The sequence below is a fragment of the Melanotaenia boesemani genome, chromosome 13 (genome assembly GCF_017639745.1).
Source record: "Melanotaenia boesemani isolate fMelBoe1 chromosome 13, fMelBoe1.pri, whole genome shotgun sequence".
NCBI lineage: Eukaryota > Metazoa > Chordata > Actinopteri > Atheriniformes > Melanotaeniidae > Melanotaenia > Melanotaenia boesemani.
Window position 1 is genome coordinate 28,715,741 of NC_055694.1, and position 122,068 is coordinate 28,837,808.

The 122,068-nt window shown below is 39.9% G+C and overlaps 1 protein-coding gene across 1 annotated transcript; it reads right to left on the bottom strand.

Annotated features, from left to right (window-relative positions):
• Positions 1 to 28,931: 28,931 nt before the first annotated feature.
• Positions 28,932 to 114,185, bottom strand: ntsr1 (neurotensin receptor 1 (high affinity)). The gene is made up of 5 exons (XM_042004808.1): positions 113,447 to 114,185; positions 62,572 to 62,773; positions 46,510 to 46,594; positions 30,436 to 32,440; positions 28,932 to 30,249 (listed from the first exon to the last, which is right to left on the bottom strand). Exons 1-4 carry the CDS (start codon positions 114,104 to 114,106, stop codon positions 32,185 to 32,187), a joined length of 1,203 nt encoding a protein of 400 aa, XP_041860742.1. The 5' UTR covers positions 114,107 to 114,185; the 3' UTR covers positions 28,932 to 30,249; positions 30,436 to 32,184.
• Positions 114,186 to 122,068: the final 7,883 nt, after the last annotated feature.

Below are 122,068 nucleotides of genomic sequence, written 5' to 3' on the forward strand. Positions count from 1 at the left end.
TCTCAGGGTCAGAAAGAAATTAGTGACAGCGACCTTCTTGCCCATTCTTGACTATGGGGACGTGCTTTATTGGAGTGCTTCGTCCAAATGTCTCCGGTCCTTGGACACTGTATTTCATGCGGCACTGAGATTTGTCACAGGCTGCAGTTATCTCACCCATCACTGTGAACTATATGCAAAATCAATCTTGCCTTCTCTGAGTGCCCGTAGGTGTGCACACTGGCTGACCCTAATTTATAAGGCTCTCTTAAGCTTGAGTCCTCCTTATTTGTGCACTTTAATGGCAGAAAACAAGCAGCTGCTATGCCTTGCGATCTTGTTCTACACTTGTTTTATCTGTTCCATGAGTAAGGTCTGAATTTGGAAAAAGAGCGTTTAGCTTTGCTGCCCCCACAGCATGGAACACTCTACAGTCCAAACTGAAACTTCTTGAAATTATTCCTCTTGGAGCTTTCAGCTCTATATTAAAGGACAGACAGAGTGAGACTATTGGACAGTGTCTGTGTTATAAATCTTAATTTGTTGTCTGTTGTTGAATTGCTTGGATAGTACATGCACTCTATGTTGAAAATGCTATTGCTTTGGTGATATTGTATGTTTTAATTTTGTTTTGTTTCTTTGTTTTGGTTCTTATACTGTTTTGTTTGTCTGTTTATGACGTGCTGCAGACCTCTTGGCCAGGTCACCCTTGTGAAAGAGATCATGATCTCAATGGGTTTTTCTATCTGGTTAAATAAAGGTTGAAAAAAAAAAAAAAAAAACTGGCGGAGATCAGAGAGTCCGAATAGAGGAAGGCAGCAGCAGGCGCTTCCGCGTTTCTCCATCAGAGCAGTAACCCCAAGTCCGTGATCTAGAGACGAAATCCTGAGAGCAATCCAGAGGTCAGTTATCCATGGAATCCAATAATTAATCAAGGCAGAGTTATCAGTAAGGGAGCGGGCAGAGGCGAATGTCCACGTGCAGGAATACAGGGTCGACGGCAGGCAGGCAGGCAGGCAGGCAGACAAGGCTCAGTTATCAATCAGGCAGCGGGCAGAGGCGAATATCCAGGTATCGGAATACAGGGTAGACGACAGGCAGCCAGGCAGACAGGTAAACTGGGAAACAAACAGGAAACAGAGGCTGGATACGTGCAGGGTTAAACCGAGACGATCTGGCCAGGAAGAGTTGTCACACACATATATAAAGGGCACAGCCCAGCTGGAGCGCATCAGCAATCAAGCGGAAAAAACTGGAGATGCGTTCGGGAACGACTGGGAAAACTGACCCCTATCAGCGGAGACATGACACAGAGTTTATGTTTGGGGCTAAGGAACCATTTTCCTTTATTTGTGTCACCATTTTGAAAAATGTAGGGGCCAGTGTTGACCAGAATTCTTTATAGAACTCTGCTGGGAAGCCATCCGGACCTGGAGCTTTTTTTACAGGGCATATGTTTAGAGGGGTTCATGTAGCTCTACCACTGTGAGGGGGGAATCTAAGGCCGTGACTTGTTCCTGCTTTAAGTCTGGAAGATCTATATTGTTAAGAAAATTATGGATATCATTGTCTGATGGATCTAAATGTGATGTATACAGAGTTTTATAGAAATCTTAAAGATCTTTAAAGATTAAAGAATTTCGTAATATTACCTACTGAATCTTTAACAATTGGTATGGTAGATTTTTCCTTATTTATTTTCAACTGATTAGCTAAGAATCTTCCAGATTCATTACTATGTTCAATTGTCTCCAAGCGTAATCTTTGCACCAGAAATTCTGTTCTCTTGTTAATTATTTCCTTTAATTCAAGTCTAGCCTTCTTTATTTGGTTCATTGCTGGTTCATCTGGTGAAGTACTGCATGCGTCCTCTAATGATTTAATTCTTAGTTCTAATTCTAATATTTTTGAGTTTTCTTTCTTTTTTATGTGATGCAAAAGAAATGATTTTGCCTCGCAATTCTGCCTTCCCTGCTTCCCACAGAACACATGCTGAGACACCTGGTTTGTAATTGTTTTCTAAGTATATAGCCCATTCTTTTGTGAAGTAGCTGATAAAGTCGGGATCTTTAAGCAACGCTTTATTAAATCTCCAGCTTTTAGTCGGTGGCGTGATTCTTGTGTTCCTCAAAGTGAAGGAAACTGGTACATGGTTGCTGAAAGTGATGGGGTGAATCTGTGTCTCTGAAATCTCACTTACCAAAAAGCTGCTAACCAGAAAATAATCTAGCCTAGAGTATGAATGGTGAATTGAAGAAAAGAAGGTGTACTCTCTGATATTAAGGTGATAAGACCGCCATATATCACAAAGTCCAAAATCCTCCATATATTGTTTAACAGTGTTTGTGGATTGCCAGATTTGATGGTTTACAGTGTTCCTAAATTTATCAGCTGAGCCCAGAACCATGTTAAAATCCCCTCCTGCGATTAGTGTGCTATCTGTGTGTTCAGAAAGCGATGTGAAGAAAGAGTGAAAGGAGGGATCATCAACATTTGGGCCATATAACTTAGCTAAGTATAACTTCATATTTCGAATAGATAATTTTACTATGATGAATCTCCCTTCTGGATCTGTGATAACGCTGATTTCTGTGAATGTTAGTTTTCTATTTATCAAAATGGCTACCCCTCTCTGTCTGGAGTTATAACAGACTTAGTAAACATGAGGAAACTGTGCTGTAGAGAGGGGCATTCACTGATGTTTTTGTCACATGAATCTCCTGTAAGAACACAATGGCTGCCTGCAGATCTTTTAATCTATTAAAGATTTTTAGTCTCTTCTCTCTGGTCCCAGCTCCATGCACATTCCACGTGACAAATCTAAGTATGGCCGTGCTTGTGGTGAAAAGGTGATGGATGCTTCTTGTTAATATAAATGTGTGTGTGTGTGTGTGTGTGTGTGTGTGTGTGTGTGTGTGTGAGTGTATGAATATGTAGGCGTAATGTGTGCCTGTGTTGAATGTTATTGAATGTACTTGAATTAATAAATGTGAGTGTTGGGTTACATATGCAGGTATTACTAAATGTACTGTGCAGCTTAGCATTAGTGTTGTGTGGTTTTGTGAGGCGGCAGCTAGAAAAAGAAAAACAAAAAAGAGTGCAGAGAGAGAGAAAAAGAAGAAAAAAAAATGAAAGGAAAATGACAAAAAAAGAGGGAGGGAGTGGGTGAAAAAAAGAAACTCAACCCATAAAAAATAAGTCGATTTTTGTGAACATTACAGTAGAGACTGGCATTATTATTGTCTAATGTGAACAAACATTAAACTCTGTGACTTAAACCCAGTGAGTCTGATTAGCATTTATATCACCTGTGCAAAGTGTGCAGAGTGTGGATACATATCTGAGGTCAGTAGAGCCACTGGTATATGGTCACGATGTAGCTCTCCATTGACGTAAAGTTTGTCCACCGAGGTGACAGCGCGGGCTCCTCTGTCCAGGAATTTCCTCCTGATGGGGAACAAGATCTTGCGACGCTCCAGGATTTCTCTGGGAAACTGATCGCTCATGCTAAGGTCAGTCCCATGAAGCTGTCTGCCGGAATGCTTTACCTCTTTTTTTCTTTGTAGAGAACGAATTTAGCTACTATTGGTCTGGGTCTACCCTCAGTTTTTTTTTTTGTTCCTATGAGGTGAACTCGATGAAATGAGATGGCTTTTACTTTTTCCCTCTGGAAGTTTCATGTTGGTTCTGATAAATTTTTTAACAGCTGCCTCTGTATCTTCCTCCATCTGCTCAGGGATCCCTGACATAACTAAGTTATCTCTCATGCTATGAGCCTGTAGATCTAGAACTAATTCTTTCATTTTTTTATTTTCTTCTGATAGACGGCTTACTCCTTCAGTAAGGCTTTCCACTGAGTCTCTGAGGGCCTTGTTCTCTGTAACAAGAGCTTCCACCTGCTTATGGCTATATTCCAAACTTTCTTTTAAAGACTGAAACTCAGAATGAAGAACTTCCAGCAGGGAGAGCCGGGCATTGAGACTGGATAGCTTCCCGTCGATGCAGATTAAGATATCCGTCGTATCGCTGCTGGTTGGAGAAGCAGGGCTGGTCGCTTCAGGAGAATCCGCCAGGCGAACCCTTTTGAAGCCGGTTTTGGAGCTCGTCGTCGCAGCATTGGACTTCCCCATCACGATCCGCTGAAAGCTTTCTTCAATGAAATGCGTCAGGCTGTTGAGATCTTCTTCGCTGTGATCCAGAGTGACCAGGTTGGTGTGGTTTGGAATATCGGCCCCTTGTTTTTATTTATATATAAATATATAATATTATTATTATTTTATTTTTTCTCTGTTAGCTTGGGGCATTTGTTTGTTTTCAATAGTGCGCCATGTTGATCCTGCCAAGTCTCGCAGAGTCTCGCGTTACAGCATGCTGTCCTCGCCTCGTCTCCCTCTGCTCCCTCATTCTATCAGATCTAGGATGTGTTATTTTAGTGTTCCCTTTATTTTTTTTGAGCAGTGAATATTGGTGTTGTCCAAAACTGTTTAGGCAGGTTTCAAAGTTTCTGGAAAGAGGATTATTGTCGTTGTCCATATAGATGTTGAAATTACAAAGTATTATCAGATTTGGAGAGAGTGAGGATAGAGTCGAAAAGTAATTTAAAAAGTCCTTATTAGGTTTAGGTGGTTGGTACACAATACAAATAACAATGGGAGTCAAACCAGAGAGTTGTGAGGCCATATATTAAAATAGATTAAGCGCCAGAGCCTCAAGCGGCTTTACTTTCCACTGCTGGCGGTGAATCGTCGCGAGACCCCCCCCACCCCACCAGAGCCACAAGGTTTAGACATTTAAACAAACTCAGGTGGCGTGGATGCGTTGAGATGAATAAAGTTGTTGGGTTGTTGCCACGTTTCAGTCAAACAGAGAAAATCCAAATTACAGTCTGATATGAGATCCTGGATAATGTAGCGTTAAGCGTAATTAAACATTGAAGATGTTTAATAAAATTATTAATTTTCATAATTTCTTGGTATTAATCTATGAATTTACTCATGGGGCACCACCACACAGATAGCTTTATCCTAATCTAATGGCTGTGTGGACACCATTAGAGAACTAAATTAATTAATTTAATAAATTAATTAATTCAAGCTAAAAATCAATCAGTTATCAATCAATCAGTCTCAGGACGCTACTAACGTGAATTCTTACGTCGAAGGGACCCATAACATGGTTCAAAGGAGAAGTTCACAATAACCAGACCAGTTTAGGATAAATATGGAATATTTATTACTAAACTAATAATGCATAAATGAAAAGGAAATATTTACAAAGGACTTCGCATGGAGAAATGAATCAAACATTGGTAAATGCAGAATATGGAGTTCAACCCAAAATCTTATTTCAATGTGTCAGAATGAATGAAATGTATGCAAGAAATGAACAAAAGTTAATTAACCTGCGGTGTTAATTAAGCTAAGGTTCAGGACTGAAAAAGATCTCTAAATCCTAAAAGGAAAAAGGGAAAACTGAATCTCATCTGTTTAAACTGGAAGTTTAACTAAGATGTAGAACTACTAGGTCACTGTCAGACAACCAACCATTCTTGAGCAGATAAGCAGAGAATTGATCCGAGCAGGACTCGTCCGGTTCTGTTTGGATCGAGCCGACTTACGACCGTTGTGGTGACTCTGATGGCAAGTGAGGAAGTTGGCGCAGGTGGTTTGGATCCCGAGCGACTTCCAGAAGGCCAGAAGATGTGTCACGTGGTGGTCCGAAGGTTTGGATCAGGCAGCTCTGCGGATGCGGTCTCCCGCGGCTCGGCTGGTGGTATCGATGATGGACAGTGGATGACTTGCGGTGATATGGCAAAGATGAAAATGTCCAGCTTTAGGTCAGTCCAAAAAAAGAAACTCTGTAGGATCTATTTAGGATCTATATTAAAAGTCCAAAAGATAAAAAACATAACTCAAGAAAAACGAAGTATTAGCTGGAAAAAGGGAATGAACTACGGAGTCCAAAAAGAGCCAAAAATTGTCAATCATGCATCTTAATGCAGGCACTAACTTAGAATCGGGTGATGTTCTTCACATCACTGCAAACTTAATTCTCTGGCAGCATCTCTCTCTTTCTCTCTGGCGTTCAGACCAAGTGTCCTAACTCTGGAAGAAGGCCATGTCTGGAGAGGATGGGTTGAAGAGGACTTGAAGTCCACTTAAAGCAGAGAGCAACGGAGGAAGACCAAGAAGGAAGGGAGCAGAACTAACTAAACTCTTTGTTCTGAGTTTAAAAGTGTTAGTTTGGAGACCCACCCCATGGAAAGGATGGGACCATTATCTTGACCAATAACAGTCTTGTGGGCTGGTTTTGGGTCAGATAGCAGATACAGAGGGGCTGGTCTGATCATGTTGTAAAGACTTATCAAATTAAACATTTTGTGAATATATCTATATATCCAAGTTATTAAAGCCTTAAATGAGACATCATTAAAATCCATCAGTGAATCATCGAAAAGACAAGAAAAATAGTAAAAAGGTTATATCTCACACAAACACAGTAATAAAGTTTCAGGTCACCAATTAATCAAGCTTGTTGATTAAACCTTGTACAAAATGATAATGATCATATGCATGCGCATGGTATCAAGATAAAACACACATATATATATTTATCTATTTAAATGAACATTGTTGACTAGTAAAAGTATGATCTTTTACTCTTCACACAAAGTCTTTGTCTCCTCTTGCTGGGACAGAGAGAAACATTAAGACACTTTATTACCCTCTGGAATGTTAAGATAAACGTTTCTTGGTGTGTCCAGGTGTCCTGTTAAAGGGGGTTTCCGCTTATCAGTGGAAGGAAAACACAAGTTTAGGACAAGACAGTTTCAAAGTGGACATCTTGGATGAAGAGTTGCATCTGGGATCCTTTGGTTAACTAAAAAGCAAATTTATGTTGCAGAGGATTAAAGTTCAGAAATTTCCCAGGTCTCGTAAATAACCTAATGAAGTCCTCCCAGTCCATGTTGGGGAGAGTTGACCTTTGTTGACCTGTGGAGCTGGAAACCAAGTCATAAATTTGAGTCAGACCCCCACTTTGGGAGTGAGACTGTTAGTCTGTAAGGAGAGAAAATCCTCAGAGATTGTTTAATTCAGTCACAATTAAACAAAGGTTCCAATCTTTATTTTGAAGACGAGGGAATCCGCTACAAATCCCCCACTAATTCAGATTTTAATTGTAGATTATGATCTGAATTACTCGATGAAGGATTCCACGGCAGAGAAAAGTTGTTCCTTTCAGTCCATTCTGCTTTGGAGGGAATGGTTGGTGTCAAATAAACAAATAAACAAAAAAGATATCTACTACTTGGATAAAATAGTGTCTATAACTCTGGGTTAAATGTATCAAGTACATCAGTAATAGTAGATTAATATGTGACTGTTTACTCTAGGCCTAAAGTCTGAGTTGGTAAACAGTAAAGGAAGAAAAAGGAATAGGAAAAATATGTGCTAGTCTCACAACCTACAAATAGAGAAATCTTAAAGTTAGTGTTGACTTACTTAGCTTTAAGTAAAGTTTAGGACACTAAACTAAAAGTGTTAAAGAGGCAGAAAGTGTGAGCTCTTAACTTCTAAAGAGGTGGTAAAAGAATGTGGTGGCCCTCTGGCAGGCCAGGTCGTAAATCAGCGTGTGTGTGTGTGTGGAGCTTGATTACCTACTGAATGTGAGCAGAGTTAAACTGGGGGATAACTTGCTTTACTTACAGTAGAATTTAGCTCAAATTGTGTCCCCCACTTTGCAGCGATCAGGGGAGCGACTAAGAAGACAAAAGAAGCACATATTTATAAGATGAAATTAACAGAGTTGAGGTTGAATTTTAACTAGGGAGAAAATTGTTGCTTAATTTTCTTTGAGGCCTAGTTCACTCTGATTAGCTGAGATTGTTAGCTTTAAGAAGGTCTGTAGCTGTCTCAGGCTGTGTGTTCATCTGGTGGATAAAGTTGTGTCTTACCAAACCGATGAAACTTTAAATCACCATGTTTCTGGTGAGGGAGGTGAGTCAGATCTGTAAGAGACAGCATGAGAGTTTTGATGGTTCAGCTTGTGAGATGATGGTTCATCAGCCAGGGCAAACACAGTGTCCGGTCCACGGTGTTTAGTCTGCAGATTTTTCTGAAAACCTAAGTTAGCCCATTCACGCAGTTGCTAGATGGTGCATGTGTGTGGATTTGCCAGGATACCTAAATGTCGACTGACAACAGGGTGTAAGTTCTGGACAAAGAGCGTTTTGAAATTCACATCTTCTTCCATGTCGGGGTAGTTGTTTTGACCAAAGTAGGCTGTAAAGAGTCGATGGTAGTAAACCTGAGGTGACTCCTTGCGTCCTTGCTTGGTTGTCAAAGCAATGGTTAAGCCAGACTGAGATGAGTCCTGTGAGAATTCCTTCTCCAAAGTTTGACAGAGGAGAAAGTAATTATTTTGGACATCATCTGTTTGACGTTCAATAAACTTAATGACATCACGGCTTGCTGTTAGTCTAATCAGACAGATTTTGTCATCAACAGAAGCATGTGGGTACCTTTCCAGGTAGAAGTTGATGTCATTCAGGTAGGCTCGGATGTCATGTGAGCCGCCAGGTGTAGGGTCAAATCTTGCTATGTTGCGAGCAAGTTTGAACAGGTCGTTATCAGTGGGCACTTGCTGAGAGTGGGTGCCTGAAGGGTCGCCAGTATGGTCTGTCCCACCAGGATCAGGAGTCTGGGGACACCTCTGGGGACCTGAGGAAAGACTTTGGGGAACAGAAGACAAAGGTGAACATGGATAATTCTCATGAGATTTCCTGTCACTGAAAAGATCCTTTTTACATTTCCTGAAAATGTCATTGATCTCTGTTTTCTGTCCAGTCTGGAGGAGCTGGAGCAGCTCCGTTCTGACGCTCATCAGCGTCTCTGATAAGTCTTCCTTTTCTCTGGAAACCAAATCTAGTTTACCTGTGGTCTCAGTCAGTTGTTTCTGTAATAATTTAATTTGTTCCTGCTTTGAATTCAGATGTCTTTCATAAGCAGAGATATCACATTTCAGGTCCTGCAGTTTACACCGAGCTTCTGAAAGGGAGTGAACTGATTCGCTACGAATCTGTTCTTCCTTTTTCAGTTTAGCTTGTGTGGTTGAAAGTTCCAGGCTGCAGTCCTGAAGTGACTGTTCAAGGTTCTGGTTCTTCTGTGTAAGCTCAAGATTTTCTTTCTTGGTGTCATTAAGCTGATCTGTCAGTCCAGTGATGCGGGCATCGTTCTGACTGACAGCTTTTTCAAGGACCTCAAATTTGTGCTGGAGAGACTCGTTATCTCCCTGGAGCTGTGCGATTTTCTGCACCTTAGCTTTAAGACTAAGAGCTTTTTTCTCCAGTGTTTGGTGTGCGTGTTTGAAACGCGAGAAGAAAACAACAGACAAGCGTCCTAAAGTTTTGGTCAGAGCAGTGTCTTTGGGTCCTTTCTGATCAGCCTCAGTGATCAGGTCAGACATGACAGGCTCCAGGTTGCTGGGTTTAGTTGCTAGGATTTTATCAGCATAACCAGGTAATATCTTTCCTGTTAAATCAGTAAGAGTGTTCTCTACTGATTCAAAATAATCTCCACAGCTGGATGTTTCAGATTTTGTAGGGGAAGCCATGTTGTTCTACACAACAGTGGTTTTAAAAGTAGTTTGGTTAATTAGCTTGAGAGTGACTGGTGGTCTGTATCTATTTTTCCTAAATAGATAATAAAAGAAAGCTACAAAAATTCACAAATTTATCTCTGAGGAGAGGTGGTAATGCGCGGCTTGCTGTAAACCACTTCCAAAAGATAGATAAAATTTGGGAAAATGAGCAAAAGAATTTTGTTTGTCTGATTAAGCCTTAACTTTGTTTAGTTTAGTTAATTCTTGTATATCGTACCTGATGATCAGTTCCTGTTAAGGATGACTGACTGGTAGTTAGTTACAGAATTTCAAATTAAATCTAAACAACGTTTCTCAGATGTTAGACTACAGTCTTACCAGTACAACTTAATGAAAGTTGGTCAATCTAAAATCACATCTGCTTCAAAACAATTATTCAGGGAAGAACAATGTCATAATGATCACTATCATTACTGGTAAACATTTACTGGCATACAGACTTCCAAAATAACATTTCACTTCTCAATGCAATAAACCAAACAGCAAGCAGATGACAGTAACACAGCGGGGGGAAAGCAGGCACACAATCCCAAAGGTGGCTGCGTCTTTTGTTAAGGGGGGGAACGTGAAGGACCCCCACTGAGGTGAGCCCGCAGCAAGCGGAGAAACGCGCTCTTTGCTGCGGTTGTACCAGAGATTAACTTCTGTACAAGCAAAAGTAACTGAAATCACAGGACATCGGGAGAAGCGCGGCGGCTTTCTCCGGAAATGTTAACAAAGCACACAATCCGTCTGATGCTCACAGACGACAACAGAGCAACATGAAAACTTCTTTCGAAGTTTTAAGCCAAAATCTCCTCTCCGTTGTGGAGGACAGAGAAACAACACAATGATCCTCCCGGATCAAACTCACGTTCTTGCAGTGAGAATAAATTGGAAACAACAAACAAGCAGGCGTTTCTTTCTGGCTACGTGAAACGCGGCAGAGATCAAAGCAGTTGTAATAGTTTGATCAGCTCGGCACTTCTGAAGTGCAGAAATCTGAGTTAGCTTCAACAGTTCTTACAGTCAACAATCTCAGATTTAAATTAATCCTCCTAAATGCTTCAATATCTCAGGAATTAAACAAAGTAGCAGTTTGTTTAACTTTGAGAGAATCCGCTGCAGGGATACGCTGCAGAGATTATAATTACCTCTAACTCGTCCGGTCCTGAGTGTCGGCGAGTCTGTGGTCAGGCTAGTTAGCTACTCTAGTCCTGCGCACAAGAGGGTCCGGTTTTAAAAATAACTCCCTGGAGTACGCAGGTAAAGTTCCTTAAAACACGGCGCGGATCAACGGTGTTGGAGTACGCAACAGCGCTGTCCACGAAGGCCTTAACATAAAAGTAAACTCTATATTTGCATGCAATAATCAAACAAACATTAAGAAGCAGAAGAAACTTAGTTTCATTCTATTGTCTATGAGAGAAGAGTGAGCGTCCGCTTAGAGCGAGAGGCCGCCCCCACTAGGCCGGAGGTAACCGTGCGTCCACAGTTTTCCTTCCGCCTTGGAAAGTGCAAAAACTCCGTGTTTATTTATGAAAAATTATGCAAGAGTGAATCTCCTTTGGATCATGAAAAGGTTTTGCGAGGCCTCACACGGGGCACCATAAAAATAATATGTAGCGTTAAGCGTCATTAAACATTGAAGATGTTTAATAAAATTATTAATTTTCATAATTTCTTGGAATTAATCTATGAATTTACTCGTGGGGCACCACCACACAGATAGCTTTATCCTAATCTAATGGCTGTGTGGACACCATTAGAGAACTAAATTAATTAATTTAATAAATTAATTAATTCAAGCTAAAAATCAATCAGTTATCAATCAATCAGTCTCAGGACGCTACTAACGTGAATTCTTACGTCGAAGGGACCCATAACATGGTTCAAAGGAGAAGTTCACAATAACCAGACCAGTTTAGGATAAATATGGAATATTTATTACTAAACTAATAATGCATAAATGAAAAGGAAATATTTACAAAGGACTTCGCATGGAGAAATGAATCAAACATTGGTAAATGCAGATATGGAGTTCAACCCAAAATCTTATTTCAATGTGTCAGAATGAATGAAATGTATGCAAGAAATGAACAAAAGTTAATTAACCTGCGGTGTTAATTAAGCTAAGGTTCAGGACTGAAAAAGATCTCTAAATCCTAAAAGGAAAAAGGGAAAACTGAATCTCATCTGTTTAAACTGGAAGTTTAACTAAGATGTAGAACTACTAGGTCACTGTCAGACAACCAACCATTCTTGAGCAGATAAGCAGAGAATTGATCCGAGCAGGACTCGTCCGGTTCTGTTTGGATCGAGCCGACTTACGACCGTTGTGGTGACTCTGATGGCAAGTGAGGAAGTTGGCGCAGGTGGTTTGGATCCCGAGCGACTTCCAGAAGGCCAGAAGATGTGTCACGTGGTGGTCCGAAGGTTTGGATCAGGCAGCTCTGCGGATGCGGTCTCCCGCGGCTCGGCTGGTGGTATCGATGATGGACAGTGGATGACTTGCGGTGATATGGCAAAGATGAAAATGTCCAGCTTTAGGTCAGTCCAAAAAAAGAAACTCTGTAGGATCTATTTAGGATCTATATTAAAAGTCCAAAAGATAAAAACATAACTCAAGAAAAACGAAGTATTAGCTGGAAAAAGGGAATGAACTACGGAGTCCAAAAAGAGCCAAAAATTGTCAATCATGCATCTTAATGCAGGCACTAACTTAGAATCGGGTGATGTTCTTCACATCACTGCAAACTTAATTCTCTGGCAGCATCTCTCTCTTTCTCTCTGGCGTTCAGACCAAGTGTCCTAACTCTGGAAGAAGGCCATGTCTGGAGAGGATGGGTTGAAGAGGACTTGAAGTCCACTTAAAGCAGAGAGCAACGGAGGAAGACCAAGAAGGAAGGGAGCAGAACTAACTAAACTCTTTGTTCTGAGTTTAAAAGTGTTAGTTTGGAGACCCACCCCATGGAAAGGATGGGACCATTATCTTGACCAATAACAGTCTTGTGGGCTGGTTTTGGGTCAGATAGCAGATACAGAGGGGCTGGTCTGATCATGTTGTAAAGACTTATCAAATTAAACATTTTGTGAATATATCTATATATCCAAGTTATTAAAGCCTTAAATGAGACATCATTAAAATCCATCAGTGAATCATCGAAAAGACAAGAAAAATAGTAAAAAGGTTATATCTCACACAAACACAGTAATAAAGTTTCAGGTCACCAATTAATCAAGCTTGTTGATTAAACCTTGTACAAAATGATAATGATCATATGCATGCGCATGGTATCAAGATAAAACACACATATATATATGTATCTATTTAAATGAACATTGTTGACTAGTAAAAGTATGATCTTTTACTCTTCACACAAAGTCTTTGTCTCCTCTTGCTGGGACAGAGAGAAACATTAAGACACTTTATTACCCTCTGGAATGTTAAGATAAACGTTTCTTGGTGTGTCCAGGTGTCCTGTTAAAGGGGGTTTCCGCTTATCAGTGGAAGGAAAACACAAGTTTAGGACAAGACAGTTTCAAAGTGGACATCTTGGATGAAGAGTTGCATCTGGGATCCTTTGGTTAACTAAAAAGCAAATTTATGTTGCAGAGGATTAAAGTTCAGAAATTTCCCAGGTCTCGTAAATAACCTAATGAAGTCCTCCCAGTCCATGTTGGGGAGAGTTGACCTTTGTTGACCTGTGGAGCTGGAAACCAAGTCATAAATTTGAGTCAGACCCCCACTTTGGGAGTGAGACTGTTAGTCTGTAAGGAGAGAAAATCCTCAGAGATTGTTTAATTCAGTCACAATTAAACAAAGGTTCCAATCTTTATTTTGAAGACGAGGGAATCCGCTACAATAAGATCCCCCTTGTTTGTAAGAGAATGGATGTTTAACAGACCAAAGTTGAGTGTGGTGATGGGGTTAGCCGACCTAGCCAGGCGGGCTAACACAACATGATCAGCAGCACAGCAGATCCTTAGATTCCCGGGATTCACCTCGCGCCAACGGAGTCGAGGAGAACAGCAAGCGATAGGAACAAGGCAGACACCGGGTGGATCGAGGGAACGCCAGAGCACTGAGTAGGGATAAATAGATCCAGATCCCAGTTTGGAAAATGACGAGCAGCAAGCCAGGGATGCCTTCAGCCTCACCAGATGATCACTGTGTTTGTGGTGCCGTTTCTGCCGTGGGAGGAGGGAACAGGTAAGCCGGAATGCCCGATAACAGCAAGGGGTAAGTTGTACATTGGCTATAGGAAAACGTTGATGGAACTCCGGCATTGTACTAAAGATCTAGAGGAGAGTGATGATTAAACATCATCAAAGACTCCGAAAGCAGAGAGCCATGGCATAAAATCAGCAAAAACACAGACCAGAGGGAGAGCAACAGACGAGCAGCCACGTACACGGCGCCATTTCTTCACACCTTTTGGAAGTGTATTTTCGTTGTGCTTGCTAACTCTTAACACAGTCAGTAGTTACAAGTTGGCCATTAAACCAAACGGATGCTAGCTAGCTTGTTGTTTCTCAACTGCTGGGTGGCTTCTATGATCTCAATGCTTCAGTAATTTAATTATATTCAATTATAATATATAGTATTAGTTAGGTAGTTAAATATTTCAGTGTTTATTAATCGATTTTAGTGCACAATGCAGTAATTTTTTACTTAGACACAGCTAAAGCTCAGAGCACAAATGTTCACGTAAAACCAGATGATTAGGCTAGTATTCATCATAAACCTCAACACTTGCAGATATAATTCAGATTGAATCAAATTAGGATTTGCGAGATGTGATGCTGCAAATTAACATAAAAGTTCCATGGAGTTTAGCGTACCTGCTTTAATTGTCTTTACATAAAAATCCTCTTTAGTATAGTCCAAGGAAAATGTTTTGCATCTAACTCGAGTGCAATGCATCACTGTCAATAGCAATGCAAATGTTAAAGTCACCTACAACAATGACTGTCAATGAGAAAAGAAGTTAGAAAATTCATACAACAACTGTGTATATGGATCAGATGAATGATAAACTACAACAAAATAAAAGTGGTTTATGGGACTGATGCTTCTCAGGAAAGCTAAATGAAAGACTATCAAAGGAATTGTAACTACTTTTTATTTCCTGTTAAATCCGACGTTAATTGGAAATGGATTAATTTGGAGACTTGAATTAGCAATAATTGCAACTCCATCTCCTCTGCTTGAACCCCTGGGATTTGATAAATTATTATGAGCAGAAAGCATGGATTTGTTTAGAGTGACAGGGTCATTTTGATAGAGCCAGGTTTCTCTTGTGCATGCATAAATTATGCTGTATATCCTACCTGGGACATAGTCTCTGCAGTGGTGTTACACTTAAGCCCGTCTGTTCAAGCATGTGTCAAGCATGTGACACGGAAGTGTCATGAACATTGTTCTGATATGTTGATTCCGCATGACAAAAGTCATGTTACCACACCAACCAAGGCACGAAAGAAGAAACGTCTGCGCAAGACGCCGTTGCCAGGGTAACTGCTGAATGAGCTCAGAGAGTGAGAGAGTGAGAACAGAGTGGGCGGTGCCTTCCACATTACAGGTAGGGTAGTTCCCTTTCTCTATATTGTTGTTATTTAAAAAGCTTTGCAAAAAGCCTACTTTAAAGTCAATCATATAAACTGCATGTTTAATATATAACATGTGGTGTGAAAGGTAATATTTGGTGTGAAAGCATCTGAGGAAATATCTCAGTCTCCAGCTGTGGAGGAGCACCACAACCTGTGGGACCTTCAACAACCGCGCTGATTTCTAATCACCATCAGCATAGAATTTTAATGCTTTTAAAGTTTGTTAATAGCAATGGAATTCTTGTGTTTCTTTCAGGTGCAACCTCTCCAAAGCTCAGAGGTAGTATGCCAGAAGAGGCGCAGACTGAAGCCCAATATCATTGAGAAAGTATTTTCTTAAAATTAAAATCTATGATACTTCACAAAGTTGCACAAACATTTGTCTCAGAATTCATTTTAATAAAACTGTAAGAAATCAGTAACACAATCATTATCCCCACTGCACAAGCACCCTTTCCCTCACACGTTCCTGTAAACAAATACAGATGTAGCTGCAAATAGCCTACTACTGTCAGGTTAAGATCCTGGTCACCAGGGAAATAGAAAGGCACACCAACATAGCCACACTCACTAGGGTGGGATTCGAACTTTGGTCTCCTGCATAGGAGGGCCAACTGAGATATCCAGCGGCATTATTCGATCTCTCTGGTGTGTCTCGGCCTTCTGACACGGCGTTGACAGCATCTGTCACCTGCTGCACTCCTCTGCCTTTCTGACACTTGTAATGCTCACAACGTGCTGACCAATTGAAACATTTTTTACGTTTTTCAACGTGGTCCATCAGGATCTTGGTCTCACATTCCAAAAAAATCTGCTTCTTCCCTTTTTTCCCCTCCGGAACCATCATGGGAATGATATGAATATTTATTATTGGCGTTCCCCTGACCTTTTATTGCCGCCATAAGGGCGTGGCAAGGCGCTCCCTCTGTGCCAGCTTTAGAGTAGATTCTGATGGGTCGTGGTTATCGCCTTGCATGGCAGGTTCCGTCATCAGTGTGCAAATGTGTGTGTGAATGGGTGAATGTGTTGTTGCTGCTTTGCTGCCGTGCGGACGCTTCCTGCTTTGCTCTCCTTTCTGCTGCATTTTTCTTCTTTTTTTCTTCTTTTTTCTTATCCTTACCGGCAAGAAATTTAGGAACAAGGACTCCTGGTCACTTATAAATCACTGGAACGAATATATTTTTGATAAATTTAGTTAAATTGCCATCGGAGAACTAGTGGAATGATGTCTCCTAACCCTGCAGTATCAGTGAGCTGCACTGAGTGTGAGCAACTTTCTTTGAGGATAACACAGCTGGAGAAGAGGATTGAAACACTGCAAGACATTCGTGTGAATGAAGAATTTATTGACTCTGTAGTAGCTTCTGTACATGCTACTGAGTTGTCAAATGGATTGAGTCACATCTTCATACGCGACGGCATGTCGAATGTGGAGCCTCCCGCTACAGACCTGGCTGATACACTTCCCTGGATGTGTTCAAATGACATTGGAATAGCTGAGGAAAATCCCAAACCGGACCATCAGACTGATCTCTCCTTCTGGAACACTGTTGGTGCCAGACCAAAGTCCTCAACCCCAGCCAGAACCTGGTCTGATGTTGTTCGTCGCAGAGGTAAATCCAGCAGGAAATTTAAAGCTCCAGCACTCACTCCACCATCTGAAGTCTCACTGCATAATAAATATGATGTGTTGAGTCATATTAAAATGAATGATGATGAATGTAATGCAAGGATTTATCAAAATTCAAGAAATAGCCCTAAAACTCAGCCCAGGGCTAACCAGACCAGGAGGAGAGGCCAAAATCCCACAAACAGGAGGACTAGAGAAGCTATCGGCGCCTCCACACAAAAACAAATAGACACAATTCTGATTGGGGACTCCATAACACAGCATGTGAGGATGGCAAAGACGGAAAATTTAACACTTTTTGATACATCAGTCAGAGAACTGACAGAGATGTTGCCGACCATTCTGTCTTCACATCCAGATGGTATGAAGATTATTGTCCACACAGGGTCTTTTGATATTGTGAGGAGGAAAATTGGCTCTGAGATCCTTAAAAAAGACTTTTCTCTGCTGTTGGAGAGACTGTGTCAGTTGGGAGCACACCATGTTTACATTTCAGGACCCATTCCTACAGCGGGTAAAGGAATTGAACTTTTCAGTAGGCTTTTTGGCCTGAACACATGGTTATCAAACGCATGTATCACCCATGGGATAAAGTTCATTGATAACTTCAATATCTTTTGGAACTGTAAGGAGCGATTCAGACCTGATGGTGTGCATCCAAATCTAACTGGATGCAGATTACTTGGTGCACACTTGCGTCATGCTGTTGGGACGGCAAACCCAAACATGAGTGTACAGATAAGAGCGAAGGACACAACAGAGAAGCGATCAACTGCCAGCTCTCCCCCTCACCAGACCCTCTTCTCCACATCACTCAAGGTCTTAAAAGGATGTCTCTATCCAGGTCTGAACCCCAGCGACCACCATCTACCAAGAAATACAGGGCTCCCCCTCCTCCCCCTCCTCATCCTCCTATTAGATCATCTGTCCTGACCGAGCAGGGCATGGGAGGAGGGTCCCAGAGCAGCAAAATTCACAACAAAGATAACATGCCATGATGCGTTCAGGGTCCTTGCTGTAGTTTTGCTACTACTGACAGCTGTTCTGAGATCAAGCCTGGACCCAGTAGGATTCCTGTGTTAGTTAGTAAAATAAGGAATCGAACACGGTCAGCTTGTGGGGTGAATCGATCTAATCTGTTAACTGTACCTTGTATAACTCAGAATACAACAGAGACCAGTGTAAACTTCATAAAACTAGCTGTACTAAATGTTAGATCTCTGTCCAACAAGTCACTGTTAGTTAATGACTTCATCATTTCTCACAGTTTAGATTTTCTTTTTCTGACAGAAACATGGTTAACAGAAGACACAAGTGCTACAGTTCTTAATGAAACAGCACCCCCTCATTTTAGTTTCATGAATAAATGTCGAAACGGGAAGAAAGGGGGAGGAGAAGCTGCCTTATTTAAAGATTCATTCCAGTGTAAAGAAATGTCATTTGGTGATTTTACTTCTTTTGAATATCTTAGTTTTATTTTAAGGGGCATTCCTAAAATCCTATTTTTAATCATCTACAGACGTCCAGGACACTGTGTAAATTTTATTGATGAATTTTCTGAATTATTGTCGGTTATCTCTACTGATTTTAACCATTTCATCTTAACTGGGGATTTTAACATTCACATAGATAACATGACGGATGGTAATGTCAAGGAATTTTGTTCCATATTGGACATGTTTGGTTTGTGGCAACATGTTAAACAACCGACCCACATTCGAGGTCACATTCTGGACCTGGTTATTTCAAAGGGTGTTGATATTTCTTCTGTTGCGGTCACTGACTTGGCCTTGTCTGACCATTTTTGTATTTTGTTTGATTTACTGATCACTCAGAATGTTCAACCAACCTGCTTCTCCGTTAGGAAGAGGTACATTAATGAAAGAACAAGTGCTAAGTTTGTGGAGGCCATAGCGATGTTACCAACAACCAGTGCAGAGTCAGTTGATGGACTCCTGGATCATTTCAATCTGAAAATCTTGAATGTAATGGATGCTGTTGCACCGATAAGAATCAAGAGCAACTTGAGCAAACAGAAAACACCATGGAGAAACACCACTGTGGTTACCAGCCTAAAAAGAGAATGCAGAAAAACTGAGCGGAAATGGCGGAAAAATAAACTTCAAATTTACTATGAGCTGTACAAACAAAGCCTACGTAACTATAACAATGAGCTGTGCAAGGCCAGAGAGCTGCATTTATCTGAAATGATTAACAGGAATGTCAACAATTCTCGCACTCTGTTTGCTATGATTGAAAAACTTACAAATCCTCCTAAACAGATAAGCCCAGAGCTCCTTTCCACTGAGAAATGCAACCAATTTGCAAACTTTTTTAGCCAAAAAATTAAAACAATTAGGCAAAATATTAATTCCACACAGTCAAACAAGAAAATTAGTCTGTGTCTAAAACCCGGAAATAATTCTGATGTCATGTCACAATTTAAAATGGTGAATTTAAAAGTCCTACAAGAAACAGTTTGGCATTTGAAATCAACAACATGCACTCTGGACATGATACCATCCGACTTTTTAAAAACTGTTTTTACCTCAGTAGAAAGTGATCTCCTACTGATAGTTAACAGCTCACTGGCATCAGGCATTTTTCCCCAGTCACTAAAGATAGCTGCTATTAAGCCACTCCTAAAGAAAAGGACTCTAGACGCCTCTATAATGAACAACTAGACCTGTCTCTAACCTCTCTTTTATTTCCAAGATTATTGAAAAAGTTGTATTTCACCAGCTTCATGACTTTTTAAATGAAAGTGGAAATCTTGATAAATTTCAGTCCGGCTTCCGACCTCATCACAGCACTGAAACAGCTCTGGTCAAAGTGTTAAATGACATTAGGTTGAATACCGATTCTAGTCAAGTATCAGTCCTGGTTCTGTTGGATCTCAGTGCTGCGTTTGATACTGTAGATCACAGAATCCTGTTGCACAGGCTGGAAAACTGGGTTGGACTTTCTGGAGCGGTTCTTAACTGGTTCAGGTCCTATTTAGAAGGCCGGAGTTATTTTGTTACGATCGGCAGCTATGAATCCGAGCGAGTGGCCATGACTTGTGGAGTCCCCCAGGGGTCAGTCCTTGGACCTCTTCTGTTCAACTTGTATATGCTCCCTTTGGGTAAAATATTACAAAACTATAGCATTAGTTATCAAAGTTATAGAATAGAAGTACTTTATTCATCCCAAGCTGGGAAATTTAGGTGTTGCAGCGGTACAGTCATTTAGCAGTTGTGCTTCTTAAGGTAGCAAAAAAAATGAAAAACAGTATAAAAATTTCAATATTTACAAGACTTATACAATTAGGTATTTAGCTATACACAGTAAGAGTGAGAATAGCCAGCGAATAATATAGTCCAGTGCAATGATTAGTAGTGAAGATGAGGAGTTTAACTGTGCAAGGTTGATCCAGTCAGTGCAAAGATTCACCAGTTACAACAGTCACTCATATTGTTATCTCTGAGACCATGATGATGAGTTAAACAGTCTTATTGCGTGTGGCAGGAAAGATTTCCTGAAGCGGTCCTTGAGACAGCGAAGCTGTCTGAGCCTTTTGGAAAAGGAGCTCCGCTGTCTGTCCAGCACAGGGTGGAGAGGGTGGTCCGGGTTATCCAAGATAGATAACAGTTTGTTCAGTGTCCTCCTCTCCACCACTGCTTCTAAAGTGTCCTGTCTGCAGCCAATGACAGAGCCAGCCTTCCTGATCAGTTTGTTCAGTCTGTTGGTGTCACTGGCTGCAATGCTGCCCCCCCAGCAGACCACAGATGAGAACAGGGCACCGGCCACAACAGACTGGTAAAAGATTTCCAGCATCTTGCTGCACACGTTGAACGACCGCAGCTTCCTCAGGAAGTAGAGTCTGCTGCAGGCCTTCTTGTACACAGCTGTGCTGTTGGTCTTCCAGCTCAGTCTGTTATCAATAGTCACTCCCAGGTATTTATATTCCTCAACCGTGTCCACATCACTACCCAGGATGCAGAGGGGCTGTGGAGCTGATCCCTTCTTCCTGAAGTCTAACACCATCTCTTTGGTCTTGTCCACATTAAGCAGCAGGCGATTCTTACCCGCCCACTCCACAAATCCGTCCACCAGCCCCCTGTACTCCTCCTCCCGTCCACCACTTATACACCCAACAACTGCAGAGTCGTCAGAATATTTCTGAAGGTGACATGACTCTGAGTTGTACTGAAAGTCTGTGGTGTATAAGGTGAACAGGAATGGAGAGAGCACAGTGCCCTGCGGGGCTCCTACATCACTCATCACCACATCAGACAGGACACCGCCCAGCCGGACAAACTGCGGCCTGTCTGTCAGGTAATCAGCGATCCAGGAGACAGAGGACCCGCCGACACCCATCAGCCGCAGCTTCCCACTCAGTAAAGAAGGCTGGATGGTGTTGAAGGCACTGGAGAAGTCAAAGAATGTGACTCTCACAATGCCTCCACTACCATCCAGGTGCGAGTGAGCTAGCTGCAGCAGATAGATGACAGCATCATCCACCCCCACACGTGGCCGGTAGGCAAACTGCAGAGGGTCGAGAGAAGGTTTCACCAGCGGCCTCAGGTGGGCCAACACCAGCCTCTCCAGCACCTTCATCACATGTGATGTAAGGGCAACTGGACGGTAATCACTGAGGCCAGATGGAGATGACTTCTTAGGAACAGGAACCAGGCAGGAGGTCTTCCAAAGTTGTGGCACCTTCTCCAGGCTGAGGCTCAGATTGAAGAGGTGCTGGAGAACTACAGACAGCTGGCTGGCACAGGTCCTCAGTATCCTGGGGCTGATACCGTCCGGGCCAGCAGCCTTGTATCTGTTCACTCTCTCCAGCTGTCTCCTCACCTGCCAGGCTGTTACAGTCAAGCCAGGGGAAGGGGTTGGGGCAGGGGGAGGTGTTATGGGTTGAAGTCCAGTCTGATCCAGTGGGCTCACTGTAGGGGGGGGAGGGGAGAGCAGTGGAGCAGTTGGAAGAGGGGGGAGGTGTGGGATGGCTGGGGTAGGGGCAGAGGAGACAGGGGGAGTCTGAGAGCTAAACCTGTTGAAAAAGGTGTTAAGCTCGTTAGCTCTCTCCCTATTACCATCAGTCAGTCTGCCTCTCCCCCCACATCCTGTGATCTCCTTCATTCCAGACCACACCTCCCTCATGTTGTTCTTCTGGAGTTTGGCCTCCAGCTTCCTCTTGTAAGAGTCCTTACACTCCCTCAACTTGTCCCTCAGTTGGTGCTGCACCCTCCTCAGCTCCTCCCTGTCTCCAGACCTGAAGGCTCTCTTCTTCTTGTTGAGTAGGGTCTTCAGGTCGCTAGTGATCCACGGCTTGTTGTTTGGGAAGCATCTAACAGTCCTGGAGGGCATGACAGTGTCCTCACAGAATTTGATGTATTCAGTGATGCTGTCCGTCATATTGTTGATGTCCTCCCCATGAGGCAGGCGGAGTGCATCCCAGTCTGTGCAGTCAAAGCAGTCCTGCAGGGCCTCCTCAGCCTCCTGTGTCCACCTCCTCACTCTCCTTGTGGGCACAGGCTGCCGCCGGACAATAGGCACATACTTTGGTGAAAGCAGAACCAGGTTGTGATCTGATCTGCCAAGGGGGGGAAGGGCGGTTGCACTGTATGCTCCCTGTGCGTTTGCATACAGTAGGTCCAGAGTTTTATTGTCCCGAGTGGAGCAGTCCACATACTGAGTGAAGTCAGTCAGTCCATGCTAGCATGATTAAAGTCCCCTGTGATTACCATGAAGGCATTTGGTTGCTGCGTCTGCAACCGGGAGACGACGGAGCTGATGACGTCAGCGGCGGCCTCCGCATCAGCTGATGGGGGAATGTAAACAGTTAACACAATGGCTGATGTAAACTCTCTTGGCAAGTAATACGGCCGTAGCCCAACAGCCAGCAGTTCCACGTTTGGGTTGCAGAGACGTTCCTTGACACGGACGTGTCCGGGATTGCACCAACGTTCATTCACATAAAGCACAATCCCTCCTCCCTTCTTCTTACCGCTGTCTGTCACGTCTCTGTCCGCCCGCACGGTCACAAAGCCGGGTATAGCAACGCTGTGGTCCGGAATATGTGAGTGCAGCCACGACTCCATAAAACTCAGTAAACTGCACCCACGGTACTCCCTCTGTGTTTTAATCAGCGCCGCCAGCTCGTCCATCTTGTTCGCCAGAGAGCGCACATTCCCCATTATGATGGCAGGAACAGCAGGCTTGTATCTCCACTTCCTTGCCTTCACCCTCACTCCGGCTCTGCATCCCCGGCGTCTCCTCCGTAGCTCCTTCGGGATATCGTGCCTGACCCCCGGCGACAGTACAGGTTTACTCAGCGCTAACAGCTGGTCGCGAGAGTAAACAATGGGCCTGCCACTGTGAGCGTTGCTCCGGGTTACGAGGAGTAACGAGAGCAGCAATAAAAGTGAAAAGAAGAACTTGGAGCATACAAAAACCATTGCTGTTCCGTTGCAATAAATAATAAACACAGCGAAAAACCAAAGGAAAGATAAAATAAATACTAAATAAATACTAAATAACAGTAAAAGCACCCGCAGAACTGGAGCTGCTGCAACAGGCGTCCGACCAGGACGGAGGCGCCAAGCTTGATGCAGATGATACACAACTTTATGTGTCTCTGTCACCAGATGACTGCAGTCCAATAGACTTAATGTGTCAGTGTCTGGAGCAAATAAACACCTGGATGAGGGAGAATTTCCTACAATTAAATGAAGACAAAACTGAGATTATTCTGTTTGGTAGCAAAGAGAAGAGGGTCAGCATTGGCAAACACCTGGAGACTCGGGCTCTTAAAATTACCAACCAAGTTCGTAACCTGGGAGTGTTGATAGACTCAGATCTGACTTTCAGCTGCCACATCAAAGCTGTCACTAAGACAGCTTTTTACCAGCTCAGAAACATCAACAGAATTAAAAGTTTAGTCTCCCAGAAAGACCAAGAGAAACTCATCCATGCATTCATCTCCAGTAGACTAGATTACTGTAATGGTCTTTTAACAGGACTTCCTAAAAAGAGCATTAAACATCTGCAGCTCATCCAGAACGCTGCTGCTAGAGTTTTAACCAGGACTAAGAGATCTGAACACATCACACCAGTTTTAAAATCTTTACACTGGCTTCCAGTCAGTCACAGAATAGATTTTAAAACCCTTCTGATCATTTACAAATCCCAGAATGGTTTAGGCCCAGAATACATCTGTGATATGTTCAGAGAATATAAACCTAGCAGAGCTCTTAGATCCAAAGACTCTGGTCAACTAGTCCAGGCCAGAGTCCAGACTAAACATGGAGAAGCAGCATTTAGCTGTTATGCTGCAAACAAATGGAACAAACTGCCAGTGGAGATTAAACTTTCCCCAAATGTAGACATTTTTAAATCCAGGTTAAAAACTTTTCTTTTCTCATGCGCCTATGCATGAAATCTGCACGGTACCTTTTTTTTAACTTATCTTGCTTTTAATCATTTTAATGTAATTTATTATTTTATTGTGATTATGTGTTGATTATGAGTTGATGCCTTTTACTATTCTAAATATCTGTAATGTCTTTGTTTTATGTAAAGCACTTTGAATTGTCCTGTACATGAAATGTGCTATACAAATAAACTGCCTTGCCTTGCCTTGCCTATAATGTAAAGCGCTTTGGGTATTATTCCAGGTACAGAAAAGCGCTATATAAATACAGACCATTTACCATTTATAAACAGAAACAGGTGTGGGACGTGCATGCACAGTCTTTTATAAATCTGAAAGTTTTTGTGCGCCACATTTAATTTTTTCCCAACATACACCACCTGTAGTCTGCTTTGCTAAGCCATTTGTCAGGCAAACCAGGACATACATCCAGATTTTGACAACAGCTTGTGGAAAGAAAATGGAACAGATGGATGTCAAATAGTCCTCTCCCTCCAATAAACATGGAAATCACACATGAGATATCGATTTTAGGATTACTAAAATGGTTGATGAATCCTTTAAAACAGTATTCACTTGGGTCACATCATACAATTTTAAACACTGCCAAAAAATAAGCCTCTGCAATAAAATCTTGATGTTTCTTGTGAACCTAATGAAGTGATTTAAACTGAATCTTTTGGAAATGCCAAGTCAAAGTCCTGAACTCAGTCCAATAAAAAGGTCATGGAAGAATCTGAGGAGAGCAGTTTATGCCAAAATACCACTGCTTACATTGTTCTGTCCAGAAGAATGAGCTAAAATTCCTCCTAGGTTATTTGCAGGCTTTCATATCAGCAAGCACTTTTACACAGCAGACATCATAATTACCTCTAATGATTCAACTTTAGCTCCCTTACAGCTTTGCAGATGCTGAAGTGACCTTTTAGATTCTTTTAATTTAATTCAGCTGCTATATCCTTTGTTTCGGCATTAACAGACTTTTATGATGTTTCACTTTTTGCTGATCAGCCAGAAATTCAGCTGCAGTCAGCTCTCAATCTGTCATTTCAACTTTAGTAAGAGATTCTCTACAAATAAACCAGTCATTATGAATTTAACTAAATGTTCATCTTTGAATTTGAACAGGTTATTCTCAGAAAGAGAGAAAACTCTGCCTTGCAGGTGGCAGTGTATTATCCTGAGCATAATGCCTAACATGGCAGGTTACACATGATTTTGTCTCATGGTTCGCAGCCTGCTTTGAAAACTGTCATGCTTTTAATTCCGACCAGCAAACCTGACACAGGTTTATAGTGTCAACCAGATTACCCTTGTAGGAATGTGCTAAGGTATATCCAGTGCTTGGTGTGCAGTCATGCAAGAGACAGAACAAAAATGGAGTTTTTTTTTTTTTTCATATCTAAAGCTGATCAGCGCCACAAAGCTATGATCTAGCAGAGTTTTTATTTTCCTGTGCTGAGGTTTTCCAAAAAGCCAGGCGAAATTTATGCCGCATTGATATGAGATGAGTTGTTGGTTATGCCAGAGGGCACATCCTTGTAAAATGATTTCATTTACATTTATGCAGATTCTTGTTAAATGTAAACGAGCTTTTCTTTATTTAAATCAAAATATTACTAACTAAAAGCACTCAGAGAGCTCATACCTCCGCCATGCCTAGTCACTCACCTGAGAAAAACCCGAAAAGGTCCAGGAGCCCATCCATTTTGAACCTTCTGGATCACCAGATCCAGAATATCAACATTATCCGGGTCAAACAATGTTGGATTACAACATCTATCAAGATGTCATCTTGAATTTTTTTATACCATTGATTCTGGGCTTTATCTGATTAGTTAGAAGGTGTAACAGCAAATTATCCCTTTCTCCCAATAGTACAAAATCCTTAAAAAAAAATAAAAAAAATCCTGGATCCAAACAGTGATCCGGATCACCCACAAAAATGTAATCACTTGTTCTCATATTCAGTTTCTGATATTTTTTGAAAAAAATAATCAAAATCCATCCAGAACTTTTTGACTAATGTTGTTAACAGAAAGACAGACAGACAGACAGACACACAGACACACAGACAGACAGACAGACAGACAGACAGACAGACAGACAGACAGACAGACACACAGACACACAGACAGTCAGACAGAAAGACAGACAAATGTCACTGAAAACATAAAAAAAAATAAAAAAAAATAAAAAAACAAAAAGAACAAGCAGAAGAATGAATGCAGAATAAGCTTTGGCTATTCTCTAACAAATGAGGAAGACTTGGATGGGGGAGAAATCCATTTCCAGAGTCGTAGACATGCTTGACAAGGAGCTTCAACTACAAGACAGCCTGTTGTGGTGTTTTATAGTGTTTTATGGTATTTTTGGACTGACGGTGGAAGCTGTCATGCAAGGCACTCAACCACGACCCATCAGGAGCAAGTAGGGGTTCGGTGTCTTGCTCAGGGACACCTCGACATGAGTTCTCCAGGCCAGGATTGAACCGGCAACACTTGCAACACTTGGCTACAGATGCAACATTCAAAGGGATAAAAATTGGCCTCTGTGAATGCCACCTTTCTCATCAGACAAAAATAAAAAAAGAGAGAAAGATACAAAACATTTTCAGCAACAACAGCAACTGTACGATCAAAACTGAAAATAAAAACAAAACAACCAGCTGATACACCTGAAAAGAATCTTTGCAGGTAACATCTTACAACCTCTGTAGGAAAAAAAGGAAATAATCATTAGGAGCACCTATAAGAACACTAATTTAGAAAAACATTAATATGAACAACAACAGCACCATCACAAGGTAAATGGAAACATACTGTATATGTCTACTGGGGATTACTTTTCATTTATTCTCTTCTTTCTGTCAGCAACCATCTTAGTTGTTCAACTTCAGCTCTTGCCCTTTGATTTGCCCATGTTTTAAATGATGTTTCAGTTTAGCAGCTCGTTATTTCAAATAATGGGTCCAAAATCTTAACCTGCCAGCCCACAGGATTTAAAACAGATGGAAAGAAAGAAAAAGTTATGCTTATCTAAAGTAGTTCATTTTAATTTGAGCAAATGGTTTGATAAATAGCTTGTATCAGTGATTGCAAGCAATTCTTTTCCTGCTTTCTGAAAGCAATTTAGATCACAGCATGTGTGACAGAAATTCATTAAAACAACATTTTAACAATTTGCTACATCATTTCTACAATTGTCCATTACAAAAAGCAATCTTAAACCCACAGATAATGTAAACTGGCTGCAAGTAGCTGTTTTCTGCTAGTTCTGAAATTTCAGAATTGTTTGTTTTATTTCCCCCCAATTCAAATACAGCTTATTGTAGCAAAGGAAATGACAACATATCCAAATTTATAGCTCTGTTTAAATAGGCTTTGCAAAAGGTTTTTGTGAATTATTGATGTCAGACTTTGTGCCATCTAAAATGAGAAATCATGCTGTCATATTCCAGAACTGCAACCTACCTGAAGTGTCCAGAAGTACAAGGTGTTCAGTACTCAGAGACATGGCCAAGGTAAGGAAGGCTGAAGCCTGACTACCACTGAACAAGACACATAAGTTGAAATGACAAGACTGGGCCAAGAAATTTTTGAAAACAGATTTTTCAAAGGTTTTATGGACTGATGAGAAGAGAGTGACTCTTGTCGGACCAGATGGATGGACCCGTGGCTGGATCAGTAATGGGCACAGAGGTCCACTTCCACTCAGATGCCAGCAAGGTGGAGATTGGATACAGGTATGGGCTGGTATTATTAAAGATGAGCTAGTTGGACCTTTTTCAAGTTGAAGATGGACTCAAAATGAACTCCCAAACCTACTGCCATCACTGCACAATCACTGGGTGTGCACAGGTTAAGATGCATGTACGACTGCATTTCACTGCCATCTTGCATGTGCATGTGACAAATAAACAACTTGAGACTTGAAACTTGAGAAACGTGAGTCCACATCATCCACGTCAGGTAGGGAAGCTTCAACAGCACCTTTACTACCTCAGGAAGCTAAAAAGACCCACTCCTCAACAACCACTTGCTGGTTATCTTTCACAGGAGCGCTACTGAAAGCCTCTTGACCCACTGCTGTACAGTGCGGTTCACCAGCTGCCCTGCAGTGGATAAGAAGGATCTGCAACAGGTGGTGAGAGTGGCAGAAAGAACCATAGGGACCATATTGCTCTCTGTCAGAGACATGTACACCAGCAGAAAGCCAGGAACATCAGTCTTAACCTTAACAAACATACAGCACAAACGGGGTTAAGGGGTTTGATTACATGTCTCACATACAAGCCCATGTTATTCCTCTTCTGAGTAAGCTTTAGTAAGACGCTGGGCTTGTATATGCATTGTGAGTGGCATTTTCATTTTCAAGCCTACAGCTATTAATTGCCGTGAGTGTACTTTAGAAAAGGTCAAACACTATTCTGCTAAGTGGTGGGTTTTCATGAGTGCGCGTTTGCATGTGGGTGCACATTTCTGATTGTACAGTATATCGTTGCATATCTGTGGGAGGGAAGACATGAGGACATCCTGTAAACAAAATGTGGACATCACTGCATTAAAATATTGATGTTATTGATGTTATATTTGCTTATTAATGATGAAATAAACAGCAATCTTTTAGAGAAAGGTGATGTACCATTTTTTTAATCATACTGTAAAATAAGCAATACATAACACCAGGGTACATGACTGTGCTGCAAAGTACAAAAACTGTAAAATGAAACAGACTCACGGGTTTTTGTTCATTGGTTGGTTATATTAGTTCACAGTGAAAACAATTTTTTTGCAGAGAAGTGATCTTAGTGACTATTTGTGTACAAACAAGTCCTTTTAAAATGTGCTCATATAGTAGCTCTAGTAAATAAGAGGATGGGCATGTTATTATGACACAGTCAAACTAAGCAGAACAATTACTGTAAAAGCCTGTGAACATAATGCTCACTTTACAAATTTCTTCTAAATTCTTGATTACATTTCTTGCAAAAATCCTTTTCATATTAATAAATTCAGTCTTTGCTTTTGCTGAGAATTTACAAAATGACTAAAGTTAAAGTCTTTCACTGACAAACATTTTGCTTTTTAGACATATTTATATAATACATCAAACCATCTATGAAGCTACTACAGTCTAAAACACACAGTAAAAGAGAAAAACATCATCCAATTAAAATTACACATTTACTTTGTCAAAATGTCCATATAGTGTTTACTTTGTCTTTAAATGTTGTTAGAAAAGAATGATGTATATTAGACATTAATGCCATGGCTAAGCCTTGTCACCATGTAAGTATCAGAATGACCCACAATCACAGAAACACGTAATACAGTCTCAACTCAAAAACTTGATCTACGGATTCATGATCAAAACCATGATTTTCCTGTTGGTTTTTGTTTGTATTTTGTTTTTTATGTGCTAATGGCATCATGCTGAACATAATACGGTAAAACACTCACCAAAGCAAGGCGCTATCACCACCAATGTATCGTCATGGCAACAAGAACAGTGTAGGAGCATTTTCCATAGAATAATGTATTTTAATCTCAATCAAGTATTTTTTTTTTATCAACTAACCTTAAGTGTTTTTTTTTTGTAGCTAAAACATGATAAGCCAGCTTTGTGGAAAGAAGTTTTCCTGCAGCAATCGTGCAGTTGAGTCATTTACTTTTGCTGAAGGATGACTGACAATAAGCAACAGTTTTCTGTTTATTGTATAAGGATGGCAAAGCCTGCGTGCTGAAATCTGACTAGAAGAGTCCTTGAAAAAGTGGTAGTATGTGATGAAAGTGGAGTGAAAATGTGTTACATTTAACAGGTGAAAAACTCTGTATTTTGAGATCAGTTGTGTTGGCTGGTGGAGATACAAAACTGTGAAGCTGAGGCTAAGTTTGACTCTGTTTAATCCAATCAAAGATGTTTTGAAGTTCATTTTCCTTAAGGTCCATTTTGGACTCATTTGTTGTTACTCTTAGATTTATCTAATCTTAATCTAGTCATTTTTATTGGTTAGGTTAAGTTTAAGCATTGAAATATATTTGGTTTAGATTACATTAAAAAGCCATGGCTGGAGTTAAATTAATGTCCTAGCTACCAAACTTTCTCTTTAATTACTGGCTGCCAAGTCCCACGCCATAGGCTGAACACACAAAACATGTTGAACATATAAATTCTGCAACTGAAATACATTACTTGGAAAAGGTTTTTATGACTATCTTGCATTATTTTATATAATTACAAATCCAATTCAGGGTAAAAGGGGACTGGAGCCTTTTCCTGCCAACACCATGCACACATGGCATATATCATGCATGTTTTGGACTGTGGAAAAGAGCCAGAGTACCTCCCAAAAAAAATACACATGCACTGGAAGAATATGCAAACCTCACAGAGAAAGATATCAGTTGAGATTAAATCCAAGAATCTATTTGCTGTGAAATGACAGTTCTAAACATTATACCACTCTGAAGCCCCAACTCTGAGTCACACATTTTAACCTCAAGAACCAACCCAGTCAGCTTGGAAGTTGGTCCTTTTCAGATCAGATGTAGTGATTGGGAAGACAGGACATATATCCTCTGCACATGTTAGCATGGTTAATCAAAGGAAAAGAATGCTTGAGCAGAGCTGAGCGTGAAGAGCTACACTGAGTGGCAGCTGAGGGATATTTCTCGATGTATGTACTAAGGCAAGAATGTAGTTACATCTAAGCAATTTTAAGGCATGTTGGGGTGACTTTAATAAAAAAAATCTACATGTAATTAACAGATGAGATTTTAAGACAGGAAGTTTTAGCATAAGTTTAAAGTTGGGGTAAGATTATTCTTACTGCTATAATAATAAAACAGAACAATTTAGTTAGGGATTTCCCAGATTTAGAGTTCATGAACTTAAATAAGGCAACTAAACATTGCTTGGCTTATATTAAGCAGATAAGAGAGAACCTTCTGTAGGTTAGAGTCAAGTCTTTGAAGACTTTGTTTTTCACAGCTTGTGTGACACCAATAACTCATTTCAAGAGATAAAGGTTAGTACAGCGCTGGTTCTGTTGTTTAGAAACCTGTAAAGAAATTATAAGGAGATCCAAACAAGTGTGCCATATGTATCATGTTCTCTGTCACTACATAGAAGATTTGTAAGGAAAAAAAGAAAAAAGAAAAGGTTTTGAAGGTCTTTCCAAATATTAATTCTTATCCATAAAAAAAATTATGGTAAATGCATTTCTCTAATCTCATGTTGAAGCTCTAACAAACTGTGTTGTGGTGGAAGATTAGTCCAGATTGTTTCCACATCTTACAAAATCCCATGGACAAAAAACCAGTGTAACAGTCTGGACTTAAAAAATATTTTTGCTGCAACAAAAACCAAGAAATGCAATAGATGTGAGTTGCTATGATGAAATAAAATCTTCTAATACAGGTGTTAGCTTGGATTTAAGAGAAATATCTACCCTTTGCCCAATTTTTGTTTTAACATGCAAATAAGGTTTATTCACAGATACTCACTGAAAGTACCATAAAGGAGGTTTTTGTCAGTTGTGGTGAAAGAATTGCTGGAGGCCATTTCTATAAAGAACTTTTAGGAGTTTTCAAAGATCATTGTTACTGCACAGCATCAAGCGAGTGTGAATGATTGGTCCCATAAAATGTAACATATTGTATAAAATATCTGTGTCCCACTGTCCCAAGATTTTTCTGTCCACCTTTTTCCTCCATCATCCACTTTTAGCATTATACCTACTCCATGCAATGCTGGATAAAGACATAAAAACAACATAAAACCATCTGTGAGTGGGAACGTGATTTCCCCTGATGATGGTGGTCGCTTCATGAAGCTGGACTGGTAATCACAAAGTGGCAGCTGATGGGTTTATAGCATAGGAAAAATAACAAAATGCACTCTTTTAGTAGGCTGTTTCTTTGATGATGTTGGTAGACAGGGTGTGGTTGCTGGAGATGCTGATGGAGTGGCGGGTCAGAGGGTGGGGCTGCCTTCTGGGTGTATGGCGGCAGGGCACAAAGAAGTAACGGAGTGTGGAAAAAAAGATTTCGCGGTAAGTAGCCGACACCAGGTTGTAGAGGATTGGGTTGATGGCTGAGCTGACGTAAAACAGGACATTGGTCAGCATGTAGAAATAGTGATAGAAGTCATAAAGGTCACTGCAAAGAAACAGAGAAGAGATTATTTTGTGGCTAAGAATTACTGACATCCACTGGTAAAGATGGGAGTAGCAATTACTTCCAATGCCAAGCATAGTTGTGAATGGACAGTGGTTACCAGTGGCCAAAATTCACCCAGAAATAAGCATGTTTTCATCTGCAAGTGGATCCATTGGCCTCAGGTGCAGTGATGACAGGATTACAGGTAACTACTTCAGAATTGTGTACATGTGTACTGTCTTCTTATATGTGCTTTTTTAAGCTGTTACTTATCCCCAATGGTATTCTAGCACCTATTAAACATATTCAGTACTGCAGTTTTAGGCCTTTAAACCCAAAGTCTTTTTTGCTTGAAATTGCATAGTCTTAATTTCACGAGTATCTCTGCAACCACATGGTATATTTGAATACTTTTCTTGGTATTTTAAAGGGAACACTTGTGACATTTGTCAAGATGTGTAAGCCACAGCATACGTGCTACTGGTGAGGAATAAATTTAGATGGCACACAGCAAAAAAGGCAAACCTCATCCCCCCCAAAAACAAACAAACAAACAAAAAACACTTTCAGTATCAGCAAGTCTTTTAGACTAAATTAGGGAGCTTTTAGTTCAGAAGGTCCAGGTTTACAAAATGGCTATTTTGGCACAGTTGGCACCATCTGTGCCGTCTGCATTTTCTCATGTGAAAAACTATATATATGCATTTTCAGTACAGTCAAATACAACAGTGTTTCAAATCAAATCCTTTTATTGTCCCCGGAGGGAAATTGGTTTTGCAGCCAGAGCACAAGCAGAGGACAGACATCACACCACATTAGAAACATCAAAAACAAATCATAACCAATGGCATATGTCAAAAAAGAGATTCACACAATACAAAACAATAAATGAGCTTAAAATAGGTTAAATAAGAGCAGCTAAAAACAAATAAAAAGAACAACTCTGCCATCTTAATGGCCATTACCGTTTAGTAGGTGAACAGCAGCAGGGACAAACAACACTTGAAGTCTTTTTGACCTCCCTTACGGGGCCCTGAAGCGACGACCCGAAGGCAACAAAACAAACTCATTCTGGAGAGGGTGGTCCGGGCAATTCAATATAGAATGAGCCTTCCTAAGAACATTTTGATAAGATGACCAAAAGGCCCTCCTGCTGGGATCCAGTAACATTGCCAGCAGCACTTTCACTTTTATATATATGTAAATTATGGCTGTCAAGAATAATGTTTTAACGACGTTAATTCATTTATGTTATTAATTAAAAATTTGCAACGCAATTAATGCATGTGCAGCATGACAAGCCCCATACATACACATGAATTTCCCTGCAAGGGATTAATAAAGTATTTCTGATTCTGATTCTGATACATCCGCCATTTCTCTGTTATGATGGCCGGATGTTGAAAAGCATGCTGGGAAAGATCAGCTGGGTGGCTCTATTGATGGACTTGAGAATAAACACAGTGTTAATGGAGCAACCAATTGACGTCGCCTCTGTGGCGAGTGCGTGTTAGCACTCTTTTTCCGAGGGAGAGGGTTCACACCCGCACTTTTCCTGCATTTTGTTTTAAACTTGCGACAACCCAGCTCCGTTTTGCACCATCGTGTGCTCTGGTAACTCTGATCAACGCTGTTGGTCGGTTGTCGGTGATCAGCTGATCGGCTTTTCTCTCGTTGCATTTGTTTATCATTCAGCTAAGAAGGAGGAAACTAGTGTCTCATTGTTCACATATTTACCCCCAACTGTTGTTTTTGGCTGGACCTTCTCTAACACAGTGGCTGACAAAAGGATGTAGCTGTAGAAAGGATTTCTGTGTCAGCTATACAGGGGCGAGTCTAAACAGTATAAACAAGTGAAGATAAACTTGTAAAACAAACAGCCAATGATCTATTTTATCAACAGTTGTTTACTTTGAGTGATGCTGCTGTAGGACTTTTATCACTGCTGCACCTATAGAAAAAGTACATTACATGCTGCATTTATGACCCTTGGACATCTGAGGTTTGCCCAAGACAAGGTTAGTTATAGCAATTATTTGTAGCATTGGCTCTTCCTGTTGATACAATACAGTAAAACAGGGCAAATTTCAGGCATATAAAAAATGCGAATGGGGATTCACCATTTTGAAATGATTTGAAATTTGTGATTAATTTGAAATCACAAATTAATCACAGCTTTTAATTAGGCAGTGATTAATCTGATTAAAAATGTTAATGTATGTGTGTGTGTGTGTGTGCATGTGTGTGTGTATTTAGATATACAGACAATCCTCAAGATTTGTAGTATTTTAATCAGTTGAGTTGATTACTTTATCTCCAGCATTCATACTTTAACTTTACCTTAACTTAGCCTTTTGCTCAATGGATCCCAGCCCCTGGGGCAACAACCTCCCCCTGCACGACCCCCAGTGGTGCCCAGGAAGCAGGGGGACCCCTTTGCCCTCACCTTCCCCGCTCATGACTGTTTTTGTGTTGTTTGCGATTAAAATTGAGGGGCAGTAACTACACCGTGCTGGTAGCGAGGCCACCCAAGCAGCCCTGCCCACCATGCACTACATGGACCGCCCCCCAAAAGTTGTTTGTGTTGTGTTCTTGTGTTTTGATATTTAAGTATAATTAAAACTGAGAGACAAGCTTCCATAGGGTGCAGCCAAGGAGGCCACTTAGATGCTCCCCTCCGTTCCACCCAGCATGACATGCACGCCTCCCACGAGCGAGGAAGAAGCGAGGTCCGGGGATTTAAGACCAGAGAGAAGCGGACTTCCTTCCAGAGGATGAGCCACTGGCGGTAGTAAGAACTGCTTCCTGGGAGGACCCCAGGTCAGGACAGGCCAGGAGCAGCAGAACCCATGACTAGGACACACACAACCACAGCCAATGATTACTAGGGGGGGAAGGAGAGGAGGGGGAGGAGGACAGGGGGAGAGCCCAGATCCACGACCCCCGGCCCACCCAAATTTTATTATTTGCTCTAGACAGCAAAGATCTGTTCCAATCCAACTAATTGTCCTTATATGTTGTGAGACCTCCATTGAACACCGTTGCACTTTGCCGATTACCACCTGAAAAAAACGCGTATAAATTATGGTTTTATTATTAACTTTTTATTATTTTTATGATCAAGTTCGCCCTGAAAGATTCATGCCTCTTTTGTTTTGGTAAAGCATTTTTCTACCAGCAAACACCGCTCTTCATCACTTCTCTCTAGGTCACCACCCGGCTGATGGTAAAGGAGCGGACCCACTTTTCCCCGGGTCACCACCTAGCTGACGATAAAGTAGCAGACCCAGTCAGTGTCACAGCCACACACACAAACGACCAGGAGACACAGCAACAGTGAGTCCAGAGAAAACAGAGGAACAGTTTTATTCTGGAACCACAGATACCACTTTTATATCATAGAGATAAAAGACAAGAATGTTCTAAGAAATGTTCATGAAGGTCCTATTCCTCGAGGAGACGGAGACACAACTTCCAGCAGCCTGAGATTAGTGTTCATGATTTTCCTGTTAGTAATTTATTCCATTAGGTTTCCATTTCATTAGTCAGATCTGAAAATCGTTCTATTATGAACAAATTAACATCCAGATGAATTTGAAATTCTGTTAAGGGAACATATTTGAACATGTTTATTTAAAAGTAACGGAGTAGTTACTTTTCCGAGTATTATTGTGTTACTTTATAATGCTGTTACACTGTTACTAACATTGGTACTTTTTGCAGGAAGTAACTACTAACTAACTAATTAATGACTTTTTAAAGTAACGTTCCCAGCACTGTTAGTTGTTTATGATTTTTCCTTTGAATCCTGTTTTAGTTCCTTTGGACTTTAAACAATTTATCGTATTCAATAGTTTTCCTTTTTCTTTATCCTCATATGTGTTGCTGAGATAAAGCGACCACACAACAGCCTCAAAGGCTTTAAAGACAAATATTCACAAGAAAAACGCTCACAACACTGAAAGAAAAAAAAGAGACAAATACTCAAAAATTGTTTTACAATCTACATTTACAGAAAAAAATGTACAAATATGAAATATGTTCACATATCAATTTACTTATGAAAATATGTACAAATACTTTCAAAAACTAATGCACCAGTACATACATATGCAATTGATTTCCTTTGTAGTTCTATCACAGCTAAGGTCACACTTTATTTCACACACTGGTAAGAAAGTAAAAAGGGCTTTGACCCCTTTACAGATGCTGCCTGTACACTCCTTTGGTTTGTCTTAACTCTCACACCCCATTTCACACTTTATTCATCACACATCTCACCTACTGTTTGGAATATTGCTACCATGACATCATCACAAAGCTTTGCTCCTGTAGTGATCTATCGTCATTAAACATTAAAAATGTTTAGATAAAATATTAGCTGTAATAATCAATATAAAATATTAATAATTACTATTAATATCAGGAAACCTCAACCTCTTAATGGAAGCATAGAAAACCATTAAAGTCTTTTTAAAGATTAATTAATTAAATAAATTAATTCAACTTAATCAAATTAGTATCAAAGACGCTAGTTACATAAGTTCTTTGTTCGAATTGATCAAGACATGATTCAGAGGGAAAAAAAATCACAAACGACGAGTTAAATAAATGTGAATATGTATTAACTGTCTACAACTGCATAATATCAAAGGAATATTTACAAGAGGTGTGATGTTGCTCTTATGGTAAGACAACGTAAGATGTGGACAAAATAAAAAAACAGAAGTTAATAAACCTGTAGTGTTAATTAAACTAATGTTTAAAAAAAAGGATGAAAGGATTTCTGAATCTTAGGGAGCTAAATGGCATCATCTATTGAAGACGGAAACTTAACTCCTGGGAAAAGCACATTATGTCACTATAACCGATTCTGTAAGACAACCAACCATACTTTTTAGCAGTTAAGTAGAGAGGAGACTGGTAGTACTCATCCGGTTCGGTTGGGACCAAGTTGATAAACTTACGACCGCAGTGACAGGCGGTCATGATGGCCTGTCATGATAAACAAACAAAGAAAAAAAACATCAAATGAATATTAATATTTTCCACTGATCTGTGTTAAAAATGCATTTTCACTATGACTCTAACACATTTTGACAGTTTATTAAGTAAAACTCGCTGAATTTGAGTATTTTCTGATCAAATACAGGGCAGAAACGCTGGTGGAGGCACCGGCGAGCTGCGCGTGATCTAATACAAACCGGGTTGCATGACGCGTGCCCGTTTCTGTTCATCAGCATATCGCCAATATAAACTTTATAGAAATATTTGTTATACACCATGACTCTCTACAGTGTGTGTAATGTCTTTAATGTATGTGTGACAGAAATATTTCTGCTTATCATGCAGTAAAGTGCAGAGAAAAGTCAGCAGGTGAGGTAAACAGTACTCTGCCTCACCACAAGGGGGCGCACACACTCACCAACACGGTGTGTGCAGTGCTGCCAACTTAGCGAGCTTGTCGCTACATTTAGCTCGTTTTCAGACCTCTGTAGCACTTTTTTTTTTTTTTTTAAATGTGACTAGCAACAAATCTATTGCATTCAGAGCAGGAGATGATCACGTCTGTTTCATGACCAGGCTGAAAATGAAACATACAAAGCTGCTGCTGGCTGATCCCACGCTGGCTTACCGTCAGGTCTATTAACGAAGAGTGTGGAGGAAAACATTTAGAAAGTTAAAAGCGTTGTGACATGTTGCAGACTCCTAATTAGAAAACAGCCTACACTTAATAAAATTAAACTACAAAAAAGGAAAATATTAACCAAAGAATTTATTTTATTTTTATTATTTTTGCCTTTTTAAACATTTTAAGCTTGTGTTTTTGTCAGTTTTTGCCTTTCTGTGACATTCTTCTCCACGGCAGCGGCCTCCATTACAACTATATGTACCAGGCTGTTATGCACATTAGAGGATGACGTCATTTAGCGACTTCTAGCGACTTTTTGGACAGCCAACAGCTACTTTTCTCACTGAAGAGTTGGTAACAGTGGGTGTGAGAGTGTAAGTGAAAGAGGAATGCTGATGGGATATAAAGCATTACCAGTAGTTGCATGATGCTGAATGAATATTAAAATAAGATGCTATTTTCAGTACTTACAATTGTAAATCAGTGCCTCACCTGCCATGAACCTCACTGCACGTCACTGTACAACCGTTTCTGGTGAACATCTCCGGCGCAAAGAGGAAGCCTTGCTGGTTGTTGAGTTATGACTAAAGCTCCCAGGAGGCCAAAGTCCATCACTCGTGATGGTCTGAGGTTTTGGGTCTGCAGTGGTTCCCTCTGTCTTGTTCAGACGCTGCTGGGTCGGAGGTAGGGCTGGGTATCATCACTAATTTCTTGAATTGATTTGATTTGATTCGATTCACGGCAGCCTATTTCACTTAGAATTAAATTAAACTGATTTGATTCTATTTCGATTCATTTACAGCTAGTTATGTAACAGCACCTATTTTTCTTGATTTTTATATATGTATATATATATATATATATATAGTCTGGCATATTCTTCCCATTCCTCCCAATGTTTCACAAAGAGTTTTTCTTTAAGTTAACAGAAAAGGTTATTTTTTCCATCATATATATGGCCATTGTCAACTTATTCTACTCTTCAGCAAACGGTTCACTTTGCTCCATCCATTTTTTAGCTCTAGTTATTTCCTGCTGCTAGAAGCACAAAATATCCATCTATCCCTTTCAGTTCTGGAGGCTTATACCCTTAGTACATTATTTTGAAGTCAAAAGGAATTTTGATTGTCAAAATCCTCTCATTTTTCTTGAATATTAAAGACATTCTCAGATAACTTTTTTTATAAAACACATGTGCATTTACTTGACAATCAAAATCAATTATCTGGGAGAAATCAGATTACTGTAATAGTCTATTCTGACACATCTACATTAATTTCTGAAGCACCATAATACAGTATTTGCCTAGATTCAAAGCCAGAAATGTAGTGATGGGAAGAGAAAAAAAAAAACCCTCAGGACAGAAAATTTTTTTATCTTTTTAAATGTCCTGATGAAACCGTTTCATTCAGTGGAGTCGCTCTAAATATTCTTAAAGTTCAGTTTTCAGATAACGTGTTGATGGTAATAAAACCTACAAAGAATATTGGATCCAGTTAAAGCTGTAATACGACTCAGAAATTCCTTCAATGATGGTAGACTCAGCTTGTTCAGCTGTGCATGTTTCCGTGACGACCATGACACTATCAGTGTCACACCAGAGCACGAGAAATCCTCCTTCTGCTCCTCAATGGAGCAAGATGCTTCCATCTCCACCTGCCTGAGAGAATCTAGAAAACTCTTATATTTCTGTCTGATTTTCAGCTGGTTGACGTTTTTACCGACGAGTGAACTCTTTCCTCTGACGGAAACCTGAATGTGCATGCATGTGTCTATGTGTCTATGTGTGTGTAATGAGTTGTCAAGGGGGGAACCCGGAAATTCAGCCACACACAGTGATGGAGTATTAAACAAGAAAATGTGTTTATTGAAACAGGGGCTCCAAGGCAATATCCAGAGACAGTCCAGCAGAGAGTGACAACAAGGTCCTTATATGCTGTGGGGTACAGGATCCTGAAAAAGGTGACCAGGTGGAGAGAGTGAGTAATCAGGGCAGGTGGAACAGATGAACTTAATGAGGGAGTGGAGGTTCCTGCAGGCAGTGATCACTGCAGCGCAGTAATGATGACAGTGTGTGTGTGCCAATGAGTCATTCATTTTCATTCACCAGGGTGTAATCCACACAGGTGAATGAAAACATCTGAATGTGACATTATCTTGGCAAGAGAAGCTGATTTTGGATGGAGGCAACACAGGAAAGCAGTTGTGTGTATATATATATATATATATATATATATATATATATGCTAAGTACTTGCCAAGTCTTGGTAATTCACACGAGAGTAGAGTCATGTTACCAGAAATGAGGACATATAAAAAATCGATCTCCAAGTTTTATGAATCGATACAGAATTTATTTCTTTTGAATCGAAAAAAAAAAACGATAAATTGATTTTTTTAACCCAGAGGTGTTAACAGATGATGTATAGTAAAAAGGTATTTGCCACGTTACCCATGAAGTGACGGAAAAAACTTTAAAAAAGCTTTGAGAGCAAAAAATGGAAAAACTTTTCGTAAACTGGTGCTGTAGCTTAAAAAGTGTGCAGGTTTGATTTAATAGTTGAAAATATAAAAAGGGAAAACATGGAACTAAATGGAGTTTAACTAGTGATAGCTAAAAAGAGGATTTTAACTGTATACAAGTCAGGAATGTCGCAAGGAAGCTTTGATTATTTATAAAAACGTAAAGATCTTAAGACAATCGATTCAAACTATTAAATCCAGTTGTAAGTTGGAAAGTGTAGCTACTTTGTCATCATCTGGGAGATGATTCAAACTGTCATCCTCAGATGAGAGAAAATTCCTTGATAAAACCCTGCAAAGTACAAAAACACCAGAAAATTTCATGTGCTTCATGAGCTGGAGCCCATTGTGTCCCAGCTGGCATTAAGCGGGAGGTGAAGTGCACCATGACCAGGTCAGCACTCCATCACAGGGCAAATTCAGAAAACAAAATTAAGTCATGATCACCGTCATACATGTAACCCGTTTAGAATTACATGCTTATGCACATGACTTTCTTTAGATTTTAGTGCAAATTCCAGAGAAAACCATGTATGTCCAAGAAGAAAACTACACAGGAAAAAACCCCAGTTAAGTCTGCATCAACAACTTTTTCACTGCAGGGTAAAAGTTCTAACCTCATCACTGTGATGCTTCAGCCTCCATCACTGACCGTTAAATCACCCATGGCTTGTATTTACTAACCTTAACCTAATAATGGTCATATTAAGCCTTCCCGGTCGACTACCAGAACCTCAACCTCACTGACATATAAGCAACTGAGGAAGCATTTTTAAGATTGCACTGTGGGCTTGCTGCCAGCCTCCAGCCTTAATAATGTTGCCAAAGTCCACAGGAGAAGGATGGGAAGAAGAAATGTTTCCTTTGCAGGAATTACAGACTCAGGGCTAAGATCGGCTTTTGAAGCCCATGTGGCATGAATCTAATTTTAAACTGTATTTTAAAATGGTAAATAAATTTGCGACTGTAGATTGTAATGAAGCTAGCTCTGCTGAAATTGGAAATAAATGTCTTGTAAAATGGGAGATATTAATTTAATTTGCAGTCCAATAAAAAAATGTTGCACCATTTAAATGTTGTTACTGAAATTACTCTGCAATGCTCGAGGAAGGTTTAAAGCCTTTAACTGACTCTAACTCTCTGAAGTTGGCAAGAAGGAAAGAGAAGATTACAGGAAAAGAGAGGGACATAAACATTACATAAGATTGGATAAGAGCTGAGAGGGATTAACATGCGACACAAGTGGAGGATGAACGCAGCAAAAATAGACTACAACATAGAGAGTACATAAAACAAATGTAGTTGCAAAACCAACATAAGACATAAAACATGCTTCAAAGGAGAATCCTGGTTTATCCCAACCTTGAGCAGTTACCCTGGGGCTATTGTGGCAGTCACTACTCACACTATCTTTGAGATATCAACCCCCCCGCCATGTTGGAAATTAAAGGACTTCCAAAAATATAACAATCCATGAATTCTTGTAAATTTGCCATTTTATAATATATATACTGCAGAATACAGAGTAAAAACAGTGATACTGTGAACTACTTTTAGTATGTGGTCACACTTCTAAATCCTGAATTTCCACATCCTTAATCCCTAACCCTGAGATACAAGCAGAGGAGGTACAGATATGAGGAGAGAGGATTTGGGGGATTAATGGGTTACTCCCTCTTTAGACTTTGACTGCCAAAAAGATTCAACATTGCAGCACAAAATTTTGTTTTAAAAGTGCTGGGACTGATTTCTGGATCTCAGGCAAGAAGACAAAGGTAGATCACAGGCGAGTAACAAGAAAGTGAGGAGCCTGCAGACATTATACTGATAATAATCAGTCAGAGCAAAGAATTTAGCTGTTTCTATTAACAACATTCTTGCAGAAAGATTAAAAATCCTGATGATTAATTCATGAAAACACACAAACAAAGATAAGGTTATGAGACAAAAACTGTAGCCCCTAGTCAAGGGTGATTCTAGGATCAGAGGTTTAGGGGTGCTGAGCACCCAAACAGCTGCCTGGCCAGGCAAGAGAAATTTCACTGTTATATATTTTAACACAATTTCATTCCCACATTTGTGAAAGAAAAGCAAAACATTCTTTGGTAAAGTCTCTAACTAAACCAACAAATCAGACAAAGGTTATGTAAATGCTGAGCCACAGCAAAAGAGGAATGGATTGGAATTATAAAAGAAACTTATAACCCTAATTTCTGGGGTTAGACAACTCATTTTGATACAGCGGCTCCTCAACATACACATAAACAGTACGTATGTTTCTGGAGTAAACCAGCCCCCTACAGTGAGTACCAACAATACCAAAAATGAACCTTGGACGTATTGTTTTACTTTTATTTGAAATACAATGCACAACATGTAAAACAATTTAACAGAAAGTGGCTTTTTAAAATCTTTCTAAATAACATACAAATATATAAAAATACACTTAAAAATAAAAAGTGCTTGAAATCTACAAAAAATCTATAATAAAAAAAATAATAATAATAATAAAACAAAATTGTAAAAGAGAGGCAACCTTGCCTGTGGTACTACAATGTATGAAATGATCTTTGTATGGATAGTGCAGATTATTCTTTGTTCTTTAACACATGTCACCTCACCTGGAGGTTGGCAAATCTGTCCATTACTTTCGTTGTTCAACTCTGTCTCTGCGTCTCTTCATCTCTTTCCCTGGTCTGCTTTTTTTTTATACATTGATCCAACTTACAACATTATTATTGATGGACAGATCATTTCAACTTACATTCTTACCTAAAACTGGCTCTTTTTTTTTTTTGAGGTGTCCATGATGAGGCTGTCTGGCTGTACACACACGGACACACTACACAAGTTCCAGTGTTAATGGGCATCCAGTCAGTTAGCTAGTCAGTAGCACCTTGGCTTTAATAATAACCATAGACTATTTATAAAAGACAAACAGAGTCTCTGTGATGTCACCCGTAGGTTTTTTAAAAAGCTGAACTGAAGCTCATTGGGCGGTTCCCACCATCGCCATCTTGGTAGCGTCATGCGTGTCGTCATTTCCGGAAAATCCAAAAATGAGCAAAGAGGTGGAGCTGAGAGGGGGACTGTGAAGGTGAGGGTGGATGATTGACACCCATCAAACTCTGAGCTGCCTGTAGCTAAGAGCTAACTGAACTAACAGTAGCTAACCGGCTATTGGAGGTAGGCAGGCTAAAGCTAAGGCGCGCTGTTAGCTGGCTAAAAACCGCGGTTGTGCTGCACTCTCCCTTCTTGCCACGGATGTTGGATACCTGTCAATCAAAAGGACACGCCCCTAATTATGACGAATTTCAAGTTTAAATAACGGATAACTTAGAAAAAAATTCACCCCCCTTCTCTCATTCCAGTTCAAACAGAGGACACTTTCGTAACAAAGTAGGTTGACAGCCGGGATATGAGTGAATCTGTGGTAAAATTTTAAATGAAGCGGATCCCTGAAGCAGCAGATGTATAGTATTTCACTGCTGTTGGTTGAGGTTGCAGTGATGAGTTGATGTCATGGATTACGTTGAAAACCATACTAAGGCTAATGTTACAGTATTTTTCAATACACACCAATTTTTTAGTCTAACTTTAGTGGTGATAGCTCCCACTTTAGGGTGTGTGGAATATAAAATTTATTTTTTATGCAGCTAATAAAAAAGTCTAATAAAAAGTATAAAGCCACATGGTGGCATGTGGCATGATTAAATTATCCAACTGATTACTTGTACATCTCGCTTCCTCAGTCTACAGCCTTCATATCCTGTGCCTCTGTAAGCACTTTACAAAACTGATTGCCAAGGACACTTCAATAAGTGAAAAGATGCTAGTAGGAAAAAAACATTTTATTTTATTTATTTATTTATTTTTTTTAAATACTTTTTAAAATTTCCTTTCCATCAGCTTGTTGGCTTACCTCTTTATCAGCTTCTGGTTCTTACTAGACAGAACAATTAAAATACCCCCTTCAAAAATCTGAAATTGCAGACGACAGAGCGCATTGACTCATGCCTGTCTATAACATCCATGCTGAAGAATCAAGCTCATTACATACTCAGCGGGAAGCACAACTTCTTTCTTTTTCATGAGGCTGCAAGAACAAGAAAACAGTTTGTTTTGTTTTTGTGGGGGGTCTGTTTTTTTATGCGTAATGAACATTTGACCTGGTGATTTCATGCCCCATGAGAAGAAAGTTCGTCTCGGATGATGTGTTGAGAACAAACTGCAAGATGTCCCCAACATACAGTCCACTTATTCTACATACACGCTCTAAAACAAGTGAAGGATATTACTTATTTTGTGGTACACTTCTAATCTCCGTCACTTGTGTATAAAAAAACTTAAGATTTTAAGAACAACATTCATGCATTTCTTATTGAAATAGTTTAGTTTATAAAGAGAGGAGAATCAAAAAAGCCCACTCACACTAACTACTGGAGGAGTTATTTTGTGGTAGAAGGCAAAAAACTACGCAACGAAGACTGTGGTAGACCAGGAACTGGGAGCTAGAAGAACAGTTTTTGTCAGTGTAATTTTGTGGTTTCAAGAAAAGAAAACATAATCAAATCTGTATTTTCTTTTTTAGTCAGACAGATGTGATTTGTTTTTTACCTTGCCATGTTTTGACTACATCTGTAGACTTCCTCAAAGGGTCACATGATGTTAGTGTTTAATCAGCTGTTAAATCAGCTGTTAAATCAGCTGTTAAATCAGCTGTTTGATTTTTTCAATTTGTCCTGAAAGCCATTGCCAGGAAACGAATAGGTTAACACATGCATGCCTCAACTTCCTGATATACTGCAACAATTATGAATTAAATATATATATATATATATATATATATATGTATGTATATATATATATATATATTTAAGATGACTGAGCTTCAATTTTTGCATAGCAGCTGTCAACATCTATGATCAAAGCTAAATACAGTTTTGCTGTTTGCTGAATGCAACGTACTGTAGTTTATATGACAACCACACATACCTTATACATATGAAAAAACACTGAAGAGATCCTGTCATTATTTATGTATGTACTGTATTTATTTATTTATTTTAGATAATCCTGTCTGAAAGTCTCCTTATTAAACCATTTCAGAGGATGCACTCAGACATGACTAACAATAAATAAAGGTCTAAAATGAAGGTGTGAGTGATTTCAAACTGCCTGGAAATCAGAAACAACAAAACAGAAAAAGTCAATTTCTTTCTCATAAATTTGTGTTAGGTCTCAAATCCTGGTGTACAAAAACAAACAACAGAAAATAATTTAGATTTTTACACTTGTCTCCTGATAACATTGTAAGACAAGCAGCTTTTTAAAAACCCTATGCTATGATGATGCCTGAGGCTGAGAAACAACATGGCTTGTATGTTTTACTGAGTATTTGTGTTTATTTACTGAGGATGTGTAATATTCTGTTCCCTCATTTAAATCTTGTTTGTCTAGCCTACATTAAAGCAGAAGGAAGTGACTTCCCATGTACTGATATTTATTTTACTGAAATTGTGTCTGTTTTATTTAATCATGGAAGCAATCATTTGGAAAGCTAAAGATAGAGAAAAAGAAAACACAAGGGAGTGAGTGAATGAGAATGTTAAATGAAGACCATCTAATCAGGAAGATGCATCTATCCTGCTCCTTTTTGTCAGATGCTCAACAGATGAGTCTCCAAATAACAACTTTAACCAAGATTATTGAGTGGGTAATAAAGTTGTGTCTATTGCCTGAAAGTCTGCATATATATATATATATGATTATATGTATGGTATATATGATTATACCAGAGAGGGTCTGCAGTGAATGTTTGCGCCAAACATACTGTGTTACTGGGCCTCTAAATAACGTAAGTAAACAGATAGTTAAAGATTTGATCCATGAAAGGCAGAGAATCATTACTCACTCTGACCAGTTGGATACGTAGCAAAACATGAGGCGGCGAGTGTGATAGGGCAGCCAGCACACCACAAAGGCTATGACCACTGCTCCTGGACACAAGAGAGAAAATAGGTGTCAGAAGACAAAAACTAGTAAAAACATCACAAGAGGTGAAAGAGTTCGCTTGATAAGAGAGACTTCCTCAGTACATCAACAAGGAAATTAGCCGTAATTCATGTTTGATTATGTGTGAAATGACAAACCACAAGAGTAGAAAATGAGTTGCAAATGTGTTGCTAGTTCGAAAGCAACAAATTAATTTGACACAGAGGAAAAAAGCCCATTTAAATGTAACCTTTATGAATTATTTATTTACTGGAGCACTGGCCACCACAGAGGGCCTCAGCTAATTATTCATGGGGTAGTATTGTTAGAGACTTAGAGAATTGTACTTTTGGACTTGCTGAACTGACTGGTAAATGTGATCCATACATTTAAATAGATTTGATTTATACTTGTAAAAACGTCTCTTTCTTCGTATCATGCCAAAATACTTTGGCATTTGTCATTTTTTTATTACTTCAGATATGTGAGTACATAATAGTTGTTGTGATGTAATTACAGAGCCCCCCAGGGGACACAGATAATTTTTTTCTTTTGCATTAGCACGCAATACTTTTGCGTTACCGTGCAAAAAAGGGATGATCCTCCTCTGTTAACGTGGACATAAAGTCATTGTCAGGTGGGTGTGTTATGTTGACTTGATGCTGAGAGGGGGCAGACTAGAAACACCTAAAGAAACTGAGCAAAACGGCTTTAACAGGCTGTGCTTGCTCTTGTATCACCCATTTTTTGCGAGGTAATGCAAAAATATTGTGCGCTAACGCAAAATAAAAAAATCATCTGTGTCCCCTGACACATGAAATTTATGTCTACAGACATTTTTGGGTAGCTAAACTGGCCCCTTCACCAGGCTACTACAATAACCCAGAAGGGACAAACCAGAACTGGCTCTTCTCGTATTCTGTGATCACCAGCTTGGGGATATATTTGGTTGGTAACAGTTTTTACCACTAGATTTTAGGAATGTAAAACACACTCTAACACTAAGTTCCACATTTGTTCGGACTTGTGCTGCTGTCACAGTGGAGAGGGGGCGGAGTGTTTCGCCTGAAACTGGAGAATAAACTCACTGTTTGAGAAGAAGAGCTAGTGTTCTGTTGTGACTGGATGCAAATTAAATAGGTCCGCACCATTTATCGCATAAATTTCGCTCCATTTAAACCGGGCGATCAGCTGGGACATCTGCCAGATGACCCGCTCAGATACAACAGCTTGCTCATTCTCTTTCAACCACATAACAAACAAATCAGAGTTGGTTTGCAGATAAATTTAGAAAATGTTTCAACCTGATAAATAATGTTGATGCTTGGCCTTTATTTGTTTAGTAGATGCTGCTCTAGACAGGGAAGTTCTGTTCCAATCCAACTAATTGTCCTCCAATGAACACTGTTGCACTTTGCCGATTTCTACTTGACAGAAACGCATAAAAAATTGTGGCTTTTTATTATTTTTATGATTAATTTCGCCCTGAAAAATTCACACTTTTTTTGTTTTGGTAAAGCATCTTTCCACCGGCTTTCCTCCTCATCGCTCGTCACCGCTTCTCCCCGGGTCACCGCCCGGCTGACGATAAAGGAGCGGACCCAGTCAGTGTTACAGCCACACACACAAATGACCAGGAGACGCAGCAACGGTGAGTCCAGAGAAAACAAAGGAACAGTTTTAATCTGGAACCCCAGACACAACTTTTCCGTCACAGAGACTGAAGACAAGAACGTTCTGAGCAATGTTCATCATAACCAGAAACAAAGTTTTTTCATGGTGGCTGTAAGCAGGTAGAATCAGGTGAAGCTCGTCTCTTGAGGAGGAGACGGAGACACGACTTTCAGCAGCCTGAGAATACAGTCCAATTTTTTCTATTAGGTTTCCATTTCAATCATTAGTCAGATCTAATATCAGTTTTATTATGAAGAAATGAGCACGCAGATGGATTTAAATTTCCGTCAAATGGAACATATTTGAACATTTCTTTTAAAAATGTTATAAATAAGGTACTTTTCTGTGTATTTAATTACTTTTATAATGCTGCAACTCAGTTAATGACTATAATTAGTAACTATAATTAGTGACTTTTTTAAAGTACGTGTCCAACACTAATCATAGCACACCTCTGGATTTTGGTATTTTCTTAATAATAATAATAATAATAATAATAATAATAATAAACTTAAACTTAAATCAGGTCTTTTGTATAGCACCATTTCACAAAGGTCATCTCAATGAGCTTTTACAGAGGCAGTCAAACTCAAAACAAATCATTTTAGTCCAATTACAATGCAATTAAAGCTAATTATACAATCCACATTAGACCAATTAATAATAACTGTTTTCATAAGTAATTTAATAAAATAAACAGTTTTCTAGGTATGGAAATGTGAAATACTATGAATAATAATAAATTATGAATAATCAATGTATAGTTACACCTCTATTAGATTTTACTATGTCCTGTTGGGCATTTAAAACAGATCCTCTAAATACATCTACCAAATGTTTCCTTCTATCAACATTATCCATCTTACTGATGTGAACATTCCTGGACTGAAGTTAATTACTTTTAAAGTATTTAGCTTGTAACAAAAACCAGGAACAATTTACTTTCATTAGCTTAAATAAAATTATTTGGACATGGTACTCATTCCATTTTCTGTAAGAATGAACTCATTTTATCAACTTTCTTCACCAAAAGCAAAAAAATCCATTATAAATTAGTATTGATTAGACTGCTAGCATACACATGTATCATTAAATTTTTCCATTTGGTATAGAAATGTATGGACACAATGAGAACTGCATAAATGAACCAGTTTTAAAGGATTTTGAAATCATAGGTGTGTTAATGGAAACAGAATGAGCTGTTTCAGCTGAGAGTGGCTCAAATGTATTGTTTGCTCAAACTGCTGTTTCTTTTCAATCTGGACGCTAACCTTGATCTTCCTCTTATGAAACTATCCTGCAGAGGGTTTCTGTCATTTCCATCCGAGCCTTATCTTTACAATTTCATCACAAGTGCACTAGCCACTACATTCAATATATTTTCCCAGATAATATCAGATTCAAATTGTCACTGGAAGAATGGACACAAACAACACTCAGCCAGTGGATAAATTCAGAGCTGCTGCTGACCATTTGGGTGCCTTAGCACAACTGATTTGTGGTGCCATCAATTTAAAAAAAAATTCCACTAGCTTCACCTCATAGCGTTCTCTAGCAGGGATACAACCCTATCATGCTACTGATGACATTGCCTCAATCTCCCTCTCCTGCTCGGGATATGATGATGTTGACAGCAGCAGCTTTAAGTACAACAAAAAACAGCTCATGATGAGCCATGTTGGGGTGCTGGATAGCTCAAAGGCCCTGACATTCAAGTAAGAATCTCATAGGATTTACGATCGGTTTATAATGCCGAGTCACTGCTACTTTGCTGATGTGTGCCTTCCATCCAAGTATGATGCTATCACCAAATGTATTCGCATATTATATCAAATAGTTCTGTTTGATATGTTTAGAAAATGTTTGAGAGGCATGCTTAAAGTTTTTCACTGGAAAAAATCAACATCTCTTCATATAAACAGTGAAAAGTCTTTTAGGTTTTGTTAGTACTGATGTCATGATCTTAAGTGTGTTTGTTATTGGTTATTAGTTATTGGTATCGGCCTTTAGTAGCTGAAAGTTATCGGTTATCAGTATCGGTTTTAAAAAAATGGTTATCGTGCATCCCTATGGAATATATAAAATCAATAAAGAAATGAAATTGACAGTCAGAAACATTAAAAAAGAAAACTTGATACTACATTCTGGATTTTATATTTCACTTTTATGACACTGTACCCACATTCAGTAGGATTCCAGTGTTGCTTTATGTATGTGATTCTGTACAGACAGTAAAGTGAAGGACAGCTAAGGTAATGTTTGAAGAAATACCTCCATATCTCAAAATGGTAGTTGCTTGTTTTCTTTGACCATATATGCCACTAGATAAACATAGTGGAGTGCAAATATACAAAAAGGCATTCTGAAGTAAAAGCAGTGGGAGAGGCCTGAGCAGCATGGGGTCAGAATATGTTAACATGCATAATCATTCAAAAAGTCACTTAAAGACACGGCTCTTATTAGTTTGAAGTCTCAATAGCAGTTTCAGTATGGCAGCCCAGTCCTTGGCTCTCTGCTATTTGTCATAGTCAGTTGGTATTACATACAGGGACCATGGCAACCAAGCCTCCTTTGTCAAAGCTTCATCATAACCATGACCCTTTTAGGGATGAGCCAGAATAATATGTCCTCTCCACTTCTTTGGTTGTTTTTTTTATCCTATTTGAACAGCTCCAACCTATAGAGGTATTGAATTTAGGCTTCTGATGGTCCCATGTGGTAACTGACACATCAGACTAATGCAGAGTCTATGTTGCTGCTAAGTTGCAGCCTACAACTTATATTCTAGAGATGTAAGTAAAAATAGTGTGACATAGTCTTTAAAACTGTGATTACTTTAGTTGGCCCATGGTGTTGCTCAAAAATACAGTAAAGACCCATGGAGCACAAACATAAAACTGCATGCTAATTCCAAAACAATAACCAGAGTTCTCCTTGCAGCTATTTCTTTATTGTAAAGGTTTCTAACTCTAACCCTTACTCCCCAGTCTGTCCAATGATTGACAAACTATTCAGAAATAAAAAAAAAAAAAAAAAAGTCAGTATTGTATAATTGATTTAAGAAATGGAAAAATGCTTATATACTTTTGCATTTATTCATGTATCTATTTCAAATACATTTTTAATCTCTGTATTTTCTACATTTTTCTACATTGGAATGCATTTGTTCTTTCCCACATTCATTTATTTATTTATTTTAATTTCCACATATATTTATGAATTTCTGTGTGGTAAGAAGGTGGGTGTTACCAGATTAGCTCTTGACAGGTCTGAATAAAGAAAAAATAAAATTAAAAAAGAGAAATGAATTATACACATGTCTAATTATGAGTTTGTTCCTCCATATAAGACACATTCAGTTGCAGTCACCCAACTTTTACACAGTATCATAATTAAAAAGCCTCAATGATAAATTGAAAGACGGGTACGAGAACTGCTTTGGTAGTTCATAAGATACAAAACCATAAAATGTAGTAGTTGTCAGATCTGTTCTGATTTAAGTGAACATCTAGCTATTTCAGCATAACTGTTTCCCTAAGATGTATGTGGATCCGAGAGGCTTTTCTGAGCAGTTATTAGCAAGAAAATTATGTAGAACTGTTTATGGACCTGCTGATGTATGAGATGGGCTGACCATATCATCTTACAGTGTAAAGAGTAAACATATTTACAAGTTTTTAAACCACCGTCATGCTATTCTGACAGAGATCGCACACCAAAGTGATAAATACCAGATTTATATAGCAACCTCCTCTTAGATTATATGAACCTGATGCATGTTCTATTCTGTTCTATTCTATTCTATTCTATAGTCATTTAGATGAAACAGGAGGGGACGTCATAATTAAGTGGTAGTCAGCCTGCTGTGAGTCCAGTTGGATGTCGTGTAGTGCTATAGTGGCAGTGTCATTTTTTTTTCTTTCTCCTTCCCTTCCTACAATAGTCCTTTGTTTAATTATCGATTAAAGATCACAATCTCATCACACAATATCATCTTGGGTGTAAGTGCACACAGCTTATTCAGTGCTGAGTTGAGCCAAAGAGCTGGACAAATCTTTCTAACTCATTAGAAGAGTTAAGCTAAGGGCAGAAATGCTCCTTAAACAGTTGAGTCTTTAGGAAAAGAGTGTAGCTACTGATTACTGATTTTGTGGTGGGAGCACTAGGCATCTTTCACTTGCAGAGCGTAACTGTCAAGAGGGAGTGTAGCTCTGGCAGAGCTTTGAATTTGATGCGCACTGCAACTGGAAGCCAGTGAAGAGCGATTAGCAACGGAGTGACATGAGCTATTTTGGGCTGGTTGAAGACCAGACGTGCTGCTGCGTTCTGGATCATCTGCAGAGGTTTAACTGAGCATGCAGACAGGCCTGCCAGTAAGGAGTTGCAGTAGTTAATGTGTAAAATAACCATAGCCTGGACCAAGAGCTGTGCCATCAGTCAGGTAGGGTCTGATCCTCCTGATGTTGTAGAGAGCAAATTGGCAAGACTGGGCAACATGGACATTAAGAGAGGAGTTGGTGATATGGGTTATTGCAGATTTGATTGTAGGTAAAATGCTCTGCAGGATGTCGGTAGGAACAGGATCAAGAGGACAGGTCGTGGGTTTTGAGTTGACTAGAAGTTTAGAGACTTTGTCTTCATTTAGAGAGCAGAAAGAGCAGAGTGAGCCACCAGTAGCTGGTTGGGTAGGTTGAGTTGGTCAGGCTCAGTGAATTGGTTACTGATGGTAGCAACCTTTTCAGTGAAGTAGGAAGCAAACATTTCTGCAGTCAACACAGTGGGAGGCTGAGCAGGTGGTGGAGATAGAAGAGAGTTAAATGCCATGAACAGTTATGCTGCTGGGAGCATTGTAGATCTTGTTCTGATAAAAGGCTATCTTGGCAGCTTTTAGGCTGGATGTGAAAAATGCAAGTTTTTGCCGATACTCTGTACTCATGTTTAAAAATAAATTCTAAAGCAAGGATGCTTTATCATTCACACCTATGATTGAGTATTCATGTAGCAGACAAGGCTTGGTAGATTCAGTGCCTTCATTCCTCAATAGAAAATGTGAAACTGACGTCAAACTTAATATATTTTTTTATTGCTACATTTTATTCTTGTTTGCTCTAAGGTTGTCTTTTGTGTGCATAGACCCTGACATCTAAACTCAGGAAAGTATTTCTACACTCAATCTGTAGTATCAACCTTTATAATTACTCATCACAACCAAATGCTAAACATATGTGTCCACTGCATGAAAATAAAGTTTTTATTAAGTTTCAACTGCACAACACATCTTTATCTATGAAGTGATAGATGAAACCTTTCCATGATTACACTGCCAATTACAAGTGTAACTGGGTGCAATCTATATGCATCCTGTAGGACATATATATATATATATACACACACACACACACACACACACATTATACTTTAGTGGTAAGACCTTCTAACATGAATTGTTTTAAAAAAAAAAAGCTCAAATTGGGAGCCGTGTAAAATGTACTTAAGAAAAATTCAAACACTTGTAAAGAGCAAATCTAATTAGCTTAATGAAGGATGAAAAAAATTAATTAGGGGTGGTTAGTAGTGTTGGTGTTGGAGTAAACAATTATGTGCCTCATCTTGGTCAATATTCATATTCAAATCCAATATTCAGGTTATTTTTATGACTGAGCACAAACTGTGAGACACATTACGGCTAAGATTCTCTCACAATGAGTGGGTGTAAAAAGTCTTGCAAATCTTTTCCCATATCTAAACTGCCTCACGTCATTAAGCCCATTGATTATCACTACTTCACAGCATACTCTGTCATTGTGCAAAGCTCTTAGACAGCTCATTGCAACTACAGCTCTTAATTAGGAATATCAGAAAAACTGGGCCCATCTGGCAACGATATTCCCCTTAATCCTATCAAGCCTCATATTCCTCCTGCGATATAATGGCAGAGGTGAGCACACTCAAAAACTAAATGCATGATGTGTTTTATTGTAAATATTTCATGAAATACCAAAGACATGAATTACAGATCAATGATCCAAAGGATCAGAGCAGACGACAAGCATTTGGTTTAGTCTTTCTTTTGCTGTTCCTTCAGCATGAAAAACAACATTTATATATACACAGCCGTTAGTATTGTAAGTACTTTTCATTTATTTATTTATTTTTTGGCAGTGCATAACAAACTTTACTTTTACTTGCAGAAAAGCTCTTACTATGTGCACTGTTCACACAGCAGCAGCTGCCACCAGGTTGTCCTGATGAAATGTAGGTTAGGTTAGCTTAGGAAATCTCACTATCCGTGTCATGATCTGTGTTTTTGGATTAGTTTTACCGTCCTGTGGGTTTATTGTCTTGTCTAGTTTCCTGTTTTATTTTGCAATTCCTTTCCTGGTGTGTTTCATTCTGTTTAATTTTCCTGTTTATTAGAACACCTGGTTTGATTTGCTCATTTGCTTCGCCTGCTCCCTGTTAGTTCACCTCTGTATTTATGCCCCTTGGTTTCAGTCGTCCTTTGTCAGATCATCCGTCGTGTTTTCCTGTCATGTCACCGCTGTTTCCTCCCTGTAAGTTTTTGCATGAGTCTTGATTAAAACCTTTATTCCTAGTTTCCGTCTGCCTCCTGCCTTTTTGTCCTGCTTTTGGGTCCACTTCCTCCCCACTGTGACAGTTCGCTGTAACTCATTGTCAAAGGAATATAACAATCACCCTGCTCATTATAGTGAGTTTATTATTATGACTTTAATTATATAGAAGTGCCCAATCATTACTCTTCAGGAAAGCTTTTCTCTCAAATATCACTAGATATGTCAAGGTGAACATAATTAAACAAATAATAAACTATTATCTATGGCAATTTATTAATTGAAGAAAATGATCTAATATTACACATCACAGTAACAGTAATATCACCATATTGGCCTTGGTGCTAAGATACATCGACCACTGCTATATGCATTTTGACATGCAGGTCAGGAAATAAGTTTTCCAAACAATTAATTGATTGTGAAATTGTCAGATGTTTGTGAAATTGTCAGATGTTTGCTAATGAAGGAAATTTGAAAGCTTGTTATCTGTGTGCATTTGTTTAATTTTATCTCCAGTGGAGTCTCTGCTGTTTTGTTTTCTCTTCCTGCTGTCTAAATCCTGTTTAGTTTGTGTATCAACCTTTTTCTGAGAGACTTTGTGACTCTCCTCCAGGGAGGGTTGTAATACTAAAGGAAGTTCAGCATAACCAGGCTTTAGCTTTGTTTGCTGCTTTGACAAAACCTCTTGGAGATAATGGCTTCTGTGCACATAAAAATCAAAGCAAGTTTTCATAGATGGAATATTCTCTAATATGTATGCCTAAACTATTTAACTTTTGAGCTGTTTGTGTGCACTGACTGATTGTTTTTACTGCGTCTTGTACAACAAATTACCCTCATGGGATAATAAAGATTCCTTGAACTTGAGTCTGTGCTTCATTAATTGGCAGTATTAAACAGACTTGTTGGCAGATTAGAGCACAAATTGAAAAGAAAAGTGAGTGAATTTTGACCTCCATACACTTAAAATGGATTTTGGTCCAATTTAACACACAAACCTGAATTTGAATACCACAAATCCAGTTTAATGCTACAAAGTGGAAAAAGCCCACTGGCAGATGGTGCAGTTACTTCAAACACACTCTAACGCACGCATCCCAACCACATATAATCTCCTGCTCCACTTCTGAATTTTGTAATCTTTCTGTGGTTCCACTGTCAGGAGTATCTTAGCCAATGAGAGGCAAGTTTTCTGTTGGACAGAGTAACATGTCAAGCAGATTTGCCAACGTTTGTATTCATCTTGGAGCACAAATGTTCATTCAAATAGGAGCCAAGTTCCAAGTCAAGTCAATTCAACTTAATTTATAAACACATTTAAAAACATTTGTTGACCAAAGTGCTGTACAACTAATGGGTAATAAAACTGAAATAAAAATTTGGGGGCCTAAATAATAAAACGGATATAAAAGAAATTAAAACTGCAAGCAGCGATGAAGGCCCTCGCACCTCTGGTGCCGCTCCGGCCTATTGCACCACCCCATCAGCCGGCAACCTCCCTCCTACAGCACAGCTGCTCTCGCCGCAGCCGTATGCCCATTCCTCAGGAGGTGGTCTTTATTAAGGGGTGCTTTTCCTCATGAGAGGATCAACTTGCACCTCAGTCTGACCACTGATGACATCTGTAGCTTTCATGAACTTGTTTCTTACAAACTGTGTTGAAGTCTCACAAAACGGAGCATGATTTTATCAAGAGAAAAATTCCACGTGGCCACTGGGTGGCGTTATAGTTGTTTTTCATGTAGGACCATCTTCAGTTTGGAACTTTAATGAAAACAGGAGAATATCACCTCCATTGGTCAACAGATGGCAGGGTTTGATGAGACAACTAATGATCAGTAGATCATTTAGGCAGTGGACCCCAGAGACAATCAACACACTGAGGGGCTCCTTTGAATCTACAGATTGGAATATACTTGTGGGGGGAAGCACAGGGGAAACAGTATTGATGAGGTTGTGGAATGTGTCCCAAGTTATATAAAATTTTGCACAGATGTGGTGTTGCCCCTGAGAACTGTCCACTGCTTTGCAAACAAGCCATAGATCAAAAACAACATTACGCATATTTTGAACTTAAAAAACAGTTGTTTAACACTGGTGATAGGAATGAGGCAAGGATCATACAACATAACCTGAAGAGGCCTTTGAGGCGGGCCAGGAGGGATTACACATTAAGCCTCAAGAGGAAATTTCAGAACAATAACACCCAGAAAGTATGGAGGAGTATGACAGCCATTACTGGCTATTAGAAGTGAAGTGTTGCACCTGCTAATGTGGACATGACAGTTGAGTTCAAGTGCTTCTAAAACAACTTCGACTCTGTAACTGGCCACATACACACACCCACTGGCTGTTCTACCACCTCCTGCTCTGCCTTACCAGGCATTAATTCCTCCTCTGCTGTTGTGACCTCCTGCACTGCTCCACCCGGCAACTGCTCCACCTCTGCTGCTGTGACCTCCTCCATCTCCGCTCCTCTCAGCGGCTAATAAACGGGAGCATGATTTTATCCAAAGGGTAATTCCACGTGTCCACTAGGTGGCCCTATAGTCATTTCTCATGTACAAACCTGTTCAGGTTGAAAGTCTAATGACAACAGAAAAATATCACCTCCACTGGTCAACTGACAACAGAGTTAGAGCAACTTCCTGTTACATGGCGAAGGATTTAAACATCACAGGAAGTCATTTTAATTATGATGCTGCTCAAATTCGGTCACATTTTCAATCATGATTTCATGAAGGATGATACTGATGAGTTTGAATTGGTTTTACAGATATTAGAGGGTTAAAATGGTGGGACTTCCTGTTACCAGGGGGCGAGGCTATGGGGTTGACAACATCAGGACATGAAGAGGCTTTTTTGGTTGTCCTGGCATGTTATATAAATATGCCACATTTCATTGGGTCAGTTACAAGTACTTCCTGTTTCATGGCGGTGGAAGCCATTCGCCATGGTTTTGCTTGACGAAGGAACTTGAAGTTTTTTTCTGGAGTATTATGAAAGGGTTTGACCTGATCTGAAGCACTTTTGAGTGTGTGAGGTTTGTTCCTGAAGAGAGGGACTCCAGTGTCTGAAAAAGGCTCTTCCTGTTTCAAGTGGGCGGGCTTAGGCCAAGACCAGAAGTAGTTCTATGTATCTGTTCAGGAGCAGACCCTGATTAATCACTGGAAGTGTGATGGTGATTGGATGAAAATTGAGTGATTTATACTGATTAATGATGTCATGGTGTCTTATCCAAGTTAGTCATGGAGCCATGGTCTCGCCATGCAGCATTGAGCAATCTCCAGATGACAACATCTGGACTTGTAGATGTGGTCAGCATGGAACTGAAGTGAAACATGTGCAGTTTGGTGCATATTAAGTGTTGTATGTCAGAAATAATGGATTCCGTGTTTGATGGAGAAACATCAAAGCTTGATGAGTCGCCGCCACTGAACGCCACCTCCTATTAGAAAATTTTTGATAACTTTTGACCACACATGCCGCTGGAGTGTTCAGACTGATTTTGAGGTAAATATGATAAAATCTGTAGGAGGAGTTTGTTTAAATGCAAGGCAAAGAAACATGCAAAACTGACCACAAAAATTACACTTTTTTCAAAATGGCTGACTTCCTGTTGAAGTTATCATATAAGTCAAAGAGTCTTTTTTGTACATCCTTCCAAGTTCTATCAATATGCCAGATTTCAGCCATATCAGTCAATGTAGTGGGCGGTTATGATCAATTAAGTATTTGTAGGGGGCGCTATAGAGCCATACTGCAATTTTTCCAGCATATGTCAATGTGGATGAGCTCCCGGCTGTACCGCACTTCTCCCTGGCGAGTTTGGTGGAGATCAACTTTACAATGGGTCAGTTACAAGTACTTCCTTTTTGATGGCTTCGGACCATTATTCGCCATGGTTACGTTTGGCAGAGGAACTTGAGATTTTTAATTGTGGTATCATGAAAGGATTTGATCTGTTGTGAAGCACTTTGACGTGTGTAAGTTTCATTCCTGAGGAGATGGACCCCGGAGTCTGAAAAAAAGCACTTCCTGTTGAAAGTGGGCAGGGCTTAGGGCTAGTCTGGAATTGGTCATATAGATCTGTTCAGGGCCAGACCCTGAATAATCCCTACAAATCTGATGGGGATTGGATCAGAATTGAGGGATTTATACTGATTTATGACGTCATGGTGTCTTATCTAAGTTCACCATGGCGCCACGGTCTCGCCCTGCAGCGTAGAGCAACAGTTTGCACTGGATATCATCACCAACCTCTTTTCTGCTGTCTGACCCAGTTTGGACCTGGTTGTGTCCAAAACTTCAGGGAAGTGGGTCTTTGAGTAAAAACCATGACTTCCTGTCGCCAGGGGGCGTGGCCAATTCATAACCCAAATATTGACGTGTAGATTTGTTCAGGATGGGACTGGCATCATACATCGCCATTTTGGTTCAGATATGTTGTTTTATGTGGAAGTTATATCATTTTCATTTTTCATGGCGAGACGTCAAACTTTGAGGCCCTGCCCCCTCTATGCCCTTTCTCCTATTAGAAAACTTTTGATAACTTTTAAAGACACATGCCTTCTGAACATCCTGAGCCATTTTGGTGGCAGTATGATGAAATCTCTAGGAGCAGACAGACAGATTTTGAACGACGTCAGTGAAACGCCAAAATGGCGACTTTGACGCAAAATGGCTGACGTCCTGTTGGTTTTAGGCAATTGCTCTAAGAGGATTTTTTGTTCACCCGAGCATTTACAATATGTGTAGCGAATTTCATAAAGATTGATGACGTGTAGTGGCGGGGCATCATAAATAGGTGGCGCTCTCGTTGAATTTTGCCCGAACAGTCCCAAGCACCCCAAAATATCAAATTTTTTGCATTCCTTTGCGGGGGTAGCAAAAATTTGGTGAGCTTTTGAGCATGTTCAGGTCCCCAAAAGTGCCAAAAACTTTTAAGAAGAAGAAGAAGCTGTGTTTCTATTGGTATCTAATCACTTTCTAAAATGACTGTTATGTTTGCTGTTATGCTGTTTATATCTACTCAGTCAACATGTAGCTGCCATATTTGGGCCACTGTTTTTACTATGGTGTCTTTGAATGAACAAATATGTCACTTTGTGTGAAGTGAGAACCCCCTGAGCTTTAAAACTGCAGTACCAGTTTTGTTTGATAGGTGCAAAAGCACCATTTGGGACAACTAATGCCTCAATAGGACCATTGAAGAAGACAGTATACATGTACACAGTGTAAGTAGATGTACATGTACATGTAAGTAGTTACATGTAATGCAGTCATTGCTGCATTGCTGCAAGAGTAGAGTCAGTCACAGAAAACATCTTTATGTCTGAAAGAATTTTGGCCACCGAGGGCCATCATACATTCACAAATGTTCCTTGCTTTTTTAAATTACAATGAGGCAAAAAAGTGTTTGGCAGCCACCGATTGTGCAAGTCATCCCACTTAAAAAGATTTTTATCATAGGTACACTTCAACTGTGAGAGACAGAATCTGAAAAAAATCCAGGAAATCACATTGTATGATTTTTAAACAATTTAATTGTATAAGGGTGCAGAAAATAAATATTTGGCCAATAGCAAAAGGTCAGTCAGTACTTTGTAATGTAATCTCAATTGGCAATGACAGCGGTCAAACATTTCCTGTAGTTCTTGACCAGGTTTGCACACACTGTAGCTGGCATTTTGGGCAGATCTTCTCTAGAGTTGTGATGTTTCGGGGTTGTCGCTGGGCAACACAGACTTTCAACTCCCTCCACAGATTTTCTATTGGGTTGAGGCTGGGGTGCCGAAAAGGGGGGGTAAAGGAGAAGGATTCTCGGGGCCCATGATTGACAGGGGCCCAGAAGGGCCCTCAATTCAACTGTAATACTAACAAAGCATTTATACCCCCCCCCCCCCCCCCCCCTTTATATTTCCCTTAAGTGGTTCAGTCCACCTGCTCCATTAGCTGCAGAGCTCAGCGCTACAGACAGCGAGTGGATGGTAAGACGGTAGGATGCCTCACAAACCGGGAAGTTTAAAAGAAAAGAAAAACAGCTGAGACTGGAGAGAAAACAGAGGGGTTGACAGTATGTCACCCAGTTCTTTCAGAGGCGAGGTGGGACAGTGAGTTTGTCTGATTGAAAGTTGTGGAACATCAGCTTGTTGTCTCTTCTAAACTTTGTTCATATAAGCGAGCTCACTTTGCTCCCATATTAGCTCATATTCCTAAAGAAAACTCTGGATTTTATTCATTTCATTGTTGTTTTAGTCAAATAATCAACACAGGCAAACGATTAGAAAGTTTCTCTGCTAAAAAAAAATCATGCATGTTCCACGAACAGACATGAGAGCAGCCGAAGCAGATGCCTGATGCCAGATTGGAGTGTAACTGTGTCAAGGTGTGGACAAGTTTCTTTTATACGGATAATGAGTTCAAACAGGTGCCATTAATACAAGTAACGAGTGGAGGATAGAAAAGCCTCTTAAAGAAGAAGTAACAGGGTCAGAATTCTTGCCTGTTTGGAGGTTCCAAATACTTAATATACTAATTACGCAAGAATTTACAAATAAATTTTTAAAAAGCATACAATATTTTTTTCCTTATTCTGTCTGTCTCCATGTCTCACATCATAAATGATACATGATGCACTTAAAAAATTAAAAAATTTTAACGCAATTCATCACATAAATTAGTTATCACCCTTAATGTGTTATTTTTGACAGCCTTACATTAAACATAATTTTGACTGAAATTTTTTTAAATGTAACATTATTATTATTATTATTATTACAGCAATACAACAGCAAACAGAACATATTAGAAAAGCTTTTTTATCTCCACATAACTAAAGTGAGCTAAAGAGCTGCTGCTGACCAAAGTGTTGTAAATCTAAAAGAGAAAAGATAAAAATGTAATTAAGAGCACAAACAGTCTGTGATCTTCTATGTGCCGGCGTCCCTTCAGGACAACTAAAAGCAAATGATCAGTAGATCTGAGCAATCTCAAAGACGTTTTGAGAAAACCTGGGAGCTAGTCCATTAGGTAACCTATACAATTAAATGGTTAAATCAGTTGCAAGCAGTTTTCTGTCTGCAGCTGAAATGCTGCTGCCCCCGTAAGCCACTCCATAGAAGATGGCTGATGCTACCACTGAGTTGTAAAAAGTTCTTAGTAGGGTCTTTTGCACCCGAAATGACCTCAGCTTCCTCGGCAAATACAGCTGACTATCACCCTTTCCATAGAAAGCCTTGGTGTTATCAGTCCAGTCCTGGTTGTTGTTCAGGTGAACACCCAGGTATTTTTAAGAGTCCTCTATTTCAATGTCTGTTCTCTGGATGTTTACTGGAGTGGGAGAAGGATGATTTTGCCTGTGGAATTCTAACGAGCTTTAAACTAGTCTACAAGCTTTTAAGATAGCTAAAATAAGATAACTAATCAGATGTAAAGGATTCAGTGTCGACACAGTTACTTCTAAACCCTCCCAACATAACAATTTTGATTGATCACAGTAAAGATGCTCCAAACTATTGGATTTATCACTGTGACAGGAAAAGACTTTCAGATAAAAAAATGGCTTTATATTGATCAGATCTGAGAACATTAGCATCCGGTATTTAAAATCAGAAAGTTTCAGCAAACAAGTAACAGAAAAGAGAGGACTTACTGTACATGACAATAAAGAAGCATGCTGTATAATGTAATACGTTCTGTGTGTTTGTACAGTGATGCTGGTTTTCACTTACGGAGAACAAGAACCCCATGCCGAAGTGATTGAGCCCGGTTGGATTCCACCATTATATTTAGCAAAGTGGGATTTTCTCCAGTGAGACAGGCACGGTTATCTTGCTCAGCTTCACGAAACATCTGCAGCAGCTGATTAGCAATGATCCCATTCAGCACAGAGATGGCCACCATAGGTATCACAAAGGACAGGAATGCATTTACCTGGTCACAAAAACATGAAGACACGTACGTCAGTTTCCTTGTATAACTGAAATACAAACAGAATTCAAGCAATGAGAATTTTTTTATGGTAAGATATATTTCTTACCACCTAAAATATCTTTTTGTTTTTCATACATTTTAGGTCATAATTATTGCATAAAAGGACGCATGACAATTCCTTTATCCATGTATTAAAAAAATATCAAAAGCACTAAAAGGCTAAATATGATTATTGCCTTCAGGTTTATATTGGGAAAAAGACATTTAGCTATATGATGTAATTGGCATTGAGGTGATACGTAAGATGTAATTTCTCACATTTTGTTTTCAGCAAAATGCTAATTTATTTGCTTTTTTGTTTTGTTACCATTCAGGTTTTCTGGAAATATGCATTAAATAATGTAGTGGAAACACATTTTTAACCATATGTTACTTTGTTATTTTAATCTAAATAATAATTATAAAATAGTAATAAAAAAATAACAATAACAAAATAGTTTTACAGATTAAACACACACACACACAACTCCCTACACACAAACACACACATCATACATTGCCTGACCAAAGGAAAAAAAACTCTTCAATGCTTTGGCACACACTCAAACACTAGTATTTTAGATATATTTGGACCATCTTTAGCTGAAATTATTGCATCCGTTTGCTGTGACATTGTTTCAGTAGTTTCTGCAATGTCACAAGATTTATTTCCATCCAGTGTTTTATTCGTTTTTCACCTTAATCTTGTATTGATGATGGAGAGTCCGACCACTGAGCAAAGCCTTCTCCAGAACACCCCAAAGATCCTCACTGGTGTTCAGGTCAGGACTCTGTCATGGTTAATCCATGGGTGAAACAATCTGAGCCTTATTAATTCTGGCATCGTTATCTTGAAATAAGCCTATGTTGTTAGAGAAGGAAAAAGTCCACTGATAAAACAAACTTGCTCATTCAGTATATTCAGATAGTCAGCTGACCTAATTTTTGGGCTCATAATGTTGCCAAACCTAAACCCAGATAACTGCAGCAACCCCAAATCATAGCACGATCCCACAGGATTGTACTGTAGGCACTAGGCATAATGGCTGCATCACTTCATCCTTCTCTCTTACCCTGATGCTCCCATCACTCTGGAACAGGCTAAATGTGGACCCATCAGACCACACAAACGTATTCCATTGCTTCAGAGTCCGATCTTTATGCTCCCTAGCAAATTGAAACCTTTCACTCCAGTAAGCCTCACTGATCAGTGGTTTTTATGTGGCTACACAGCTGTTCATTCCCAATCCCTTGAGTTCCCGTCCCTGGAAATGCTTGTACTCTCACTATTAAACAAACACTTTAGTTCTACTGTTGTTTGAAAAAAAGAAGTATTTACACAGCAGAATGTAAACTACCTTTGTGCATGAGAAAAAACAAATAGAAGCAGAAACTATGTAGTATGCATGCCAGGCCTTTAGTGGGCAGTGAAACGAAACACAGCACAGCCTCCTCATAAGACTGAGTGTGTGGGTGTATAATCGGCAAAACAACAGCCGATATTAGCCATTTTGAAAATGGCTAATATTGGTAGATTTAATCGGCCTGCCGATTAATCGGTCGAACGCTACTTGCCTGTGATCCCGAGTGCTATTGTTTATTTAATTTAAAAAGGATTGTTATTACTAAGTTACTAAGAGACTTTGTTTTTGATACAGAAATTGTGATGAAGCTACTTTCTGTCAAATTCTAGATAAATTAAATCTTAAATTGATGGTAATGTCCAATCAGGGGTAGGAAAAAGTCAACAGGTGTCTAAAAAGAACAAAAATAATGCTCCTCTATGGATGGAATAAAGCCAAGAAAATAATTTTGATGAACAGTGGCGCCAAAAATTAACTGAGTTGGTTTTGTGAGGATTGTAGGCAAATAGCAGTATAAATAACTGTAAATAGCCTAAACATGCCTTAGAGGAAAAGTGTAATTATGTAAATAGTGTTTGTTTTGATGCCAATATTTTTTTAGACTCAAAAAAATGATATGCAGATAAGAAAAGGTAGCTGTTGGTCTGTGTGTTATTTTTTGTGTTATTAAAGTACTGTTGGCAATTAATTTGGATTGGTTGTTTTTTTTTTTTTTTTTTTAATTGTTTGTTTTTTTGGTTGGCCTTTATGGTGCTATATCTATTGAAACATATAATTCATTTTATGTAATTCTAGACTCAGGATCTGCTAAACGGGCTTCTCCTGAAAAGAAAAATGCCTGTATGTTGACTGCTTTAAACTGGATGAGCTCCTATTTATTAAAAAAAGACATAAAATAGGAATAAGTGGCTTGGGGTTTTAGGAAATAATAACCAAATAATTTAGGTGAACAAAGCCATATGAAAACAAGCATTTAGTCATATGCAAATATCCCCGCTGTTACTGGAAAGCTGACAACTGGTAAGAAATCCTTGAAATGTAAGAATAATTTAAAAGAGAGAAAGTGACTGAAAAGGATAATAGACATGGTGTGTGAAATGGTGAAGGGAATCCATGAGGTTAAATAAGGCAAATGCCTAAAAGGAAGAACAAAAGAAATTATGCTTCTGAAAACCTTTTTTCTAAGCAATGAAATGCAATCATTGTTTTAATTAATTCAGCTGACATATAAAACTGCTCACTGCTTTCATCTTTCGCTTTGTTTTTATTTTGACTTCCCAGTTCTTTTGAGAAACTTTCTAAAATACTCAGTAAAATGACATTTTATTAGTGTCAACTTTGGTCAAATTGGGAATGAGGAGCTTGATTCAAACAAGTCTCTTCACACTGTGCTGCTTTTGCTACTGATGGAAAATACTAGAGTGAATGGGAAGTGAAGATTAGTGAGTGAAAGGAATGTGAAAGACACAACAAAGAATGAAAGAGGAGGTGCTGCTAGAGTTGAGTTATGACAGCTGACTTCTTACTGCAGCTACTGTGGAACTGTCATGGATGTGTGAGCTGCTCCTGTTAAAGATTTTGCAGCATTAATACCCTACAGCATTCCTTCTGCTACTACCACAGGCGTGCACACACATACACAGTTGTTTTTCAAAAGGATAATCAAAGATGAAAAATGTTAATGGTCTTAATGAACAGGTTAGCTGACTTCAGAGGTTTCCCTTCTTGACTAATTAAAGTTGAAAAGGAGAGCAGCAGAGTGACCAGAAAGGTGAACCCTGGCTGAGACCAGAATCCAGCTGAGTGGGAAGAAAATTCTGAAAAACAGCCACGAAAACTGGTGGATGTGAAGAACTGAGACTGAAGTGCAAGAAAACTGAGATGTTAGATAAGAGTGATTGGAAGGGAAAAGGTGTCAGAAAAAGTAAGATAGATGTGTTTTACTGGACAATTTGAACAGAGTAGAGGAGTGTAGCTTTACAAGAACAGCATTAAAATAACACACTCATGGCCTTCTAGCAGCGCTTTCATTGACTGCTGCCAGGCAACTGTGTGCAATAACAAACCACTGAGGAGTCATTTTTCAAATTTATCTCCTTGTCTTCTCAGATTTATGACTCTGTGGGAGGTGACTGAAAGTGAGTGGTCAATGTTTACTCTGGAGGCTTAGCACACTGATAAGAACACCATTATATCCCATAAGAGCCCGACATATTTGTCACATACAGTTTCTGAGACATTTTTCTTCAATTTATGGTATAAACTTTGATACTTGTCTTCTGTCCCTTAATAGATACCCAGAAGCAGAAAACCATATTATAATCTTTTTAATATATCACATGGTAATAAATGTGACTTAATAAAGCATTTTGTTTGAAATTACGTGAAAGAGTGTGAGTTTGTTGCCTTAAAGGAAATGCACAACAAACCACAGCAATAACAAATGTTGGCAAATGCTTTTAAAACATGAGGAATTAGCAGAAGAAAGCCACCGCAATAACAGACATCTTAGAATTTATTGTCCTGGATTAACAGCTCCTGTTCTTTGTGGAAAACGTTCAATGTACGTCCAATTTCACGATGGTTATAATAGAAAATCTTTGATCTGAGTTCATTTACTAAATAATTAAAACAGTTCTGTGGCCTTCATGGATTTCACAAGTTAATAAAACATGAATTATATAAATAAATATTAATTAATTTAATTTTTTAACTGGAATTAACGCTCCCTCATCCCGCACACTTTTCCCGGTGAGAGGGTTCAACACTCGTACTCTTTTATTTAAAGAAAAAACATGTTTCCTGCAGTTTTTTACTAAAATCCCTTCTCCTCATCCGCTTCCACTCCTCATCCTCTCTCTCTTGTTGTTCTGTGACTGCCTGTCAGTGATCAGCTGATCGGCTTCTCTGGTGCTAGCGCTTCTTTATTATTCATCTGAGAAGGAGGACACTAGCGGTTCGTGGTTCATCTTACATTTAACCCAAAGTATTGTTATTGGACGCACTAGCAATAGCAAAAATTTATCAGTCCGTGTCATCGTCACATGAAGCTGAAGAACGAAACAGAAGTTATAGACCTCTTAAAAAAATAACACTGGTATCGGATCCGTACTCAGTATCGGCAGATACCTAAACCCCAGGTATCGGAATCGGTATCAGACAGAAAAAAATGCCATCGGAACATCTTTAGTCTGAATTCACAGGAAATGCGAAAAAAGTGCAAATCTAGTCCAAGTCCCAGACTCAAGTCCCTCATGAACTGTATGATGGCAGAGTTTGTGATATTGGCAAACAACAAACGGTTGTCGGTTGACATAATATAATATAGTATCATGATGAAACTTGTGATTTACACTCTTAATATTTTATGGTAAGACCTCTTCTTAGCCACAACTTCAAAAATCCTCACATACAATTTTTATGGACTTGGTTTGAGCTCGTGTCCTCTTGAAATCGTCACTTTCTTGGTTATATCAAGAAGTTTGTGCAGTGTAAAAACAGTAATCAGTAAATAAATAAATAATGGTATGTACACTACAATGGTATGCACATAAAAAGTATTGATATAAACAGCATATTACTGAATTAGTGCATGTAACCTTAGCTCTTCCTGTACTCTTGAGGCTTTTGTTTGCTAGAACCAGAAAATAAGTCCTGTTGCTACCATTTCCGCACTGAGGATGACCATGATCTCATGACGGAGAATCAGACACTTCACCATCACAGAAGCATAAGAGAACTTCTGCAGGTAGCATGACTCATACTTGTACTTGGAGTCCACAGACATGCTGAGACCCCATTTCTCACGCAGCTGAAGAGGTTGAGCTGCAATGGTGCTGAAAAAGAAATAGACATTTCCTCTGCTCTGTGAACAAGAAATAAACAGATAAATAAATAAATACATATTAACTCTGGATCTCTCAGAATGAACAGATGGAAAAAGCTACGGGAATATCTCTACCTGGCTTCTTTCTTTAAACTATTTTATGAAATTATTTTTGAACATTTATTTTGAAACTGAGTAGAGAACTAAGAAACCCAGGGAAAACCATCTAGCTAGCTTTGACTCCCAGCGTTTTTAGCAGAATAGTTGCTGTTTGACACAAAAAATAAAGAAACAATGGAAATAAAGAAAATTTAAAAAAGTGGTTTTGTCTACTTCCCATTGCACACTCACAACTAAAAGGCACTGACCTTGTGCTTTGAGTTAATTATGTCTGAACAGCGAAACCATCCATCAAAAAATACGTAAGCCCAGCTCCTGTTGTACGGCCAAATTGCAAATAATACAATGACATTTAATTTCAGAGTTATTTTAGATAAACATTACAGCAAACTACGTTTACCTTTACTTAAACTTACAGAGTTGGTGGATTATTTACATGTGAAAAGCGTGTGCACAGCCTCGGATGCATGCACGACTGGATTTCACTGCCATCTTGCATGTGCATGTGACCCAAAAAAAAAAAAAAACCTGTAACCTTGATATGTATTTCCTCTTTTCTCTGCAACTTTTTATATATTTTTTCCTGTAAGAAAAAAAAAAATCCAGCATAACTTTGTTTTCATTTCGTGTGCGAGTTGATCTGACAATATACCTCAGACAAATCTTTTATGGAAAGTGAAGATACTGAGAGAGCTTTATGATTAATTAATTGTGCCATTAGAAAATAGAAAATCTTTTTTGTCTTTGGAACAAGTACAATGAAATTTAAAAGTGCCATCCAATCAGATACTTCATATATAAGATTTGTATAAAATGTACAAATAAAAGCAATAAAAACAATATTGTTGTGATTAAACTAATCGTGACATCCCTAGCACCAACTCTTTCATCCTTTATAAGTGTAAGCACACTGCAGCAGACTGACGTAGGCATCATCCATATAACTCTGGGCTTACATCAGAAGACTTTGGAAAAGACTCTGGGAAAACTCTGCTCACACGTGCTCACATCTAACAACAAGTGTTTAGACTCTTGAAATTTTACAAAGACTGTGAATCTAGTGGGGGTCACCATTTACAAAACTACAACTAGTTTCTTTTAGCGTTTTTTGTGATATGTTGGACAATCAAACAGGCAGGGCTGATCTTCCACAAGTGCCACCATCCACTCCTCTTTCTGGATGGTCCACCTATGACATTTCATCACTGGTTTTTGTTTGTCCTTTTTAATGTAAGTATGTATGTATGTATGTACATGTATGTATTTATTTACCGGGCATTTTAGTTGTTGTTCTGACTGTCAGGATTCCTGTTTCTGCTTTTGTTAGAGCTCATCTATTGGTTGTTGATTGTGTTATGTCACTGCGACTTGCGATAATATCAAACACATTTAATATTGTCGCAGACCCAAGATTAGGGAAAAAAAAAAGCTTAAACGTAGTGATCGAGATGACGGGAGTGCGCTGTGACTCCAGTAAGAATCCTAATATTTACTAAAGACTTTCATTTTTTCGTCTGCAACTGTGAAAATTGTTTGGTGTAAGCCCAGCATTAGGCTCTTTATCAAACTAAAAAGTGGGTCAAAAGAAAGTTTTTACCTGTGGTCCAGCGCAGAACAGAATCAGTCCCTGCAGCAGCTTCATGGTTTGTGTCATAGATGCACGACGTTATATAAGATTGACAAATAGAAACTAGAAATTCTGGCTTATGATAAAAGCCAGCTTTAGGAGCTGGGGCTGATGCGATCTGTCTGGTCTGACTCGTCACCCCCGCCCTGAGTCACACTCATGTAAGCCATGTGGTCAATGTTTACTATGGAGGAAATATGAAGAATTTAAACACATCATTCAGGCCAAAAGCAACACTGTTGCTACAGCTACAGCCAAGAAGGTATGCTGGCAGAAAATGTCGACTGATAATGTGTAAATTTGTGAGATTATACAATTTTAAGTAAGCGGACAGCACTCTGATCACTCATTTTCACTTTATTATAGCGCAGAGGTTTCGAGCAGAGAGCCAAGGTGGAGGTTATGTTTTTGTGGTGTATGTTTGTCTGTCTGTCTGTTTGTTAGCAACATAACTCAAAAAGTTATTGACGGATTTTAATTAGATTTTATAAAAGTGTCAGAAATGGAATAAAGGAACAAGTGATTACATTTTTGAGGGTGATCCGGATCACTGCCTGGATCTACGAATTTTTAAAATGATTCTTATAGGGAGATAGGGATAATTTTGCCATAAAAACTTCTAACTTAAAAATAATGACCACAATCATTGGCCAAATAAATAAATAAATTAAACTGGGTTAAGAGGCTCAGCACCCCGCGTGAGCACACTTGTGTTAATTATTAATTCCTCACCATAACGGCACGAATAGTTGGGCTTTCCATAAATTCATGGTTCTACAGTTATGCCATGTGTGAGCATTATTATTAACCTTATTATTTCAGATGCAACCATAGTGAACAAGTCCAGAACAAGAGCAAAAAACATACTTCAAAGGGGTCAATGACAAGGTTTTATTTCTTCATCAAAAGGATGCATCTGTCCCTAAAAACTTCTCTTCCAAGCGCTCCTCTCAACATCTGTGTGCCAACGTCAACAAGATCTTCTATATGGGCAGGCCGTTTTCCAAAAGAACTGATTAGTCAAGAGGTGGTGCTTTTATACTCACTGAACTGCTAACCTGCTCCAAAGCAGGTTAGCCATTCAATTACTGTAAGATACCATGGTAACTGACCCTGGTAAGAAGTGAACCAGCTTCCTAGTACAGAAAACCCAGGGTTAACTCTGAAGTTACCTGGACAAGAGAAAGTCTAACTTCGTCATTCAGGCTTCTGGTTGTAATTTTTCTGTTTTAAAAATGTATATTTCCTTGTATATTCCTTGTGTAAAAATAGTCCAGAACATGATTTACAAGACAAGTTTTGTCTTAGCATGCAATTGAGAACTGTTAATTGTCCCAATTTTGCCCCTTCCCAACCCAGGACAGCAAACTTCCGATTATCTTAAGTCTATTAAGCTTATACTATGAGATTATCTTGTGGTTTGAGGTGTGTTAAGAATAAATTCTTCCAACAATTGGTTCCAAAACCGTGAAAAATCTTCATGGTTTTGTGGAAAGCCGACAACTTCTTCGTTGTGATGTGGAATGGAACGTAGCCAATCAGAGAGTGAGCTGACTGGGGAGCAAGAAAGGATATAAAGTTTGTAAATGGTCTGTACTTATATAGCGCTCATATCCAAAGTGTCTTCCTCAGGGACACCTCCACATGAGCTCGACCGGACCGGGATCAAACCGGCAACCCTTGGGCTACAGGACAGCCACTCTACCCAATGAGCCATACCGCCATGCTATTCGTGTTCACGCTGTCTCCAGACTGTTATTTTTTCAGTTCTGGACCTAACGTTTAAGAGTGTCTCGAAAACAAAAGAAAAACTAATTAAACTCGCCCCTCAACTAACCACCGCCTTAGTGCCACCTATACCGGCTTGTGCCATTCACATGCACACAACAATAAAAGGGAGATGCCACCACCAGGAGGGCCTGTCCACCACCAGGGGGAGGAAGCTCAGCTGCAAAGAAAATTAAAAACAAACAAAACAACAACAAAAAAAAAATCAATAAAATTACAATACTAAAAAAGTAGGTGAAGTAAAAATAGTAATAAAAGAAAAACCAAAAGGCTACAGTTTTTTAAAACCCTAGTCCAGAGTACAGAACTAAAGTTACGGATGATTCGCCTGCCAGGGCAAAATTAGACAGGCGGGGGGCCTACGAGACAACCACCAGGGAAAATTGACAACAGTTACAGATCCAGCGGCAGTTAGTGTTGTGGGAAGTGCGGCATGTTTCCACTGCAGAAACAGGCGTCTGCCTAGGTCCTCTGTGCCCTCTGTGTCTACAAAAGCATAGAGCAGTGTCACAATCAGCAGGCACATAAACTAACAGTAAGACTCAACACTTACCGATCAGAGCACGGTCCCACCTAGGAGGAAGCTTCTGGCCACAACCCACTGACTGCAGTTACCAACCTAAATCATTAAAACACAGCCGCACAACGTTTAAGAAAAGAGATCAGCGTGCAAGGGCAACATACCAGATGAACCACACAGCATGGACTGAATTCAAGCTGCACACTGCACTGCCAATGGCTGAACACTTGCAATCATCTCACCTGGACCTAATCAGGCGAGCTGCCATTCCACTACACTTGGTTATGGTACTGATAGTGGGGGTGTGTCTGTGGAGCCTTCCAAGGTAGAGGTCATCACAAACTTTGCCGTTTAAGATCTTACAGAGGGTGATGGTTGCACACCTTCTGTTCAAAGAATTAAGTCCTTCTTAGGCATGGTTTTCTATTACCAACTGTTCCTCCACTGCAAAGCTACTGTTCACATTCATGGCTGGGCAGAAGATACTGGGCAGAGCCGCTAAAGATAGGAAGTCACAAGGTGTCTATCATAAGCTTAGCCCTGTGGATTGACAGCAGAATGTGAAAACGCATTAAACCAACTGAAGAACATGTTGGAGTGTGTCATATTTGCCCATCCTGACTTTGATGAACCTTTATCCTATTAGTAGATATCCTATCAGTCAGAAAAAGGCAGTATAGTGCCAGACCTATTGAAAACAAGACTCTTAATTCATCAGAGCAGAAATATCCAATTCATAGACTGGAGTTCATGGCTTCAAAGTGGAACATGTGTGAAAACTTTAGCCATTGGGTGAAAGGGCATACTTTTACCATTTGGACGGTCAATAATGAATGCATGTGAGATTTGCTGGATGTCCAAGCTTGTATCTTACTCCTTTGATCTCCAACATCTCCCAGGACAGCAAAATGTGGCTGCACATGCCCTCAGCCATGACCCCTTTGCAAAATCAATTGGTCAAAGGCTGCTGAAAGAACTATACTCATCTCTGCTTTGGGAGTTAGAGGAGTAATCTCACAGTCATTCAGAGTTTGGACACTTGTGGTAAGATTGACACCACCACATAAAGGAGCGAATAAAGGAGAGATTTTAGACTTACTGTTTACAAGCTCCGGCAAAAATGGTAAAATAAATAATGTCATGGTGCTGCAGATGTTTTGAACTCTTGACTCCTCCTTATAGGTCAGTGATTTGCTGTGCACAAAAATTCAACATATAATCATCTTTCAATATGTTCGTCATCGACTAGATTCTGTAATGGTACGTGGAGGGAAAATGCAGGGGAAAGAGGCAGGAAGCAGGCAGGTTTAGGAAGGAAGGTTTAATGATAACTGAAGGTAACAGGGCTGGAGAACTAAAAAAGACTTACAGCAAGGATTACACTGGGAAAAGGACGACGATCTGGCAGTGAATAAATAAAACCTGAGATGAGCTTACAAGGATCAAGTGAAGCCAAATAGCTATTAAAACCAGAGACATATCCCTGAAGGACGGCCTGGAGGCCATGACGACAGGAGACAGATCTCTGACACCAGGAGCCGGTGTGGCAGAACACCCCAGAGTGGTCAACAAGGGAAGGACTCCATGGTTAGATAGCCGGAGACCAGGACTCAGAGACCCCCTAGGCAACAAGAACTCAAGACGGAGGAGTGTCCCTTTCCAGGACCCCCTCAGCAACAGAAACCTTGAGAAAGCAGAGAAGCATCCCTTTCTGGGACCCCTGGGCAGGGGAGTGTTCCATCCCAGGACGCCCTCAGAAACAGGAACTCGAGAAGAAGGTGTGTCATCTGCATGATGCCATACAGGAATAAGAGCAAAACCCACAGATCATGACATATTCTGCCAAACTGATGGTTAGAAATCTTATTTAACTTCTATAACAAAAGGCAAGGCAAGGTAGTTTATTTGTATAGCACATTTCATGTACAGGACCATTCAAAGTGCTTTACATAAAACAAAACCATTACAGATATTTAAAAATAGTAAAAGGTTAAATACTTTTATCTACTTCTACAAATTTTTAAGTGAGATTTTGGTCTTAAATAATAAAATAATCTGTTTGCAAAGTTTCACTTGCTGCATTTTTTTCTTTAAATTTGCTTATTTCATCCAATATGGGCAAATCTTTTCCTATAAAGATGAACTGATTTTACCACTGTAAGTTCTGATTTGGCCATTTTGTGTTATCAAGAGAGCAGCAAATACACGACAGCTTTTCAGCGTAGATTTAAATGTGTGGGTGTAAACCCACAGCGTCTCCAAATGGAAACGTGATGTGACTGCTGAAGGAGGATAAAAGAGCTGCAGCTTTCAACAAACAAAGAAACTATTGCTTATCTAATTCACATGATGAGCAGGCAACATTGTTTGCCTTCTGGCAAGAGTCTTAACCGAGAATACCCATTAACACTCAATTTAAGGTGACTGAAAATCAGAACCAACACTCTGATTACGCATACAATCTGCAGAGAATGCCACAGACTGAGAAAATGGATGTAATTAAAGAATTATCATGCCCTGTTTTGTGTGTTTCCTGAGCCATCATCACATCTAGAACATGCCTCACCCAGCATGCAGATATTCAGATGGATGTTCATGTCACTAACAGCTACTGCAGTGCTGTAGAGTTTAGGGAATGAGTGAATCCATTTTAATAATGAATGATACATGCTGGGCAAGAGCACTCAGGCCAATTTTACTGTTTTGATGTCAGTTAATCAAGGAGCACTAGACTAGATAACTGCTGGATATAATTTTGAACAATCTCTAAATGTCTAAAACCCTTTTTTTCTTATTTTTTTTGTTCCAGTAGTTTATAGCCTGTTATGAAGTGGCTGAACGGGCTTGGAGGAGGAATGTGAAAAAGACAAATGAGCTTGATCGTTAATGGGTTTTTTTTTTGTTTTGTTTTAATGGCCTTCACTGCAGTTGTCTTCAGCTGTTGTTTCTTAATGATTTTTCAGGCTTTAGATTTGTCTTGGGTTAACTCTGACACTGCCTGTTAATCTGTACCATTCACCATTTAATAGACTTTGCTACTTCAGCTGAATCTTAGCTGAGAATGTATCCCTACAGCCTACACTTCAGCATTTATATAAGTACTAATAATTCAAAGCCACTGGAGGCAATCCACATTTGTACCATCATGATACTGAATGCTTGAAATAATGTCTTCTCCATTATGCTAGCAAACAGGTTGATCTTAGTTTCTGCTTTGGTAGGTGGGTTGCTCTTGGGCTCCTATGACTCTGGGGCTCTGTGCTCTGGGCCCTGCATTGTGTCCACCTCTGGGAATCTGGCATCTGGTGGGACTGGTAGTGGCCATCCCAGGCTCCCTGGGGCCTGTGCTCCGTGACTGTGGCTGGGGGCCTTCCTCTTCCGCCCTCTGGGTGGATGAATGGTCGTTGCTGTGGTGAGCTGTCTGTGATACGTGCCCTGGGCTTGTGACTGGTCCCCCGAGTCACATGGCCCTCTGGGCTGACTCTGATCTTTGAGGTGGTCTGGTCGCATTTGCACGATCACAAACCACTATTCATTCCTGATATTTTGCCCCCACATTTACTAACCTGCATGCTGAGACAGTCACTTGATCACCAACAACTACAGTTATGTTTCTCTTTGTGTTTTTGTGGTTTTTCTGTTGTGGTTTGAAGGCGCTTCTGATGGTTGTCGGTTTTGTTTTCATGAAGATGTTGGTGGTTTTCTCTTTTCTTACAGGTGTAGCAGCTGGTTGTCTAATTTTTTTTTCTGGTAAAATTAATGAAATTAAATTAAACAGCTTTTGTCCCCCCCTTTGTCAGGTTCAGCATAAACTTACATATTTAGCAATAAACTAATCTAAAAATACAGAATAATACTTAAATTATCAAGAGAGGCCATTTGAAGCTCTTCTTAGCAAAGCAAATTTGTTTAGCACAACACAGCAGCCAGACCGTTATTCTGTTTGCTACAACGCTGGACAGGACAAGGTTAAAATAAAAAAAAAAACACACACATTACCCCCACACAGCTCAACTTTCTGCTTGGATCAGCTTGACAACACTCATGGGAGACGGTATGTGTTCGTTGGTGGTAACAGCCTTGTACATGTATCTGTTAGAGTTAAAATGTTTGAGGCCGGAGTTTGCCAGTACAAATGTAAAATTTATCAAGGATAGACCGTAACACTACCATACAAAAAGCCATGGTCTTTTACATATGCAATGTTTTGTAAATAATTGCAACAACAGACTCACTTATAGATGACAGGGTCATGTCGGGTATTTGAATATAGCAAATAACCATATTATGAAATGTCTAACATGAAAAACGTACCTAAAGACTTCATAAGCTTGTGTGTTCACAGTACATTTCTAAATCCAAATTAAGTGTCCACAGTTAATGGATTTACTAATGAATGAAAGTACCAAACTAGATTTGTTCTTTGTTTTGGTGTTTTGAACTGTAAATTCATCCCAAACCCTGCCAGTACTGCAAGATAGTAAATAAACTTATTACATGAAAGGTGAAAAAATAAATAAATAAATTTGGGAACTTGGACGAGCAATCAAAGAAGTCACATAGTAGTGCTGTCAGCCAAGACGTGAAATTTGCAGCTGTGGATTGGATTTTTTTTTTTTTTTTTTGCTTAGAAAGCATACAATGAAGGTGTGGTCTCATGGTGTTTATGTCTAAAGAGACCACACCTCCATTGTACCAACAGCACATGCAGCTACTGATGGTTCAACAGTTTAGAGGAGGATTTATTGGACACTTTGGTTCCCTTAATATAAATATCAGATTGTTGCTACTGACCATGAATCACTTTATGGCTGCAGTTAACTATCTTCTTGTAACAACTAACAGCATGATGATGCACTGTGTCTCAAATTGGTTTCCTGAACATGGAGTGTGATAGAGTTGCCCCTTCGAACACACGGAAAAAAAAAAACTACAGCCCTGCAGCTTCTCTAATTTACATAATTTTAAGCAGGTTATAAAAATCTCAACCAATACTCTACTAAATGTCTCATAAAATCTACAACATGTGCTACTTACAAGACCAAAACTGCCAAAATTAAAAGTAAATACAGAAATATAAAAATGGTTCAATAAAACACTTGCTATACCAATGAATTGTTAAAAAAAAAAAAAGTTTTTCAATAAAGAAACCAAACAACATGACAAATTTATATTTTTTGCTCATCTTGACCTCTTTAACTTTGTTCCTATTCCTTTACTTTCCAGTGTTCATTTTTTTTAACTTTTTTTTATTTTTTATGCCTGTATTTATTTTTGTATTATTTTCTTTTTATATGTCTCCCAAATAATTTATTTATCTATTTTATTTTCATCTAACATTTTATTTAGTGACACTTTTTTATTCACAGCCATATTTACATCCTCATTAGGCCCGAGCACCGAAGGCGGTGCGAAGGCCTATTGTAATTGCTCCGTTTCTTCCTTATTCTTCTTCTTCTTCTTCTTCTTCTTCTTCTTCTTCTTCTTCTTAAACATTGGAGGCATTTTTGGGGACCTGAACATGCACGAAAATGCGCCTATTTTTGTGTACCCCCCCAAAGGAATGTGAAAAATTTGATATTTTGGGGTGCTTGGGACTGTTCGGGCAAAATTGAATGAGAGCGCCACCTATTTACGATGCCCCGCCACTGCACGTCATCAATCTTTATGAAAATTGCTACAAATATTCTAAATGTTCGGGCGAACAAAAAATCCTCTTGGAGCAACAGACTAAAACCAACAGGAAGTCGGCCATTTTGGGTCAAAGTCGCCATTTTGGCGTTTTACTGACATTTTCAAAATCTATCTCCTCCTAGAGATTTTATCGTACCGCTACCAAAATAGCTCAGGATGTCCAGAAGGCATGTGTCTTTAAAAGTTATTGAAAGTTTTCTAATAGGAGAAAGGGCATGGAGGGGGTGGGGCCTCAAATTTTGATGTGTCGCCGTGAAGAACGAAAGTGATATAGCTTCCACATAAAACAATGTATCTGAACCAAAATGGCCATGTATGATGCCAGTCCCATCCTGAACACATCTACATGTCAATATTTGGGTTATGAATTGGCCACGCCCCCTGGCGACAGTAAGTCATGGTTTTTACTTGGAGACCCTCTTATCTGACGTTTTGAACACAACCAGGTCCAAACTGGGTCAGACAGCAGAAAACAAGTTGGTGATGATAACCAGTGAAAACTGTTGCTCTATGCTGCAGGGCGAGACCGTGGCGCCATGGCGAACTTTGATAAGACGCCATGACATCATAAATCACTATAAATCCCTCAATTCTGATCCAATCCCCATCAGACTTGCAGGGATTAATCAGGGTCCGGCCCTGAACAGATTCATATCACCAATTCCGGTCTAGCCCTAAGCCCCGCCCACTTCCAACAGGAAGTGCTTTTTTTCAGACGCAGGGGTCCATCTCCTCAGGAATAAAACGTGCACACTTGAAAGTACTTCACAACAGGTCAAACCCTTTCATGATACCACAATAAAAATCTCAAGCTCCTTCGCCAAACGTAACCATGGCGAATAGCGGTCCGACGCCATCAAACAGGAAGTACTTGTAACTGACCCATTGTACTGCTGATCTACACCAAACCTGGCAGGGAGGAGCGCGGACCAGCCGAGAACTCAGCCACATTGACATATGTTGGAAAAATTGCAATATGGCTCTATAGCGCCACCTACAAATATTTAATTGATCATATCTGCCCACTACATTGACTGATATGGCTGAAATCCAGTATATTGATAGAACTTGGAAGGATGTACAAAAAAGCCTCTTGGACCTATATGATAACTTCAACAGGAAGTCAGCCATTTTGAAAAAAGTGTCATTTTTGGGGTCATTTTTGCATGTTTCTTTGCCTTGCATTTGAACGAACTCCTCCTACAGATTTTATCGTATTTACCTCAAACTCAGTCTGAACACTCCAGAGGCATGCGTGGTCAAAAGTTATTGAAAATTTTCTAATAGGAGGTGGCGTTCAGCGGCGGCGCCTCATCAAGTTTTGATGTTTCGCCAACAAGCACGGAATCTATTATTTCTGCAATACAACACTCATTCTGTACCAAACTGCATATATTTCTCTTCACTTCCATGCCGACCACATCTACAAGTCCTGATGTTGTCATCTGGACATTGCTCAACGCTGCATGGCGAGACCGTGGCGCCATGACAAGGTTGGATAAAACGCCATGACATCATTATTGAGTATAAATCCCTCAATTTTCATCCAATCAGCATCACACTTGCACTGATTAATCAGAGTCTGCTTCTTAACAGATATATGTAATTACTTCTGGTCTTGGCCTAAGCCCCGCCCACTTGAAACAGGAAGTGCCTTTTTCCTGCAGCAGGGTCCCTCTCGTCAGGGATTAACCTCACACACTCTACAGTGCTTCAGATCAGGTCAAACCCTTTCATGATATAAGAGAAAAAAAAACTCAAGTTCCTTCCTCAAGCAAAACATGGCAAATGGCGTCCACCGCCATGAAACAGGAAGTACTTGTAACTGACCCAATGTACTCCTGATCTCGACCAAACTTGGCAGGGAGGACAGTGGTCAGGCCTGGAACTGATTCAAATACACATATGCTGGTAATATGGCTCTATAGCGCCCCCTATCAATATTTAGTCTATCAGCTCCACCCACTGCTTTGAACGACATAGTAAAATGTGGCATATTTATATAACATGCCAGGACAAACAAAAAAGCCAGTTCATGTCCTGATGTTCTCAACACCATAGCCCTGGGAAAAGGAAGTCCCACCATTTTAACCCTTTATCCTCTGTATAACTAATTCTAACTCATTAATATCATCCTTCATGAACTCATGGTTGAAAATATGACTGACTTCTTACAGCATCATGATTAAAATGGCTTCCTGTGATGGTTTAAATCATTCGCCATTATACAGGAAGTGGCACTAACCCTGCTGTCAGTTGACCAATTGAGCTAATATTTTCCTGTTCTCATTAGAGTTCCAATCTGAACATGGTTGTACATTAAAAGAACTTTACCACCACCTAGTGGCCACGTGGAATTTTCCTCTTGATGAAATCATGCTCCAGATTGTGGGAATTCAACACAGTTTGTAAGAAACAAGGTCATGAATGCTTCAGATGTCATCACTGGACAGGCTGACGTGCAAGTTGATCTTCTGATGAGGAAAATCACCTCTTGATGGAGATAAACTCTGGAAGAATGGGTATATGGCTGTGGGCAAGAGAGGCTGTGTTGCTGGAGGGAGGCTCTTGGCCGATGGGGCGGTGCAATAGGCCGAAGCGGCGCCAGAGGTGCGAGGGCCTCCAACGCTGCTTGCAGCTTTAATTAGGCCCGAGCACCGAAGGCGGTGCGAAGGCCTATTGTAATTGCTCCGTTTCTTCCTTATTCTTCTTCTTCTTCTTCTTCTTCTTCTTCTTCTTCTTAAACATTGGAGGCATTTTTGGGGACCTGAACATGCACGAAAACGCGCCTATTTTTGTGTACCCCCCCAAAGGAATGTGAAAAATTTGATATTTTGGGGTGCTTGGGACTGTTCGGGCAAAATTGAATGAGAGCGCCACCTATTTACGATGCCCCGCCACTGCACGTCATCAATCTTTATGAAAATTGCTACAAATATTCTAAATGTTCGGGCGAACAAAAAATCCTCTTGGAGCAACAGACTAAAACCAACAGGAAGTCGGCCATTTTGGGTCAAAGTCGCCATTTTGGCGTTTTACTGACATTTTCAAAATCTATCTCCTCCTAGAGATTTTATCGTACCGCTACCAAAATAGCTCAGGATGTCCAGAAGGCATGTGTCTTTAAAAGTTATTGAAAGTTTTCTAATAGGAGAAAGGGCATGGAGGGGGTGGGGCCTCAAATTTTGATGTGTCGCCGTGAAGAACGAAAGTGATATAGCTTCCACATAAAACAATGTATCTGAACCAAAATGGCCATGTATGATGCCAGTCCCATCCTGAACACATCTACATGTCAATATTTGGGTTATGAATTGGCCACGCCCCCTGGCGACAGTAAGTCATGGTTTTTACTTGGAGACCCTCTTATCTGACGTTTTGAACACAACCAGGTCCAAACTGGGTCAGACAGCAGAAAACAAGTTGGTGATGATAACCAGTGAAAACTGTTGCTCTATGCTGCAGGGCGAGACCGTGGCGCCATGGCGAACTTTGATAAGACGCCATGACATCATAAATCACTATAAATCCCTCAATTCTGATCCAATCCCCATCAGACTTGCAGGGATTAATCAGGGTCCGGCCCTGAACAGATTCATATCACCAATTCCGGTCTAGCCCTAAGCCCCGCCCACTTCCAACAGGAAGTGCTTTTTTTCAGACGCAGGGGTCCATCTCCTCAGGAATAAAACGTGCACACTTGAAAGTACTTCACAACAGGTCAAACCCTTTCATGATACCACAATAAAAATCTCAAGCTCCTTCGCCAAACGTAACCATGGCGAATAGCGGTCCGACGCCATCAAACAGGAAGTACTTGTAACTGACCCATTGTACTGCTGATCTACACCAAACCTGGCAGGGAGGAGCGCGGACGAGCCGAGAACTCAGCCACATTGACATATGTTGGAAAAATTGCAATATGGCTCTATAGCGCCACCTACAAATATTTAATTGATCATATCTGCCCACTACATTGACTGATATGGCTGAAATCCAGTATATTGATAGAACTTGGAAGGATGTACAAAAAAGCCTCTTGGACCTATATGATAACTTCAACAGGAAGTCAGCCATTTTGAAAAAAGTGTCATTTTTGGGGTCATTTTTGCATGTTTCTTTGCCTTGCATTTGAACGAACTCCTCCTACAGATTTTATCGTATTTACCTCAAACTCAGTCTGAACACTCCAGAGGCATGTGTGGTCAAAAGTTATTGAAAATTTTCTAATAGGAGGTGGCGTTCAGCGGCGGCGCCTCATCAAGTTTTGATGTTTCGCCAACAAGCACGGAATCTATTATTTCTGCAATACAACACTCATTCTGTACCAAACTGCATATATTTCTCTTCACTTCCATGCCGACCACATCTACAAGTCCTGATGTTGTCATCTGGACATTGCTCAACGCTGCATGGCGAGACCGTGGCGCCATGACAAGGTTGGATAAAACGCCATGACATCATTATTGAGTATAAATCCCTCAATTTTCATCCAATCAGCATCACACTTGCACTGATTAATCAGAGTCTGCTTCTTAACAGATATATGTAATTACTTCTGGTCTTGGCCTAAGCCCCGCCCACTTGAAACAGGAAGTGCCTTTTTCCTGCAGCAGGGTCCCTCTCGTCAGGGATTAACCTCACACACTCTACAGTGCTTCAGATCAGGTCAAACCCTTTCATGATATAAGAGAAAAAAAACCTCAAGTTCCTTCCTCAAGCAAAACATGGCAAATGGCGTCCACCGCCATGAAACAGGAAGTACTTGTAACTGACCCAATGTACTCCTGATCTCCACCAAACTTGGCAGGGAGGACAGTGGTCAGGCCTGGAACTGATTCAAATACACATATGCTGGTAATATGGCTCTATAGCGCCCCCTATCAATATTTAGTCTATCAGCTCCACCCACTGCTTTGAACGACATAGTAAAATGTGGCATATTTATATAACATGCCAGGACAAACAAAAAAGCCACTTCATGTCCTGATGTTCTCAACACCATAGCCCTGGGAAAAGGAAGTCCCACCATTTTAACCCTTTATCCTCTGTATAACTAATTCTAACTCATTAATATCATCCTTCATGAACTCATGGTTGAAAATATGACTGACTTCTTACAGCATCATGATTAAAATGGCTTCCTGTGATGGTTTAAATCATTCGCCATTATACAGGAAGTGGCACTAACCCTGCTGTCAGTTGACCAATTGAGCTAATATTTTCCTGTTCTCATTAGAGTTCCAATCTGAACATGGTCGTACATTAAAAGAACTTTACCACCACCTAGTGGCCACGTGGAATTTTCCTCTTGATGAAATCATGCTCCAGATTGTGGGAATTCAACACAGTTTGTAAGAAACAAGGTCATGAATGCTTCAGATGTCATCACTGGACAGGCTGACGTGCAAGTTGATCTTCTGATGAGGAAAATCACCTCTTGATGGAGATAAACTCTGGAAGAATGGGTATATGGCTGTGGGCAAGAGAGGCTGTGTTGCTGGAGGGAGGCTCTTGGCCGATGGGGCGGTGCAATAGGCCGAAGCGGCGCCAGAGGTGCGAGGGCCTCCAACGCTGCTTGCAGCTTTAATTAGGCCCGAGCACCGAAGGCGGTGCGAAGGCCTATTGTAATTGCTCCGTTTCTTCCTTATTCTTCTTCTTCTTCTTCTTCTTCTTCTTAAACATTGGAGGCATTTTTGGGGACCTGAACATGCACGAAAACGCGCCTATTTTTGTGTACCCCCCCAAAGGAATGTGAAAAATTTGATATTTTGGGGTGCTTGGGACTGTTCGGGCAAAATTGAATGAGAGCGCCACCTATTTACGATGCCCCGCCACTGCACGTCATCAATCTTTATGAAAATTGCTACAAATATTCTAAATGTTCGGGCGAACAAAAAATCCTCTTGGAGCAACAGACTAAAACCAACAGGAAGTCGGCCATTTTGGGTCAAAGTCGCCATTTTGGCGTTTTACTGACATTTTCAAAATCTATCTCCTCCTAGAGATTTTATCGTACCGCTACCAAAATAGCTCAGGATGTCCAGAAGGCATGTGTCTTTAAAAGTTATTGAAAGTTTTCTAATAGGAGAAAGGGCATGGAGGGGGGTGGGGGCCTCAAATTTTGATGTGTCGCCGTGAAGAACGAAAGTGATATAGCTTCCACATAAAACAATGTATCTGAACCAAAATGGCCATGTATGATGCCAGTCCCATCCTGAACACATCTACATGTCAATATTTGGGTTATGAATTGGCCACGCCCCCTGGCGACAGTAAGTCATGGTTTTTACTTGGAGACCCTCTTATCTGACGTTTTGAACACAACCAGGTCCAAACTGGGTCAGACAGCAGAAAACAAGTTGGTGATGATAACCAGTGAAAACTGTTGCTCTATGCTGCAGGGCGAGACCGTGGCGCCATGGCGAACTTTGATAAGACGCCATGACATCATAAATCACTATAAATCCCTCAATTCTGATCCAATCCCCATCAGACTTGCAGGGATTAATCAGGGTCCGGCCCTGAACAGATTCATATCACCAATTCCGGTCTAGCCCTAAGCCCCGCCCACTTCCAACAGGAAGTGCTTTTTTTCAGACGCAGGGGTCCATCTCCTCAGGAATAAAACGTGCACACTTGAAAGTACTTCACAACAGGTCAAACCCTTTCATGATACCACAATAAAAATCTCAAGCTCCTTCGCCAAACGTAACCATGGCGAATAGCGGTCCGACGCCATCAAACAGGAAGTACTTGTAACTGACCCATTGTACTGCTGATCTACACCAAACCTGGCAGGGAGGAGCGCGGACCAGCCGAGAACTCAGCCACATTGACATATGTTGGAAAAATTGCAATATGGCTCTATAGCGCCACCTACAAATATTTAATTGATCATATCTGCCCACTACATTGACTGATATGGCTGAAATCCAGTATATTGATAGAACTTGGAAGGATGTACAAAAAAGCCTCTTGGACCTATATGATAACTTCAACAGGAAGTCAGCCATTTTGAAAAAAGTGTCATTTTTGGGGTCATTTTTGCATGTTTCTTTGCCTTGCATTTGAACGAACTCCTCCTACAGATTTTATCGTATTTACCTCAAACTCAGTCTGAACACTCCAGAGGCATGCGTGGTCAAAAGTTATTGAAAATTTTCTAATAGGAGGTGGCGTTCAGCGGCGGCGCCTCATCAAGTTTTGATGTTTCGCCAACAAGCACGAAATCTATTATTTCTGCAATACAACACTCATTCTGTACCAAACTGCATATATTTCTCTTCACTTCCATGCCGACCACATCTACAAGTCCTGATGTTGTCATCTGGACATTGCTCAACGCTGCATGGCGAGACCGTGGCGCCATGACAAGGTTGGATAAAACGCCATGACATCATTATTGAGTTTAAATCCCTCAATTTTCATCCAATCAGCATCACACTTGCACTGATTAATCAGAGTCTGCTTCTTAACAGATATATGTAATTACTTCTGGTCTTGGCCTAAGCCCCGCCCACTTGAAACAGGAAGTGCCTTTTTCCTGCAGCAGGGTCCCTCTCGTCAGGGATTAACCTCACACACTCTACAGTGCTTCAGATCAGGTCAAACCCTTTCATGATATAAGAGAAAAAAAACCTCAAGTTCCTTCCTCAAGCAAAACATGGCAAATGGCGTCCACCGCCATGAAACAGGAAGTACTTGTAACTGACCCAATGTACTCCTGATCTCGACCAAACTTGGCAGGGAGGACAGTGGTCAGGCCTGGAACTGATTCAAATACACATATGCTGGTAATATGGCTCTATAGCGCCCCCTATCAATATTTAGTCTATCAGCTCCACCCACTGCTTTGAACGACATAGTAAAATGTGGCATATTTATATAACATGCCAGGACAAACAAAAAAGCCACTTCATGTCCTGATGTTCTCAACACCATAGCCCTGGGAAAAGGAAGTCCCACCATTTTAACCCTTTATCCTCTGTATAACTAATTCTAACTCATTAATATCATCCTTCATGAACTCATGGTTGAAAATATGACTGACTTCTTACAGCATCATGATTAAAATGGCTTCCTGTGATGGTTTAAATCATTCGCCATTATACAGGAAGTGGCACTAACCCTGCTGTCAGTTGACCAATTGAGCTAATATTTTCCTGTTCTCATTAGAGTTCCAATCTGAACATGGTCGTACATTAAAAGAACTTTACCACCACCTAGTGGCCACGTGGAATTTTCCTCTTGATGAAATCATGCTCCAGATTGTGGGAATTCAACACAGTTTGTAAGAAACAAGGTCATGAATGCTTCAGATGTCATCACTGGACAGGCTGACGTGCAAGTTGATCTTCTGATGAGGAAAATCACCTCTTGATGGAGATAAACTCTGGAAGAATGGGTATATGGCTGTGGGCAAGAGAGGCTGTGTTGCTGGAGGGAGGCTCTTGGCCGATGGGGCGGTGCAATAGGCCGAAGCGGCGCCAGAGGTGCGAGGGCCTCCAACGCTGCTTGCAGCTTTAATTCTTCTTCTTCTTCTTCTTCTTCTTCTTAAACATTGGAGGCATTTTTGGGGACCTGAACATGCACGAAAACGCGCCTATTTTTGTGTACCCCCCCAAAGGAATGTGAAAAATTTGATATTTTGGGGTGCTTGGGACTGTTCGGGCAAAATTGAATGAGAGCGCCACCTATTTACGATGCCCCGCCACTGCACGTCATCAATCTTTATGAAAATTGCTACAAATATTCTAAATGTTCGGGCGAACAAAAAATCCTCTTGGAGCAACAGACTAAAACCAACAGGAAGTCGGCCATTTTGGGTCAAAGTCGCCATTTTGGCGTTTTACTGACATTTTCAAAATCTATCTCCTCCTAGAGATTTATCGTACCGCTACCAAAATAGCTCAGGATGTCCAGAAGGCATGTGTCTTTAAAAGTTATTGAAAGTTTTCTAATAGGAGAAAGGGCATGGAGGGGGTGGGGCCTCAAATTTTGATGTGTCGCCGTGAAGAACGAAAGTGATATAGCTTCCACATAAAACTTTAAAAGTTATTGAAAGTTTTCTAATAGGAGAAAGGGCATGGAGGGGGTGGGGCCTCAAATTTTGATGTGTCGCCGTGAAGAACGAAAGTGATATAATAAACAATGTATCTGACCAAAATGCCATGTATGATGCCAGTCCCATCCTGAACACATCTACATGTCCAATATTTGGGTTATGAATTGCCACGCCCGCTGGCGACAGTAAGTCATATAGTTTTTACTTGGAGACCCTCTTTCTGACGTTTTGAACACAACCAGGTCCAAACGTGGGTCAGAACAGCAGAAAACAAGTTGGTGATAGATACCAGTGAAAACTAGTTGCTCTATGCTGCAGGGCGAGACCGTGGCGCCATGGCGAACTTTGATAAGACGCCATGACATCATAAATCACTATAAATCCCTCAATTCTGATCCAATCCCCATCAGACATGCAGGGATTATCAGGGTACGGCCCTGAACGATTCATATCACCAATTCCGGTCTAGCCCTAAGCCCCGCCCACTTCCAACAGGAAGTGCTTTTTTTTTCAGACGCAGGGGTCCATCTCCTCAGGAATAAAACGTGCACACTTGAAAGTACTTCACAACAGGTCAAACCCTTTCATGATACCACAATAAAAATCTCAAGCTCCTTCGCCAAACGTAACCATGGCGAATAGCGGTCCGACGCCATCAAACAGGAAGTACTTGTAACTGACCCATTGTACTGCTGATCTACACCAAACCTGGCAGGGAGGAGCGCGGACCAGCCGAGAACTCAGCCACATTGACATATGTTGGAAAAATTGCAATATGGCTCTATAGCGCCACCTACAAATATTTAATTGATCATATCTGCCCACTACATTGACTGATATGGCTGAAATCCAGTATATTGATAGAACTTGGAAGGATGTACAAAAAAGCCTCTTGGACCTATATGATAACTTCAACAGGAAGTCAGCCATTTTGAAAAAAGTGTCATTTTTGGGGTCATTTTTGCATGTTTCTTTGCCTTGCATTTGAACGAACTCCTCCTACAGATTTTATCGTATTTACCTCAAACTCAGTCTGAACACTCCAGAGGCATGCGTGGTCAAAAGTTATTGAAAATTTTCTAATAGGAGGTGGCGTTCAGCGGCGGCGCCTCATCAAGTTTTGATGTTTCGCCAACAAGCACGGAATCTATTATTTCTGCAATACAACACTCATTCTGTACCAAACTGCATATATTTCTCTTCACTTCCATGCCGACCACATCTACAAGTCCTGATGTTGTCATCTGGACATTGCTCAACGCTGCATGGCGAGACCGTGGCGCCATGACAAGGTTGGATAAAACGCCATGACATCATTATTGAGTATAAATCCCTCAATTTTCATCCAATCAGCATCACACTTGCACTGATTAATCAGAGTCTGCTTCTTAACAGATATATGTAATTACTTCTGGTCTTGGCCTAAGCCCCGCCCACTTGAAACAGGAAGTGCCTTTTTCCTGCAGCAGGGTCCCTCTCGTCAGGGATTAACCTCACACACTCTACAGTGCTTCAGATCAGGTCAAACCCTTTCATGATATAAGAGAAAAAAAACCTCAAGTTCCTTCCTCAAGCAAAACATGGCAAATGGCGTCCACCGCCATGAAACAGGAAGTACTTGTAACTGACCCAATGTACTCCTGATCTCGACCAAACTTGGCAGGGAGGACAGTGGTCAGGCCTGGAACTGATTCAAATACACATATGCTGGTAATATGGCTCTATAGCGCCCCCTATCAATATTTAGTCTATCAGCTCCACCCACTGCTTTGAACGACATAGTAAAATGTGGCATATTTATATAACATGCCAGGACAAATAAAAAAGCCACTTCATGTCCTGATGTTCTCAACACCATAGCCCTGGGAAAAGGAAGTCCCACCATTTTAACCCTTTATCCTCTGTATAACTAATTCTAACTCATTAATATCATCCTTCATGAACTCATGGTTGAAAATATGACTGACTTCTTACAGCATCATGATTAAAATGGCTTCCTGTGATGGTTTAAATCATTCGCCATTATACAGGAAGTGGCACTAACCCTGCTGTCAGTTGACCAATTGAGCTAATATTTTCCTGTTCTCATTAGAGTTCCAATCTGAACATGGTCGTACATTAAAACAACTTTACCACCACCTAGTGGCCACGTGGAATTTTCCTCTTGATGAAATCATGCTCCAGATTGTGGGAATTCAACACAGTTTGTAAGAAACAAGGTCATGAATGCTTCAGATGTCATCACTGGACAGGCTGACGTGCAAGTTGATCTTCTGATGAGGAAAATCACCTCTTGATGGAGATAAACTCTGGAAGAATGGGTATATGGCTGTGGGCAAGAGAGGCTGTGTTGCTGGAGGGAGGCTCTTGGCCGATGGGGCGGTGCAATAGGCCGAAGCGGCGCCAGAGGTGCGAGGGCCTCCAACGCTGCTTGCAGCTTTAATTAGGCCCGAGCACCGAAGGCGGTGCGAAGGCCTATTGTAATTGCTCCGTTTCTTCCTTATTCTTCTTCTTCTTGTCAAAAGTAAATTGCATTTTAGGGGACCTGAACATGCGCGAAAACGCGCCTAATTTTGCGTACCCCCCCAAGGGAATGTGTAAATTTACGTATTTTGTGGTGCTCGGGACTGTTCGGGCAAAATTGAATGAGAGCGCCACCTATTTATGATGCCCCGCCACTGCACGTCATCAATCTTTATGAAAATCGCTACATATATTCTAAATGTTCGGGCGAACAAAAAATCCTCTTGGAGCAACAGCCTAAAACCAACAGGAAGTCGGCCATTTTGGGTCAAAGTCGCCATTTTGGCGTTTTACTGACATTTTCAAAATCTATCTCCTCCTAGAGATTTTATCGTACCGCTACCAAAATAGCTCAGGATGTCCAGAAGGCATGTGTCTTTAAAAGTTATTGAAAGTTTTCTAATAGGAGAAAGGGCATGGAGGGGGTGGGGCCTCAAAGTTTGACGTCTCGCCGTGAAGAACGAAAGTGATATAACTTCCACATAAAACAATATATCTGAACCAAAATGGCCATGTATGATGCCAGTCCCATCCTGAACACATCTACATGTCAATATTTGGGTTATGAATTGGCCACGCCCCCTGGCGACAGGAAGTCATGGTTTTAACTTGGAGACCCACTTATCTCACGTTTTGGACACAACCAGGTCCAAACTGGGTCAGACAGCAGAAAACAAGTTGGTGATGATATCCAGTGAAAACTATTGCTCTACACTGCAGGGCGCAACTGTGGCGCCATGGCTAACTTCGATAAGACGCCATGACATCATAAATCACTATAAATCCCTCAATTCTGATCCAATCCCCATCAGACTTGCAGGGATTAATCGGGGTCCGGCCCTGAACAGATTCATATCACCAATTCCGGTCTAGCCCTAAGCCCCGCCCACTGTCAACAGGAAGTGCTTTTTTTCAGACGCCGGGGTCCATCTCCTCAGGAATGAAACTTACACACTTGAAAGTGCTTCACAACAGGTCAAACCCTTTCATGATACCACAATAAAAATCTCAAGTTCCTTCGCCAAACGTAACCATGGCGAATAGTGGTCCGACGCCATCAAACAGGAAGTACTTGTAACTGACCCATTGTAACCTTGATCTCCACCAAACTCGGCAGGAAGGACCGCAGTCTGGCCAGGAACTCAGCCGCATTGACATATGCTGGAAAAATTGCAATATGGCTCTATAGCGCCCCCTACAAATATTTAATTGATCATAACTGCCCACTACATTGAGCGATATGGCTGAAATCCAGTATATTGATAGAACTTGGAAGGATGTACAAAAAAGCCTCTTGGACCTATATGATAACTTCAACAGGAAGTCGGCCATTTTGAAAAAAGTGTCATTTTTGGGGTCATTTTTGCATGTTTCTTTGCCTTGCATTTGAACGAACTCCTCCTACAGATTTTATCGTATTTACCTCAAACTCAGTCTGAACACTCCAGAGGCATGTGTGGTCAAAAGTTATTGAAAATTTTCTAATAGGAGGTGGTGTTCAGCGGCGGCGCCTCATCAAGTTTTGATGTTTCGCCATCAAGCACGGAATCCATTATTTCTGACATACAACACTCAGTCTGCACTAATCTGCCCATGTTTCACTTCAGTTCCATGCCGACCACATCTACAAGTCCTGATGTTGTCATCTGGACATTGCTCAACGCTGCATGGCGAGACCGTGGTGCCATGACAAGATTGGATAAGATGCCATGACACCATTAATCAGTATAAATCCCTCAATTTTCATCCAATCACCATCACGCTTACAGTGATTAATCAGGGTCTGCTCCTGAACAGATACATACAACTACTTCTGGTCTTGGCCTAAGCCCCGCCCACTTGAAACAGGAAGTGCCTTTTTCAGACACCGGGGTCCCTCTCTTTAGGAATGAATCTCACACACTCAAAAGTGCTTCAGCTCATGTCAAACCCTTTCATGATACTACAGAAAAAAACCCTCAAGTTCGTTCGCCAAGCAAAACCATGGTGAATGGCGTCCACCGCCATTAAACAGGAAGTACTTCTAACTGACCCAATGTACTCCTGATCTCCACCAAACTCAGCAGGGAGGACACTAGTCAGGCCTGGAACTGATTCAAATAGACATATGCTGGTAATATGGCTCTATAGCGCCCCCTATAAATATTTAATCTATCAGCTCCAACCACTGCTTTGAACGACATGATAAAATGTGGCATATTTATGTAACATGACAGGACAAACAAAAATGCCTCTTCATGTCCTTATGTTCTCAACACCATAGCCCCGCCCCCTGGGAAAAGGAAGTCCCACCATTTTAACCTTTATCATCTGTATAACTAATTCTAACTCATTAATATCATCCTTCATGAACTCATGGTTGAAAATATGACTGACTTCTTACAGCATCATGATTAAAATGGCTTTCTGTGATGGTTTAAATCATTCGCCATTATACAGGAAGTGGCACTAACCCTGCTGTCAGTTGACCAATTGAGCTAATATTTTCCTGTTCTCATTAGAGTTCCAACCTGAACATGGTCCTACATTAAAACAACTTTACCACCACCTAGTGGCCACGTGGAATTTTCCTCTTGATAAAATCATGCTCCAGTTTGTGGGAATTCAACACAGTTTGTAAGAAACAAGGTCATGAATGCTTCAGATGTCATCACTGGAAAGGCTGAGGTGCAAGTTGATCCTCTCATGAGGAAAATCACCTCTTGATGGAGATAAACTCTGGAAGAATGGGTATATGGCTGTGGGCGATAGCGGCTGTGCTGCTGGAGGGAGGTTGCGGGGTGATGGGGCGGTGCAATAGGCCGAAGCGGCGCCAGAGGTGCGAGGGCCTCCAACGCTGCTTGCAGCTTTAATTCTTCTTCTTCTTCTTCTTCTTCTTAAACATTGGAGGCATTTTTGGGGACCTGAACATGCACGAAAACGCGCCTATTTTTGTGTACCCCCCCAAAGGAATGTGAAAAATTTGATATTTTGGGGTGCTTGGGACTGTTCGGGCAAAATTGAATGAGAGCGCCACCTATTTACGATGCCCCGCCACTGCACGTCATCAATCTTTATGAAAATTGCTACAAATATTCTAAATGTTCGGGCGAACAAAAAATCCTCTTGGAGCAACAGCCTAAAACCAACAGGAAGTCGGCCATTTTGGGTCAAAGTCGCCATTTTGGCGTTTTACTGACATTTTCAAAATCTATCTCCTCCTAGAGATTTTATCGTACCGCTACCAAAATAGCTCAGGATGTCCAGAAGGCATGTGTCTTTAAAAGTTATTGAAAGTTTTCTAATAGGAGAAAGGGCATGGAGGGGGTGGGGCCTCAAATTTTGATGTGTCGCCGTGAAGAACGAAAGTGATATAGCTTCCACATAAAACAATGTATCTGAACCAAAATGGCCATGTATGATGCCAGTCCCATCCTGAACACATCTACATGTCAATATTTGGGTTATGAATTGGCCACGCCCCCTGGCGACAGTAAGTCATGGTTTTTACTTGGAGACCCTCTTATCTGACGTTTTGAACACAACCAGGTCCAAACTGGGTCAGACAGCAGAAAACAAGTTGGTGATGATAACCAGTGAAAACTGTTGCTCTATGCTGCAGGGCGAGACCGTGGCGCCATGGCGAACTTTGATAAGACGCCATGACATCATAAATCACTATAAATCCCTCAATTCTGATCCAATCCCCATCAGACTTGCAGGGATTAATCAGGGTCGGGCCCTGAACAGATTCATATCACCAATTCCGGTCTAGCCCTAAGCCCCGCCCACTTCCAACAGGAAGTGCTTTTTTTCAGACGCAGGGGTCCATCTCCTCAGGAATAAAACGTGCACACTTGAAAGTACTTCACAACAGGTCAAACCCTTTCATGATACCACAATAAAAATCTCAAGCTCCTTCGCCAAACGTAACCATGGCGAATAGCGGTCCGACGCCATCAAACAGGAAGTACTTGTAACTGACCCATTGTACTGCTGATCTACACCAAACCTGGCAGGGAGGAGCGCGGACCAGCCGAGAACTCAGCCACATTGACATATGTTGGAAAAATTGCAATATGGCTCTATAGCGCCACCTACAAATATTTAATTGATCATATCTGCCCACTACATTGAGCTGATATGGCTGAAATCCAGTATATTGATAGAACTTGGAAGGATGTACAAAAAAGCCTCTTGGACCTATATGATAACTTCAACAGGAAGTCAGCCATTTTGAAAAAAGTGTCATTTTTGGGGTCATTTTTGCATGTTTCTTTGCCTTGCATTTGAACGAACTCCTCCTACAGATTTTATCGTATTTACCTCAAACTCAGTCTGAACACTCCAGAGGCATGCTGTGGTCAAAAGTTATTGAAAATTTTCTAATAGGAGGTGGCGTTCAGCGGCGGCGCCTCATCAAGTTTTGATGTTTCGCCAACAAGCACGGAATCTATTATTTCTGCAATACAACACCCATTCTGTACCAAACTGCACATGTTTCACTTCAGGTCCATGCCGACCACATCTACAAGTCCTGATGTTGTCATCTGGACATTGCTCAACGCTGCATGGCGAGACCGTGGCGCCATGACAAGGTTGGATAAGGCGCCGTGACATCATTAATCTGTATAAATCCCTCAAATTTCATCCAATCAATATCACACTTACAGTAATTAATCAGGGTCTGCCCCTGAGCAGATACATGTAACTACTTCTGGTCTTGGCCTAAGCCACGCCCCCTGGAAACAGGAAGTGCCTTTCTCTGACACCGGGGTCCCGCTCATCAGGGATTAAACTCACACACTCTACAGTGCTTCAGATCAGGGAAAACCCTTTCATGACACCACAGAAAAAAAACCTCAAGTTCCTTTGTCAAGCCAAACCATGGCGAATGGCGTCCACCGCCATGAAACAGGAAGTACTTGTAACTGACCCAATGTACTCCTGTTCTCCACCAAACTCGGCAGGGAGGACAGTGGTCAGGCCTGGAACTGATTCAAATAGACATATGCTGGTTATATGGCTCTATAGCGCCCCCTATGGTTATATCATTCGCCATGAATCAGGAAGTGGCTCTAGCTCTGCTGTCAGTTGACCAGTTGAGCTGATATTTTCCTGTTCTCATTAGAGTTCCAACCTGAACATGGTTCTACATGAAAACGACTATAGTGCCACCTAGTGGCCACGTAGAAATTTCCTCTTGATAAAATCATGCTCCGGTTTGTGGGAATTCAACACAGTTTGTATGAAACAAGGTCATGAATGCTTCAGATGTCATCAGTGGACAGGCTGAGGTGCAAGTTGATCCTCTCATGACGAAAATCACCTCTTGATCGACATAAACTCTGGAAGAATGGGTTTATGGCTGTGGGCGAGAGCGGCTGTGTTGCTGGAGGGAGGTTGTTGGCCAATGGGGTGGTGCAATAGGCCGAAGCGGCGCCAGAGGTGCGAGGGCCTCCAACGCTGCTTGCAGCTTTAATTTCATTCTTGCATTTTTTTCCTCTATTTATTTTTCCAAGCATATTTATTTCTGTCTCCTTTTTACATTTCTGTATGCATTAGAGCTGGGTTAAAAAAAACTGATTTAAAATTATGCATCATGCAATAATGAGGATGTAAATATGACTGAATTTAAAAAAGTGCCAATAAATAAATAAAATGCTGAAATAAATAATATTGAGGATAAGAAAATGTAAATTAAAAATAATACAGAAATAAATACAGGCATCAAAATAGAGGAAAAATGTTAAAAATTACGGAATATATAAATAAATTGAACTGAATATGACACAGAAAAGTAAATAAATAGGAATATTAACGCAAAGTTAAATTAAAACAGTTGAAATTGATAAAAGAAATAAAAAATTGTATCATGTTTTAGGTTTCTTAATAAAAAAAAATCTATTTGTATTTATCTATTTATTTTGGATATTTTATTAGCATATCAAATTGTTTATTGAGCCATTTTTATATTTCTGTATTTATTTTGGCAGTTTTGGTGCTCCATATTCCACAGACCAAGACAATGGATGTGACTAAAGAATTCTCACACCCTGTTTTGTTTCTGAATGTGGACTATTGCCACGTTCAGAACATGCCTGACCCTTAACTCGACAGCTGCATGCATTTATTGAGGTTGATGTTCATGTAACTAATCTCTTCTGCAGTGTTGTAGAGTTTCGGAAATGAGTGAATCCATTTTAATAATTATTTGAATAATGCATGCTGGGCCAGAGCACTCAGGCCAATTTTAATATTTTGATGTCAGTTAATGAAGGGGCACTAGACATGATAATTGCTGGATATGACTGGGAACAACCTCTAAATGTCTGCAGCTTTTCTTTTTTTTTTATTTTTATTTTTTTTGTTTCCCAGCAGTTTGTTGCCTTAACAGGTTCGGAGGAATAATGTGAAAAACAGATTAGTTTGCTCATATACTTCCCCTTTGAGACACTTTACCGAGCATATGCTTTATGTTATGTAAGCCCAAACTGGGATTCAATCAGGGAGGGCATTGGTTGCATGAATATGCAGTTGGTAAAATCTGCAGAAATAACTATATGTTTTTGGAACCATGTTTTTGGAACGCATGTCACCAATAACTCAGGCTATTTGTGTGAGAAGGGGGTCCTACTGAGTGTTGGTATTCTGGTCACAGCAAAAACATTTTCATATATACTTTAAAATGTCATTTGCCACTTATATAACTTATAATTAAATCTAAAATAGCTCAGTTGGATTGCAGAGATGTACTACAATTTTGATGGAAAACAGATTGGAAGTTTTGAATCTTTTCAGAGAATAAAGTTTCATTCCTCTTTGTTCTTCTGGCCTTGTGGAGAAACAAGTAATGTTTGCTAGTTACTTTGCTGTTTCTTTATGACTGAGACCAAAATACTATAACATTATTGAAATAAACTATAAAGTCGTGCCCATTTTCCATTCATAGAAAGTAAAAAGTCTCTAAAATTACCTCTTGTTTAATTTACTGTCCCTAACTGGCTTACTGAATAACAGCCAAGTTATTTACAAAGAGAAAAAAAGCAAAATATGAATCTCGTGCCCACCTCAAAAATTCCATGTAAGGGAAGCAGTTGTCAACAGAATACACGGGAAACCATCTTTTTGGTCACTAGATTGCAGCACTAGCAATATTTAAACGTTAACCATCATTTCAGTGTGTAGGCAAGTTATAGACATGAAAATACAGTTTACCTGTTATAATGCTGACTGATGTTAAAAATGAATGACGTTTAATTCGTTTTGACAATAGTTGTGACTACTGTCAAGTAACTGCTGGGTAATTTTCATGCTTTAAGTTTTTCAAGTCAGATCAACAATGGATCATTTTAAAGTGTTTAATTGACATTATTGGCATATATGTGCTGAAAACTGACTGTACAAGCACCTGCTGCACCGTAACAAAGAGGGCGGACATGTGACATTAGTTTAACAACGACCATGTCTACACCAAGTTCTGGTAAAGCAGAAGAATAAACAATTTAAGTTCATTAGTTAAGTAATAAGGTGAGCTGATCCTGTGTCTCACTGAGTTAAACATGTTACAGTCCAGACCTTTTCTATCATCCAGCACATCATATTTTGCCTTGATGCAGCAGCAGAATCTAACTGGCAAACTTTATTTTAATTGCTTTACATTAATAAATGTCAATCAACCTTTCATTTCTTTTCTCCTAATAGAATTGCTGTAAGCAATACACTTTCAAACATGACCAACTTTAGTCATTTCGCCAGAAGGACACGCTGTGCGTTCCTCAGAGATGTTTTATATTCTTGCTTACATAATAATTCTTGAAGGCTTTTGTAGAAGATTGCCATGGTTATATGAAATAGCTGCTTTGCGTTCCTTTCCTTTCTGTCCTCCTTTTGCACATTGAATTTCAGTGACCATGACGAGACAATACATCTGTACTCCTCACCTTTCTATAAAACGGAACACAGAGGCAGAAAGCACAATAACAATGAGACTGGAAAAAAAGCTGCACATAATCAGTTAACTGGGTGTTTTTATTTAAAAGAAAAATACTTCCCACACAGTTTACAGATGCCCAGCAGCTTTGTTATTATATCAAGTCTTATGTGATCACAGCAGAATATGTTTATAAGACTTTCCACTTTTGTGTTTTCTGGGAAAAGTCTAATTTAATTCAAGAGTTATACTGTAAGTAGAGTTGGGATGATACTAATATTAGCACTGGTATTACTCCTGCTCAACCACACCAACACAGCCACGCGCAGACACAGGAAGTTATGCAAACTTGAGTGGCAATTGTTTTGAGTTGGTGGGTGAAGAAGCAGCTGCACATGATCACTGTTGTGCTAAAAGTTAGAATTAGTGTTATGTTAGCATTTTGGCTTTTTTACTCATTAGAAAATCTAACTAACTCACAAAATGCCTAATATGCAAGGCTGAAGTTTCCAGAGGCAAATGCCAAATTTAACACCAGCAACTTTATAAATATTTCAGTTGCCATCACATGAAAGAGCATTGGCAGTTTGTTGCCTTAAAAGAAAAGCACAATGGACCGTAGCAACAACAAACACTACCAAAACATTTAAAAAAAAAGCCACCGCAATAACTGACAAAGTTTTAGAATTTACTGTCCTTGATGACATTGTGGAAAACTTCACTGTAAGGCCAATTCCATGAGTTTTTTAATAATTATTTGATTTGAGTTCATGCATTCAATAACTTAAAAACTTCTGTAGCAATTGTTCTTTTCATGTGTTAATTCATGTTTCATAGATTAGCCTGTGATTGGCCATTGAATGACAGTAACAACAACATCATACATCAAAGACTATAATAAATGTCATTTATTTGAATTTTAACTTTAATAAGCTTCTTAGTAAAATAACACAAGTATCGGCTCAGTGCTCAATATCAGCAGATACCGAAACCCCGGGTATCGGAATCGGTATCGGAGAGAGAAAAAATGGTATCAGAACATGGCTAGTTATGATATGACAATGACTGAAAAGTAGAGAAAGTAGTTAACTATAAACCTCGAAGTATCTCACTCTTACTCTGTTGTGGGAGCAAATGGATGGATGGATGGATGGATGACAACAGAAGTCACACAAACCAACTATATACAATAATGATTATGGATTGTTGGGTATGTGTGGGTCAAATGCAGAGATGATGAACACCTCTCACACATGGAGGAGTTATTAAACAGGGTTATTGTGAAAGGAAGGAATGATTTCCTGAAACTCTCTTTATGACTACGGAGCTGCAACAGTCTGTTAAAGAAAGAGAACAGCAAGACGGTCGGTGGTTCGAGCCTCGGTTAGTGGGAAGTTTGGAGTTTGCATGTTCTCCTTGTGTATGCGTGGGTTCTCTCCAGGTACTCTGGTTTCTTCCCACCTCCAAAGACATGCATGTTAGGTTAACCGATCACTCTATGTTCTCCCTAGGAGTGAGTGTGAGAGTACAGAGCCCCCCCAGAGGACACAGATTATTTTTTTCTTTTGCGTTAGCACACAATACTTTTGCATTAGCACAGTGGACGAGACAGCCCACCCCCCACCCCCGCAGTGAGCGAGCACACCGCAGCAGGTAAGCAACATTAATACAATTAATATAATCTTGAAATTGGAAGATTGATTATTGGGACCTGGAGAGATCATTAGAGAGATAATTAACATGTTTAATGTCTCTTAGTACAAACTTTTGGCTTCATACTCATCAACTCCACAATGATTCATTAATTTTGCTTCAATAAAAGCAGCTCTGCTCTACAGGAAGCCACTAACTAAACATGAAGCAGATGCAGCATGTATACACAGCAAGGCATACAAGATGGTGAGTGAATGTCTAACAAGTAATCACTGACTAAACATTGTAGACGAGAACAATCACAAATCAACAAAAGAAAAACAGATGTTTGTCTACTTGATGAAGTAAAGTACTGCTTTAAGAGTGCTGGATGCATGACATGCAGAACTGTACAATGAAATCTGTCCAATAAAACACAGAAAGGGAAGAAAAAATATAAACTAGCGTTGAATGATTGAAGGGCTCAGAAAGGAAAACAATGTGAGGCTAGACTGGATTGCCAATTCCTGAAGGTCAAAGCCCATTTGACTTGTATAAAAAACTGATGTGGTTCAGATCACAAAAATTCTACAAAAAAAATCTACTCCAAGTCTTCCTCCTTATCCAAAAACGTTTAACTTCCAGATACTGAGTGCTCGTGTGCTGTTTATTACCACATTTATTACCTAATTATATTTTTCTTTTCTAAACTACTCCTATAACTGTCCTGACCCAGTTCCTCACCAGTATTTAAGTGCATCCATCTTGGCTTTAGCCTAGAATAATATTTACATGATTCTGACACTGTTTAGACAAAGGCCACAGGCTACATGCCACACGTCATGAGCTGTTTTATAATCATATACAATAACAATCACTGACATTAACAACGCTGTCTTCTGTCTGCTGTCATGTTTATAATCTACAAAGAAGAACAATGTCCAGCAATGTGCATATATATATATATATATATATGTATATATATATATATAGCATCTATATTCACTTTCTATACCCTGCAGGAGGTGTTTTCTGCAAACAGGTGAGAGGCCAGTGAAAGGACAGACAGGCCCCAGTTGCCATTGACTAAAGACATTCACCAGTCCATTATTGGGACATCAACCTAGCCTAACTTGGCCTCACATTTCAGTGCAGGAATAATCCAAACTCTATTTTACACATTCAAACAGTAATTCATTTCATTGCACGGTCCAGAATGTAGTAATATCTGTGTGTAGGCTGATGTGGGAACTTTCCCTTTGCTGTTTTTGAAAATCTCCCACATTTTGCATGAGAAAAAAAAAAGTGATTCATGTCATGTCAGGAATCTCCACTTCCTCATCAAGCTCATCTGCTCCACCTGAGCTTTCTTGATTACGCACCATCTTCACCTGCTCCCCGCCCTACTTCAACCCTCTCCTGTTTCTGTTTCCCTGCCAGATGGTCAGCATAACTCACCTTGTTCATTTCCAGCGTCTTCTCTTGTTTCTAGATTCCTGTTATCGACCCTGCTACGTCCATCCTTGTGCTTGATTCCACGTCAAACTTTTCCTGCCCACTGCCTGTCTGGATTTCGACCCATGTTTTGGAATGATCACTCAGCTCTGCCCATCCCTGTTAAGTAGTCCGTTTTTTGCCTCGCTGTGTATGACCCTTGCCTGCCTGATTACCACGCTTTTGGATTGTGGATCTCCACTGTTTATGTCTGGAGCCTTTTCAGGATTCTGTGTCCCACAGTGTTTCAGGAACCTGCAGCCAATCTCTGTTGGACTGCATCCGGATTCTTCCCCTGCATTCCCCGGTTTCAATAAACCATACCTTGTTTAAATCTCTATCACTGTGTGTGTGTAGCTCCTCGGGGATAACCCGTTACAGATTCAAATAATATCTATTAACAGGTTTCTCTCCTTCAGCATATAAGTTTAATAACTCACAAAATGGTTTGTCATTCTATAGAACAAATGATAATGTGTGACTTTCTTGTAGCAGCTGTCCAGGATGTGGTCCTCTTCGTTGATCTTTGTATCTTTTAGATTTTTCGAGACCTCTGTTACTTTCCAACCTTAAATCTCCGCATTCTATCGAGTGCATTTCTGGAGCTGTTGCTGCCCAGCAGCGTCCCTGACTTCACCTATTAAAGATGGCGACATTCCCAGATCCAACTTTCCACCTCCGAGTCAAATCAAACGCACCATAAACACACCAGCTGTTTTTAAATATGCACCATGGCCGATTCAGCAAAGAAATGCAAGAGGACATTATTGACTGTCTGGAGAGAGCTCACAGTACAGGATGCAAGATGAATGCAGAGTTAGGGGCACATCACTGAGAAAATGGCAAACGTTCTGTAGTGTGTGCTTAATGTGTAGCCATATCTAGCTTAATGTCATTTTTATCATCATATGCCACAAATGAACACCAGGAACTAGAGGAAGGAACTGTGTCCCATCTGAATCCCATTGCTGTTTACAAATGTCAGAATTAGGACCATTTTTTGTGTGTTTGAGATCCAGTCTCCCTCTAGCCCGGCACTCTCCACATGTGGATGGAAGCACACTCTCACTTAAAACTCGTTCTGGATGAACTATGGTCAAACCACAAAATCACTATGGAAAGCATGAAGGTCTTTTTTCCAATGGCATTTAAATTGTTTCTATTTGAAAGAACCGTGAAAGAGTACGTCATTATATTTCTATTTCCTGACAACTTCTGTGTTTAACAATAACAAATATTTTAAAGTAAATAAAACCTGTAAAATGGTTGAAGGGTTTTTACCTTGAATTCATGCTTTTCAAACATTTAACCAAACATTTCAAAGCCTTGCAACGAATTATGTATTACTTTATCTTTTACAGCATGCATGCACTTAAAGTTTTCCTTTTAAAATAAAACATTGAACTTTGGATTAATATTAATATTTGTACAAGTTTGCGTTAAAAATCTTTATTTTTCTCTAAGAATCTTTTAATGGAAAATTTACTACAAGCAATTTTTTGTCTTTGGCTTTATTTGAATCTTATTAAACATTTTCCTGTTTTGTATTTGTTTACTTACTTACCGAGGAAGTACCAAACCGTAATTTTAAAACCAAGATACATACCAATCCGTGGATTTGGCATACCATTACACCCCTATTCTCCACTGATACCATTTCAACCAGTTTGAGACTGAATGTGACAAACTTGTTTTCCACTTTCCTGCAGATCATTTAATTTCTCTTTTACATTTTTAACTCAAATTTTATGGTCAATTATTTCATGCAAATTTGTTCTGCCTCCTTTCACCTCAGGTTGAACATAAATGACTGTCATTAATATGTATTGTAAAAGTCTTACCATCTAGATTTAATGTACAAATTTTGATTTCAATGCTCTCTTGTTTTATTGCATTTATAATTAGTAATAATTATCTTGCGTCACAATAATTATACCATTCGATCGTAACACTGAAGAGTTTAACAGTAAGTTTGACCAATGCCAGTAATACCAATAACAACCAGCTGATTCCACTGCTGTGCAGAGCTGATCTTTTTTGTTCCAACTAAATAGCACCAAGAAAAGGTCAAAATGTTTGTCCAACTGTGGAGAAAATAGATTAATTTTATTGCTGTCCCTTCATCCTTTAGCTCTTTATGTAATAAAAATGAAAAAAATAAATAAAGACGGAACGTAATCACCAGTAGTAGATCAATTAAATATAATTTTACATCCTGTGTATAAAGTCATCATAAAATTACAATTCCAAGCATTCACTTGAGGTTAAAAACCACTACTAGTTGAAGATACAATCACAGCTGAATAAAAGTGGTTTACTGTAATGAGAATATCCCTATTATGTACAAATTCATTTAATTTGAACAAAGCAGAGGCAATGAACAGCAAGTAATATTATCCTGAGGAAAAAAAAGACTTGTCTTCTCCTCAAAATGGATCTTTAAAACAAATGCAAGAACTGGCCAGACTGGGATCTGTTTAGTCTTTTCCTTTTCAGAAAACAGCCAGATGTTCACAGAACACGTGTGAGGTAAGAATTCATTACACTTGGTATGCAAGCAAACTAAAAAGATCCACTTGAGAACTGACTAGGAGTGTTATTGTTAAGGAGCTAAAATTCAAATACATAATACAAGCACAAAAATATTAACACTGTTTGAGGGTTTCTTTCCAGCAAGCTGTTAAGAAAGCCAAATTATAACTCCAGCAGCTGTGATGATGGAATCATAACAGTGGCTGTTTGGCCTATGATTCAACTGGGTTTTGATTAGTTCTTTTGAAGGGGAAAACCAAACAAAAAGTGAGTAAATATGCTGCAGGCATAGCAGATGTTTGAAAAAGAGTCTTGTCAGTTACTTTATGTAGACATAAATAAGAAAACTTAGGTTGTAGTCAGCTCAAGTTTAAGAAGACAGGCTGAAAGCTGCAGGCCACTATACCAAATGTTGGCAATAAACATTGTGTAAGTTCACAAACCTTAGGGTCACTGATCTCAACAAAGTCCTCCAACTACAAAGATGAAAGAACAGTTTAAATGAGTGAAAAAAAAGCTGAGAACAGGTAGAAAGTTTTCAGTGTCAGAGAAAATATGGCATCAAGTTATCCAGTTAATACTACCTTAAAGTTCTTTGTTCATGCACTGAAAATTACAGTTCAATTTTACAATTGCTTTATATATATATATATATATATATATATATATATATATATATATATATATACACACACACAATAAAGTTTACTATTTCTTTGCAAAGTAATTTTTTTTAGTATATCCTCAAGAATATTTGATTTTCAACACTGTTCCTGGTGTTTATTAAGTTTAAAAAAAAACATTTTTCATCACTGTGTGTATTTAACACCAAATTTAACCATATTTTCTAAACATGGTGAGTTTATTTCATCACCAGGGACAGCAGCATTGTTTTTTTGTGTGCTGTGAGCCATATAAACACTTAATTTGCTGCTTTTTGTGAACTGCTTTCTGTCTCTAAATGAGATGTGTTATTATATCAGCCTTATACAGGAGTAGCTGAATGTTTTTGACTGCTGCCATCCACAAATATACATGAATGCTGCACGTTTCAAAGTACAACTGTAAACAAGGCAAGGTGTAATTTGAGCTCTGTATTTATTTATACAGATTTATATTTATTTATATTTATAAAGAACAACAGCTCTGATGTCTGAATGTAAGCTACACACGACAGCGTTTTCTTCTTCTCACTGTAGAAAACGCTGAGTTTCTACGGTGAGAATCTCTTAAACACACATCCAGCTCAGCTGCAGGTTTTCTGATTTACAGATTCAGCTGTTTAAGTAAAAACTACAGAGTAACAAAGACACTAAGCAAATGTGACATGAACGATCAGAGTAAAAGTAATAGCTTCATTAAAGAGCGTTAGCATCAATGTTAGCTGTTAGCTTTAGGTATTCAGCATGGCCAATATGTAAATATCTGAAAATGTTTCCCAAATACTTACATTCTCCTGGTCTGAAGTTGGTCCACAGCCTCTGGAGCTGAGTCTCTTTTTGAGTAATTTGTTGAAGAGTCCTAGTTAACTGGTCAGTTCGAAGTGATTGCCGCAGACCAGCAAGTATTTACTGACTTTTTCTTGAGTGTTCCTCTTAAAAATTAAGTTGTTTCAGGCAGCTCATAACTCCTCCAATTCTGGGAGTTTGTGTAGCCATATAGGCTTTTAAATACAGCAGGCCACAGAACATTTCACTGTGCAGCCTTATTGTTATCACTGCTTTTTAAATTTTATTTGTTTATTTATTAATTTTGGCTGAAGACGGGCGAGCAAATCAGCTGTACACATGGGCAGGTTGCTGGGAGAGTTTACTTCCCAGGTTGGATGTAATGACTGAGAAAAATTTATGGCTTCTTTTCTAAAAGCTGAATTTTAAAGTCAGATACATGCTAATTGCATCCCAGGGTTGCTTTTTATAGGAGTTTTTGGTCTGTTAGTGACATAGAGCATCATAAGAGACACTTCTAAGCACTTAGATAAGGGATTTTTGCAAATTTCCCCTTTAATATTTTTCCACCCTCAGTCTTTCTGATAACTGTACGAATACTGGAAAGTATACTTGGTTAAGTTTAGGCATTAGAAAGCTCTTGGTTAAGATACAGAAACGTGGTTAGTCTTAAAGTGACTCATAAGATTTTCCTATTTGCAGACACTCATACAGATACTCATGTACTGAGCATAAGATATATATTAAAATACTACTGTATGGTGTTTTTAGGGTCATTGGAACGCAGTCTTTTGAGCAGTTTAGTTATGAGGAAGTGATAAGCCACTTATTACAAATGCCATTTTTCTGATTAATTGTTCACACAATATCTCTCCAGTCTAACAATCTTTCTTTATAATTCAGTTATTGTTGCAAGTGTGATTTGCTGTCACTAGATGGAAAAATGCAAACTATTTTAACACTAGTAATAATACCAGGATGAAGCTAAAAACACACACACACACACTAAAACCGACAATTCAACCAAGCAGAAAAATAATAATGCAGAAGTCCTTCTCCATGGATGAATGGGTCAGTTTGCAGTTCAAACTCAACCCTCTGCACAAACAACAAGACCCTACTGTGGCACAACATGAGGCCACTTACTGCTACAAAAGCAAACAAGCTCACAGGTAAACAGGCAGAAGTAAATGCACATGCTAGCACTGCTCTAAAAGCGCAGCATCTAACACGTTAATGTAATGAAAGATGAACAGTGTTGGCTGCAGCCAAGTAAATTCATTTGTAGTTTTGTTACATTTTGTAACCTTCAGGACTTTAACAGTGGGGGGAAAATCCTGAATCATCCTTCAGTCCTACAACCTCCACTTCATTCATACATTCATTTTGCTCTTTTATTCTTAATAATCTTTAAATTGTCATGTTGATGCTTTTAAAAATAATGCACAGATGTCCTTGAATCAATATACAATCGGTCATCTTCAGGAATTACACATGCCCTGTCCGGTGAAGCCTATGTCATTGTGTCATACCTGAAGCCAGTTTTCCATCTCCTGAGAACATCAACCCTGAGGACAAGGAAATAAAGTCAAGAGTTCTTGGCTACATTAACGATAAATGCAGCGTCCCTTCCACACTAGAGCTACTGGACATTTACTTTGTTTTTTGATCCTAGATTCAAGACTGACTACATAAGTGCAGAGATTGTCCTAGACACCAAAGAAAGAATGAAGATAGACATGGAGCAGGAGGCACAAAAGCTAACATGACCTGTTTCTTTATGTAGCTGAGTAATACTAAATGCCACATCAATACAAGTGATATTTTTATTACATTAGCATTTTTTATATATATATATATATATCAGATTTTTAATCTCTATCTCTATGTTTTGCAGGAAATGAGAGCTTGTCTCCACACTACTACTACTACAACTAAAGGATGGCCCCTGGAGAGGAAGATCCACTGGCCTGGTGCACAAAGTTAACTTTCCACAGCTGAGCAAACTGGCTTGTAAATTCCTGTGCCTTGTTTACAAAATAGATGTGCAATTTCTGGGTGCTGCTGAGCCATAAATGAACAGCCCACCTTTTTAATGTCTGACGTTTTGAAACAAGGGCAGAAGGGTCATTATATTTTAGTAAGAGCTTTATTTTATTACCATTAATTTTGAAACTTTGCTTAAAAAGATAGTCCGGGTTTCTTAATCTAGGGTTATAACGCTTTAACTGCTGCTATAGGTGTTGATAGCTACAGTAGCTCTCTTCAGCCACAAAAATTGACCTATCTACTTGAATGTAAGACTGCTGGCCAAGACCCCTTTTTCCTTTATTGGAACTGCTGAATTAAATTTTTCTAATTACTACTTAAGTAATTGTAGTTTTTTTTTTAATAATAGTTGTTTTTTTTATTATTTAAGTTTTTAATAACAATTAAGGACTAAAAATAATAAAATTATAATAATAATAATAAATTATTGAAAAAAGGTGCCGTATTTTCCGGCCTATAACTCGCAGTTTTTTTTTCACAGTTTGGCCTATAGTCAGGTGTGACTTATATATACAATTTAACACACTTTTAAATATTAGTTCATACTGACATGAACCAAGGAGTAAACTTTACCGCCAGTAGCTGGCAGAAACAACTAAGCAGGTCTAGTTCATCTTTGTAATCAGAGAGGTATGAAAATGCAATGATGTCTGGACGTTTAACAAGTTGATAAAGGCTCTAGGTTTGTGATAACCACCGTATTTGCTGCTCCTGTACCACTGAAAAAATGAACTAAAACATTAACCTAAAGACAACTGAGAAAGACTGAACACAAACAAAATGCGCCTCAGAAAAAAATACTATTCTGCAGATTACAAACTGCAGGTAGTAAAATACACAGCTGAAAACAGTAATCGAGCAACAGTTGGTGGAGTTGTTCAGAAACATCACAGAGGATGAAGAATTCAGTGGATTCAGTGATGAGGAATGAGATCGAGAGCTTGGTAAACTTACCGGTACTGGCTTACCGGTAACTTACTTGTTGGAGTTGCTGGCTTGTTATGTTAACTTAGCCTATTCAGCCTCCCAGGTGTGTTCTTTATGCTATTATGAAGCTGAATGTGTTCAGGGTTTCAGCTACATAAACGATCATGGCTCATCGTCACGGTAAATTAAGCCGCCATGCCTTCAGATTTTCTTTTTTTTTTTTTTTTTCAGATGTTACAAATGTAAATTATATTTATATTCATGTGGAATGGATCCATATAAATTCTATCTTTGCACAAATTTACAGACCATAAAAAGAGTGTGAAATTGTACTAAGGAAATGTGACGCTGCTTTGCAAACAACGTAATTTTGAAAAATTTACACTGGAGTCTCAACTTTCTGTCCAGTTGTACTGCGGCTCGCTTGAGAGGGACGGCAATAAGGGGCTAGAGTAGAGTAAGGCCTGTCATACTCTAAGAGAGGCAAGAACTTTGTTCTTGTTCTTGAGGTCATTTAGAAATGTTTGCTTTGATCTGATCAGTTCATACTCCAGGAGAAGCTTCATCGCGATGATTTGACTCAAAAGTCAATTTTCTGAACTTCCACTTGTTTAATACAAATAGCTTCAACTTGTACATTTTATCAAACAGTACATCTTTCCTTCACCCTACCATCAGCTGACCGAGCATCCATCTTGCATTCTACCTTTGAACTCTCTCCAGCCAGTAAAAGACAGTCTTATCTCGACTCCTCTCTTCTCGTGTCTTATTTCTTGTTCTTCTGTCCCTTTCTATCTTTCTTTTCCTCTTCCGTCAAAAATGTTTTCTTGTGTTTCTTTGCTGACTCAGACACAATGTGCGTCCGAAAGGGCTGATGCGTTTATTTTTGCTTAAAAGCCAGAATGCACAGTTGTAGGTGTGCGTTAATGGGCTGCTGTGCTGTTGTTTGGTGGAATGACATCTTGTCGAGTTGTCCTTTTGCTCTTGCTTCTGAAATCAGTGTTTAGCAAAAGCTAAATTGTTTCCCTTTCTGTTTCTTTTGTAGGTACTGTTGTAGCATCTAGCCTGTTAGAATATGAACATGCATTAAACCCTTAAAGCAAACTTCCCTCTGGATGTTGAGCCTCTAGTGGCATTAGGCACCCCCGCTCCCCAGGAGGTCCCCCAGGACAAGACAGGCCAGGAGAGGCCGCCCCCCACGACCGGGCCACACAGGGACCACAGCCAATGAGCCACCACCGACCCCAGAAGGTACCCACCCCCCCACATGCCTAACGGGGAATGAGAGGATGGGGACAGCGGCAGACCCACGGCACACCACCCCCAGGCCCACCCAGGTTCCCCCCACAAGTGCACTTAACCCTGCGCCAACCACACACAGAAACACATGCACGCACCTATTTCCTTGCACACTCCTGCTCATGCTAACACATACATGCCTCCTCACCCCCCACCCACACAAAATAAACACTCACACAGCATACAACCCTCCCACTCTCACTCCCCAGACACACTCACACTCATCCTAGCACATGCATACGCACGCACACAAACATACCCCCACACCCACACAAACATCATCCAAAGCATAGACACACACACAACATACAAGCATCCCTGTCTCACACCCCAGCACCTCCCCCTATAATCCCCCAAATCCCACTCAGCCCTCCTTCAAACCCCTACACCCCTCCTGCCCCCGGGCCATACCCTGGGTCCCAGGGCGGCAACCAGACACCAGGGCATGCACCAACCCACACCATGGCAGCACATCCGGGCAGGCCCAGACCCCCAGCACGTACGGACCCTACCACCCCGGAGGGAGAAGGACCACCCCCAGGCACCAGAGCCCAGAACCCCCGCCCAGCCCGCCCCAGAATAGCCTGGCCACCTGGCCCAGGACCGCTGCCAACCGACCCAGGCGTCACCAGTGGCCTCACCCCCCGCCGCGAGGCGACTCCAACCGCTGGCCCCCACAGCCCCCGACAGGGCCAGACCCAGAGCCACCCCCACCGTAGAGCACCACGGGAAACCACAAAGAACCCACAACCACCAGTCACTCCCGGTGTTGTGTATTGACGTTTATAAGTAGTCAGACTTATTGTGAAAGGTCTGACAGCACTTCCTTTGTTTTGTATCGCCACTTCCGTGTGACTGATATATATTGTTGAGATGCCGTGAAGAGCAATACAAGAGCATGAAGTTAGACCGGGCTCCGTGTCGTCTTTATTAGTTAGGACACTCCATGTGCAAGTAAAGATATAACACCCGACCATTTTCCAACCCTCAAAGCAACAAGGTCACAGTCCTCCACCTACACTAAGTGATTGAGCTAAGCACAGTGGACCAGAGGGAATGAGATTCAGCTAAATGGTTCTTTGAGGAGGCAGACATTGTCTCACTACTGATGTGGTCAACTAAGAGATTCCTAAAATGCTGAATACACAGATTATTTTTGGTTTTCCAGTTCACAAGGATAGTTTTCTTTGCGATGCATAATGCTGTGCGTATCATGTGTGCAGAGTTAATTGCCATATTAATGTCACCCAAGTCACCTAGTAGACACAGTGTGGGGTTTGCAGGAATATTACATTTAAACCATGTTGACATGTCCACACATACCTGAAGCCAGAACCTGCGGACAGGTGTGCAGGACCACAAGGCATGGAGATAGTTGTCAGGTGTGTTTTCATTGCAGTGTGGGCAGATGTTTGATTGTGACAGACCCATCCTGAGCATCCTTTGTCCTGTATAATGAGTTCTATGCAGAATTTTGAATTGTATCAGTTGCATATTTGAATTCTTAGTGATTTTAAAGGTGTTTAAACATATTTGTGACCATTTATCTTTATTAAAGTTACTGGATAAGTCACCCTCCCATTTTGAAGTTGGAAGACAGATTGAGTCTTCTAGTTTAGATATAGTCTATATGTTTTTGATAATAGCTTTGGGGCATTGAGATTCATGAATTCTGCCACCCTAATAAGTAGCTGTAAGTTTAATTGATTAATGGTATATTTTTTACATATGATAGATTTAAGCTGGTGATATTCTAAAAATGTTTTGCTGCTGATTCCATATTGTGAAGTGAGAATATTAAATGAGAAGAAGTTTCCATTTTCTATTATATGTTCTAACTGTTTTATTCCTTTATTTTTCCATTGAGTAAAATTGATAAGCTTTTTGTTTTGCAGGATGTCAGGGTTGTTCCAGAGGGGTGTAAACTTACATGGAAAAAGTGAGGATTTGGTTATTTTTAGAAAATCCCACCAAGCCACTAAAGAGGAACTGATATTAATGCTTTTAAAACACTTATGTGTTTTAATGGTTGAGCTGATGAATGGCAGGTCAGAGATAACCAGATCCTCACATAACGCTTGCTCTACATCTAACCATGGTTCATCCAGACTGCTAGGTTTAAGCCATTTGAAGATATACTGCAGCTTGTTAGCTAAGAAAACATGATTAAAGTTGGGTAGCTCCAATCCACCTCTATCTTTAGTCTGTTGTAAAGTTTTTAGACTGATACGTGATGGCTTGTTTTTCCATAAAGATTTAGATATATGTGAGTCCAGTGACTTAAACCAGCTGGAGGATGGTTTAGTGGGTATCACTGAAAACAGGTAGTTTACTTTAGATAGAACCATCATTTTAACTGTGGCAACCCTCCCCATGAGTGATATGGGTAAGCGCCTCCATATGTAGTGAATTTCTTGTAGTGAGGTATTACAGAACATTTCTGTTTATGAAAGCAGTTTTCACCTTGGTATGGACAATGTTCATATGAAGCCAATATGCCAACAGATCTCTTCATCTCATTAAATCCCAGAAATCATCAAGTAAAATATACTTGTTTTCAGTTTAGCAAAAATACCACATCTTAATGCCGGTAACTGAATAAAATATTGTGCATTAAACTCATAAGTGAGTGAATCATAACTGCAGTAAAACACTTGTCATCCATTGGCTCTGCAGAATAATTTTATGTCCCCTCCAATGTGAAAATCAAACCTACACCCTTGGATAGTACTCACTGTTTCACTGATTTAACTGGTTAACTTTAGCCGAGGAAAACTCTGCGAACCGTTTACAAGTTTACTTAAGAAATTTTCACCTTTGGAATAAAAGATGAACCAAGCAGTTCAAACTAAAATTAGCTTTTACAGTTATAAATGTCTTTGTGGATGTACATCATCCAGTAGCTCAGCTAATGCTACGCTTGTGAAGTTAGCCAGCAGCTCTGTAAACATTAGCCTGACACCCATGCCCGCTACGTCCCCCACCCCCGTAGGGATGCTCACAGGGAAAGAGATGCTGCCTCTTTGCCAACAGCTAACGATGCAGGTACAACTTCCGATGAAGACATCAAAAAAAATTTTTTTTTTTTTTTTTGCTAGACCTTGTAAATGCTGTTAAAACCATGTCAGGGGTCAACTGATCCCAGAACATCTGGTTGGGATCCAAAACCAAAATGTGGGTAAGTTTAGATAGATTGCTAGTTTGGGTGACTTCTGAAACAGTGGACACAGTGTCTGTGTGTCTGTGTGGGTGTGTCCATTTGGATGTTCTGTATGTGGGAGAAAAGGACCACGCTCAAACAGTTGTGGATACAGTTACATCTGTAGTACAAATTACTCCTGATCGGATGAGAGAATAGTTGTCATTCCAGAATTCATTATTCATTCGAAAATAAGGAATAGTTTACTCTCCAGGCATTATTGTCTCTCTAGTCTTTGAGCCAGTATTGGTTGTGCAATTTTATAACCCTCCTCCCGGAGCAACAGCAATCATGTGACAAGAAGCAAATACTTTTGGGGTAAATAGTAATTGGAGTAGCCTTGCATGGCCCTTTTTCTTAAAAGGTGTTTTTCTGTGCTACTAAAAAAACGGGGAAAAATTAAGAGCATACCCACTTCTCAAGGGACCACTACACCACTGTCAGAGGTACACAGTGCCACCCTGTCCAGCCTTCTAGCTGTCATGGCACACAACAAACAATAATGAGCCAGTTTCACTGAAAATGAATGGGTCACCCACATCTCAGTTCAGAAATACACTCACATCATCATCAAAGTCACAAAATCCACTGATGTTAAACCAGTCAACCTTGTTACTGACCCAATACCACAGATGAGTGTGGAGTTGAGTGCCACTAAGAATGAACAGCCAATGGGGGAATCAATGATAAATTGTTTAAAATAATAAATGTATTCAGGAAATGTAATGTATAATAAACAAAAATAAAAACACATTGTTGACAAATTAATGCTGTTCTTTTAACTTAAGAAACACCAGGAACCCTATGAAAAATAAAATCTTAACAAGGACTTTTGGAAGTCCAGTGTCACCCATAGGTGAGTTTTCAGGAGAGCTGAGCTCTGTTTGCTGTCATTTTGTGACATTATTAACACTTATATTTACAGCATTCCTTTCAGCTTGGTTAAAAGGCACAAGAAGCAGTTACAAACTAATTCAGTAAAAAGTAAAACTGGATCAGATAAATAACATAAAACTATAGAGAACATAACTGAAATTGTGAAGGTATTAAACCAACATAAGATGTGTTTTAGTTAATGTTGAACAAGGACATATTTCTAGCAATATCTGAGCAGAAAGCATACTCAGTGAATCAGATTTTTTTTTAAATTACTGCATCACACCTGTAGCATCTTACTGTACTTGCTTTCTTAATAAAGTCTGTTTTGGATATTCCCTAATGTTGACCTGACTGAACTAATCTTTACTTTTTTTTACTAGTGTATTAAAAGCTGAAGATTTTTATCTGTCTGATCAATAAAGAAGTTTGATGTTGTTGATTTAGAGAAGGTTTATAGTACATTTAATGGTGGCTTGATAACAAAGTACTCTATGACAATATTAACATTAATGTAACGGTAAAAGCCCGGAGACGCAGCCGCGCGTAAAGCCGCAATCCTGTAATTCAAATGCTGACTCAAGCGCTCTGACACGTCTATCCAATATAAAATAAATAGAATGCACCACACATATAATTCATAATAAGCACGAATTAATGATTATAGACAGTCATGTTTAAAATGTTTCTTTTAAATATTTTATAGGTGCGTAAAGTGCCACACTGGAGACACCCACCTGGAGCACACTCTTCAACGTGACAGTAGAGACGATGGCGGTGCATATATTTTCCTCCTTGCGTGTCTCTTGGCCCATGATGAAAAGCATCGGAGTGGCGAGTGCGAAGGATGCGAGCCACATAGCGCTGATGAGCTTCTTGGTGCGGCTCCGAGACATTATGCTCTTGGCTTTGAACGGGTGGCAGATGGCCATGTATCGCTCCACGCTCAGGCTGGCGATATTTAACGCGGTGGCATAAGAGCAGCTGTCCCGGAGGAAGTAATAACCTCTGCACACAGCGTCCCCAAACATCCACGGGTGGTGGAACCAGATGAAGTTGTAGAGCTCGATAGGCATCGAGAGGACAAGGATGAGCAGGTCCGACACAGCAAGGCTGGCCAGGTGGTAGTGCACAGTGCTCTGGAGGTTCTGCAGGGTCTTTTTCGTCAGCAGAGTGTACAGGGTTATGGAATTCCCCAAAGAGCCCACAGCAAATAGAGACACGTAGATGACAGTAACTATCACCTTGGAATAAATGTCCGTGTTGACTTCCAAATCTTCTTCCTCCGCTTTAGAAGCAACCGTGTTGTTTTCAAACGGAAACAGTGAGCTATTCCCCAAAAGTCCCTGAGCCAGCGCGCCAAAGTTGCTTGCTGAGAGCGTTAAGTTGAAATCCATTTTGTTTTTATATGTCAAACATGGAAACAGAACTGTTGGGATTGTTCCGACTGAGTGCTCAAACGGTCGCTTTCACTGCAAGAAAACGGGATCAAGTCTGTGGAAGTCGGAGGACAGCAGCTTTTATGTTTGGCACAACAGGAGGCGCCTTTTCCATTGGCGCTGCTTCGATGACGCACTGACAGACTGAATGGACCCTTTGCCATTTCGCCTTGGAAACATAAAAAAATGACAAATTAATGATTTGAGAATCTCAGACTGCATATCTTACACCCTTTCTTTTACATTAGTTAGCTTTTCAGGGAGCTTTTTTATGACACACAAACACAAAGGCAGCATCTTTCCACACTGTTAAACACTCAAAGGTGCGTCTACAGATCTTATTCTTCAAGTGGACACGTCCCTGCCTTGAAAATTAGTCTAAACACACGCATTTCCTGCACATAGGGCCACACAGTTACTGCAAGGCTTGTGTATGTATGTTCTGCAGCCTCAGATGCGGGGATTCTGCCCCTGATTTTTCTCACACTCTCAGGAAATTACTTTTGTCTAAAGTCTGAAATGTTTCTGCCTGAGGGAAACTTCTGTTCCAGAGTTCACTTTGTTTGTCTGACAGCCCGTCACTGGGAAATATAAAGTAATATGTAAAACAAAACTGCTTATAATGTGACCTGTTTTATTTAAGAATGATATCATACCCCAAAAAAATGTTGTTTGAGGGATGGAATTTCTGTATTTACAAGGACTTTCAATCATTGGGTCAAAGATAATGTGAAAGGAAATGTAAAGGTCAAGTATTAGGCATGGAACCAGTGTGTTTGTTTGTTTTTTTTTTTTTGTTGTTGTTTTTTTACTTTGAACATTTATTACATCTCACTATTTCTGAAATCACTACATTGACTTCAAATACTACATTTGAACTTGAAACTGCATTTCTGTGTATTTCCATTGTTCATTAAAAATTTTGAGTTTTGAATGAACTTTCAGTCATGCACCCTTACAAATGGAACAGTTATTCTCAAACACACACACACAGACCTCCGTCATTGCAATAGGATGCACTTTATCCACCCTGTAAATATTATCCTGTCTGCTGTGAATTTTTTCTAATTTTCTATAAATATATCTTATATCTTTTATGTGTTTTATATATTTATTTTTACTTATTTAAGCGTGCCTGTTATATTTCTATTTTCTTATTTATGTGTGCTTATGCCGAGACTCCTCAAAATTTTATCATGCTTCCATAAAGATCTTGAATCTAAGGAAAAAGTGATTCATAAGTGAGTTTTTAAATCTATTCTTAAAACTTTTTCTTTTCATTGTCATTTTATTAGTGTTTGAGTTGCTCATAAATGCTTCAATGTTATTAATGTACTTTGTCTTTTATCTGTTCATTGTGTAAGAACAGGGCAGGCCATAGGCAACCTAGGCGGTCACCTAGGGCACCATCTGTTGGAAGGGACACCAAATTGCCATCCAAAAAATAAATGAATAAATAAATATATATTTTTTTACGTTCTCTTTTCTTTATGCTCATTTGACGTCCATTTAATTTCTTCATAAATAAAAACTAGAGCAAAAAATTATAAAAACTAAAAGAAGCTAAAATATTCTGTGATGATGACACCTCCTCGCCTGACCTGCAGCTCCTCCGGGCTGGTAAGGTGAGAGCGTGGAGGGAGGGGAGCAGCGCATCCAGGTTCGTAACAATAATACTGATGGACAACGTCACCTTGTCGTATGTGTTACACAAGGACTCCAGGGAGACAAGGAAACGTTAACAGGTTTATTCGAAGACTGGTATATTGAAGAGAAACATACTGTTACCGATACAGAGGTGAGGAATCCGGGAATGGAGAGGGAGTGAGTCCATAGGGTGTGTGGTTTGAGGTCCGACCAGGAGTAACTGAGATGGTGGAGTATATAAGGACTGGAGAGCAAAGGAAGACAGGTGTGGCAGGTTGACTTGATTATGATGAGAGGATGAGGAACAGGTGTGGAGGATCAGGGACGTGAGGAGTGAATGGAGGAGCGGCAGGACAGACTGTAACAGTATGTTGCCAACAAGAAAATCATTTTAAAAAATTTATAATGAAAAGACAATCCATAGCTACTGCAATTTAATGCCACAGCTGTAAAATTTAAAGTAATGTATTAAATTCAGGCACCTGTAGAAGTTGCTGGAGAGGAGGCTGCAGCCTCGTTGTCTTCAGCAGAGGCTCTCAGTGAAGAATAAATTAATTCAACAAAGACTGCAGTACTATTATACTATTACTATTACTTTTAGAATGTTTTTTATATAACAATTATTAAATGATGTTTGGATCTGTAGCAAGCAGATCTAAATGAAGAACACTGAATGCACACAATGCAGAAATGTCACAGAGATGACTGAATGCAGACAGACTGTCAGTCCGAGTGGAGGCCTGGTGGCTGGAAGGGCATGAGGGAATTATCTTAACAACTAAACCACTTTGTGTTACAACTGACATATGAAACATGCTTCAAAAATTAAATTTGATTGCTTGATGGATTTTTTTGTTGTACACAGTGGCATTATTTTGTTTTGTTTATCATAAATGCATGAGTTTTTATAGTTTCCGTGTTTATTGGATTCACCATTTCACATTGTTTTAGGATTAGCACTTGTGCCATTTCTTGCTCAGGACTTTTGCACTAAACGTTATTTATTTTTAACTAAATGTTATTTTGTGCTATTTATCATTTTTGTAGCAGTTTGTTTAGTTTAGTGTTTCAGTGTGACTTTATTTTGTTTGTTAATATAGAGACAAGAATTTGTACATTAGTTACAAAATGTGTGTGACTGAGTTATGTAGCTTTAGTTTAGATAAGTTTATTACCATGTAAGGGTGGGGAACAAAACTCATGTTTTGTCTAGGGCACCTGCCGGGCTAGGACCGGCCCTGTGTGAGAATGTAACTGCGCCTTGTTGTGCCATTGCTCAGTAGAGTCATATATGTACAGCCATTACTTATTTCCACATAAGTATTTAATCCCAAATTGCAGCCACATGAATAATTTAGCACTCTTACATCAAGAATAGTAAAAAAAAACTTGCACTAATACTCAGAGAACATTTTGTTAAGCTGTTGTAGTCGCTGGAGATGACATCTTTCTCATCATTCATCATGCATGCAGGTGTTGTACAGAAGCTGTTGGCTTGAAAAGCTTTGAAAACATTGAGGTTTCTGTGGCACTAGTGACCTCTGAGTCCTATGTTAATGCCAGTAATGCGAGCGCAATAATAATTCTTTTAGCCCTTCTTCCCATCTATGAAAAAATGACCCTGAAGCAGAGTAGCAACTGCATGTTCTGCTAGGATCTATTTACATCCAACAAGGAAGGTTTTAAAATGATATAATACAGATTATCAAACTTATATTGTTAGGTCTGCGTATTAAAGCTGTACATCAATACATATCAGATTATTGTTACCTAATTTTTCAGTGGAACAACAAAAAGTAACAAAAATGTAGTATGGGAAATAATTGGAGTAATAAAGTATTTCTCAAATGTTAACAGCTGTTCAAATGTTAACAGCTGAATTTGGGAGTGAAAATTTAGAATAGTCTAAAGAGCCTCAATCACTGGAGAACCAGCTGAAATTAGCCACTATTTTGAACAACATTTGTGCCTATAAGAATGAGAATATGCTTGCATTTTGGCATGAATGTATGTCTGTTACCAGAGGATTCCACCTCAGGGCAACAAAATCAGATTGAGCTGAACTTCTGGATTTGTATGATGTAAGGAACAGACAAGGTAACAATAAAACAGTTTGGTCTGTGGTTAATGTTTAAATTATGGTAGAAAAAATTAGACCTCTTATATAAAGAAAATAAAGCCCCCTATATTAAAGATGCTTGATATCTAGACTCTTGTGTCCTCATACTGCCTTCCAATCTGTCCATTTTGCACAGAACTAACTTCAAATTCTGAAGACATGGGAAACTATCATTTCACATTAAAGCAGGACAGTTGAGGTTATCATAAACACTCAGATGTGTGACTAAACATAAGTATGTTCTTGGTCTATAAGGGGATGAGCTAGCACCATTGCTCAACTTGTTGGTCAAAAAGAGAATTTATTTAAGACATTGATGTTAGGCAAGGCAAATGTATTTGTAAAGCACAATTCATTAACACACTCTAATCCTGGATTAGTTGAATTTACTAGAAATTTGTGTGTAAACCTGTTGCCTTAAACCACTTTAATTTTTACAAATGGTGAAACTTAACATGTCAAGTTGTATCAACCTAGGTGACCATCAGACATTAAACCCATTAATTAACTTAAAGTGTAACTACACCCCTACTTTTTGCATAACACCACCCACTGCCGAATTTGAAAAATGCCTGCAACTGCAAGGGTTTGGGGATCAGTGGAGAGTGGGTGGGATGGGGCAGAAATGATTGACATACAGCAACTCCGCTCACATCCCTTCATATGTGTTGGTGGGTGTGGTTTTCTATGCCTGCAAAGCGAGGGCCATAGACTGTATATAAAAGATGGATGGAGCCTCCGGAGCTGAATTGAAGCTCATTGGGTGGTTTCCACCGTCACCATCTTAGCAGCGTCATGTGTGTCGTCATTTCTGGAAAATCCAAATGGGAATGGAAATGGGCAAAGAGGTGGAGCTGACCGTGTGTGTGTGTGTGTGCATATATATATATATATATATATCCATAGGTCGCTGGTCGCTGGAAGGTTGTTGGTTCGAGCCTCGGCTGAGGGGCGGTGGCCTTTCTTTGTGGAGTTTGAATGTTGGCCCTGCGATGGACTGGTGACCTGTCCATGGTGTACCCTGCCTCTCACCTGCTAAAATGCTGGGATAGGTTCCAGTTTACCCACAACTAAGCAGTCAAGATAATGAATTAATATATATATACTTAAGATTATAAATTGTCCTTTTTCAAAAGGTCTCAGAACGTTTGTGGCTCTGAACAAGTTTTATTTAGCTGGCTGAAGGAAAATTTGGTCTTTGGACTGTAAAGGTTGCAGACCCCTGAACTAAACAAACAGATTTAGCAGCAGTTTTCAGTGTCCCTCTCTGTGACAATGTTAATGATGCACCTGAGACCCATGTTGAGGTACCAGACCAACCTCCAGCATTCTGTCAGAAGGGATGCAATCGTTAGACAGGTTCTTTTCTGATTGTGCAGTGATGACTGACAAAAAGATTTATTATTGTATGTGTGTTTGTTATAAATTTGTTTGGGGGTTTGTTTACATGGGGACAAGATGATGTTATGTTTTATTCTTGCTTTACTATGCTGAAAGGCTAATAGGTAGCCTCTGCCTACTAAAAAACATTTTATCACTGTATCGGTGAAACAAGTCAGGTGCAAAATACAAATATAAGCATATTCATCGAATAAAAAGTTCTATTATTTGATCAGCTGTTACGTTGTACTGCATGTTCCTCCTGAAATCCGCCTTGTAATCCTTCCCTCTGTTGGGATCAGGCTAATCCTGTTTTTTTGGATCAAAGTTATCTGGATCCTGTTCAAAAGTTTTGAACAACCCAAACTGATAGTTTTACCAGGATAACAAACAGGATTGGGTTATGTGATCCAAGATGACTTTGAAATCTGGATTTCCCTTTTGAAGACCCATTTTCAAGATCTGATCTTATCCGATAACTGAAATCTTATCGGATTACGTTTGAACAACCGGGCACATATAAATAAATATAGACATATAGATAACATATATTTATATATATATATATAACATACATATAGATAAAAAGCAACTAAACTCGCCCAGGATTTGAGACCCTCCCCCGGGTTCTGAGCTTGGCTCTGGTTCGACACAACAGTGATGATAGTTCAGGGAAATGCAAGTTCGGTGCTGCAAGACACTTCCACGGACTGCAGGAGGGCGCTTCCTCACACTGGAGAGTGGCAGGGTAACACTTCTAACCCCCCACCCCTAACTAACCCAGACTTACCCCTCCTATACCGGGTGCATGTGCGGCATGTTACAGCTGCACCGCGGCCTCCGCTTCTATTCGCAACCATTTTTGTAAATGGTTTAGTTTCCACCGGGTGCGCCCCAGCATGTATCAGAAGTGTCCCAGAAGCGCATTGTCGCAGCGCTCCACTAAATTTACACGCCGAGTCTCTTTTTTTTTTTTTTTTTTTTTTTTTTTTACGCTTCACCCAAAATGCGTCAGTTCCACAGTTCAGATAGGGGCCAACAGGAAATAAGACACCGGCGCAGTGTAAAAGCTTCTGGTATTTTTCAAAATAAAAGCCCCTGTGCAGATTTGCGCTGCTGAACCATGTCAGGGGGTCTCAGTGTTTTTTGTTTTTATTTTTTTGTCATCATATACATTGAGACGTTTATCCTGGAAGTGGAGAATCACAAGAATCACAAGATTCTCCACTCCTCCTGTGATTTCGGGATCTCATAGATCCTGCTAGTTGGATTGCACTCGGGGGAGCTCCACACCTGACATGCTCCCGGTAAAAACTGCCACCCCACGGAGGTTGGAACAAAACCGCTGTGCAGCCGTAACGTGGCGCACACACACCCAGTGTAAAGGAGGGTTAGCCTGCCAAATCTAACATGCTAGCCCTGCTAGCTATCTTTGCTGCAGCAGTCGTACCTGGCTGCGATTAACACCTTTCCAACAAGACAAATTCCCTGAGTGCTTACAGTTAGGTGGGGCTTCAACCCTTTGATGCACGCCAAGTTCCACTCTCCAGGACCTTGCCCACACTAACACACTCTTCATGCCTCCCAAGGCTCATCTCCACAGGTGATCCCACTCAGGTAACCAAGACAGGTTGTCATGTCCACTCACACTTCACACACTGCCCTCTCCAGCGACACTCATTACACTCCTCCCTCCCTTAAATGTAACTGCTGTGGGTGCTGTTCTTGAGGAACCTGCTGGTGATGCCGCCATGAACCTTCCTGATGCTCCCTGCCCTGTTCATTGTCACTGTCCCGTTGATCGTCCTCCTCACACTGTCTGCCAACAAGTTGGTTAACATCATCAGGCTGGTTGTCCTGATCATTGATTTGCAGATTTGCTGACTCCATTGTCTGCTGAACATCCTGATTGGAGGTAACCGAAAGACCATGTGATGAGCGTGCTGGTTGCCTGTCTTCCATCCCTTCCGCCAATGCGACTGAGCCAAGGACATGCCAAGGGACCCAGCTGGTACTGCTCATCTCGTCCAAAGATGATGTCCCAGTCTGAATGATCTGTGATTCCTTCTGTCAGTGTAATTTCAGGGTGATTTACAATTATATTTGGTCAAAAGAGCCATTTTAGTCATTGCACTGCGGCGTACATATATATTAGTGCATGTCAGCGGTCAAAAACAGTTAAACTACTGTATTCAGCTGATGTGATCAGAAACATCTCATTTAGAGATGGAAAGTTCACAAAAAGATGTGTGATGAAATCAAGTGTTTAAACGTTATATAAATCACAACTAAACACAACAAATGAAAATATTGATCAATTTCTTAGTAACATCAATCTTCCATAATTAAAACATGAAAATAAAATGGCCTTGGATTCATCTCTTTCAGTCTGTGAACTCCATGAAGCTCTCCAGCATATGTGAAGCAAAAAAGCCCCAGGTCCAGATGTTTATCCAGCAGAATTCTACAAAGAATTCTGGTTAATGCTGGCACCCACCTTCTACAATGTATTAATACCTCATTAATGTCAATTTATCTAATATTACTCTACTATTAAAACCAGAGAAAGACCCCACACTTCCATCCAGTTACTGTCCAGTTTCATTAATAAATGTAGCTCTTAAAACAATCAGCAAAGTTCTCACCAGTAGGATAAAAAAATAACCCCTCTAATAATACATCCTGACCAAGCAGGCTTTATTAAAAGTAGACATTCCTCTACTAATACAACCCTGCATAATCTGGAATCCACAGTCATTGCTTTTTAAAAACAG

Bases quoted from the DNA above. Each gene is read 5' to 3' on its own strand.
- ntsr1 (XM_042004808.1), bottom strand. From the start codon at position 114,106: ATGGATTTCAACTTAACGCTCTCAGCAAGCAACTTTGGCGCGCTGGCT. The intron at 62,774-113,446 runs GTGGGTGTCTCC...TTTTGTGACCAG, and splicing joins CGTTGAAGAGTGTGCTCCAG to GTAAATGCATTCCTGTCCTT. The intron at 32,441-46,509 runs GTGAGTAATGAT...GTTTCTTTGCAG, and splicing joins TACGTATCCAACTGGTCAGA to TGACCTTTATGACTTCTATC.